At 49.6% G+C, this 141601-nt stretch overlaps 3 protein-coding genes, 1 long non-coding RNA gene, 3 other non-coding genes and 1 pseudogene across 14 annotated transcripts in view; 3 read left to right on the top strand and 5 right to left on the bottom strand.

Moving 5' to 3' along the window:
• The window catches only part of ARMC9 (armadillo repeat containing 9), a 152034-nt gene extending 101932 nt beyond the window's left edge, over positions 1–50102 (top strand). For 2 of the 6 annotated variants that reach the window (XM_039234575.1, XM_039234574.1), the window contains exons 20-25: positions 16347–16451; positions 28062–28177; positions 32802–32938; positions 37350–37461; positions 47510–47682; positions 47925–48205. In XM_039234575.1, coding sequence (XP_039090506.1) covers positions 16347–16451; positions 28062–28177; positions 32802–32938; positions 37350–37461; positions 47510–47682; positions 47925–48133 — 852 coding nt within the window. In that variant the 3' untranslated portion in view covers positions 48134–48205. Of the gene's footprint in view, positions 1–16346; positions 16452–28061; positions 28178–32801; positions 33378–37349; positions 37462–47509; positions 47683–47924; positions 48208–49338 lie in introns of those variants that run through there. The other 4 variants (XM_039234578.1, XM_039234576.1, XM_039234577.1 and 1 more) reach the window with 4 other exon arrangements.
• A 22864-nt stretch (positions 50103–72966) lies between these two features.
• On the top strand, positions 72967–77664 carry B3GNT7 (UDP-GlcNAc:betaGal beta-1,3-N-acetylglucosaminyltransferase 7). Its single transcript, XM_039234472.1, has 2 exons — positions 72967–73103; positions 75187–77664. The coding sequence occupies exons 1-2, from the start codon at positions 73093–73095 to the stop codon at positions 76379–76381; spliced, it is 1206 nt and encodes a 401-aa protein (XP_039090403.1). The 5' UTR covers positions 72967–73092; the 3' UTR covers positions 76382–77664.
• LOC120233333 lies at positions 76430–98929 on the top strand (annotated as a pseudogene).
• An 8315-nt stretch (positions 98930–107244) lies between these two features.
• Positions 107245–116763, bottom strand: NCL (nucleolin). Of its 2 annotated transcripts, none has more exons than XM_039234554.1 (14): positions 116584–116763; positions 115272–115388; positions 113514–113994; positions 112911–113111; positions 112714–112800; positions 112375–112516; positions 111538–111662; positions 110798–110921; positions 110132–110289; positions 109559–109682; positions 109175–109308; positions 108493–108619; positions 108003–108133; positions 107245–107726 (listed from the first exon to the last, which is right to left on the bottom strand). In XM_039234554.1, exons 1-14 carry the CDS (start codon positions 116599–116601, stop codon positions 107650–107652), a joined length of 2046 nt encoding a protein of 681 aa, XP_039090485.1. In that variant the 5' UTR covers positions 116602–116763; the 3' UTR covers positions 107245–107649. The 2 variants fall into 2 exon arrangements, with proteins under 2 accessions (XP_039090485.1, XP_039090484.1); XM_039234553.1 differs by having other exon boundaries at positions 107910–108133; positions 116584–116762.
• On the bottom strand, positions 108306–108440 carry LOC120233398. The gene has a single exon (XR_005528810.1). It is a non-coding gene; the product is annotated as a small nucleolar RNA SNORA75 (small nucleolar RNA).
• On the bottom strand, positions 108975–109055 carry LOC120233392. The gene has a single exon (XR_005528806.1). It is a non-coding gene; the product is annotated as a small nucleolar RNA SNORD20 (small nucleolar RNA).
• Positions 112599–112667, bottom strand: LOC120233391. Its single transcript, XR_005528805.1, has one exon. It is a non-coding gene; the product is annotated as a small nucleolar RNA SNORD82 (small nucleolar RNA).
• Positions 116764–141482: 24719 nt separating the features above from the next.
• The window catches only part of LOC120233317, a 15192-nt gene continuing 15073 nt past the window's right edge, over positions 141483–141601 (bottom strand). For both annotated transcript variants that reach the window (XR_005528789.1, XR_005528788.1), the window contains exon 4: positions 141483–141601. This exon is cut by the window's right edge and continues 2014 nt beyond it. This is a non-coding gene — a long non-coding RNA (uncharacterized LOC120233317).

Genomic DNA, 141601 nt, shown 5'->3' with positions numbered 1-141601 from the left:
CTCGTACCTTTAGATCCAGGACCATTCTTAGTTCATTTTCATGTTTAGCTTGAGATAAACCTCTAAATTTCTCTTTTTGCACATGAATACTCAGTTCACCCAGGACCATTTGTTAAAAAGACTATGCTTTGACCCATTGAATTACTTTGTCAAATTGCACCTCTGTAAAAAAAAAAAAAAAAAAAATTAATTGGCATAAACGTAAACATTTGTTTCTGGACTCCCACTTCTGTCCACTTGAGTATATGTCCGTGTCTGTGCTAGTAGCACATGATTTTAGTTACTGGGGCTTTAGAGTAGGTTTTGGAATATGAGTCCTCCAACTTCGTTCTCAAAAAATTTTTTAAAGAAATGTATTTTGTTTAATATTCAGTCATATTTCATGCAATTATCCAATTGGGTTTAATTCTGCTATTTGCTGTTTTCTATTTATGTCATCTTTTTATTCCTCTGTTCTCACCTTCTTTTTTTTTTTTTAATATTTTTATTTATTTCTAGGAGAGAGAGAGAGACAGCGTGAGCAGGGGAGGGTCAGAGAGAGAGGGAGACACAGACTCTGAAACAGGCTCCAGGCTCTGAGCTGGCAGTCAGCACAGAGCCCGACGCGGGGCTCGAACCCACGAACCGCGAGATCATGACCTAAGCGAAAGTTGGACGCTTAACCGACTAAGCCACCCAGGCGCCCCTGTTCTCACCTTCTTTATACACATTGCCTTTCATATTAAACAGATATTTTGGGGGCACCTGAGTAGCTCAGTGTGTGCTGAGTGTGGGGCTCTGTGCTGACATCTCAAACCCTGGAGCCTGCTTCGGATTCTGTGTCTCCCTCTCTCTCTGCCCCAGCTCATGCTTCTGTCTGTCTCACTCTCAAAAATAAATAAATATTAAAAAAATATTTAAATGAAAACAACTATCTTTTAGTATACCATTTTAATGACTTGCTTAGCTTTTTAACTGTATTAGCCTTCTTCCTTTTAACTTGGTTCTAGGAGTTATAGGGTGCATATTTTACTTACCACAGTTTACTTCTGATCAATACTCATCTATTTCTGGTAAAAGAGAACTTCGCACTAGTATGGCTACATTTCTGTTCCTCTTTTGTGCTCTGTTGCCATATATACTCCATCTATATTTGTTACTGAGCTGATATTACAACTCTTCGCTTTAAATAGTCACACGTCTTTTAAAGAAATTCGGGGAAAGTATGTATCTGTGTCTCCACCCACATGTTTACCATTTCCACAGCTCTTCATTCCTTCCTGTATGAAGTTTCCATGTGATACTAGTTCCCTTTCGCAGGAAGCACTACCTTGAGCATTTCTGGTAATTTAGGCCCGTGGATGGCAAATTCTGTTTTTCAATATCTGGAGTTGTCTTTCCGTCACCTTCATCTCCGAGGGCTCACTTCCCTGGATATAGGTCTCGTGGCCAACAGGCTTTTCTCTGTCGCTTTGAACACACCAGCGCTTTGTCTTCTGGCTTCCAGTGTTGCCGAGGAAAAGCCAACTGTCTTGTTCATCGTAACACTTTGCACTGTGTCCCTCTACCTGATGGGTTCTTTTTCCCTTGCTCCTTGAGATTTTGTTTTTAATTTTGGATCCCAGCAATTTGATTGTGATGTGTCCAGGGTGTGGTTTTCTCTGTACGTCTCCTGGTTAGTGTCCGTTGAGCTTCTTGGGTCTATAAATCTTGGTCTTTCACCAAATTTGGGGAGTGTTCAGCTATTATTTATTCAAGCATTTTTTTCTGCCCCTTTCTCCCCTCTCCTTCTAGAAATCCAATTACACATCCACTGGAATATTTGATACTATCTGACAGATCCCTGAGACTTCCTTCATTTTTCTTCAGTGTTTTTTCTCTCTGTTCTTTGAGCCGGATACCTCTGTCGCTCTGTCTTCCGGTTAAGTGATTCTTCCACCATCTCACGTCGATGCTGAGCCCGTCCACTGCGTTTTCCATTTCAGTTACTGTATTTTTCAGTTCTAGAATCCCATTTGGTCCATTTCCCAGTCAAGATTTTCTGGGTTTTTTCACTCATTTTTAGTATATTTGCCTTTAACTCTTAAGCATGTTTTTTTTTAAATTCTTTCAACATTTTCATAATAGCTGCTTTAGAGTCTTTGTCCGAGAAGTCCAGCATCTGAGCCTACTCAAAGTTAGTTCTATTGGCTACTTTATTTTTCTGAGAACCGACCACACTTTTCTGTTTCTTCGCCACGTCTAGTAATGCTCTTGGCTAAAAACGAGGCATCTAGATAATATGTTGTGGCGATTCCAGATTATGTTTTGTTCTCCTGAGTATCATTGTGCTGTTTGTTTCAGTAAACAGTTAACCTGCCTGGCCTCTGGCCGTGCGGTCTCTCTCCCTGGTGGTCTATGACCAGTGGCCTCTCCGCCACTGTCCCCACTCTGGAGGGTTCCCTGCATAGTCTGACAGCCAGTCAGAGATGATGCTTACACACCTGAAGTCGGGAAGATTTCCACCTGCTGCCACTTGAACTGTGTAGGTTGAGGAACGCATTTAAAAGTGCAGAAAATTTGCAAGTTGCCCCAAACCTTTAATTTTCACTGTCCCCCGCCCCTGGGGCCTTCTGCCTATATTTGTAGCTTAGCAGGGAGTCAGAGGTGTGTGGAGATTTGTGTCTGATCTCAGTCTTTCTGTGGCTTCCTCGCTCCCAGATGCCCCTCTTTAGCTTCTGGCTGCTCTGCCACGTGGTACCAAGTCCACACCTTCAGCTGGTAAAGCACTGGGTTTTCACTGCCCCAAATAGACGGGAACTCCCCCGGGCCAGTGGACCATAGACACGTCATGCTTGCCGGCTGCAAGAGAGCCTCCCCAGTGAGCCAGCACCTCTCAGGTTGCTGCCTGCCCCTGGTCATTTGCCAGTATTCTGAAGTGATGGTTTTTAATGGATCTGTCACATTTTGTACTTGGTTTCTGGGGAGGGGGTTGCCTGACCTACTCACCTCCTATTACCAGACACCCAGAGGCACTATTCTAGGCCCCAGTTTACAGCAGTAAGCAAAATAGATACTCTATCGGGAGAAAGCAGACCTTAAACAAATGAGCAGCTGGAGCTTTAATATGTCACATGACAGGGCCTTGAAGGACAGTCAAGTGGGAAAGGCATGAGGGAGCAGGCCCCATGACCGTAGGAGCAGCAAATGTCAAGGTCCTGAGACAGAAGCATCCTTGGGTGTTCTAGGAACAAGGAGAGAGGGAGAGAATAGGATTTGGGGCAGAGAAAGTAGCAATGGTCGGATCACTAAGGGCCTTGAGAAGGACGCAAGCTTAATTTATTCTGAGAGGAAGGAAACTGTTAGAAGAGATTTTATGAGAAGTCACATTATCACTTCTCTCACATTAAGTGCAAAGGGTGCCCATTTACTGCTTCAGAATGAAAAATAAAACTGCCAGGTGAATTCAGTAAGTTATCGATGGGGCTGGGCTTTCCTGTACTTGAACTGAGCTTTGAGGCACTGAATTCTGGGCTGAGGAGGCATTGCAGCTTAAAAAAAAAAAACCATCACCCATCTTAGAAGCAGAGCCGCTTGTTGGGGTCCTGACTGCCATGTACAAGGGTCAGTTTCTCTAAGCGGGCCAGTCGCTGGCTGCCCTGACGGGAGAAGCACTCAAGCCGGCGTCTAACCCATGTGATACATACTCGGTAAGACGATCTAAGTCGCATGTGAGCACTAACAAACCAGGAGGGAAGCAAATGGCCGGCGTGTCCAGTCGCCCAGGCTCCTTAAACGGCTAAGTGACCTGCGATTGTCCTTATCACTCATACCTTGTCATCATCTCCCAGAAACTGTAGCTCATCATTCTGAAGTCACTTTCATCTTCCTGTTCATTTCCTCTTCTGCTCCACATCCTTGCTTAAGCCTCATCTCCGTGCCCTGCTGATCGCTCAGCCCTATCTCTTTCTTCCCCGACCTGCATGTGGCCACCAGACCATCTCCCTACAGCAGGGCTTGGGGCAGGCAGGGACACGAGCACTTGATTTCAAATTGGGGAACATTTTAATCTTTCCAGAAAGTACAGAAAATAATACAACAGACAGCAGTGGGCCCATCCCTTACCCCCTCCCTTTCTCCCAAGAATCAACCACTGTCCTGAAGTTGGGTTCACAGTTCCACGGAGGATTCTGTGCTTTTATAATATTGTCATGTTTCCGTAAACAAATACGCTGTTGTTTCATGGGTTTTAACTTTTCATAAACAGCATCATCCTCTATGCATCATTTACCAATTTGTTTTTTCCATGTAATGTTACGTGTTAAGAGATGTACCCACACCGATACATGTGGCCTGGTTCATCCATTTAACTGCTGCCTGGCATTCCCTTGGATGCTTTTATCTATTCTTTCCTGTGAGACAGCCAGCTGCTCCTGTGTTTCCCACAGTGCAGCCAGGAGCTTCCTTGCACGTGCGAATGCTCCTCTAGGCCTTGGCTTGCTGCGTCCCCGGGTATGAGAGTCTCACCTTTACCAGATCCTGCCATACTGCTCTCCAGAGTGGCTGAACTCATTTACACATTTACGTGCTCCCTCTTAAAAATTACTTCTGGGGGGTGCCCGGCTGGCTTGGGCGGTGGAGCATGTGACCCTTGATCTCCAGGTTGTGAGTTCGAGGCCCATGTTGGGTATAAAGATGACTTTATTTTTTTTTAATGTTTTATTTATTTCTGAGAGAGAGAGAGAGAGAGAGAGAGAGAGAGACAGCGTGAGCAGGGGAGAGTCAGAGAGAGAGGGAGACACAGAATCTGAAACAGGCTCCAGGCTCTGAGCTGTCAGCACAGAGCCCTTCGTGGGGCTTGAACCCACAAACTGCGAGATCATGACCTGAGCCGAAATCGGACGCTTAACTGACTAAGCCACCCAGGCACCCCTAAAGATGACTTTAAAAAAATAAAATCTTGGGGCGCCTGGGTGACCCATTTGGTTAAGTGTCCAACTCTTGATTTTGGCTCAGGTCATGATCTCAGTGTTTGTGGGTTCAAGCCCCGCTGTCCACATGGAGCCTGCTTGGGATTCTCTCTCTCTGCCCCTCTCTCTGCCCCTCTCCCACACATGCACACTGCTCTCTTTTTTTCTCTCTCTCTCTCAATAAATAAACTTCACAAAAATTAATAAAATCTTAAAAAAAAAACTTTCTGCATTCCCCATTACCTAATAAAGTGCTAACAGTGGCATTCAAAGCTCTGCTCACTGAAACCCCAGTCTACTTTTATCTTTTCTTTCACTACTAGGCTTATTTCTTCATCTATAAAAATAAAGATAATGAGTTCATCTGTGGCACATAATGGACACACGAAAATGATAGTTTCCTTTTCTTCCTTTCTGTCCAGACAGTACCCACTTTCTCCTCCTTCTGGAGTCATGCAGAGTAAATCTAACCCAGAAAAGCTGGGTGGGGGTGGTGGTAAAGCCAGGCTAGGACCCTGTCTTGCTCTCTGATAGGTATCTCCTTGGCAGGTCACTTTATTGTTGCAGCTCACTGGGGTCTTGGGTCAGATTCTTATCTCGTGTCTTGTGTGCTGCCCATATCTTCATTCCACGTCCAAGGTGACAGGGAATGGGTGGGGCCAGGCACAGAAGCCTCTCAGTACTCTCCCAGAGACCCTAGGAAATGACAGGTGCTTACTGACTAGGGGACAGCGATTGGCTAAATCTGAATATGGAGGAAGTGGTTCAAGAATCAGACTGCCTGGGTTTGAGTCCTGCCCCATCACTTACCAACTATGTGGCCTTGGGCTAGTTGGTTAACCTCTCTAGGCCTCAGTGCCCTCATCTATAAAGGAGGAATATAAATACCCATTTCTTCAGTTGGTTGCAAGGATCACATGACATAATCCCTGTAAAACACTAGCACAGACTGGACACATGTTAGCTGGTTTTAACATTAACATCGTAATCCAGAGCAGGCTGGATTGGAGCAGTGCAGAGTCTTCCAGAGCAAGGGCTCATCATGTGTAGCCCGGCCAGAGCTGGCACTGAGGCCGGTGAGCGGGTGGCCAGGGTGGAGCTGGGGTGGAGAACAAGAAGAGAAGGTGGACACCCTCGTGCGTCAACAGAGGGGAAGGAGCCTGTTGCCAGTGCAGACTTCCAGCAACAGCGGGCCTGTGAGACTTTTCCTGAAAAACTGAATGAAATCAGATTCCTACCTTGCCCTCTGTCCCCACCTCACTCTGGGGACTTTAGAAACACTGACAGAGTCTTACTTGTCTAATCTCCTTCGTCTAGATTCTATGAGGACTTCAAGGTTTACCTAATGTTCAGAACATATGTGGTTTATTGAATAATAGTTTTTTCCTTATGACATTCTTGCTGACACATAAGAAAACACCTTCGTTATGTCAGGGTCGTGGTTTCCACTTCTGGGGTGGGGGTTTCTTGTTGGCGAGCCCTACCCTTGCTCACTCCCATTCGGTGGCACACCCAGGCTTGGTCCTGGGGTCTCTTGCTCCCCTGAGCCCCCCACCTCCTGAGCATACTCATGGGACCCCTGTTTAGAAGGGACTACAGTTCAGGTTACCCGAGTCCACTTGTCTCTGTAAGGCATGGGTCTCCGGCCCCTGCTCTGCCATTCGTTGGCTCCGGTATTTGACTTCCAGCCCTATGAAGCCTCCAAGCCTTTTCTGATGCGGTGTTCTCCATATCGGAATAAGCTCGCTTTTCACAGAACAACTATGCCCCCTTCTCCATATATCTTGCCGTTTTGACTTAGACTTCAGAAAAAGTTTAAGCAAGCAACTTGAGCAGCTAAAGCAATGGATTAAAAGAATCAGGGAGGGGCACCCGGTGGCTCAGTCGGTTGAACATCCAATTCAACCGATTCAATTGGTTTCGGCTCAGGTCATGATCTCACTGTTTGTGAGATCAGGCTCTGCGTTGGGCTCTGTGCTAACAATGCAGAGCCTGCTTGGGATTCTTTCTCTCTGTCCCTCCCCTCCCTCTCTCAAATAAATAAATAAATAAATAAATAAATAAATAAATAAATAAATCAGGGAAGTAAAGGGTGTTGGGTTTTCTCTGGTTTCTATCTATCATGTGGTTTGTTATGAACTGAGCTGGTGGTTAGACCAGCTGTCATCACCCCAGGATACAGTCTGAATGAGGAAGTTGCTGTCTAGAACCACTTCTCAACATCACGATGAGTCCTCCAGGATCCAGGACCTACCTGCATCCGCAGTCCTGGGCACACACTCAGAGCACAGAAACAGAAAGTGTCCATGCCACTAGGGGAAATATGTTCATTACGCTGCCCGCCCGCTTACCTCGATCCACCCTTTCTCTCCCACGTGGAGTGATTTTCCCTCATTTTCACAAAGAGTGAGATTTACAATTCAGTGTTCTGAGAAGGTGTCTCAAATTTAAACTGCTGGTAGAAGTCTTGTAATTATTTCAAGTGGAAAACACACTTGATACTTTCACTTGTCATACGTAAAACCACTTGAATACATTCTGCTCTCCACATTATATCTGGAAGAATCTGAGTTTTCAAATGCATTTAGTGTGGTCAACCTTAGTTTTGTTTTCAGGCCAATTGCTCAGAATCTGGTTTGTCTGGAGTATTATGTATCTAAAGCCTCCAGTTAAGAATCTTGTAGTGTCATAAGATCACCGAGCTGCTACGGGGAAGCTTCGTATTAGAACATCTAAATTCATCTCAGCTCAAGTGCCTTTTTTATGAGGCATTCTTCATTTTCTGGAAGTAATCAGTTATCACTGAGCTGCCCCTTTAGTAATCTGATGCATTCTGCTCAAGTACATAAAGACCCGTAATTTTAGTAAAATTCCTCCCAACAATGGTATTTAAAACCCATCCTAATGAGGCATCTATTCTTGAAGCGTTTCCTTATCCGTCAGCTCCTTGGTCCACAAAGTAGATTTCAAAATATGTTTAATTTGGAATTCACAAGCAGCTGGGAAAAGTTAGCAGTGTGGCTGGTGCTGTGTTTTCACAGGGTGCCTTCCGGCCCCGGGCACCCAGCCGCTCACACCAGAGCGCAGAGAGTAAAACTCTTTCCATCTAAAGTGGCGGAAACTAATGGAAAGTCGTTGCTTCGCTCCCAGTAGACCCACATACACTCTAATTATCAAGGAACGTCTCCTGGGTTTCTCCGTCTCAGAAAGTTCTTCGACATCCTCAGTGGTTTCAATCCACTTGGCACCCACTGAGAAAGTAGAGCAAGGGCCCCGCTATCAGCAAGCATCGTTTCTGGTAGGCTCTCTGCTTACATTTCCCACCGCATCTAGCGCTTTCCTCTGCCTGCCCAAATCTCCCTCTGCACATAGTTTCCCAAGTGCTGCCGCAAACGGATTGAATAGCACTGAATTAAGCCTTTGCTTCTCTTTGTTAACTTGCATTTTCCGACTCAACTGGCCCGGCTCATTTTACGTGCGCTCTTTACATTTCAGAAGTCCCGACATGCCTCCGCTTCCTTTTCACTGATGGTAGTGTTTCTTAGGAAAACCGTGGCCGCCACTCGCCTCTGTCTATACAGTATACGGACTTTCAAAACCGGAGAACTTAAGAAATGTCCTGTCAGTAAGTCGTGATTTTTTTTTAATGTCTTTATTTTATTTTGAGAGACAGAGACAGAGAGCGAGCAGGGGAGGGGCAGAGAGAGAGAGGGAGACACAGAATCTGAAGCTGGCTCCAGGCTCTGAGCTGTCAGCACAGAGCCCGGCGCAGGGCTTGAACCCACAGACTGTGAGATCATGACCTAAGCCGAAGTCGGACGCTTAACCGACTGAGCCACCCAGGCGCCCCATTAAGTTGTGATTTTCAAGGAGGCCAGAAGATGGTCTCACCCGACAGATGGAGAAACTGAGACACACTGACGAGAATCATGTCTTTCCGAATTCACAGCCTCAGTACAACGCTTTCTTCACCAAGAACTATCAACTTAGCAATGATTGCCATGTCCATCTTCCTGCCTTTGTGCATTTTACATTAACCTAATATTCTTGGCGTGTCTCTTCCACATGCCGCCAGAGGAAACAAATTCTCCAGGCCAGCCGCGGAGCCCAGTTTCTTTCTCTGGCCCCGTACTCACATATTACACTGCAGTTCAATTTAACTTCCATTGAGTTGTTTTATATATTAGAGACCAAATGTAGGAATTGCCCTATGTTTCTAGAGGTTGGGGGGGCTATCAATTATTAATGAATTTTACTATAAATAGTTGTAATTGGGGCACCTGGGTGGCTCAGTCAGTTATGCATCTGACTTCAGCTCAGGTCATGATCTCGCGGTTCGTGGGTTCAAGCCCCACATCGGGCTTTGTGCTGACAGCCAGCTCAGAGCCTGGAGCCTGTTTCAGATTCTGTGTCTCCCTCTCTCTCTCACCCTCCCCTGCTCACGCTCTCTCTCTCTCTCAAAAATAAATAAAACATTAAAAAAAAATTTTAAGTAGTTGTAATTAAACAACAACAGCAAAAACAGCTTCAACTTGTTTTAACTAAAAAAAGAAAACTGAATAAATATTTCAGTGACTCTCTTACTAGCAAGTTTAACTTGTGTTGAGAGTGTATGTGCTCGTTTGTGTGTGTGTGTGTGTGTGTGTGTGTGTGTGTGTGTATAGGTTGGTTGGCAAGGGAGTATCTTACACAGGTACTTGCTGTCCAGGGAAAAGAAACACCCTTGCTTGCACTGGCTGAGGTTAGCCCCGACCACTAATCCTTTCATCGAAATGGAATGTGGACGTTTGTGTTGTTTCCTAACGTTTCACATTCCACCCCTGCAGGGAACTGGTGGATCACCTGTACCTCCGTGAAACTGTGATTCATATGCCCATTTCCAGCCAGTGCCTGCAAGGCTTTGGTCCCTGGAAACGGGATGAAATACTACTCCGCTGCCCAGACCTCCCTTGTCACTCAACCCTGACCACAGAGCCTGCTGCTTTTTTCACAGAGAACAGCCATTTTCCTAAAATAATCCTATAATGTACACACTAGTCGATCGCTAAGATGTTGGCATCTTAGTAGACCAAGCTCTAAGCCACGGCGGCACTGTGACTCTCACCTCACTGTCCCAGAGCTGACCTCAGGCAGGGCCTCGCAGGTAGCATTACCTTTAAGGACCCCGAGTGGAATTTCAGGATAGCGGGTACACTAGCACTGGGCTGAGGTGCCGACCCAGGCAAGGCAGCGGGAGGAGGAGGTAGGCGCCCCACCTGTGGAGAAGGAGTCCGGACTGAGGCTGAGATTGCCCGAGAAGCTGGTGTTCTGGGGAAGACAGGAGCGCATTCTCTGTTTGCGATTAGACGGGACAGGAAGGAGAGGGCTGAGACCCAGGGCTCCAGAAAGCTGCTGCGCCCCTGCCTTTCGCTCTCTGCCCTGTGGGACTCCATCTCAGCCAGGCGTGGGGACACTTGGGCCTCAGAAGACCCAGGTGATCCAGCCCCAGCCTCCTCAGAAACGGGCTTCTCTGCAGGGCCTCACATGGCCGAGTCCAAAAGATCTGGGCAGAAAGAGGCTGCCCCAGCTTAAAGTCTAGATTCCTGGCCTCCTGTCATGGTGGCCTGGTCACTTCTCTCAGGCTTAGGGTCCACAACAGACAAAAATGGGTGAGTAAAAGTAATCCAGACATTCTCCGTGAGAGCTTAAGATGTAAAATGGAATGGACATAAATGCAAGTTGGATTCCTCAATGGTGCTGCCATACGAGGGCATCACATAGATGCTGTCGTGTGTGAGCTGGCGGAGGGCGGGGGAGTGATCAACTGCCCAGGCCACGAGTAAGACAGTGCTGACTGATAGAGAAGGCTCTGTGTCTTCGGGGACCACCTAGAATAGTCTAAACCCCTTTTCTTAAGACAGCCTGCCCTAGGTGACATTATCTAGTGATGGCAGATGGCACTGTCCATCTGTGTGCCAAACGGAACTTAGAGAGATGGCCTGTCCCCAACAACAGCCCTGCCTGGAGGCAGCCCTCGCAGGAGGGTGAGCCTTCAGATCCCTTGAAAACTGACTCAGATCAATCAAATTCACAAAAGACCGGGGCACCCAGAATGACCAGAAATTGGTTGGAGAATAAGGACCAGGTGCACATGCTTGCAGAATAGAATAGCATGCTCTTTCTCCTTGCTGGCAAGTTTAGAGGAGCCGAACTGCAGGTTGTTGAGTAGGCAAGGAATCGGGGGAAGGGTTGATTCGATGATCTCAGGGACCGTCGTCACCAGACCCGGGGCATCCCTACGCCCCAAGGCTGGACCAGCTCTCGGACTGCCAGCTTCCTCAGGGCCGCATCCTCCCCTTTCTCGCTTCCATCACCACCCAGCCTCCTTCGTCGACACGTTCTTTCTTTAGGACATTGCAGGTCCGCCTCCCATTACCAGTTCCAGCAAGTGCTAGCATCTTGGAAAACCGTAGTATAATATCACAGCCAGGGTTTCACCACTGATACCCTCAAGACCCAGAGGACCTCCAAGACCACCAGGATCCCTTTTACAGCCACCCCTCCTTCCCTCCCACCCCCTTTCCTCCATGACCCCTGGCGGCCAGTAACCTGTTCTCCAGTCCCACAGTTTTGTCATTTTGAGAATGTCATGTAGATGGAGTCATATGGTTTAGAACCACGAGGAATGGCTTGTTTCACAAACTCCCTGGAGATTCATCCAGGTTTGTGTGTATAAGTAATTCCTGGTGTGGGTGTGCCGCAGTCCGTCTCCCCATTCTCCTAGGGAGGGACATCTGTCCTTCTCTGTTTTGAGTTATTACAAGAAAGCTGTTATGCACATTCATGTGCAGAGCTTTGTGTGACCATAAGTTTCCCTTTCTCTGGGACAAATGCCCAAGATATAATTGCTCGGTTGGATGTAGTTGCAGGTTCAGCCTATGAAGAAACTGCCAGACTGTTTTCCAGAGTGTCTGGACCAGTTTTGTGTTCCCACCAGCAGTGTGCGAGGGATCCAGTTTCTCTGCATCCTCTCCACCATTTCTTTTTTTGTTTTTTTTAAGTTTATTTATTTTGAAAAAGAGAGAGAGCAGGGGAGGGGCAGAGCGATGGAGAGAGAATCCCAAGCAGGCTCCGCGCTCTTAGTGCAGAGCCCAAAGCAGGGCTCAAACCCACAAACCGTGAGATCATGACCTGAGCCAAAATCAAGAGTTAGACACTTAACCTACTGAGCCACCCAGGCACCCCCTTTTGCCCATTTTCTAACTGGATTGTTTGGGTTTTTTATGTTGAGTGTTGAGAGTTTTTGGTATGTTCTATAATTAGATACTAGTCCTTTGTCAGATATGTGGTTCTAAATCTTTCAGTCTATAGCTTTTTATCCTCTTCACAGGGTCTTGCAGCAAAAGATTTTTCATTTTCAGTTAAATCCAATCAATCAAATGTTTCCTTTTATAGAATGGGCTTTTGGTGTCAGGTGTAAGAACTCTTTGACTCATGGATCTTTGAGGTTTTCCCCTGTTTTTTTTTTTTTTTTTTTTTTTATTCTAACAGTTGGATAGTATTACATTTGAGTCCATGATCCATTTTGAAATAACTTTTAGATAAGGCATGAGAGTTCGATTGAAGTCCATTTTTTTCCTATACATGCCACCTGCTTCAGTGCCATTTATTAAAAAGACAGCTGTTCCTCCATTGAACTGCTTTTGCACCTTTGTCAACAATCAATTGGGCAGGGGCCAGGGGCACCTGGGTGGCTCAGTCAGGTAAGCATCTGACTCTTGATTTTTGACTCAGGCCATGATCTCATGGTTTGTGAGTTTGAGCCCTGCATCTGGCTCTGCAGAGCCTGCTTGAGATTCTCTGTCTCCCTGTCTCTCTTTTCCCCTCCCCTGTTCACACACTCTCTCCCTCTCACTCTCATAAAAAATATAAACATTTTTTACAAATCGGTTGGACATGTTTGTGTGCATCTGTTTTGAGGTTCTCTGTTCTATTCTGTTGATCTGTATGTCTGTCCCTCAGCCACTACCACATAGTCTTGAAACCTGTAGCTATATAGTAAGTCTTGAAACTGGGCATACTGATTCTTCCCAACTTATTCTTATTTTTCAAAATTTTCTTAACTATTCTAGTCCTTTTTCCCTTTCTACATAAATTTTAGAATAATTTTCTGTATATCTGCAGAACAATCTTTCTGGGATTTTGATAGAAATTACATTAAATTCATATATCAATTTGGACAGAACTGACAATTGTGTTGAGTCTTCCAATTCATTAACAAGGTAGGTCTTTTCATTTATTTAGATCTTCAGTTTCTTTCATTAGCATTTGATAGTTCTCAGCCTACAAGTCCCATACATGTTTTGCTAGATTTACACCTAATAATTTTTATTTTTATTTTTTGTGAATTATAAATGATACTGTATCTTCAATTTCGGTGTCTTAATATTAAGTTCATCACTAGTATATAGAAATTGATTTTTGCATATTTATCTTGTATCCTGTGACCTTGCTGAACTCACTTACTAGTCTAGGATTTTTGAAGGATTCATTCTGTGGGATTTTCTACATAGACCGTCATAGTGTCTGCAAATAGAGACAGTTCTTTTTCTTTTTTAATGTTCATTTGTTTATTTTGAGACAGAGAGAGTGATCAGGGGAGGAGCAAATAGAGGCAGTTCTAATTCTTCCTCTCTGATCTGTATGCTTTTTATTTCCTCTTTTTTTTTCTTTCTTGCCTTATTGCTCTGGCTAGAACTTCTAGCACTATACTGAATAAGAACGGTGGAAGCAGGAATCCTTGCCCTGTTCCCAGTCTTAAAGGGGACACATCCAGTCTTTGGTCATTAAGTGTAGTGTTAGCTATATGCTCTTTATCGAGTACCCCTCTTTTCCTATTTTTCTGAGGATTTTTGTCATGTTGTTGAGTTTTTTCATGCTTTTGTTTTATCCATTAATATGATTACAATTTAATATTTTTTTATATTTAATATTATGGATTACAATGTTTAAATTTTAAATATTGAACCAGATTTGCTCTGCTGGAACCAGCCCCACTAGGGCATGCTATATAATTCTTTTAACATAATTGATCTGTTGCTCCATTCTACTTGTTAAGATTTTGCTCAGGATTTTTGTACCTTTCTTTTAACTTGATTGATAAGGATTTTTTGCATTGTTATTCATGAAGGACATTTGTCTGTATTTTTCTTTATATGGTGCTGTCTTCGTCTGGTTTTGGTAACATAAACCTTCATAAAATGAAATAAGAAGTATTCCTTCCTGTCTTGTTTTGAAGACATATAGAATTGGTGGTACTTTTTTAAAAGTTTGAGACAATTCTCCAGCAGGACCATGTAGGCCTAAAGATTTCTTTCAGGGAAACTTTTAAACTATGAAGCAATCTCCTTAATAGTAATAGGACTTTTGAAGTTATCTTAAAATCATATCAAAATTTCATATTGAGAGGCTTGTGACTGTGTTTTTAATCTATGGTGTCAATCCTGTGTGTGTGGAGTTACTACTAGTGATCTCTTATCCTTTGATACCTGAAGGATCTGTAGTAATATCTCCATTTCATTCCTGACATTGGTAATTTGTGCCTTCTTTGTTTTTCTATGCTGGTCTTGCTAGAGATTTGATAATGTTATTAATCTTTTCAAAGAACCAGCTTCTTGTTTGACTCATTTTCTCCCTTTTTATTCTCTCTTCTTTTTCATTGATATCGGTTATCTTTATTATTTCCTTCCTCATGCCTCATGCTTGCTTTGAGTTTATTTTGTTCTTTTTCTATGTTGTTGAGATTTCCTAATTTTTCGTTTGTTTCAAGAATGTAATTGCTCATTGGAGCATTTTTGTGATAACTGCTTTAAAATCTATGTCAGATAATTCTAGTAGCATCTCCGTTGTCTTGATATTGGCATCTATTGATTATCTCTTTTTGTTCAGTTTGAGAGAGCTTCCTGTTTCCTGGTTTAATGAGTGATTTTTTATTTAAACCCAGATATTCTGAGTAGCATAAGACTTTTGATCTAATTTAAGCCTCCCGTTTTAGCTGGCTGCCTCTGATACTGCTCTGGCAGGGGTGGGAGCTCCTCCTCGTTGCTGCTGGGTATGAGTAGAAGTCCAGGATTTACACTCAATCTCTGCTGACACCCAGGGATGGTGGGGAGATGGGAGGAGGCTCCTTGTTACTGCAAGACAGGGGTGGGAATTCTGGATCCCTGCTCAGCCTCTACTAGTAGTATCTCTCTAGCCAGAACAGGAAGGGGCACCTCATTACACTGCCCACAGAGCCTCCCCTGACACCACAGAAACGTGGGCAGTGGTGGCAGCCTTGCGTCCCCACCAGGCCTCCTCTGACACCATCAGAGCATGGAGAGGGGGTGTCTCGTGACTCCCACGTGGAAGACGCGCTCTCCACATGGTCTCCACTCTCACCTGGGGATGGAGGACCCCCATTACCGCAGGGATGAAATTCCCCTTCCCTACGGGCTCTTCTCTCATATCACCCCAGCTGGGGATGTGGGGTGCCTGATGACAGCCCATTGAGGGCAGAAGCCTGGGCTCCCAGAGGCCCTTGCAGGTGTGGTTGGGATGGGTCCACTGTATTTTCTGTGGTGTTTGGTTATTTTCTAAAACTAATGTCATGCTAGGCTCTCCCTTCCTGTTCCTTCAGCTAGAGGAGTGGGCTTTGGGGGGACTTTTTGTCTTCACCTCTCACGTTGCTGGGCCGCTGGCTTCTTCAGCTCAACGCATGGAATCTGTAAGGAACAAAGGAACGCCCGGAACTCCGCACCTTTCACTCCTTGTGTCTGCGGGCACCCAGCCAGTCTGCCTCCTTCTCTCTGTCTTTCAGGGTCTCTTACGTTTCTTATATATATAACGTCCAGTGCTTGGAGGTTGTATTTAGTGGGAGGAATAGGGAGAAGTATAGCCACTCCATCTTCCCAAAAGCAAAGCAGCTCTTCTCTTTTTGATGAGTCTTCTGACTTACTGACTGTACACTGGTTGAGAAGAACAAGCCTATCGTGTCCCATTGCTGAAGGCCTGTGCGTGTGAAGATGCTTAATAGTTATTGGCAGACTGGCCTGGCGGTTCGTATGGTACCTTGACCTCACAGAGAAATGCTGAGAGCTGTGATGGTGGGAGACCGTTAAGTCTTACTGAACCTCTTCACACCTGTAGCCGTGGAGGTGTTTGCTAGGTGCCCAGCTTCCTAAACGGGGGGGTCTGGTATTTTCCCTTACATCTTCACCAAGAGGTTATGAGCAGACGACAAACTGCTCCTGAAGCCATTTGAAATGCAAACCCGTCCATTGCTGTGGTTGGGCAAATGCCACCTCGTTCCATGGTGGGGGGGTCCCCCTGGGGAACCAGCCCTCTGGGGATGTGCGGCAGGGGACCCAGAGCACTGACCCCAAGTGTCCTTTGAAACAGGAGGACCATGACACTATGGAAGCTGATCTGGACAAAGACGAGCTGATCCAGCCCCAGCTTGGAGAGCTCTCAGGCGAGAAGCTTCTGACCACGGAGTACTTGGGAGTGAGTACCACGTAATGCGGTGGGGGAGAAGTAGACATGGACCATTGATGCATTAGCCTTTGCAATGACACGTGACCACGTGGTTTGGTCTGTTACGATCCTGTGTTTATTAACGTCCCGTGTTGGCCAGTTTGCTCCCAGCGTCCCTGAGCTGCACTGTGGCCCCAGCTACCTGTCACAGACAAGGCTGTCAGTGAACAGAGGAGAGATCAGGATATAACAGGAGGGCACGTGTCAGGAGCCTTCCTAACATGCAAAGGTGTGCCCGCCTCAGCAGACATCACCCAACTGTCCAGCTGCTTAATTTCCATGTGCCTTGTCTAATAGAAGGGAAGATTGTGGCGGGTTTGGAAGTCATCAGCACACAGCTGATGGCTGAAACCATCAGAGCAGAGGCTGGAGAGAGAGAGAGTGAGGGGCTGCTGACAGAGGGCCCGAGCAGCATGTCAGGAGTGGGAGCAAGAAGAGGGGCCCCTGAGGACAGAAAGTGACCAGTCAGAGAGGCTTGGGGAGAACCAGGAGAATGTAGTGCCATGGGAACCAGAAGGCGGGGGGGCGGGGCGGGGAAGGCTTCAGGATGGATCGAGCGGTCAGTCCAGGCATCTAAGAGGCCTGTGGCATCACACATCTGACATGGGGCCCTAATCTGAGCTCAGAGAGCTCCCCGCTGACTCATGATCAGCCAACTCTGGGAGCCCCTGGTTACCACCCACCAGCTGAACAGGGAAAGGCACGAATGAGGAGAAGGCTACCGATTGGCCTGGAGAGAATAGCAATGTCAGGGGCCCACGGGTGTCTCACAAAACCTTGATCAGAAAGCACATCAGTGAACAGGTGGAATGTTGGAGTGGGAGGTTTCTGAAGAGGGGTGCAAGGGCTGGGGGCCCGTCCTCTCTGAAGCCCTGGGACGGACAGCGGAGCACACAGGAGCGAAGGCCATCGGCATTAAAAGGAACTCCTGGAATTTTGAAGCTGGTGTTTGACTGGGTCAGTCCCATGGACTCTGACATCTCCCATCAGTCAAGTTATGGCTGGAGCAGAAGGCCGGGGGCCAGTCTCTCCACAATTGGCCGGCAGGGACAGTGACTTGAGAAGGAAGAGAATGTGGGTGCAGGAGGCATGAGCCTCATAGGAGTAGACAGAAGCAGAAAGTGCCTTCCCATCGCTGCCCCATCCTGGCCCTCCCATCTCACCCTGGGTACTGGTCTCCCTGGTCACCTGCCCCTTCCTCACCTGCCAAGGAATTTCCGGGGCCCCAGGCTGGAGTATAGAATCTGCTGGTGGGACGGGACGTCAGAGGACAACCAGAGGCCCAACTGTGGGAGGTTTGTAGGCAAGGGTTTGGGATTTTCTCTCAGCCTGAGCTGGGAGAGTCCTGGAAGCAGGGGAGTGACTCAGTTTGACTTATTTTAATGGGTGAACTTCTATTTTCATTCGGGTTGCAAGATGGAGAACGGACTGTAGGGGGCAGGAGTGAAAGAAGGGAGATGACCCAAGGAGGCTCGGCTGGGGTTCCACCCTTAGCCCCGCACCCCCCTACCCCCACCCCCCGCCACCTTGCCTCTGGGTCATGGTCAAGGCCTATAGCCCGTCACAGCCCTTAGAATGTCTCTAGGATCAAATGAATCTAACTGACTGTGGAGGCTCTGTTTACTTTAAGTCAAGTGTAGGTGCTCCGGAAGGGTTGGAAATGAGGCAGTTGGGTTGTTGATGGAAGTCTGGAGCCCTAACTAGGCTTTGTTCCCCTTTGGAAGAGCACTGGCTTTGGCAGGGAGGGACTGGGCTCAGTCTGACAGGATGTGCATTTTTAAAAGCAAGACTCTCCTGGGGCGCCTGGGTGGCTCAGTCAGTTAAGGGTCTGACTTCCGCTCAGGTCATGATCTCATGGTTTGTGGGTTCGAGCCCCACACTGGCCTCTGTGCTGACAGTTTGGAGCTTGGAGACTGCTTTAGATTCTGTGCCTCCTCTCTCTGCCCCTCCCCTGCTCACACTCTGTCTCTGCCTCTGTCTCTCTCTCTCAAAAATAAATAAAACGTTAAATAGATAGATGATAGATAGGTAGATAGATACATAGATAAGTAAAAGCAAGACTCTCCTGCTTCATAGACAGGAGATGAGGAGAAGAGGCCAGTGGGTGGGCCATCTTCAGAGGGTGGGCGCAAAGGCAGGGTTGGGACTTTTGCCACAGACACAGCCACGCAGGCATGTGATGGTCAGCAAGGACGTTCACAGAGCTTGGTGAACCAAAACCAAGTACGAGTACTGAGCAACTTACAGCGCCTCTCCACAGTGAAGTGCTTATGTGATCTTGGGTTGATAATGGTGAAGGTTTTCAACAGCAACAAAAACCAAGTCACAGACCGTCTGGGACTCCCCGCTTAACCATGCAGCTCAGTGGGGCACAAAGAGGCAGAGCTTTCAGACCAACCAGTAACCCAGTAACCCAGGGTAATGGCATCTGGAAATGGTGTCATTTTACCCCAGCATGCAGCTCGAAACCTCCTCCGCGTATCTGCACTATCCTTTTACCAGGAGGAAATATTTGAATCCAGCAGAATAGTTCCCTGCAGGTTTGGTTTTTGTTACCTTTTGGTGGAGATATGAGTAATAGGAATGAAGTACAGGAAGAATTCGTTACCTAAATGTGAAGACCAAGTGACCAAGTGTCTTAGCTTCCTAGTGCGAGAGTGACAAATTAGCATAAACCAGACGACTTAAAACACCAGAAGTTTATTCTCTCACAGTTCTGGAGGCCAGAAGCCCAAAATCAAGAGGTCCACACAGCCCCACCCACTCTGAAGGCCGTGGGGGAGAGACTCCTGCTCCCCCGGCTCCCGGGCTTCTTGGCTGGTGGCTGCACCCCTCCAGACTCTGCCTCGACCTCCACTGGGCCTTCTCCCCTTTTCTCTTTCATGTCTTACAGGGACACTTGTCATGAATCTAGGATAATCTAGGATGCTCCCTTCATCTCGAGATCGCTGACTTAATTATATCTGCAGAGATTGCTCTTCCAAATGTCACATTCACGGGTTGGTGGGGTTAGAACATGGACGTATCTATTTGGGGCCACCATTCAACCCACCACACCAGGTCACCGTAGGATCTTGTCGTGGAAGCAGTTTTAAAGTCTTGTTAGGGGGGCGCCTGGGTGGCTCAGTCGGTTAAGCGTCCGACTTGGCTCAGGTCATGATCTCACGGTTCGTGGGTTTGAGCCCCGCGTCAGGCTCTGTGCTGACAGCTCAGAGCCTGGAGCCTGTTTCAGATTCTGTGTCTCCCTCTCTGTCTGACCCTCCCCTGCTCACGCTTTCTCTCTCTCTCAGAAATAAATAAAACATTTAAAAAAAATAAAAAATAAAATAAAGTCTTGTTAGAGAACTGAACGTGGGGCAGCCCCCAGGGTTACTGGACCCTCTCAGTTTTGCTGCCTCCACCCATCAGGCTTGCTAAGCTGCCCTCAGTCACCCGATTTGAAACCGCCAGCCCGCCAGCCTCTGTGTGGGGGCCACTGATTTCAAAGAGTAGTCATACCCGCCGTGCCTTTGGCTCTAGTCCACAAGGCTCTGAGTTCATATCTTCGAAACTGCCTGTGCCCAGCAAGGGAGCCTGCTAAAAATAGAAGACGTTTCACTAGGGACTTTGCCCCAAATCATGATTCATACCTCCTCTTTGATGTATGAGGTAGATTGTGGGTTTTTCAAGATCACTTGAAAGATACTGACCTTTTGAAACATTGTATTAGAATATTGTATTCAAAACGTTTTTATTAAACTAGGGCCATTTGCCTAACACATAGCAGAATGCCGAGGCATTTAAGACCTTGCTGTCACTTTCGAGAAGTTTACGAAAAAAGACACAGAGCGGACGAAACTGTGCTATTGGTGGGTGCAGATAAGGCAAGGAGTGGCAAGTAGGGTGGCAGATACCACCCTGCAGGACAGAGCGAGCCCAGGCTCCAAGCCCCAGACCCTCCGTGTGGCCTAAAGGCAGAGTCTGGGACCTGCCTCGGGCCTCCTTACCGTAATCCCAGGAATCGGTTCTGGTACACACCAGTGACTTAGAACCTGCTGGTGGGGGTGAGGGTGGAGGTGCAGCAGGGACAGCCCACCAATATTGGGGGATGGAAGGAAGCCACTCCCAGGATGCCAGCACCCAGGGGCTCACCCCCTGCTGGGTATTCAGAGCCACGCCCTTTCCAGAACCCCACCACCACCACCATCCTGACCCTCCCAAGTGCAAGTATACAGCCCCATGTGCTGCACAGGCCACAAACAAGGCTGCCAGCCACTGAGAGCTCAGAAAGTTGGGGACAAGAGAACTAGTCCCTTCCTAAGCTTGCATGAGCGTGGCAGCGGTCATGTGAAATGCGCCACTCACTCGTAATTCTGGTAGAAAGCAGCACGCCCCGTTTCTTCTTTAGGCCGTGACCGTCAGCAGGTCAAGACTGATGATTTGCCAACTTCTCCTTGCTTGGTTACTTCTGAATTTTTTTTTTTTTTTGTATCAACCATACTATGCTGAACAGTCATTTAATCCTTCCTGAAAAGAATGCCCTGATCTAAATAGCTTTGTCGCCTTGGTTAAAGGGGTGTAGATATGTATCACAGAATCACAGCTTTTATTTTTATATCAGAGTTTAAACCTATTATTAGTTACCTTTAACAATAGTCATGGGCACGTCTTAAATTAGCTCAGCACACGTCATAGGCCAAGCCCTGTGCAGTCCGATTCACTCATCTGACTCCATTTAATCTGGTCCTCCCAACAAACTACGGGGAAAATCCTGCTAGGGTAGCATTTTCTCGACAGGAGAGCCGAGGCTGAGAAAGGGTACAGGACATTTTCCCACTAAGCTGTGCCACCTTCTGGAAGAAGCTGTCGATTTTCCAGTGAGTTGCTCACTGTGTCTGACAATTCAGAGAGCACCAGCTCTGGCATATCCACAGTTTCTGTCTGGTCTAAGTTTCACGCATGGACCCATTTGGTGGTGGGGGTGTGGGAGAGAGGTGCCTGCTGTAAAAGCTGATCACTTCCTTCCCACCCTTTCTTCCCTCCGTCAAATGAAGACCCAAGCTCAGTTAGTTTTCCAGAGATCACTTGAAGGACCGGTGAGCCCTGCCTCCAAAGACTGTGTGTATGGAGGTGGGCCTGGGAATCTGAATCTTTACTACCGCCGCCACCCCCCACCCCACCCCAGTGATCCCAAAGCCCGAGTCTGGCCCATGGAAACTTTGCCTCCTGGACAGTAGGCACAGCTGGCCAGGGTGCAGGGCTGAGCCCCTCAGAGGCGCAGGGCTCCAGGCCCCTGCCCTCCCAAACCCTCTGTGGAAGCATCTGGCGCTCTCAGCAAAGACCAAAACCAGAGAAGGAAGGGCCTCAGGTTGCAATTTTGGCTTTTAGGGTTTTTTTTTTTCCCCAAATGTGTTTCCGTTTTTTCTGGTCACGTTTCAGTTATTCCTGCCTGGCCTGGCTGATAGTTGGAGGCTCAGTGCCCTCTACATATTGGGAGGTGAGGTAGAACTGAATGTCCATATTCTTGCATGTGAAAACACAGCCAAACAGGTGAGGGAGAAAATCCCAAGCCCCCAAATATTCCAACTCCGTTTCTTATTCAGTTTGTTTCTTGTATTCTTTTAAGTTAAAAAAAAAAAACTTTTTGTTAGCATTTATTTATTTTTGAGAGACAGCAAGACAGAGCATGAGCAGGGGAGGGGCAGAGAGAGAAGGAGACACAGAATCTGAAGCAGCTCCAGGCTCCGAGCTATCAGCCCAGAGCCCGACGCGGGGCTCAAACTCACGAACCGTGAGATCATGACCTGAGCCGAAGTTGGACGCTCAACTGACTGAGCCACCCAGGTGCTTATTTATTTATTTATTTATTTATTTATTTATTTATTTATTTTTATTTATTTTTAACTAATGTCCATACCAAATATGGGGCCCAAACCCACAACCTCGAGATCCAGAGTCACATTCTACTGCTACTGAGCCAGCCAGGTGCCCCGTGTACTCTTCCTTCTAACTATAAAAAAAATAGGGGTGCCTGGGTGGCTCAGTTGGTTGTGATTCTGACTTCCACTCAGGTCATGATCTCACAGTGCGTAAGTTCAAGCTCCCCCCCGGGCTCACTGCTGTCTGCGCAGCGCGGAGCCTGCTTCAGATCCTCTGTCCCTCTCTCTTTCCCTCCCCTGCTTGCACTCTCTCAAAAATAAATAAAACATTAAAAAGAAAAAATTAAAAACATTTAAAAAAAAAAGAAATACATGCTTATTACATGAGTAATGTAAAGTCCAAATAAACCACTTAAACAACCATAATAACTCCACCCACCCAGAGATAACCTCTGTTCCTTCTGTCATTCTTCCCTTTATCTCTACACTTTCTCTTTCCTTTATTAGTTAGGACTGGCCCAGCTGCAAAAAGTAGAAAAGCTTGCCTTATCCATCCTGCTGATAATACTGAAGGACATTGACCCCAAGGCTCTTTCCTTATCTTTCTACAACCTGCCTGTCAGCACTAAGGGAAGACCCAGATTTTGCAGGACCTCTGGCTTACAGGGTTGGGAAACCTTCTTTAAATAAAGGAATACAAAGTTAGTTAGGAAGCAAATACTCAGTTTAAATGAGAATGAGAAAATGAATCACAGTAAAATTCAAATGTTAAGAATGGACATATACTACAAACAGAAAAATAATGTTTTTATTAATTAGCTGCCTTGGGTACCTTATAGGGTTTTTTGTTTATTTTTATTTTATGACTTTTATTGCCTCTACATATATGACAACAAGTCTGTAATGTTTTCTATAGAGAGAAAAGGAAATTAGTCCTTCTGTAACATATCTATAACAAATTTTGTTTCTTATTATTGATAGACTGGAAAATCTTTTGGCCTCATATTTAGTTTTTGGTAATGCTGTATGCATTTTTAGGATTGTCGCTTATTTGAGAGCTCCTTCCTCAGGTGTCTTCCACAAAGAAGCTGGAAGTTTTCTTGCACACTGATTATTCATAAATACTCTGATAGCACAGGGAATTTCTAGAAGCCATTCCTACCCCAGGACAGCTAGCTATGGTTTGGCTGTGCACCACGATCTGGAATCATATGAATCTATTCCACGAAACCCGAATTAAATGTCATCTAGGTTCAGCATCCCCTTAGCTAAATCCCAAATCGTCTTTGGCCATCCAGCACCATGCCACCGACGCGAAGGGAAGTATGACCAGGGAAGTCATAGTAGGAAGAAACAGCAGAAGGGAAGTCAGAGTAGGAAGAAACAGCAGCATTAAGTGCTTGCAGTTAAAATATCGACTTTTGCAAATGTTACAAAAACACATTGCTAGGGCCTCTTCTGGGCCTTGAAGCTTCAGTGTCATCCACTCCATGGTAGTTCTGCCTCAGCACATGAGCCCTTCATTCACACGCTTGCGGCCTCTCAGTCAAGAGATGGCAGAGGTAGCTCCCAGCTCAAACCCACGATAAAGTCAAGAAGAAGGCCCAGCAGGCAAACCAGCCAAATCTACTCCTTCTACAGTGCTCTTTCCCAAGTTTCCAGCTGGTGACTTTCACTGTATTCTTACTGGTCAGAACTGGATCACATGACCCCTAGCTACAAGGGAGTCTGGAAAAGGGAATCTTTTTTTTATTAAAAAAAATTTTTTAATGTTCATTTATTTTTGACGGGGGGGGAGAGAGAGAGGGAATGAGCGGGGGAGGGGCACACAGAATCTGAAGCAGGCTCCAGAATCTGAAGCTGTGCTGACAGCTCAGAGCCTGACATGGGGCGGCTCAAGCTCACAAACCGTGAGATCATGACCTGAGCCAGAGTTGGACACTCAACTTACTAAGTAACCCAGGAACCCCAAAGGGAAGGATTTTTAAGTGGAAACATTTGTGTGCTAATAAAATCAGAGCACCGTTGGTCAAGAGAGAATGAATATTGGGTGGACAGCCAGCAGTGTCTGCTTCAGCCTTCATATCATGTCCTACGTGGGTGGGTGGGTTGATGGATGGATAGACAGATGAGAGAGAGAGAGAGAGAACTGGTATTTTCTCACAAAAATTCATACTGCTTTATTAACATGTCACAACTTATGTGATTCACCAATTCTCGAAAACTGGTAAATGGGAAATAACATTTTTTACCTCAATCGACATGTGTTGACCATCTTTTACTACTGAATAAATTACATTCAGCTAAATCATACACTGCATTTTTTTACTATGGCTCAATAAGCTGCATTTTTTTAGTAGCAGAAGCTTCTTTCAAATAAAATCTCCATCTGTCACACAGATGAAGGCTGAGTCCTCTGGACGCACCAGGTGGTGCCAGGGACCCTTTCCATTCCCTCTCCCAGCAGCCACTGGAGCACTTCTGCAGAACTCAGTATCATCCGAAAGTTGTTGGACTAGTTCATCTTTTCAGATCTTTCTAGCCCAAAAGGGCGGCACTGAAACTGAGGGGCCCAGAGAGGGGCCTGGGGGCTACCACATGCACAGCATGTTGTCAGGTGAGGAGGAAACGGGCCCCTCTGCACAGCAGCTGCTCTGAGACGCTGGGTCCTGCACACTTAACCCTCTTCACCAAGGACCTTTCCTCAGGCGTTTGAGTAACAGACCGGACAGTTCTGGCCCACAGGCCAGACTCCATTTCCTGACCCACCGGAGAAGACAGATACCATCCACCTCAAGCTGCTTCTTAGGCCTGTGTGGCTGGGGCACCTGGCTGGCTCAGCCGTAGAGGGTGCGGCTCTGGATCTCAGGGCTGTGCGTCTGAGGCCCCGTGTTGGCTGCAGAGATGACTTTAAAATCTTAAAAAAAAAAAAAAAAAAAAAGGAGATGGTATGGCTGACAGGGTTTTCCGAAGGCTGAAACACCCTCACATGTAAGCCATAGGTTCTCTCTCCTCTAGGAAGGAGTTGGGAGGGTGAGCTCAGAAGGACAGGGGAGTGGAGGGGAGGAGGAGGGAGAGGCTAGAAGGCACATATTCACCGTCTCCCCTTTTCCAGTAGCTGAGCACTTCACCTTCTGAGCCTTCTTTGAAAAGTCCCAGGCGTTCTGTGTGGAATAATGGAGGGGGAAAGAGAAGCCTGAGTGTTCCTGGGGTGCCTTTGAGAATTGGACCCGAGGGACCTGCTCCCCTGATAGGTAGTGCGGCCTGTGAAGTTGACCCCGGCTACTAGATGGGGCAGCGTGACTGTGACCCCAAGGGAAGTCTGAGGAAAAGCAGTCAGGAGCCTGAAGTGATTGCAGTTAAGATAGCCTCTCACAGGAGATGCAAAGGGAGGTTTGGGGCAGGGGGAGGAGGGGGGGCTCAGTCTGTTAAGTGTCCGACTGCAGCTCAGGTCATGACCTCACGGTTTTTGAGTTCGAGCCCCACGTCAGGCTCTGTGCTGACAGCACAGAGCTTGGAACCCACTTCAGATTCTGTCTCTCTCTCTCTCTGCCCCTCCCCAGCTCACGCTCCCTCTCCCTCTCTCTCTCTCTCCCTCTCTCTCTCTCTCTCAAAAATAAACATTAAAAAAAATTTTTTTAATTATGTTTCATTTCCTCCCCAGAGGCTAAAAGCTCACACCTTCTCTTTCCTCCCGTCCTGCTCGCCTTCACACTCCCACCTGTCCGCCCCGTCTTCACCAGCCCAGGTGCGGCCCACCCTGCCCACCCCTCATCACTCACTCTGCTGGCCCCACAGCACAGTGAGGCCCTTTTTTCCTTCTCCCTGCCTCAAACACTAGATAGACACTAATAACTTCTCAGCAAAAATCAAGAAATCAAAGGTATAATTCCAATGTTTAAAAAAGCATCTGCTTTGTTGTTGTTTTTATTTTTTGTTTTCAAATAATTCTAGAGTCACAGGAATTTGAGGAAGTACTGTAGCGAGGGCCCACGTACCCATTCCCCCAGCTCCCCGGGGGTCCCGTCTCCTAGGACTGGAGCACCGTATCATGCGGACAGCCCACGCCATCACGGCCCTGACTTTGTTCACGTTTCACAGTTTTACAGCAATTTCTCTCTTAAACAAATTTACTTGTTAACATAATATAATCACAGTAGAGAACACTTAGAAAATAAAAAGGAGAAAAATTCCTCTTGGTTCTACTATCCTGTCTACCACTGTATTCATTTTAGTGTTCATTTCCTTCCAGTCTTTTGTGTGTTTTTAGCATAATGGAAGGCATCATTTACATACAGTTTTATAATCTTTTAGTAAATGTTTCCAAAATCGTATTTTTCATAACCTAGTCTTTATCATTGTAAATGGCCACCTACTATTTCGAATGAATATGCCATATTTCACTTAATTCTTCGCCTGTTGCAGGATCCCTAAATTATTCCAGTTTTACTCTGTAATAATTTTGTAACAAACAACTTTCTTTATTTGACGTTTCCCATATTTGAGGTTTTTTCACTAGGGTCTACACCCAAGGATGTGAACATCTTTACGACTCTTTAAAACACCAAATTACTTCCCAAAGTAATTGAACATTACTCATGCTACTAAGGTTTTTGATTCCTGCCAGCAATGGGTGGGGTCACTTCTTTAATTGTCACTCATTTAATTGTTGAAAGATGATACTTTTTTGTGTGAAGTTGTAGTTTCTGAGTACTTGTAAAGTTGATCATTTTTTCCCTTTTTTTACTAGTGATCTATTTTGTGACTTGGCTATTTGAATTCTTTGATCAATAATCGACTGTTTCACTTAGTGGTTTATAAGAGATACTTATCTAATGAAAATCTTAACCTTTCTTCTGTTAAATATGTGCAAATATTTCTTCCCAAAGTGTTGTTTACCTATTCACTTGGCTTCTTTTTAATATGTATGTGGAAAGGTTACTTTTTTTAGTTAAAAAAAATTTTTTGAGGGGCACCTGGGTGGCTCAGTCGGTTAAGCGTCTGACTTCAGCTCAGGTCATGATCCCACGGTTCATGGGTTCAAGCCCCATGTCTGGCTCTGTGCTGACAGCTCAGAGCCTGGAGCCTGCCTCAGATTCTGTGTCTCCCCCTCTCTCTCTCTCTCTGCCCCTTCCCTGCTCGTGCTGTCTCTCTCACACATACACACACAAATAAATAAAACATTTAAACTTTTTTTTTAAGTTTATTTATTCATTCTTGAGAGAGAGAGTGCAAGCAGGGAAGGGGCAGAGAGAGGGAGAGACAGAATCCCAGGCAGCTCCGCTATGAGCGCAAAGCCCAACACGAACCGTGAGATCATGACCTGAGCCAAGATCAAGAATCTGACGCTTAACTAACTGAGCCACCCAGGCACCGCTGGAAAGTTTTTATGAGACTCAAATCCGCCCATCTTTTTTTTCCTCTCACTTTCAAAAATCAGTCTTCCCAGAGATGTGATTGTTTCTGTATTCAATTGTTTTCTTCCTTTAACATGGTCTGATATTTTTTTAATTTATAGTGCTAAATGACGTAATATGCAAACCTAAAAAAAATTTTCCCCAAATTTCTGTTTATCTGAGTGATCTGTGTCCTGATCCTTCTTCACTTATTTGCTAAGCCTCTTATACCCATAGATTAGTTTATTACATGTAGTAACGCCTACCTCTAGGTCAGCTCGCAAGTAGACGATTTCTCCAGCCCGTCTCCCCTTTCCTTCCACCAGATCATGACCAACACAGGGAAGACGAGGCGGAAGGGCCTGGCCAGTGTGCAGCGCAGCTCCGATGAGCCCCTGTGCCGGCCCGTCACCCCTGGCGGCCACAGGACGGGGTACCCAGTGTAAGTCCGGGCTAAAGGAGGCAGGGATTTAACTGCAGTGTCAGATGTGTGCATTTAAAAATTCAAAATAAAGCATTCACGTTGAAAAGCATTCATCTCTTCATTGTTTATCTCTTGGGGATTTTTGAGGGGAAAGACGTTGTCTCCTTCCCCCAAGGTTTCTTCTTCCCAAAAATGAAGCGCTAGGATTTCAGGATCCCCAGCCTTTGCCTGGAAGAAGCCAAGTGTTGGCCAGTGTAATTGCAAAGCAAAGGACCAGAGGGAGCAGACAGGACTCTGGTAGCTTCTTGGCTGCAGCCTCCACCGTTTCCCCAGGCCTTTTGTTCCGGGCAGCAGGTGCAGCATCAGAGATTAAGACACCAAATCAGCTTGTTTTTAGATAAACACACTCACTTTGTAAAGCAACTCTATGCCCCTTTAGCGGCCCAGCTCTCTTCATTCTTCAGAGCCTTGCGCCTACCCCATTTATGTAAACAAAACTTCAGTGTGGTTACCCAGAGCCTCTCTGATCCCCCTAGGAATCGGGGGGCCTAGCCCCCGCGGGCTCTCGGGGAGCCCCAGGCCAGGCAGCCGGCTGTCTAGAGAGAATGCCGGAGAGAAACAGGTACAAACGCGGGGGTTATAGAGAGCAGGCAGAAAACCTGCATTTATGCATTCATTCAACAAACATGGGCCATAAAATAGTTCAAGTAAACATGACATGTTTTACTTAGTTATCTCCTAAAACTCAGCAGTTTGGCTGTTTCCAGTTTTACGCCATAGTAATTTGTAATGAACAAACAGACCCTGGGGATACAGCCACAAGCCAAATGCGGAAAGGTTCTGTGGGTGGATCCTGGCACGCCGGGGCCCCCAGCACCCAGACCCTCCTCACATGGGACACAACCTAGAAGTATTTCCAGGCCCATGCTGTGGATTGGTGACCTGTGGCATTTGATCTCAAAACTAGCCATCAGGTGCTTCATATTTCAGGGTTATTTTAAATTACTAATACCATGGCCTTTTTCTCTTAAACTTAGTATTTTTTAACTCAGCTTCCAACTATTAATGTATTGCCACCTTTACATTTTCTCTCGGTCTCCTCCTACGTACATAACATATAACGTGCACATGCATACTCGTTTTGCTGAACTGTTAGGAAGAAGGTTGTGGCCTTGCAACACGCATCCCGTAAGAGTCAGAGCATCCTGTCCTTAACCACGTGGTCACACCTAAGCAAGTTAACCTTCACACATTCTCTAATCGTCCCCAGAATGTCACTTATATCTAAGAGTTTTGTGTTTGCTTTTTGGATCTGGAACATAGCCAAGTGTCAACTACCAGTAAATCTAGCTTAAAATATATTTTTGAATGGAAGTGGTCACAGGAACTAATAAAATTTCATCTTGCCTAACATGGGAGAGAGGACACCAAATGATCATCTTGAGAATTTTTAAGATGATCTTTGGGGCGCCTGGGTGACTCAGTCAGTTGAGCATCCGACTCTTGATTTCATCTCAGGGTCATGATCCCAAGGTCCCAATGTACATAATCCCGATGTACTGGGTCAGTCGGTGGTGGTGGGTGCGGGGTGCTCCCTGTGGTCAGCAGGAAGTTAACTCTCGGGATCGTTAGTCAAAGTTTCTGTGACTCCGTTCAGCCAGTCAGCGCTGATAATCTAGTATGGCCAGGAATGTAAATCGAGAATCTCAGTGATCTTGGGGACACCTGACAATATGGGCGGCACCCACTGGGGTACTACTACTTTGGAGTCAGTAATCCCACTGCTAAGATCTTATGCTGAGAAGTAATCAGATATTGACAGATATATGTACAAAGTATTTATTGCAGTATTATTCATGAGAAATAATCTACATGTCCAAAGGAAGAGGCTGTTTACATAAATTATATGTCCACACAAAGTGGTATTGAAAGTGATGTTTTAGAAGAGTATTTAATACATGGGGAAAGCCTCACAATATATTGCTAAGTGAAAAAGCAAATTATAAACCAGGGTGGGCCCAGCCTGTCAGCCACTTATAGTGATCGCAGGTTGTATTTTTTAAAGTGTATATTTGCAATTTTTTGTTTGTTTTCTTATTTTATCCATTTTGAGAGAGAGAGAGAGAACACACACACACACACACACACACACACACACACACACACACGGGGGAGGGGCAGAGAGAGAAAAAATCCCAAGCAACACACAGCTCAGTCTCCCAAACCGTGAGACCGTGACCTGAGCCAAAATCAAAAGTTGACCCCGACTGAGCTACCCAGGTGCCCCTGTATTTGAATTTAAGATATCAAATGTTAGTAATGGTTGTGTCTAGGTATTAGAGGGCAGGACATTCTATATAGTCTATATATTTTCCTAACTTTTCATGATAAGCACTTAGCTGGTTTTTCTAATCAAGAAAAGAAAGGTTGAAAATAAAAAGACAGTCACCCTGCACAATTCAAGACCCTCTGTCCACCCCAGCATCAGATGTGTGCCCCCAGCCCTCCCTCAGCACCCCAGCCCCCCACCCCAGCCTCACCCCTCCATGGATTCTGGATCCCTCTCCTCCTGTCACTGTCCAAACTCAGAGCCATCCTTTAACACCTCCTATGTTCCACCTTCAACCTCCCCTCCTGTTACTTTCTTTCCAGAGGCCTTCCCCGTCCCCAGGCCCTCTCTGGCAGTGAATTTAGGTTACTGCTGCCACGGCCACCGGTGACCTTGCAGTTTCTAGCGCCAGGGGACGCTCAACGTCTCTCGAGATTGCCCCTGCTGACCACCTCCTGGTCACTCCCCCACCCCCACACCCCACGGCCTTGTGGGCTTGGTCCGCAAGTCACCCTGCTTCCTCCTAAAATGCCCCGTTTCCAGTCCCCACCCTTCCTGCTTGTGCTGGGGTCTCCATTACACACACCGACACCCAAATCCCACTCCAGTGCACACTTGCCCCAAGCGCGAGGTGCATCCGTGCAGCACCCTGAGTCTTGGCCCAAGCACCACCGTCCCGAGCCCCCTGCTTTAGGGAATGGCGTTCACACCCCCAAACACCCAAGCCAGCCGTCCCTCTCCCAGCCCCGGCCCTTCCCCTCTGCCCTCCTGAGCCATCTCTTCTCCCTTAACGGTTCTCCCCTAACAACCCACCATCCACCACCCCAGAATGAGGTTTCTACCACGTCGTCATGGAATGTCATTTCTGTGACTCCTGTTTCCCTTAGGGATCAGATCTAATCAAACCCTGGCTGACAGGATCCTTCTCAGTTGACCTCCCCACCCCGACCTTGGGCTTTGAAGCTCTTCCCCAGGACACCCTGTCCCCTCCAGCCTGCATGTGTGTGTGTGTGTGCGCGCGTGTGTGTGCGCGCGCGTGTGCGTGTGGTGCCTTAAATCTTTCTGTAACAATGCAGCATATGTGTGTATACTTTTTTTTTTTTGCCTCTCCATCTGCCTCCCCTGTGGAAAATTTTCCCTCTTTTGGCCCCAGGCAGCCCTAGTTCAGAGTTCAGGACTGGCTGAGTGCCACACACACACACACACACACACACACACACACACACACACGCACAGCCTTTCCTGCCCCTCCAGCGGCTTAACATCTACTTGTCTTTGCTACTGGAACTGACCTTCGAGAACAGCCATCTCAGAGGGCCCAACCCCAGGAAGAGCACCAGGTACTTGCCATGGTGTGTCTCCCACCAACCCCTCGCTGGGCAGGTGACTAGCGGCTCCTGGTTGAGGACCTGCCCACCTGGAGAGGCTTCCTCGGGTCGGCCTACGTCCCACCACCTGTGTGGCCGAGGGCCCCCTGTCTTCCCCGCCTGGCCGGGTGTCCTGCACAGCAAGGCCCCCAGTGCGCGTCTGCTGAGTGAATGCGTCTCCCTGGGCCGGCTCCCCAGCCCCGGGGCGCTGTCAGGCGACGCAGGCAGACTTAGGTGGGGACACAGAGCCAGCTCTCCCAGCCCTGCGCCTGCCCAGCTCTTGTCATGGCTGACATGACACATCGTGTCTCTTCTGATGCCATTCATCCGTTCGCTCATCTGCTTCTTCCTCTGAGGAGAAGCCAGAAGACAGGGGGCCTTAAATGCTGGGTTGAAATGTCATGTGCCCACGTCCCCCACAGCCAAAAGATACAACTGTGTGTTAAATACTGTATATCGCTGTACATTTCCAGGAGCTAAGAGGCTACATTCTAGTCTCTACCAGTACCTTTAAAAAGACCTCGTATCTGGGGCGCCTGGGGTGGCTCAGTCGGTTAAGCGTCCAACTTCTGCTCAGGTCATGATCTCACGGTGCGTGGGTTCAAGCCCCGCGTCGGGCTCTGTGCTGACAGCTCAGAGCCTGGAGCCTGCTTCAGATTCTGTGTCTCCCTCTCTCTCTGAGACTCCCCTGCTCACGCTGTCTCTCTCTCTCTCTCAAAAATAAAAATAAAAAACATTAAAAAAAAAAAGTGAGAAGATTCTTAAAAAAAAAAAAAAAGACCTCATATCTGCTAATATCAGTTTAACAAAAGAACTCTAGGTACTGCCACTCCCTGTATTCGTTGGTGATGCCTCCTCCCGGTAGGCAGCAAATCCCCTCCCCCCCCCACCCCCGCCCCCGCCCCGGCTCTCTGTATTTATTGCTGTTGTTCATTCTCCCCTCCAGGCTGGAAGACCATCCTGTTTCTCCCCAGATGGCCCAATACCCCGGAAACGGCAGCCTCCCGTCCCTGACAAGCGCCCACTCTCCAGTCTCCCAGGGGGGCCAGGCTGGTGCTTCCGAGACTTGCGTTTCCTCTTCACGTAAGAGCGCTGGCGGCCTGGGGGCTGGGCCGCGGCGGTCACACACCCTGATCTCAGCCCCTGCCCCGCGTCACTGAGGCCTACCGACCTGCAACCACACGGCCACACGTGGCCTGTTCCTCTAACCCCCCTTCCACCACGGCGTGGTGTGCCCTGCTGGCGTCCACAAAGCCGGCCACGCCACGTTCCTGCTGGGGACAGCCGCATTTGATGTGCGCTTTCAAAGCAGTCCCCTCAGAAGATGATGTCGATTTACGACCAAGACCTCAGCACCCCAGATTCCGGTGCTGAGGTGCTTGGTCACACGCTCGCAGGCCGGCCTGAGACAGAAACGTCTGAGTCGGGGCAAAAGCAACTGCAAGATCCAAAACATCTGGAAGCATCTAGTTGGGTCCACCAGAGCCTGATGGGGGATAAAAGTATTTTTTTTTTTTTTAGATGCCAGAAAAAATATATATGCTTTGAATTGAATATGTACAAAGTTTGGGATTTTTTTTAATTTTCAAGAGGAAATTAAAAGGATATGAGCAGGCCAGATAAGAATGTAATCTCCATTCAAACGGGAAAAACAACGCAAGAACAGGTCAGATTCCAGCATGAGAAACATCTGAGAACTTTTATAATCTGCTCACAATTGGATTCCAACGCTCCCAAGCCCCAGTGCAAAGCAGGAGGCTGGTCACGGAGCCGGAGGAAAGCCAGGGTGTTCAGGAGGCTTGGGGGCGGTGGGGAGGTCTCCTGGTTAGGAACAGTTTTAGAGGCTTTGGCACCTTAGATCATGTGTTATTTTACTCACTGAAAGGAGATGAGCTCCCCGATTTGTCCAGAGACTTCTGCCACCAGCCTGGAAGTTGTAGGTGGTCTAACAACCGTCGCCAGTTTGGCCTGATGCCACTTGGGTTGAAGATGATTTTAAGTTCAGTAGGCCTGGACTTCCGAAAAGTTGCCTTTAGGGTCGTTTATTGACCAGGTATGTCCTTGTTTTACCGAAGAGACCGCCAGGGTGGCCTCTGTCTTGCACTGATCATCAGGGTGGTCCTGGATTTGGGAAGGATTCGGCACGTGTTACCTGTAGTGTGGAGGCGTAGATGCCACCATGGATGGGGTAGCTGCGTGGCCGCGGATGATGGTGTTGCTGGAGAGGTTGAGGTCATTGTGATTTTCAAAAACGATTGATTTGGGCCCTGACAGAGTCGGGGCCCTGGCAAGTCCTGCTTCCTCACATGAAAACAGTGGGCAGCCACCAGGGGACCCCAGCCTGGACGGTGAGCACAGTCCCCAGAGCCTCCCCCTGGGCCCCCTGGAGCTAGGACAGCTGCTCGGCCGGAGTTGGCTCTGATCGCTGACACCATGTGCCACGTGCCCCTCCTCCGACTTGCTCCTCTCTGCTTAGGCCTGGCAGGGGCCCAGGAGCCCCACCCTGCTCATCAGCCCCCCTCTCGCCTCAGTGGACCCCATGGGCCAGCAACCGGGCCTGCCCGGCCTGCTCTCAGCCTCAGGGCAGCACCCCTAAATCTCCTGTAAAACCCTGTTACTTGACCAAGGGTCTCCCATTGGAAGCCAAGCCTCTGGGTTAGTGGTTTTCCCTGGGTGACTGGGGGGCCTTTGGTGAGCATCTGTGGTGTAGATTCGGTTCCTCCCCCTGCCCTCCTTCAGGCCTGCCCGGCTGCCACCTCCCCAGGACCAGTGTCCCCGGACCACTGGCCCGCTCCCTCTGCTGGTCTTGTGGCCGCCATTCCTCCCTCTTCTCACCAGCCTCTACGTGAGGATGGATGGCAAGCAGCCTTGGGTTTACGTGCTTAGAATGCACCTAACAGGGGGCCCCTGGATGGCTCAGTTAAGCATCCGATGCTTGATCTCAGGGCAGGTCTTGATCTCAGGGTTGTGAGTTCAGTCCCCATATTGGGCTTCACACTGAGCATGAAGGCTGGTTGATTAAAACAAAAACAAAAAGAATGCATATAAGCAGCGTTGATACTGGTTCTGAGGCTGCATCTGGGCTCAGCAGATAAGAGGGCTAGAGGGGGAGACAGCAGTGGTGGGCTAGTTGGCCGCCCTGACCCTCGTTGTCTCCTGTGTAACTGCTTCCCTGTCAGAAGCCCGATCTGACTTCCTCTGGACCCCTCCGTCCACACAGTCCCGCCTCTCCAGCCTTTTCTCCCGCTTTTGGGCTCTTGCTCACCTTGTCCCATCCCCCCTTCCCCAATCTGGCCTCGCCCAGCTACGCATGAGGCTCCTCACGCATGAGGCTCCTCACGCATGACTTGCTGCTGAGTCTGGCCTCCTGACCTTCGCTCACATGGGGAGTTCCTGCCACACCTCAGACCCAGCGTGGCCTCAAGCGCGTAAGCTCAGAAAGCCCCTTCATGCTTCTGCATTCAGTCAATGCTAACGGTGAAAACTCACGATGAGGAACCTGCGGAATCCTCCATCCGCTTGAGCAGATGACCGCAGGGCCAGAACATACATTCTTTTTAAGCAAAGGGACTGGCCCCACAGAGCCAAAAGGAAATAGCTCCCAGAGGAAAAAGCCAAGAATGTGACTTAGAATTTTGTAAGACATTGGCCTGGGGAAAGTTATTCTCGTTCCCCCTCAACCAAGGCTATCTTGGATATCCACGTCACATGCCTTGTCAGTGGCCTGACGTGAAAATGCCCAGCCACGGGCGAGGAAACAGTACTTCATCCCGGGAAGCCTCTGGTGCACCCATGGATCTGTCTGTGGCGGGAGCTCTGAACACCCGCATGGTGAGGGGGGAGGGGTCCAGGGGGTGACTGCTATTTGGCGACAGGACCAAAAAGATCTCAGAGGGTCTCAGGAGAGCTCAGCTTGGTCCCTCCTCCCTCCCACCAGGGCGCTTTCCCACCCAGCCCCCAACCTGTCCCTCCACCCACTCCCACCTGGAAGACTGCCTACCTTGGGCGCCATCTTGGTGGTAACAGTAACTGGAATGGGATTTTCTCTCTATGTAGCCCACACAGCTGTATGTGGCTCCACTCTATTATTTCTTCTAAATTCTGTCTCCAGGGCTATATTATAAGCCTGTGGGGCAGAGAACACAGACAGGCCAGTTGTCCACTGGAGAACAGATCCAAGAAGGCTGAATTTCCAATTCCAGCCCCAGCTTCAGGTGGAGACTGTCCTGTGTGGATTGTAAATAAAGCCAACCCATTGGGCTCCACACCAGAAACAGATGCCCTGTTTGGGCCGAAAGATAGTTACCTGGAAATCAAAGCTGTGTCCCATGCTGTGGGTTTGAGGAAACCTGCAAAGAAGATTGTTTATCTTTAAGATAAAGCAGAGACCACACTGCAGAGGTACCAGGGAGATTTTTAAATGAAAGGGCTTGGGGCGCCAGGGTGGCTCAGTCGGTTAAGCATCCAGCTCTTGATCTTGGCTCAGGTCAGGATCTTGCAGTTCATGAGTTCGGCCTCCCCGTGCTGATGGTGCAGAGCCTGCTTGGGATTCTGTTTCTCCTTCTCCCTGCCCCTCCCCCACTGCGTGCGCTCACTCTCTCTCACTCTCGGTCTCTCTCTCAAAATAAATAAACTTTAAATGAAAGGGCTGGAGGGAGCTTGGACTACGGAAGTAACAAATCTGAACTCTGTCCCAGAATTGCTTCGACAGGGGCATGGATCCCTTTGGCTGTAGAACTAGAAGAAAAGTGGGGCCGGAGAAGAAGGGGTTCATATCATTTGAAATACAGAATAGGTCCCTCCCCAGGCTCTCCGGAGAGTTCCCTGGCAGTGTCGTCTGGGACTTCCCTGTCGCCTGCGTGTGAAGGTTCTCCAGGGTGGCGCAGGTGGCCTGGTCCCTGTCCCTGATGTCCGCACAAACGCGCCTGGCTGGGAACTAGGGCGGCTCCTGCCCCTGGGGGTGGACTGCGCGATTCAGGCCTGAAGGAGCCCCGGCAGCTCAGGGGGAAGAGGGCGCCACCTCTGGGGTTGCCAAATCTGGCACATAAAAGTGCAAGACACCCCGCTGAATTTGAACTTCAGACGCACAACGAACAGTTTGTCAGCGTGTCTCCATGCTGCTCCGTGTTGGTGCCGAGCAGTGGCCAGAGGAGGCTACTCACTCCACATCTGTCGGCTTTTCCCTGAGAGGCAGAGGGGGCCCAGAGAAGCGACGGGGCCGAAGGTCCATGGTTCCCCGTGCTGCGTGTGTATCCGGCCAGAGCGCTCACGCTGTGCGTCCAGGTTGTCAGCGCACCGGGCGGCCACCTGGAAAGTTCTCAGGCCACCTGGAAAGTTCTCACACGAGCAAGCAGGTCCTCACCCATAGGCTGCAGGGAGCTGCCAGGGGCTAGGGCGCGCGTGTGCTCTGCTCGGCTTTGGGGCCCAGCCCAGGGAGAAGCATCCCCAAAGAGGTCCCAGGGCCACGATCCACTGAACTCTCTCTCCTCCCCAGCCTCCGCGGACATCACGCCAGGAGAAGGGTTGCCAGCAGGACATCAGGGAGAGGTTCGCCTGCCCTCGGCGGGGGTCCCCAGCCAGGCCCCAGGCAGTGGAGAGGCCACCAGGTAGGGATGGGGTGGCGTCCTGGGAGGGCTCCTCTGTGCTCCAGCCTCTGACTCTGATAGCACAGCAGCATTTCATCGGGGCGCCAAGCACCCTATGGAGACACCCAGGGGGGGTGTGGTCGCCACACCTGTTAACCTCAGAGCCCATGGGGAGGGGGCTGCCACCTGAGAATTATTGGTTGTCAGACCGGAAGGAAAGGAAACTCATAAACACTCCCAAGGGACTAGTTGAAGAACTGCAAGCTGAACACGTTAGTGAGGGTGTGTGATTTGGGGTAATGTGGGCAGTGTCCTCTCTTAGCTGTTTACTTTTGGAGAAGATGGGGTGGAGGGGAGATAGACGGAGAACAAGATTAGTGAACTGGTTTGGCTCACAGGTCACCTTCCTATAAAGTTGTTTTTTTTTAAATGTTTATTTTTGAGAGACAGGGTGTGAGCCGGGGAGGGGCAGAGACAGAGGGAGACACAGAATCCAAAGCAGGCCCCAGGCTGTGAGCTGTCAGCCCAGAGCCAGACACGGGGCTCGAACTCATGAACCATGGGATCATGACCTGAGCTGAAGTCAGACACTTAACCGACTGAGCCACCCAGGCGCCCCTCAGATGTCACCTTCCTAAAATAGACATGGGATCCCACTCAAAAGAAAGTGTTTTCCTCTGCACCAAATGCATATAGACTGGCCTTGATGGGTCACTTGGGGTTCTGGAGAAAGTCTGGGTCTCCAGGCCCCTTCTCTCAGATCCGAGGAGACTTGCTCAGGGAGAGGGGCCTAGCCCTGGTCTCAACCTAAGTGCCCAGGACCCCGGCCGCCCCCACCACATCGGCCTGGCCACGCAGTGCCCTGCAGCCCGAGTAATTTCAAGGTCGAGAAGCCAGCCTTCCGCACTAGAACACTGGACTAGAGCCACTTTTAACATGACTTCACCCTCGCAGCCTCTGATTGAGAGGAATTCTGCCATGGTGACTGGGCAGGCCTTCCGGGCCCCCACCTTTCTATAGAATTGGGAAGTGTTTCCACGACTGCGTCAGCAGTGAGCAGGCCCACACCCCAGCTGTGGTCGAGGCTGACCTTGGCCCCAGCAAGAGCTGCTAGAGCAGCAGAGCCTTGCAGACTCCAGACCCCTGAGGCGCGAGGCCTCCCCACCCCCTGCAGCGCTTCCCCCTCACAGCGCAGGGGCCCAAGGAAGCACCCTGCTGGGCCTCCCCACCCCCGGGCCCCACCGCCATCCCTGGGGGAAGCCACACACACAGGAGTCCCTGCTGAGCTTGAGAGGCTGGAGTGGCCTCTGCCCCGGAGCAGCAGACGGCCTAGCAGAGCCGAGCAGAAGGTCTGAGAAGGCAGGCAGCCAGAGGTGCTGTGGCCCATGCCCCTTTCTGGGCGGCCGGCACCCCTGCACCTTCCTTTCCCACTGCGGGCAGGTGGCAGAGACTGCTGCGAGCACGAGCACGGGGTAGAAGGGAAGTCAGCGCTTCCAGAGGCAGCAGGGCTGCGGGGAGCACAGCCAGAGGAGTCGGGGGCCTGCACTGGGTTGGGCGCCGGTCCTGCATGTCTCCACCTGTCAAAGGCTGTAAAAGGTGGCAGAGGCTGGGGGCGGTGGGGGGACCTGGGGAGCCCGGCGTCTGGTCTCCCCCAGCCCAGCCCCTGACCAGCCCAGGACCCAGGGACCCGCCTCTGCTACCTGGGCCTCCTCCCCCCTCCCAGAGTGACAGAAGGCGTGCTCCCACAGGCTGGTCCACAGCTCACGGATTCCCTGGCTCTTGGCACCTCCCTGAAGTGGGGGCCCCAGAATAAGGACGTCAGAGGGGTAAGCCAGAGCTGGGCGGAGGGTAAGCCACCCCCCCTCTCCCTCCCCGCTCCCCCTCCCCTCCTCCCTTCCCCCACTGTGCTTGCCCCCTGCTGTCAGGGCGGGACCCAGATCCCCAGTCTCAGGCAGGCCAGACTTGCTCTCCCAGAGCTAGAGCCGGTTCTTTTCCTTCCTGTAAAGGCAGGATTCGTTTCTGAGACTTAATCAGCGAGGACAATCCTCTCCCCAGAATAAGTGTTTTCTTTCTTTCTTTTTTTTTTTTAATGTTTATTTATTTATTTTGAGAGAGAGCACAAGCCGTGGGAGGGGGAGAGAGAGAGGGAGAGAGAGAATCCCAAGCAGGCTCCATGCTGTCAACGCAGAACCCGACATGGGGCTCGAACCCAGGCACCGCAAGATCAGGACCTGAGCTAAAATCAAGAGTCGAATGTTTAACCAACTGAGCCACCCCGGCGCCCCAAGAATAAGTGTTTTTACAGTAGGCAGGGGACCCCACGGGCTCTCCTTAGAAGCCTGTGCCCTGGTCACACCAGGTGGACTGACCATGTCCAAGCTCCTCTTGGCCACAAACACCCCGTCAGGGTTAAATCCATGAGTGCCCTCGCCTTAATGTCAGCCATGTGAACCCAGCTCTGGGAAGGGGGAAGGGGGACTCTGAGGACGAGGAGGAAGGAAAGAGGGAGACGGATACGGCTGGACCACCCACCTCCCTCCCCACTGGCTGTGTGACCCGGGCCAACAGCACTGTTGCCCAACCCCTGGCCTCCACTTCACCGGCTGCCCCCCATCTCAGCTAAGCACCCCGTCCTCCTTCCTGAGCCCAAAGTCCAGTCACACAGCTGTGTTCCCTTGCACGGGGGCACAGAGCGCTGTGGTCACTCGGTCTGTGGCCGTCTCCCACTGTCCTGAAAGCTGGGGGCCCCAGGGAGAGGGTTTGGAGCAGGCTCTCCAAATATTTGTTGGATGGATCAGCTACAAGGGAGAGAGAGTGGCTCTCTGCATGGCCTGAGCGGGGAACATTTGTCCCTCTGCTTCTCCCAGCCCGTCTCTCTTGGTCCTTCGAGTGAGGACAGCACCTTGCCCAGAAGACAGGCCACTGGACGGGCCCTGCTTGGCTGCTGGTATCCCTGGAAAGCCCCTGGAGCCACAGCTTTGGGTAAATGGTAGACTGAGCCACAGCCTTGTGGCTGAGCCCCAGATCGGAGGTGGTTTAAAGATCTTTGAGGCCCCGGTTCCATTCTCGTGGCTTCCAGCAACTAGTCTTACCCTGAAACTGCCTTCCTGGAAGCCAGGGAGTCAATCGTTCAGACCTTGTGATCCCACTGTCTCCCTCCCCTTCCCCCACGCCAAGGGGTTCCTGTTCTGTGTTCTCGCTGCTTCCTTAGCATTGGGTGGCAGTGGAGGATACTGTTGGCCAGGCCGGCACATGGTCCTTGCAGAGAGGAGCTCAGAGGGACCGACCGACCGGGAGGCGTTTGCCTGGACGGTGCCTCCCGGTGGCCCAAGGACGGGCGGGGGGATGGGCTCCTCAGGTCGGAGCGCTCACTGATGCACAGATGCCCAGGCCAAGCTCTGACGGCAAAGCTCCCGTCCTGCCACAGACAGGAAATGACTCTTCTGCAAGTATTATGGCTTTTAGAAAATAAAGAGGGAAGAGATTTTACATATGTTTACACACATGCTTCATCCCCCTCATGTCTGTCCCCAAATGTGGCCTCTGTGGCAGCTGACGACAACACCACGGTGTGTCTAGCTGAAAGAAACTAGAACCTAAGAACCAGGAAGTCAGGGGAAGGAGCACAGGAGCCCTGCGTGTCAGCGTGCAGGCGTGGTCGGCGAGCCTCTGGGTCTGCCTTCGCCGGCTGGGTCCTCACCCCCATCACCCCGTGCCCCTCTCGGGGTTCTGTTAGCGCACAGATGGAATATCCTGAATCCTGATGAGCAGAGCCCGCTGGGGGCGCCTGGGTGGCTCAGTCGGTTAAGCGTCCGACTTCGGCTCAGGTCATGATCTCATTGTTCGTGGGTTCAAGCCCCACGTCAGGCTCTGTGCTGACAGCTAGCTCAGAGCCTGGAGCCTGTTTCAGATTCTGTGTTTCCCTCTCTCTTTGACCCTCCCCTGCTCACACTGTCTCTCTCTCTCAGAAATAAATTAAAAAAAAAAAAAAGCGAGCAGAGCCCGCTGAGAGGACCCCCCAAGCACTGTCATGTGTGCCTTAATGCAGACAGCGGCTCCGGAGAACTCAGGGGACACAGTCTTCTGCCCCGGGGAGTGCTCAGCTGCGAGATTATGACTCAGCCGCATTCCAAACACAAGTAAAGATTAAATATCTCCAGGGGCGCCTGGGTGGCTTAGTCGGTTAAGCGTCCGACTTTCGCTTGGGTCATGATCTCGCGGTTCGTGGGTTCGAGCCCCGCGTCGGGCTCTGTGCTGACTGCCAGCTCAGAGCCTGGAGCCTATTTCAGAGTCTGTGTCTCCCTCTCTCTCTGACCCTCCCCTGCTCATGCTGTCTCTATCTCTCTCCTAGAAATAAATAAAACATTTAAAAAAAAAAATTAAAAAAAAAAAAAAAGATTAAATATCTCCAGAAGCCTTTTATGGCTCTTCCCTTCAACACAATGTTCTACTGACAAGCAGAAATCCTATAAGTGGCCCCTCAAATAATTGCCGATCCAGCAGGACGCCCCCCAACTTACACATGTAGTGACCTTGTCCTTTTCCCTACGACCCAGCACTGTTATTCCTCGTTCAACTTTACTGCTCCAGTCACAGGTGACTGCCATCCTCAGGTTCCTGTCCCCGTGCTTTTCCTGCTCTGCCCTAATCTGGCCTCCTTTCCTACCAAACTGTCACCATTTCCTGGCTCTGGCTCCTCACTGCTCCGACTGCTGAGGTCACCATTCACGGGGACTGGGGGCCTGGACGCCAAGCCAACCTCCACCTGCGTGTCCCACGGTGCCTTTCCCAGAGGGCGTTGGTGCCGTCACCCATGCAGAGGTCAGGGACCGTGGTCGGCATCCTCAACACCTCAACACCACCACCCCCAGCAGCAGCCCCCGTTGTGGCGTGGGTTCTGCCAAGGGCCACCTTGTCCCGTGCTGGAGGGAGGAGCCAGAAGGGGCCCCTTGTCTGTGGGTGATCTTTTCCCGGGCAATGACACTACCATGGTCAAAGGTTGTGTCCCAGGGCAGAGAGGAGGCTGGCTTTGACGGTGCATTAGTCAGGGTTCTCCAAAGAGGATCAACAGGATGTGTGTGGGGTGGGGGCTCAGATATTTTAAGGAATTGGCTCACATGATGGCAGAGGCTTCGCAAATCCAAAATCCACAGGGTAGACCAGCAGGCTGGAGACCCAGGAAAGCGTTGCAGTTGGAGTGCAAAGGTAGTCTGCCGACATAATTGTCTATGTGTGCCTTCAACTGATTGGATGAGGCCCACCCACACTGTGGAGAGGAATCTGCTCAAAGTCTGCCTATTTAAATGTTAATCCCATCCCCCAAAAAAACCTGTGCAGAAATACCAGAATAATGTTTGACCAAATATTTAGGCACCGTGGCCCAGCAAAGTTGACACATAAAATTAACCTACACGTAAGAGTATTTTCATACACATTGCCAAATTGTTCTCTAAAAGGACAGAGCCCTTTTCTGGTTGCCACGGGGTTGAAGATTATAGATTCCTAGTCCTGTTACCCAGACTTTTCTCTCCCTTCATTTCTTACCAACTCACCTCAGCGTCCCCCAGCCCTGCAACCTGACCTTGCTGCCCGCAGCCATCCTGGGCTTGCACAGCTCGCGCCTTCAAAGCTGGCCTCCCTGTCCCATGACCACGTGACACCCCCAGGTCACCCACAGCTAACCCTCTGCCAGGAAGAGCTGCCCGTGTTCACCGAGTCATGTTTACTAGTTTCCTGTAGTTGTTCCTTCTTAAAATATAGTAGGGCTACATTCGTAAATGGTCAGGGTGGGGCACCTAGGGGGCTCAGTCAGTTGGGCATCTGACTTCGGCTCAGGTCATGATCTTGCAGTTCATGAGTTCGAGCCCAAGATTGGGCTCTGTGCTGACAGCTCACAGCCTGGAGCCTGCTTCAGACTCTGTGTCACCCTCTCACTGCCCCTCCCTCACTTGTGTGTTCTCTCTCTCTCTCTCTAAAATAAATAAACATTTTTAAAAATTTTAACAAAAATAAGATGGTAATTTTTATATTGTATATTTTACCACAATTTAAAAATAATTAAATGCTATGACAATAACAAAAATATCAAAATTAGAATAGCAAAATAGGAAAAAATCATTTAAAACAAATTAAAAAAACACCTCAGGGTATTAGGGTGACTCAGTCAGTAAAGCGTGCAACTCATGATCTTGGAGTCATGGGTTCAAGCCCCATGTCAGTCACAGAGCTTACTTTAAAAAAAAAAAAGGAAACCACCTCCCTAGACCACATAAAATCTTTTTCATATGTATAAGAAAAGCATCAGCAATGTGACTCATTTCATTATTTTATCTTTGTTCTCTGGTCAAACTGCCCTACTTCTCTGTGAACTTCCCAAGAGCAGAAATTTGGTCTCGTTGACCTTGGATCTCCAGTGCCTGGAACAGTTCTTGGCACGTGTGTGTTACCAATGAATGAAGGAAAAGCAAAATGTTAGGGGAAGGCATAAGAAATTCCAGTATATCCATCAGATGAAATCGTATGCAACTATTATAAATAATAGTGGAGGCTGCTTAGAAGTATCAAGAGCAAACGAAATAAGAGCTATAAAATAGAGAAATGTAGGGCCCCTGGGTGTCAGTTAAGCTTCCAACACTTGATTTCAGCTCAGGTCATAATCTCACAGTTTGTGAGATCGAGCCCCAGCATCAGGCTCTGTGCTGACATCTCAGAGCCTGGAACCTGCTTGGGATTCTCTCTCCCTCTCTCTGCCCCTCCCCCGTCCATGTATGCTCTCTCTCTCTCTCTCAAAATAAATAAAAATAAACATTTTTTTAAATAGAGGAATATATTGGGGTGCCTGGGTGGTTCCGTCAATGAAGCGTCCAACTTCGGCTCAGGTCATGATCTCAGTTTGTGGGTTCGAGCCCCGCGTCAGGCTCTGTGCTGACAGCTCAGAGCCTGGAACCTGTTTCAGATTCTGTGTCTCCCTCTCTCTCTGACCCTCCCCTGCTCATGCTCTCTCTTTCTCTCTCTCCCTCTCTCTCTTTCTCAGAAATAAATAAAACATTAAAAAAACAAAATGTAAATAAACAAATAAAATAAAATAGAGGAATATAGAGCAGCATATAAGTATTGCTGCAAGTATATGAAAACACACACACGTGTAAAAGTTGCAACATGAAAATATTCAGGGAAACACTATTATAAATGATATAAAAATAGAATTTTTTCTTTAAGAAAAAAAATCATGAGGGCACCCGGCTGGCTCAGTTGGTAGAACATGTGACTCTTCATCTCAGAGTCATGAGTCCAGCCCCACGCTAGGCACGGAGCAAGCTTACTTCCGTGTGTGCATACATGCATATGTATATACATACATATTTTTCAAATAAAGAAAAAATCATTTTAAACTTTAATAAAATACTATAGGGCTAAACCCCCCTAACCTTTCCAATCCAGTATCAAAGATGTATTACCCAAAGCATGGGCAGTTTTTACGGCAGACTTGTCTTAAATTTGAAATAGGAAATTTTTCAGATGTTTAAGTTTTATTTTCCTAATGATTAAATAGTCTCAATGTTAGGGCGCCTGGGTGGTTCAGTGGGCTCAGGTCATGATCTCACAGCTTATGAGTTCAAGCCCCGCGTCGGGCTCTGTGCTGACAGCTCAGAGCCTAGAGCCTCTTTCAGATTCTGTGTCTCCCTCTCTCTCTGACCCTCCCCTGCTCACACTCGGTCTTTCTCTCAAAAATAAAGAAACATTTTTAAAAATTATTAAAAAAGAAAGAAAGAAGAGAGGGGCATATAGAATATAGAAGTGAGTCAAATAGGGGCGCCTGGGTGGCTTAGTCGGTTGAGCGTCCGACTTTCACTTAGGTCATGATCTCGCGGTTTGTGGGTTCGAGCCCCGCGTCGGGCTCTGTGCTGACTGCCAGCTCAGAGCCTGGAGCCTGTTTCGGAGTCTGTGTCTCCCTCTCCCTCCGACCCTCCCCTGCTCACGCTGTCTCTCTCTCTCTCCTAGAAATAAATAAAAATATTTAAAAAAAAAAAAAAAAGAAGAAGTGAATCAAATAAAAATTCCAGTTTCCTCCCAAGGCCCACTCCCCAGGAGCCAGAACCGCCAGTTATGAGGCCCACGATTGGGCTCAGGACACAACCTCCCTTGCAGAATCATCACAGCTGCCCTACGTTTTACAGATGGGGAAACTGAGGCTCCTCAAACGTCAGCAAACTTGCTTACGCGCAGTCTCCACATAGAGAGCAGAGCAAGACTGAGCTTCTGGGCCCTTCCAGTGAGCACACCCCCTGACCTCCCCGCTCTGCCTGCCTGCCTCCCCCTCCCCGCCCCCATGTGCACATATACATGCACATTCTCCCTACCGTTCACCGCCAGGGACCTCACTTTCCAAGCTCAGCAGCTGTTTCCTGTGCACCAGCTCTGTGAAGCCCATAGACTGAGGCACCCACTTAGGGAAGGAACACAGACCTGCTGTCTATGAAACATGTGCAGCCGGGCTGATGCTTACATTAGCTCATTCAGTGTGATGACGACCCTGGGCGACATCCTGGAACTCCAGTCTTCAGAGTTATAGTCAGGAAAATGGGCACATAGGCAGCAAGGGCCCCAGGAGTAGAGGAGGGAGCAGGGTGTATCCAGCTCAGTGACAGGGAGACAGCAAAGCGCTGGACGGGGGGGTCCCCAAACCCAGCTGGGTGGCTGGGAGGTCACAGAGCCACAATCCCGCTCCCAGGACTTCTTGTCAAACAGCCTAGTTTCAGTGGCTGCAGGCCCTGGTCCCATGTCCTGTCCACCGTCTCTGTGAGGCTGCTCCGGGCGGTGGGGAGCCAGATACATCTGGAGAACAGCTGGCTGTAAGATCCCACTGGGCTCAGGCCTTGGCCTCACAACCTGCTTGTTGTGTGTGTGACCTCGGGAAAGTCCACAAACTTGGGGCCTCAGTTTCTACATCTGAAAAACGGGGCAGTAATGCCTGCCCCACAGCATCGTGTGGGGGCTAAATGTCACCTTCCCAGCACGGCCTTCCCTGGCCACCGCATCTAAAATTAATTTCCTGTTGCTGCTGTAACGGGCGACCACAGATTTAGTGACCTGCATGCCACAAATTTATCGCCTTGTAGCTCAGTAGGTTAGAAGTCTGACGGGGCTCTCACTGGGCTGGAATGAAGGTGTACATAGGACACGCTGTTTTTCCAAGTTCTACGGAAGAATCTCTTTTCTGCCTTTTCTGGCTTCAAGAGCCCTCCTGGCCGCCTTGGGTCGTGGCCCCTGCTTCCATGTTCGAAGCTGGCAGCCTTGCAACCGTGTGCTTTCTTCCGTGGCCACACCTACTTCTCTGACTCTCTTCTTCTGCCTCCCTCTCCCACTTAAAAAAAAAATTTTTTTTTAATGTTTATTTATTTTTGAGAGAGAGAGAGACAGAGCATGAGCAGGGGAGAGGAAGGGAGAGAGAGAGAGACCTAGAATCCAAAGCAGGCTCTAGGCTCTGAGCTGTCAGCACAGACCCTGACGCGGGGCTCAAACTCACGAACAGTGAGATCATGACCTGAGCCGAAGTCAGACCCTTGACCCACTGAGCCACCCAGGCGCCCCCTCCGTCTCTCACTTTTAAGGACGTTGTGGTTTCCCGGGACTCACCCTGATGATCCAGAATAATCTCCCTAGCGTAAAGTCAGCAGATTAGCAACCTCATTTCCACTGCAGCCTTAATTCCCCTTTGTCAGAAAAGGCTCCAGGGAGTAGGATGCAGACAGAACGGGGGGCCGATACCCTGCTGGCCACACCTTCCCTGGCCACCCTCTCACTTCCGTACTCTCCCAAGCCCCCTGTCCCCCTTCTCTGCTTCATCTCCTCCTTAGCATTTACTCCTTTTTTATTATCTCCCTCCTCCCCTAGGGAGCTCCATGGGGCAGGGACGTGTGCCTCCGGGTGCCCTGCTCCACCCACCCCTACCCATGCCCAGGACAGTGCCTGGCTGGCACCTTTGTGCTCACAAGGGCAAGTCCTTCTTTCCTCCTGTGACTCCTAGCCATGCAGCAGCCGTGACTCTACACTGCACATTTTGTTCCAGGGAATTTACCTCCGCCTCCACCTGCAAGCCCCGGACCCCCCGCAGCCCTGAGATCCTGGACCTGAACGCACCCAAGGCCAAGGCATCCGCTCCGGCCCCTCTGTTCTCCTCGTGCAGCCCCCAGCAGGCCAGCCGCCCCGGCTCCATGACGCCCTCCGCGAGGGGCCCACAGAGTAAGTCAGACTGGAGGGAAGGGCACTGTGCTCCTCTGTGCCCGGCAGGCTGAAGGGAAGGGCGCTTCCCCTCCCTGCACGACCAGCACCCTAGCTTCTTGCGCCCTGGGGACCTGTTGTCCACTAGCCTATTTATGAACTTGCCATTGGCCTTGGTGCCTCATACACAAGCTGGTAAACTGACACTGTCCAGGCAGTGCCTCTAGGAGTTAAGATCGCCCCCCACCCCCACCCATCTGTAGGACTTGTGTGGTCGGCCCTGAAACCTGGACCCACTTCCTGGCCAGAGGCAGCCGGCAAAGACCCAGGCAGCCTCAAAACCCATCAGAAGTCGGTGCCTCGGAGGGAGGGCCACCAGAGGACTGCCGGTGCGGTGGGCCCGAGGTGGCCTCCCTCCTGCCATTCTACTCACTGGAAAGACCACTTCCTCTCTCTCCCTCCCCCCTCCTAGCCTCAGCCAGTTGACCACACCTGACCTGGACCTTTGCAAAGAGTCTTAACTAAAACTCAGGGAAGGCCTCTGGCTGGCTGGCTCAGCCGGTGGAGCGTGCGACTCTTAACCTCGAGGTTGTAGGTTTGAGCCCCGTGTTGGGTGTAGAGATTGCTTAAAAATAAAACCTTTTGGGTTGCCTGGGTGGCAACTGACCTAGCTCAGGTCATGATCTCACGGTTCGTGGGTTTGAGCCCCGCATCGGGCTCTGTGCTGACAGCTCAGAGCCTGGAGCCTGTTCCAGATTCTGTGTCTCCCTCTCTCTCTGACCCCCTCCTGCTCACGCTGTCTCTCCCTCTCTCACACACAAGTAAATACAAACTTTTTTTAAAAATTTTTAATAAATAAATAAAATAAAACCTTTAAAAAATATAATCACATAAATAAATGTAATAAAAATACAGGGAAACAAAAGAGAAACGGGACAAAAGAATGTCAAGCAGCAGAGAATCTGTCACACACAGGATATATGCATTTCTGCAGCTGTGCTGTCCCCTGCCCTCCGTGCCCTGCTCGCTTCCTGCCACAGCCCTGGGCCACTCTGGCCAGCGGGGACCCGCTGGGCTGGCGCTGTGGTTACTGGTCTGTGGCTGGAAAGCATGGCCGCCCTCCCGGGCCGCCGGCGCCCGTCTGCTGGGAAAGGCGGTGAAGCCCCAGCCCCATGTCCCCACCAGGCGCGTGGGCCAAGCTGTTTCCTCGCACGTGCGGGCCCAGGGGAAGCACCAGCAAACCCCAGGAAAATCGGCCCACGAGAGACAGACAGGCCCGTTTGACCCCTGCCGGCTACCAGGCCGCACCAGGCCAGAGCCCCCGCGGGTCATAGTCGCAGTAGCCACAGCCGGTGCCCAATGGGCTCCCTGGGGCCCTGCCTGCACCTAGATTGCTCCGCTAGCAGCAGATTTATGTCCTGTGGCCTCGACAAACAACAAAACTATTGCCAGCAGAGCTCACTGAGCGCCCCACACCAGGCAGCCTGCTTCCTGAGAGGAAAGAACACGGCCACGTGAGTCCTGCCCCGGCCGCAGAGCAGGTGACCTGGGGGAAGGGAAGGCTCTCAGTATTCTGTTTGTGCAGAGCCGGCTGAAAGCAGGCTTGTATGGGACAGAGCGGACTCTGTGCAGACGCCGCCTCGGTGCTGGCAGCTTGCTCTCGCCTTTCTTCTCCAGGCAGCCAACCTTACAGGAAGTGAGGATGGTGGCTTCGCCCACGTCGCCGTCCCATTGCCCGAGGACCAGCCGGCTTCCTTCCTCAGCCGGCCAGCAGCTGCAGGTGACAGATGTGGCAGAGATCGCTGTCCGCGAGCCACCGGGTGAGGCTGGCTCTCTGGGCAGCCTGGGGGGACACCGGGCCCTGTCACTGCACCTCACACACAGGAACAGACCCGGGTAGAAGGGGCGAGCTGCTCACATCAGGAGCCTGTGCGGAGGAGCCGGGGCCGAGAACTCAGCCAGAGCAGGGGCCTTGGCCTCAGTGGGGACCATCGCTCCTCTCTCTGTCCAACTAGAAGGAAACTGAAGGGATTTAGAATAAGGAAAACCCACGCTCAAGCCATATTCCTGAGCAGCAGATTTGATCTTTTTCTTCCTCTTTTAAAATCTGGTACGAGTGTGATAGATTCCCATAGGCAGCTTGGGATGTATAGCTGCTTCTGATCTACTGCACATGTGTCTTAAAGGCCTCATACAATTGACGCTGTTTCTCCCTCGCCTGCCTCCTTTAAGACCGTAAACACAAACAGCAACCCTGGCAAAATGACTGGTCCCCACGGGGGGACGCCTGTGCTTGCCCCTTGCAGTGGGTGACATCAGAGCCCACGTCATAGGGCGAAGGAGAGAACTTTGCCTGCAGGGCCAGTCAGGTCACCCAAACTAGTAGCGGGACCTGATGTCTCCTCAGATAGTAATATTGAAATAAAATTAATTAATATTTAGACGGTGCTTGGTTGTGGTATAGTGTGTGTCTGTGTGTGTGTGTGTGTGTGTGTGTGAATCAAGTCACACACTCTGCCCTAGGCACTCCATCTACTATGGCTGTGCCCTCTGGTGAAGACAGCTCTGTGGTCCCGCTGGGTGGAAATAGAGAAGATTTCCTTTTTCAGCAGCCTCTTATCTCCTCCAGAGATCAAGCAGAGGAGGGAAGCAGAGTGTGAGAGCAGGCCAGCCACCAGCCTGTCCCCGAGACGTCCGTAAACAGGCTAGGATCCTGGGTTAATCTGGGTTTTGGCCGTGGCACGAGGCTGGGCACGTTAGAACTCTGTGGTTACGTGACTGGCCCAGAAGCCACATCTAGAATCTCTGGAAATGCGTGCCCCTCTTTGTTTCTGGGGAAGAAAGCTGTGGAGAACAAGGCCCTACCTTCTTCCTGGGAATGTCCACCTCCCCGGCACTCTCCCCGACTCCTGACTTGGAGGCATTAAGAGAAAACACCAACGCTTATCACAGGTACTATTGATATGGACTGAGACCAGGTCCCTGAAATGGGGGCCACCCCACGGTGAAACTATGGAAAGTGGTTGTGGAGGAATGTAATGGAAAACTCTCTCCTGTTCTCCCCAGTAAGTCCACTCCCCTTCAGATTCCTCAGATGCCGCTGACTGGCACGGCCTTCCCCCTGCTTTGGTGTGGGAGCAGCCCCGTCTCCAGAAATCCAGAGAGAGTGGAAGAATCCTCAGTGTCCCCCCTTCTCCATGGTGTAAAGGCAACTACTGTTTTTCCCTCAAACCTGCAGATGAGCTAAAGTCTGGTTTGTAAACGTCTGGTGACTTTAGGGGAGAAAAGAAAAAAAAAAGACCGTGTTTTAGAGATCCAGGGAGTATCCAGTTCTGGGTCAAACTACACTGAAGTCACCAGGTGTGGTTGGGGTGGTTCTTTGGGGAAAGTAAATACTGTCCAGCCTCGGGGCGACGCCCTGGGAGACTCCTCTCACCGAAACCACGTCCACATGCCACGGCCCACAAGAGGCCTCGTAAAATACCAGCAACAACTTCGCAAATATCCCAGCCATCTGCTGGCCTCACTGAGTTTGCTGGGGTCGGAGGTGAACACGACCGACCTCCAGGGGAAAGAATCAAGTACACAAATGACCCCCAAATGGTTTCAAAGGCCATCTGGGCATCCAGTCATAGAGCTACTGGGATTTGCCCCTGACGCCTACCCAGGGAGCCCCGGTGGAGGGCCTGTGGAAACGCTGAGAACCGTGGGCCTGCGGGAAGATCGCTTCTTCCCCTGGAAGCCGACTCCAGCTGTCCGGTTACCTGGCCCCCTGCATCCTCCTGAGCAGAGCTTGGTCTCATTTTGCTTCATTCACAGTAACGTGCAAATGTCTGACAACAGCTTAAACTATGACCCTCACTGGGACCATCACAGGCAGGTAGAGGTCTGAGATCCAATCAGACACCAGCCATCAGTAGGTTGGGAAGGATTTAGCCCAAATCAAAAGCACTAAATAAAAAACATATACACAAATAAGACTGATGCGAAAATTCCATGACAAAATAATTCAAGCCTTTTAATAAAAAGATCTGACCTTGTGTTTGTTAAATCCCACTGCCAGCCCCAATTCCAATAAAGCTTTTTTTAGAGAAAAGCTCATGGGCCAGAGTGTGCTGATTTGATTTTGTTAATACTGCGTTAAAGTATTATTTGTCTTGGGGCGCCTGGGTGGCTTAGTTCGTTAAGCGTCCGACTTTCGCTTAGGTCATGATCTCGCGGTTCGTGGGTTCGAGCCCCGCGTCGGGCTCTGTGCTGACTGCCAGCTCAGAGCCTGGAGCCTGTTTCAGAGTCTGTGTCTCCCTCTCTCTCTGACCCTCCCCTTCTCATGCTGTCTCTCTCTCTCTCCTAGAAATAAATAAAAATATTTAAAAATATATATATATATATTACTTGTCTTTTTTTATAGTTTTTTTAACCATTGTTTATTTTTTAGAGAGACACACACAGAGTGTGAGTGGGGGAGGGGCAGAGAGAGAGAGAGACACAGAATCCAAAGCAGGCTCCAAGCTCTGAGCTATCAGCACAGAGCCTGACATGGGGCTCGAACTCATGAACTGTGACAACATGACCTGAGCCAAAGTCAGGCGCTTAACCAACTGAGCCACCCAGGTGCCCCTATTTATCTTGATTACTAAGTGTTGGGCTACCGCCTACATTTTGTGTGTAAGGCGAGTGCCTCGCTTGCCTCCCCCTTATCCGGGCCCAGGATCCAGGGGATCCTCCCGGGCCCTCCCAGCGTGCCCGTAGCACAGCCTCAGAGCCAGACAACGGCCTTCCTGCCTGCCTGACCGTCTTCATCTCTCTGGAGACCACTTGTGGTACGTTGTGCTAAGGAGCGGTTCCCTTTGCCTTGCGCATAACAAACTACCCCCCAAAAGTGACTTAAAACCAACAGTTGGTCAGCTTTACGATTATGAGGCTCAGCGATGGCAGCTGGGCTCAGCTGGGCTGTTCTGTTGGGAGTGGCTGGACCCGGGCACGTGTATCTGTGGCCAGAGGGCAGCCAAGGGCCTCGCTCACGTCTGGCAGGGTCCCAAGTCCTCCTGCATGAGGCCTGTCGTCCCACAGCGAGCTTGCCCTGGGCTCCTTCACTGGCCGTCTCAGGGCTCCAGCTGCCGGAAGAGAGATGAGGCCCAAGTGCTGCTCAGGCTTCCACCTGCGTCGAGCTTACTCTTCCCCCACTGGCCAAGGCAGGTCACACGGCCAAGGCCAAATGTCTGCGTGGAGAGACGGGGGTTCAGGGAAAGTGAACAGACCTAGCTCGATCCACCATATTGGTGTGTGGAACTTACCTCACTCCTTAGGGCCAAATCTTTCAAGGTTGTTTTTCCACCGGGCGTAACATTTAGATTCAGCTCAACAAACATCCTGACGCTACTCTGTGTTGGGACGTGGAATGTTGTGATTTTGTTAAGCTAACATTTGTTGGGGCGCCTGGGGGGCTCAGTCTGGCGTCTGACTCTTGATTTCGGCTCAGGTCAGGTTCCCAGGGTCATGGGATCAAGCCCCACGTGGGCTCTGCACTAAGCACAGAGCCTGCTTGAGATTCTCTCTCTCTCTCTCTCTCTCTCTCTCCCCTTCTGTCCCTTTCCCCATCTCGAATGCTCTCCATCTCTCTAAAATTAAAAAAAATTTTTTTAAGTTTTTTAAAAACTGTCTGTTAAATGGGGCAATAGCAAGAGAAAGTGAAAAAGAGAAGTCGTTCCTCACAGGCCCTGACCCTGCGGAGACCACACAGGGAGGTGGGGGGGGGGGGTGCGCGCCGAATGTGCGAGCAGGTCTGGGGGCGGCTGCCTTTCATATAGTCGGGCGGTGGAGTGTTTCTAGGGTTCCTGGATTAAGGCCGGGCTGGTCAATCCAAACCAAAAGGAGCGGGGGTTCGAGGAAGCTCACAGGGGTGCTGTCTAAGGGGCACACCGGGGAAGGAGCTGAGAGGCAGCCAAAGGAGAGACCGTTTGTCACCAGGGGCCACCAGGTCAGGTCTCTGCCTCTGCGGCTGTTACCTCAGGCGAGCACTGGAGGAAGGCCTAGCGCCAGCCCCACGCCCCGCAGGCCACTTAGCCACACAAAATGGACGCCGCGGCGGCAACGCCGTGGAGACGGGGCAACGCTGCCCCTGGAGTTGCTGCCCACCTTCTACAGAGAATGCGCAACCTTTGCCACGGTTCAGGGCGGAGCGCCAGCGCCAGAGGGGAGCGAGGGGCAGACTTCCAGGAGGAGGCCATGGGGCTGAGAGAAAGTCCCGCCTCAAGCCTCCAACACAGGGTCCCCTGTCTAAGGGGACAGTTGAGGACCCGGAGTGGATGGGCTCTCAGAGGAGGGGACTAGAGAAGTAAGACACTGAGGGCAGAACGAGGGGTGAGAGAAAGAAGAGGGGGTGGTGCGGGAGATGCTCTCGGGGGAGGAGGGCAGGGACCCAGGAGGAAAGTAGGGCAGTCATCACGGGCGGGACAGGGGAGCCGGGCTGCTGAGACCACCTTCCAGGGAACAGGAGCCCCAGGGTGCTGGGCTGGAGGTCGGCCAGGCACCGGGAAAGCCCGCTGACGCACTGGGGTCAGCCGGAGCGAAGGCTGCGGGGCAGTGATCTTGAGGGGTGCTGGGGGGGCGGCTGGCCCTCCTCTGGTGCCCTGGCCCACGGCGCCTTGTGCCAGCTCACCGGGGCCACGCGCTAAATTTTCATGGGCTCTGTGAGCTGCTGGTAAACATAACCACTAACAAAAAATTTAAATTATATAAACTTACAATTCAATAAATTCTATTTGATAAAAGGTAAGAAGGGGCACCTGGGTGGCACGGTCGGTCAAGCGTCCAACTCTTGATTTCAGCTCAGGTCATGATCCCAGAGTCCTGGGATCCAGCCCCACATCGGGCTCCACATTCAACGTGAAGCCTGCTTGGGATTCTCTCTCTCTCTCTCTCTCTCTCTCTCTCAAATTAAATAAATAAAGTAATAAACATGCAAAACTCACACCTTCCTAATTGTTTCACTATGTTTACCATCGCCTAGGTCCCAGCGGTTATTTGAATCTGTTGGATCCGTTTGGGAGAAATATGCTATGACAACCGCTATACTTCCCTTCCCGACTCTGTTTGCCGATACCATTTCGACAGCCTGGAATCGGCCGTGTTGGGAACAAACACAGCGCAGAAGCTGGGAGACCTACAAGCTATGGCTTCTCCCCTCGCCCCCACCCCTGCCCACCGCACACTCCCCCCAGGTGTGAATCACCGCCAGCAGGAGGGTGCAGAGAAGTGCAGCTGGAGGCAGAGTGTCAGGCGCAGGGCAGGTCCCCTACGACGGCAAGCCCGAACCGTGGCTTGCTGGGCAAGGAGGAGCCATTCCAAAATGCTCTGTCCACACCCCTGTCTACCTCTGTCTCAGCTCCCTGGCGTTGGCCCAAAGTGCTAACATCACTTCACTGCCAGGCCTTCACCTTGCAGGAGGCAACCCAGAGCCTTCACTCCTGGATTATGTGATCAGTGAGGGTGACGCCAGGTGACCCTGGGTGCGCCTCGTGGGGACTTTGCCTCTTGGCACACGGCTGCCGCTCGCACTCCTGATACCTGCGCTGCTCACAGACACACCTGCCCCCCTGTTCAGTAACATGGCGCTGCGCTGCCTGCTGGGGACCAGTAGCGGTGGCCACTCCCTAGGAGTGAGAACTCACTAGACATACAGCCCGCCTCCTAGGACTTCGTCTTGTGGTCAGGGCGGGGGCACCGACAGGTCTGAGAAGAGACAAGGGGGCCCTCCTCACACAAGCAGGTGCCTGGGTGGTGCCTGGGCCAGGCTTGAACTTGGGCAGCAGCATCTTCCAGGGAGAAGCCAGGCAGAGGGCCTCATGACTTCACAGGTCCAGAGGGGCAGCGCCTGAGGTTTACTGGAGACACTGGGCTTACGGGCAGAAAGCAGGGCATAGAGCCTAGATCCAGGCAGGGGTGTGAGGTGAGGAACACCAGCGCCATTCCCAAGGCCGGTCTTCCAGGGCGCACACGGGGACCCGCATGATCAGAGGGCTTGCAGGGCCTCAGGGGAGCCCCAGCCCTGAGGCTTGCGGATCCATTAGCGGCCTGGTATGGGGACCCCAGCTGGAGCCCAAGTTGGGAGTCTCCTGCTGGGCCCCTTGGGGGGAAGCCGGTTTCTGTGCCCAGAGCGTCACAGACAGGACGCCGGGTGGCCCAAGGCAGTGGGGCCAGAGACCGGGGGAGTATTGGGTATGGGCTCAGGGGACAGTGGGGACAAACCCTGGCCAAGGAATCAGGGGCTAGAACCCTCCTACTACTAAAGGCATGGGGTGGCCAGCAGGTGGAAAAACACAAAAAAGGAGGCAAAAAAGGAGAAGATTTCTGAGACTTTGTGGGACCCCCAAAGGAGCACATGGGAAGAGCAAGGGACATGAGGCTGAGCCGGGCTGGGCCAGCCCATCCTCAGAGCAGCAGAGTGAGGCAGCACCCCACATATGGATGACCGTTCAGGTGGCTGCAAAGAGCACCCTCTCACCCCACCCCTATGCCCCCCCCCCCAAGAAATGGCGGGAGTGGCATTTTCGTCACAAGGGCTTTCAGGGAGAATCAACTACTAAGAAAGGTGCAGGGCTGCCGCTGGTCTGAGGGCAAGACCCAGAGGCACCAAGGGCTGCATCACGGGCCACCCGACAGCCACAGCTGGTGACGCCACGGCAGCCTGCAGGCCCAATCTGTGGGCGCCGTCTGATCCCACAGTCACTGGGGTGCTGCCCCAGGAAGCCTGGACTGACCTCCCTCCCAGCGGGAGGCGGGCCCCTCCCTCACCACATGGTCCGAAGGGCAACTCCCATTCTCTTCCCGGTGCCCCCCTCTCCGGCACCTGCAGGGAGAGAGATGGACTGGACGTGCCACTAAGAGCCGAGAGCCCCTTTCTGGTGATGCCAGTGGCCGCATCCCCATCTGCAGGGCAGAGAAGGGGGCACCACGCAGAAAGGGACAGAGGTGACCCTGGCCAGGCGGGCTCCCTGGTAGCAGTTGTCTCCAGCCTCACCCTGACCTTTTCTGCTTCTCTGGCCCAATAAATCCCTGCCTCTTTTATGTTTATTTTCTTCTGTAACGACTCCTGAAGTTGAGGATGTCCCGAGCAACTGAAAGATTTGAGAGCGAAACGGTGGCCCAGAGCCTCCACTTTGGCTTGTGTGCACGTGGTCCCCAATATTCCCTCCAAACCCACCTTCAGTTAGCGGCTGGGCAAAAGTGTGACTCCAGCTCCAAAATGTTGTGTGGTGCAGCCACCACCACCAACTCCCCCCCCCCCCCCCCCCCCGCTGCCGACGCACATGCTCCTTACCCCCGCCCACTGGCAGGGAGTATCTCAAATGTTTCTCCTTCCAGGGAAACGTCATGTAGCTGGGTCCCTTCGGATTCTTAAGCAGCAAACAATTCTCTCACGTAGCTCCAGACCCTTCCATCCATCTGTCACTCTTATGGGAACAACTTTCCACCTTCATTGTTATTTCAAAATGGTGCAGGTCCCCTCTGTGATGTGTGTAAATACAAGAGTAAGAAGGGACAAGTGAGTAACCCTGAGGCCAGATGGCGGGGGCATCAGCAATGGCAGTAAAGGCAGGACAGACGGCGAGGTCACAGTGCCACACGGGTGGTCAGATCAGTCCTGGGCTCTGCTGGGGGAGCAGACTCGCCCCATAGCCTGTCATGAGGGTCAGGGTTCCTGCCAGGATTCTGAGGTCGCCATGAGGCAGGGGCACCTGCAGACCAAACTGGACCGAAAAGTTCAAGGTCATGGTTAAATACAACTCCTCAGAAACTGGCCCAGGCATGAAATATACCTCCATCTTTTCCCTGCACGCTGGTATGACCGATAGAAAGTTTACTGCCAGAATGCGAGGCTCCGTGACTGCCGACTAGGGTGGGGACGGACAGGCCCTGAAATATGCCCCACCTGGAGCAGCTCAGGCCTCCATCTCTGTGGAGCAGGTGTCCCCACACTGGGCTCCGGGCTCGCCCCGCCCTCACGCAAGGCCCGTTTGGCCGACTTCTGCAAGATCAAACTCAGGACTGGGTTTTCTTTCCTCCTTTGTTGGTTCTCAAACATCTAGAACCAGTAACTCCTCACACCTGACATGGCCGTCCCATGTCATGGAAAGATGCTGGGTCCCAGTCTCCAGGATCATGGGTCTCCTGGCTCTGAAAATGCCCGTTGCTGTTCTTCCCCTCATCCCATCCACTTACTGACCCGCTCCCTTCTGGGCCTTCCTCTCTCATTACCCAGGGCTCCTCTGTCATTACCCATTACTGATGACAGTCTGGGAACAGAAGGCACCAGGGACTCCACACTGAGACAGGAAGATCAAGTGGCGGGGGGAGGGCGCCTCCTAGCCTGTATGTCTTCCTTCTCCCCGGGTGCCTTTGGCCCCATGAGGTCTTGGAAGAGAGATGGCATCCTGAGTCTAAGCCCAGCCTCAGACTGAGACCAAACTGAGATTCAGAACTATAGGCCGCGACTGGGCAAAAAGTGGCTTGAGTCACAAATCCAGAGAGAAGCACCCAAAGGAAAAATGATTCCATCAGGGTATCCTTTCCCCGTCTTGATGGGGAGGGGGTAGAAGGACCCCTAAAGATGTAGCCGCCCCCCAGGCCCTGAAGTAGACCCGCTCAATCTCCTGCAGGGAGCCCAAGGCTGTTCAGGGGGGTGTCCGCGCATGAGGAGGGGGTGAAAAGCTCCCCCCCCCCGTCCTGCTCAAAGTCCCTGGGTCAAGCAGGGCTGGATGGGGGGTTCACCTTCCCAAGCAGGCTTCCCGCAGAGGGTGAGGGGAAGTCAGCACCACACTCCCGCTGGTCAGTTCCACAAAGGCTGCCCTCATGGCCTCATCCCTTCCAATGTCCAAAGCTTGCACCCCGAGGACAGCCAGGAGGCCCCCCAGGGTCCATCTCACCCACTCTGTCCTCACTGCCTGTCACCTGGTGCCTTTCAACTCTCGGTACTTCTCACCTCTTGGCACCAGACAGAATCGTATCAGTCCCTTATCCCTGGCTGAGGGATGGCCTTCCACAGTGACCAGAGCGACCTGGGGTCTCTAGTGGGGCAGGGGCACAGCCCCTGAGATGTGTATCTCACCACATCTGCATGACCGCTTTCCAGGCAGAGTCCTGGGTTCTGAGACCCTGCCCTGACGCGGNGGGGGGGGGGGGGGGGGGGGGGGGTTGCGGGGCAGGGGAAGCAAGACCAGCAGCCCGGCAATGGAGGGGGTGGGGGATGTGTGGGCTGAGCATACCCCAGGCTGAGATCAGGGAGGGCCCCCACCTTCAAGGAAGGAAGACTCAGCAGGCCTCCAGGGAGAAGTCAGGGTCAAGTTTCTGCCTCACCTTCCTGCTCCAGCCTCCATCTCCTGGCCGCCTACGCCCCAGGAGGACTTTCCTGCCCCCTCTCTGTCCCTGCAATGCCCCCCGTCACCTCACAGGCACACTGTGGGGTCCTTGCCCGTGAGCTCTGAGAGGGTGTGGAAGGGCCCGGACTGTTCTCCACAATGTCCTGTCTGGGCCAGGTGCGCGTCAGACCTGAACAGTGCGGGAGTTTCCTGGGCACCAGGGCTTTATGCAGGTCTCAGTTCAGGGCCCCATGCTGAGCTCCCCATGCCCAGGTTACTGTGGCCGCTGCGGGGTGTCCCCTTGCCTGCCCCACACATTTCAAATTCCCTCGGGGAGAGCCTGTGCAGAGTTGATTTCTACTTCTCTTTAACAGCTTTCCTGAGAACTGACTCCGGGCACCTGGCTGACTCAGTCAGTAGAGCATGTGACTCTTGATCTCAGGGTCATGAGTTCAAGGCCCACATTGGGCATGGAGTCTACTTAAAATAAATAAATAAACAGAGGATGCCTGGGTGGCTCTGTTGGTTGAGTGTCCAACTCTTGATTTCGGCTCAGGTCATGAGTTCAAGCCCTGTGTCAGGCTTGGTGCTTGTATAAAGCCGACTTGGGATTCTTTCTCTCTCTCTCTCTCTCTCTCTCTCTGCCCTCCCCCACTCTCATTCTCTCTCTCTCTCTCTCTCTCTCTCTCCGACTCTCCCCAGCTGGCATTCTCTCTCTCTCTAAAATAAAATAAAATACTTTTTCATTAAATAAATCAATAGCAGTCTTACTGAGGTATCACTGACATTCAATCGACCGTATGTGTCCAGAGCGTACAACGTGATAAGCTCTGAGAGACGTGAGCGCCGTGAGACCAGCACCACGAGCGACAGAGTGAGAAAGCATCCCCCACAACACTTTCCTCATGCTCTCTCCCCCAACCTCTCCCCCATCACGAGGCAGCTTACTTTTTCTGTCATTGTAGATTTGTTTGTGTTTTCTAGAATTTTATACTTACAATATAATCATACAGTACGTATTCTTTATTGTCTGGCTTCTTTGAGTCAGCACGATTAGTTTGAGATTATCCCTGCCAGCATGCGCCAGTCATCCAGTCCTTTTTTATTACTGAGTAGGATTGCGTTGTAGAGATATACCACCTTTGGTATGTTTGGCTACTACAAATAAAGCTGCTGTGAGCGTTCGTGTACAAGTCTTTCTTTTTTTTTCAATTTTTTAAACATTTATTTATTTATTGAGAGAGACAGACAGAGCATGAGTGGGGGAGGGGCAGAGAGAGAGAGTCACAGATTCCAAAGCAGGCTCCAGGCTCTGAGCTGTCAGCACAGAGCCCGACGCGGAGCTCGAACTCAAGAACCACGAGATCATGACCTCAGCCAAAGTCAGATGCTTAACCAACTGAGCCACCCAGGCGTCCCTCGTGTACAAGTCTTTGAATGGACATGTGTCTCTTTGGTAAGAGTCCATGTCACTCTTTAGGAGTGGAATGGCTGGATCATGGGCAGGTATGTTTAACTTATTAAGAAACTGCCCAAACGTTGTCCAAAGTCGACACACCAGCGCACATTCCCACCACCACTGCCCGAGAGTTCCAGGTGCTCCAGGTCCTCAACAACACTTGACATGGTCAGTCTTGCTAACTCAGACATTCTGATAGATTGAATCTCATTGTGATCTCAGTTCCCCTGAAGTCCCCTAATGACTAATGGTGTTGAGCATCTTTCATGTGATTCTTGGCCATCTGTAGATCTCTTCTGGTGAGAAGTCCGTTCAAGTCTTTCATTTTTTTTTTTCAGAGTTGTTTGTTTTCTAATGATCGCATTTGAGAGTACTTTCTGTACTCAACATCCCAGTCTGTGTCTTGTCTGCTCATTCTTTTCCAAATGTCTTTCAAAGAGCAGAAATTAGGTTTGATGAAGTCTGATTTATCAACTTTTTTCTTTTATGAATCATGTTTTTGCTGCTGTATCTTAAAAGTGTTCCTTCCTGTTCCAGCACCTGGCAGTGAGCCTGTATGCCCTCGTTGCTCAATCAATGCCTGATTGAGTGAGAAGCAGAACTAGGGCGAGGCGGTGGGGAACGGGGGCAGGTGCAGGGCAAGGTGAACCTCGGGCTGAGGAGCTTTGGCGCTAGATGTAGATTCTGGAAAACGGCTCTAGAGAGCTGCTTAAGGACCCACTGTGAACAACAACAACAAAAGGCTGATGGTGCCTTGAGGTTTTCCAGAAGGAACTGAGAGGGAGGAGGAGAGTCTGGGATGGGGCGGTGGGCACCTTAGGGGCTCAGATGCCATTATCTCCTGTCATTCAGTGGGAAATGGCATTTCTCTCCTTCCTTCTGCCTGCCTTCCCTCCTTCCTTCCTTCCTTTCTTCCTTCTCTTTCCTTCCTTCCCACCTTTCCTCCTTCCTTCTCTCCTTCCTTCCTCTCTCCTTCTTTCCTTCCTTCTTCCCTTTCTTCCCTCCTTCTTTTCTTTTCCTCCTTCCTCACTTCTTTCCTTCTACCTCCTCTTTATTTCTTTCTCATTTGTCTGTGAGTTTTCTTTACATCTCCTTTAAGAACTGCTTCCTCATTCCCTTTGCATCATTTCTTTCCTCGGGCCTTCCTGTTTTTCCTATCTGGGAGATCTCTGCATATAGTAAAACACCAGCCTTTCATGTCCTGTTGCTACAAATCTTCCTCTGAATCATGACTTCCTATGTCTTTTTTTTCAGCTTTATTGAGGTATAATTGACAATATAAAATTATAACGTATTTAAAGTATCGTGGCGGTTTCATATATGTAGACATCGTGAAAGGCTTCCTTCTGTCTGGTAAATTAACACATCCATCTCCTCACATTTTTATCTTTTTTTTTGGGGGGGTGAGAACATTTAAGTTTTACTGTCTTGGCAAATTTTAATCATACTGTACAATGTTGTCTATTATCATTGCCGTGTTTTACATTAGATCCTCAGACCTTATTCATCTCATAGCTGGAACTTTGTACCCTTTCACCAACCCCTCCCTATTTCCTCTGCTCCCCAGAGTTCCTGCCAACCACTTTTCTATCTGTTTCTGAGTTTGAATTTTGTTTTTTAAGAATCCACATACAAGTGGGGCACCTGGGTGTCTTAGTCAGTTAAGCATCTGACTCCAGCTCTGGTCATGATCTCACAATTTGTGAGTCCAAGCCCTGCATTGGTTTCTGTGCAGACAGCTCAGAGCCCAGAGCCCGCTTTGGATTCTGTGTCTCCCTCTCTCTGCCCTCCCCTGCTCACGCTCTCTCTCTCTCTCTCTCTCTCTCTCTCTCAAAAATAAATATTTAAATTTTTTTTTAAAAAAGAATCCACATGTAAGTGATACCATGCAGTATTTGTCTTTCTCTGTCTGGCTTATTTCACTTAATGTAATGCCCTCAAGTCTCATCCATGTTATCATAAATGGCAGCATGTCTTTCTTTCTCATGTCTAAGTAATATTCCTCTGTGTGTGTGTGTGTCTGTGTGTGTCTGGGTGTGTGTCTGGGTGCACACTTAGGTTGTTTCTGTAACTTGGCTATTGTGAATAATGCTGCAATGAACATGGACGCACATCTATCTCATTGATATCCTGTTTTCATTTCCTTTGAATATATAACCAGAAGCGGGAGTGCTGAATCATATGATAGCTTCACATTTTATTTTTTTTAAAAAACTTCCAGTTTGCAACTACGTGGATGGAACTAGAGGGTACTATACTAAGTGAAATTAGTCAGTCAAGAAAGACCAATATCATATAACTTCACTCATATGAGGACCTTAAAATGCAAAACAGATGAACGTAAGGGAAGGGAAGCAAAAATAATATAAAAACAGGGAGGGGGACAAAACATAAGAGACTCTTAAATATGGAGACCGAACAGAGGGTTGCTGGAGGGGCTGTGTGGGACGGGGATGGGCTACATGGGTGAGAGGCATTAAGGAATCCACTCCTCAAAGCATTGTTGCACTATATGCTAACTAACTTGGATGCAAATTTAAAAACATAAAATAAATAAATAAAATGTCCAAAAAAACCCTTCCATAGTCTTTTCTTTTCTTTTTAGGTAATTTCTACACCCTATGTGGGGCTCAAACTCACAGCCCCTAGGTCAAGAGTCACGTGCTTTACCAACTGAGCCAAACAGGTGCCCCCACAGTATTTTTATAGTTGCTATGCAATTTACATTCCTGCCAAGTATGAACAAGGAAAGGTTCCCTTTTCTCCAAATCCTCACCAATACTTATTATCTCTTATCTTTTGTGGTTTTGATTTTCCTTCCCTGATTATTAGTAATGTTGACCACCCTTTCAGGTACCCGTTGGCCATTTGGATGTCTTCTTTGGGAAAATGTCTATTCAGTTCCTTTTTAGTCAGATTTTTTGCTACTGAGTTGTAGGAGTTCTTTATCAATTTTGGATGTTAACCTCTTATCAGATACACGATTTGCAAGTATTTTCTCCTATTCTGTAAGTTGCCTTTTCAATTTTTGATGGTTTCTTTTGCTGTGCAGAAGCTTTTTGGTTTGATGTAGTCCCCCTTTGTTTAATATTTTCTAGTCGCCTTTCCTTTGGTGTTAAATCAAAAAAAAAAAAATCCAAAAAATTGCCAAGACTAATGTTGAGGAACTCACCCCCTATGTTTTCTTCCAGAAGTTTTATGGTTTCAGGTTGCACTTCATTCAGTCCATTTTGAGTTGACTCTGGGTATAGTGTAAGATGAAGGTCCAGTTTCATTCTTTTGCATGTGGATATTCTGTTTCCCCAGCACGATTTATTGACGAGATTACCCTTTCCCCATTGTATATTCTTGGTTCTTTTATTGTAAATCAACTCACCATCATATGGGGGTTATTTCTGGACTCTCTATCCTGTTCCATTGATCTATGTGTTAGTCTCTATCCAATACCACAGTTTTGATTACTATCACTTTGTAGTATAGTTTGAAGTCAGGAAGGGGGATGCCTCCATCTTTGTTCTTCTTTCTCTCAAGATTGCCTTTGGCATTTCAGGGTCTTTTATAGTTCCATACAAATTTTGGTGTTGTTTTTCCTATTTCTGTGAAAAATGCCACTGGAATTTTGATAGTAGAGCCCTCGGGCCAGGTAAGAACTCTTTCTTTGTTTGCTCTAGTCCGGTCCATCTCACAGACACGAGCCCTATAGGCTTCCAGAGCTAGGTGTTTGGGGGGCCCATCCCTCAGGTGGAAGTCTTCAAAGTTGGGGTGCTGGATATTGGCTCCCTGGGGAGAAGTTGGAGTTGTGAGTCCCTTCTCAATTGCATGTCACCGTGCCGGAGGTGACATATGCAATGAGAGTGTACATCAGACTTTTCTACCTTTTCAGTGTAGATCTTTTGTCATTCTCCTGAAGTGTAAGTTACCGCCCTGCTGGTTTCTGAACTTCCGTCGGAGGGAATTGCTCATGTGTAGCTGTAGAGTCAGGGTGTCCATGGGAGAAGGTGAGTTCAGGAGTGTCTTATGTTGCCATCTTGGACCAAAACCCCCTATGTCATGGGGCGCCTGGGTGGCTTAGTCGGTTAGGCGTCTGACTTTCGCTTAGGTCATGATCTCGCGGTTCATGGGTTCGAGCCCCGCATCGGGCTCTGTGCTGACTGCCAGCTCAGAGCCTGGAGCCTGTTTCAGTCTGTGACTCCCTCTCTCTCTGACCCTCCCCTGCTCACGCTGTCTCTCTCTCTCTCCTAGAAATAAATAAAACATTAAAAAAAAAAAAAAAAAAAAACCTACGTCTTTTGATCCTGCCAGCCTTTACAAGCTTGGACCAGGCCACCATAGAAAGTTTTTGGACAAGGCCTTCCTCCCTGGCTCCCACGCACTGGCTTTCTCCCCGTTGACCTCAGCCTTGCTGCAGGGAAGGGAGGGGTCCAGCTTGGTGAGGAAGGGGCAGAGCCAGGTCACCTGCGCCTTCTGGAAGAACCGCCTCAAGCCTGTAAAGACCGTGAGGTCTGAGAGTACCTGTCCCTCCCACACTCTTTGCTCTCCTCAAGCTTGTGTGTTTGTCTCAAGTTCTCGGTGCTCTGTCTCCTACGTGCCTGTGAGGGTAGGCTGTGGGGGGGGAGCAGTAAAAGAGATAACAATAATGGCAGGAGTTCAAAGTCTTTCGTTGGGGGTGACCAAACACAGCAACAAAAAATTATTGCACCTGGGGTGCCTGGGTGGCTCAGTCCATTAAGCATCTGAGTTTAGCTCAGGTCATGATCTCGCAGTTCGTGAGCTCAAGCCCCACATCAGGTTCTGTGCTGACAGCTCGGAGCCTGGTGCCTGCTTTGGATTCTGTGTCTCCCTCTCTCTCTCTGCCGCTGGCCTGCTCACACTCTGTCTCTCTCTCTCTCAAAAATAAATAAACATTAAAAATTTAATCAAAAATGATTGGCACCTCGGGGCGCCTGGGTGGCTTAGTCGGTTAAGCGTCCGACTTTCGCTTAGGTCATGATCTCGCGGTTCGTGGGTTCGAGCCCCGCGTCGGGCTCTGTGCTCAGAGCCTGGAGCCTGTTTCAGTCTGTGACTCCCTCTCTCTCTGACCCTCCCCTGCTCACGCTGTCTCTCTCTCTCTCCTAGAAATAAATAAAAAACATTAAAAAAAAAAATGATTGGCACCTGTAACGAAATCAGGAGGCAACGTTGCACTAGTTCTTAGGGTGCATATTATCATCCTCACGCTGCTGGAACAAATTACCACAAACTTAATGGCTTAAAACAACTCAAATTTATTCTCTCACACTCTGTAGATCAGCTCATTTCTCTGCTCAGAATCTTACAAGGTCAAAATCAAGGTGTCGGCCATCTGGGCTCCTATTCAGAGGCTCTGGGGCAATCCGCTTCCAAGCTCATTCAGACTGTGGGCAGAACGCAGTTCCTCGTGGCTGCAGGACTGAGGTCCTCATGTCTTTGCTGGCTGGCAGCTGGCTGCTATGCCTCTCTGGTCTCTGGGCCGCAAGCGGCTCCCTATATTTCAGAACCCATAAAGACACACCAAATCCCTCTCGCCCAGAATCTCCCTGATTTTCGTATAAGCTGCATTTCTTCGGCTTTCAGCCAGGGAAGGTTCTCTGCTTCCACGGGCTCTTGCAGTTAGATTGGGCCCACCTGGATAACGCAGGCTATCCACCCTGTAGGGTCGTAACCTTAGTTACCTTTGCATCCTTTTTGCCTGTAACCTAACATGGGCACGGGTTCTGGGGATGAGGGCATGGATGTCTCTGGGGGAGGGGCTTTGCTGACCACAAGGTCTCTGGGTGTTGTTTTGTTCTCTCCACTGCAGCGTGAAGGGGGCACGGGGTGCATGTGACACGCTTCCTCCCCAATATGTTGAGTCACACCCTCAAAACCCCCATGATCAGAGAGGAAAGGGGTGTCCCTCCACCAGTTCACTTTCAAACTCCCAAGGGCGAAGCCCTCACTGGGCCCGTGCAGGTCACAGGCCTGTCCCGTGGCCTGAGCACACTCTTGGGGCAAAAGAAGACAGAGGGGACTGTGACTGGTCTGCCCTGGTTGAGAGCCCAGCTCCAAACTGGAGGGGGACGTCTGTCCCCAAAAGAAGGGAGGGGTGCCGGAAGTACAACCCAGAGCTGCTTTTGTGACTCTCATAATGTGGTAGTGATTTGAGGAACCCTTCAGGGTGCCTGGCTCGGGCCCCTATCATGTGTAGTGCAATCCCGTGAGGTGCATTTTGTCATTACCCCTCTCCACCAAGACTGGGTTCCAGCTCAGCCACTCACCAGCAGGCTGACCTTTCTTTGGGCCTCAGTGGTGCCCTCAGTAAAATGGGAATAATAATAATCTGTTCCTGGCCCGATTCGTTAGGCCTGGTGAGGACACAGACAGGAAGGTGTGTGTGAAGAGCCTCTGTAGGCGTGAGGAGGCCTCTGCCCAGAGCCTGGGAGGGAGGGATTTCCAAAGCTGAGTCCCAGCGGCCCCTCTAGCTCTCGCGCCTCAGTGGCAGCAGCACCAGGGCCAACAGCTTCCTGGCCGACACTGGCAGGAGCAGGGCGCCCAGAATGCACCTGGCCAGGCTCTGAGCCATGAAAAGGCAGCCATTCAAGGCTGGCTTGGACAGGAGCCGGGTGACGAGAGACAGGGAGCCCTGTGCTCTGGAGAGGAAGGAGGCCTCGGCATGGCCTCCCCGTGCGGCTAAGCTGCCAGGCTGGGAGGGCAGGCCGGCTCTGGGGAAGGGGAGGTGCCGGCGAGGGAAGACTAAGCTAGTGTTTGAGGCCGAGGGGCTGAAAGGAGGCTGTGTGTGCCCCGGCAGACCGTGGCGGGTGGGGATGTGAGTCATCGGTGGCCTGGGGGGAGGGGCAGCCCAGCTGCCCAGGACGAGGGGGCACGATGCCCACCCGCGCGTGAATGCGCGTCAGTGTGAATTTGAACGTGTGTGCTTGGGGTGGGGCTGGGCTCTGCAAAACTGTCTGAGCCGCCTGGCCTTCCCGGCGTAGGCGCACCCAGTCGTCACCTGAACATGACCAAGGCAAGATGGTGCTCCTCCCTGCCAGGCTGCCCTCCAGGTGGCCAATGAGGCAGTTCATTCCCTCGGCTATTCAACCGAGAGGCGTACGTGGCCCCCCTTTCCTCCCATGCGCTCCCCGAAGCCAGTTTGGTCGGATCGATGGAGGAGGGACAGACGGACGTGATGCCGGCCAAGGGCACAAGCATCCACCCCAAGGGAGGGGACATTTGAGCCGGGTTTTGAAAGATGAACAGGAATTCACTCGATTCAGAAGTGGGGAGTGCATTTGAGCAGAAGAAAGCTGGGATCTTGGTAAACGGGAGAAGGCCAGGGTGGCTGGAAGACGGGCTGGGGGTAGATATGGGTGGTACAAAGGGACTGTGGGCAGTGCCCAGAAGCTCCTGGAGGCAGGGATGGGCACTGACTTGAGGACTTGGGGGCAGATCGAAAGAGACCATTCATGGATACAGTAGGGACCTGCCTCATCCTAAGGTGGTGCCTGTGGGCCTGCCAGCTGGGGGTTCACCGGTAGCAGATGAGGTGGTTAGGGGAGGCCCCTGGGAAAAACCTCGGGCATGTGAGCGTATGTATGTGAACGTATGTGTCTCTCTAGTTGTGTCTCCGTGTGTGCTGAGTGTCCGTGCCTGTGTGTCTGTCCAGGTGTGTGTGTGTGTGTGTGTGTGTGTGTGTGTGTGTGTGTGTGTGTGAGAGAGCGCGCGTGTCTCTCCAGAAATGTGTATCCCTGTGTAGGGGGGTGTCTATGTGTCTTTTTCACTAGGCACACACATATCTCCGGTGGGTACGAATGAGAGTGTTATGCGTGTGTCTCTCTGAATGTGCGTGCTTCCGTGTGAATGCGTCTGTGAGTCTGTCCAGCTGTGTACGTGTGTGGTGCGTGTCTCAGAATGGACGCCCGCAAGCGGACGTACGTTCCTGGTGCCTGTGTGTGTTGCCTGGCTTGGTGTCGTTTGTCCGCCCGCATTGCTCGGCTCCGAGTGTGCACTCGCCTCCCGCCGTGTCTGTGTCCGTGAGAGAGAATGTGTGTCCGTGCGTGTGCCCAGCACAGCCGCCGACAGGAGCTGGCCCGGGGCCAGCGCCGCACTTGGGGAACGCACCTTCCGTTCTGGCCCAGCCCAGCTCCAGCCTCACCTGACTGGCTCCTACACCCCCAAAGCCGTAGGTGGCCGTGGCTAACCCCCAAACCAGCCAGTGGGGGCCCAGGCGAGGGAAAAGTGCCAGAGAGTGGCCAGTCCTCCGAGGAGGAGCCGCGTCCACCCTCCACTGGCCAGCCTGGGGCCTCCTCTCTCCCAGGAGTGAAGGATGTGTCAGGAAAGCGTGGGGGGACATTTCCCGCACAGCCACCCCCCCCCCTTTCTTCTCCCTTCTGCCCCCCACCCACCCCGGTCTTACAGGTTTGTTTTGGAGGGTGATTTGAGAGTCCGAGGGAATCTGGCACCAGTGAGAAGACACCCATGTCCCTGCTTCCTTGATAAGAGCAGCTTCCTTTGAGGGACCTGCCCCTCCAGGTTGTTGCTGGTGGGGCTGCTAATCCCAAGGCCCTGGCCCACCGACCACAGCCATTGACCCGGGTGTGGGCATGTGACCAAGACAAAACACGAGACGCTTTCCCTGGAATTCTATATATGGAGGTTGAGACGGAGACCAAAAAACCAAAACACCTCTTTCCTCTGGGATCAAGATAGAGCGACAAATCCTGAGGCCATCTGCATACCTGCCTCTCTCTTCCTCGTGGAAGGAGCCTGCGGACGTAGAAGAGCCAGGAGATGGGCAGGGGGTGTGGGTTGTGAGGAGACAAGAGAGAGCAAGAGAGAGAGTTTCCCATCATAGGAGCAAATACATTCTTTTTGCTTGAGCTAGTGTGAGTTGGGCTTCTGTCTCTCACACCCAGAAGAGCCCTAAAATAATCCTGGCCTCAGCCATGGGCCTGGGTATCCTGGGTGCACAGTAACACCCTCGCCTGGCACTGAACGCTCCTTGCTGTCTCTCCCTGGCCCCCTCAGACCCCACACAGAGGCCGTGGCCACCCCACCCCCCCCCACCCCCCGTCGTCAAGCTCACAAACCAACTGGTGCTTCCTTAACTGCCACCTGCTTGGCTGGGAAAAGCGAATTCCTCAGCTCTCTCCAACTCTGCCCCCACTTTCCTCTATAGATGCCTCCCCCTCCTGGCCTCTGTAAGGCGCCCAGGGCTCCCCACACCCGGCATTCAGGTTCTCTGGGGCCCAAGTCAGCCCCACTTTGTCCAGTCAAAGTCTGACCCTGGACAACCTCTGGCCTTTCAGATGTCTCCCCACACCCGAATCTCTGCAGGTCCTCATCCCCGCCCCGCCCCCCCCAACCCGTCACCCCCGTGAAAGCCCATAGTGCTCTTGCGTCAAACTAGCAGGATCTGGATTCCAAACAGTTCCAGAGGGTTGGTGGAGCAGCTATAAAAGAAAGTGGGAATAGGAAAGGAGAAATGGAAATGGCAGAGGAAAGAAGGAGCAGGGATGGGGAGGGAGGGAGAGGGAAGGTGCAAAGGAGAGGGGGGAACGAGTGACGGAAAGGGAGCTTCTCCGAGTTTCTCCCACCTCAGGGCTCTCTCCGCTCCCTCTTCTGGGGCAGCACGTCAGCCTGAAAGAGGAGACGGGGACAGGGACATCTAACCCGCTGCCACCACTGCATGGGACTCCCACCGCCTATGCAACTACCCTTCCCATTCCCCCATCCTCTCTCCAGGCTACAGACAGACCACTCCCCATACCCAGCCGCACCCCAGCCCCCCACCGCCTGGGACCTGGGTTCTGCAGCTTCTAGAGCCTTCAGCCAGGGCTGTGGGGCTGGACAGAGTCCATCTGCAGACTGACCTCCCCCTCCTTAAGGGCCTTGCTTAACTGTGGTTTGAGATAAGCAGCAGGAATCCGTTGGGGCTCTGCCTGCAGGGGCTGGGACGGGTGGAATGAGCCAGACTAGGTGACCGTCAGAGTGCTTCCTGATAGGGACAGGCCCAAGCAGCCTACGGGGTGAGAACTGACGAGGGGCTGGCCAGGCTCCCACACCCCCTGCCGCGAGCCCCCCCTACAGTCAGGGACTAAATATTTAATTTTCATCCGTTCCCCGCCCCTCAGTTCCACTTAGGTACGCACAGATCAAATGAATCCACGATGACAAACTCTTCCTCTCAATGAACTGAATTCCACTGGCAAACACGCAGTTGGCCTTCAGCGGCTCCCCCCATTACCACCCCGGTGAGCCCCGGTGGTTCCAGGGCCTTTGGGTCGGGCCAAATATTAACAATAATATCAACAGCAGCCAACCTGTCATAATGTCACTGTGTAAGAGACACTAATCTACGCACCTCGCATGCGTCATCTCGCGTAACCCTGTGCTAGCAGGAAATTGAGGTCTCAAGGGGATAAGCCACCTGCCCCTACTGACAGCCCGGAAGTGTCGAGCCCTGACACCACCCCCGCCCCTCTAGTCTCAGAACCCGACCTCCAAACCCCTTCCCAGGGGCGGCTGTGTCTGTCCCTCCCAGGCATCTGAGGAAACCCCACAGCGTCTGGATGAGAGATCAGTGCTGAGGCTGGACAGGCTGTCCCGGCCATCCCTCCAGACCACACTTGCAAGGTGAAGGGCCAGAACCCAGAAGCCCGGGCAGTGGAGAGCTGTGCCGGGTGCCCTGTGGGCCAGAGGCAGGCAGCCAAGCCAAGGAGCGGCTCTGGGCTGCAAGTCAGACCCTCCTCTGCCCCAGTACTTGGGAGGGGCCATTAGAAAGAGCACTGGCCCCAGGGTTCTTCTCTGGAATTCTGCCTGGAAGGCCCTTCACATTCCCTGATTGGAACTTGCAACATGCTGGCAAATTCTATTGCATCTTGGGGGTTTTTTCCTCCTCTTCCCAGGGGCCCTGGAGTCTTAAAGAAAGAGCTGGGGGCTCCTGCCTGGTTTTGTCAGGAAAGCATGTGATTCTGGATCTCAGGGTGGTGAGTTTGAGCCCCATGTTGGGTGTAGACATTACTTAAAAATAAAATCTTAAAAAATAAATAAAATAAAATAAAATAAAGAGGCCCCTCCCCCCAGGCTCAGGGTCCTGGGACCCAGCTTGGCAGGAGCAGCCTCATCAGACTTCCTACCACCAGCCTCTGTACTCAGAGACCTCCGGGGCCCCTCGAGGCTACCCCTTAGCAGGAAAATAACTCCCTGCCGCTGCTGTCCCCTGGAGAAGGGCTCAGGACCTGCTTCCTGAGCCAGGCTGGACTCCAGGCTTTCTTTACTAACTATGAGACCTGGCCCACTGGGTTTTTCCCCTCTGGGCACCTCTATATCCTCCTTTGTAACCGGGAATAAAATAGTACAAGCCTCAGGGATTAAGTTATTCATGTGTGAGCCTAGAATCATGCTTGGCACATTGTAACTGACTGATGAATGTTAGCTATTACTTATTGGACTGTTAAGTGCTTCCATTTCAATTCTATGGGCATTTCTGAGGTCTGAGGTCCTGCTCTCAGCTCAGCAACGGGACCTGAGCACGCAACAAGACTAGAACAGACCTGTGGGCAACCGTTTTTACCTGCTAGCCGATTCTGGAAGTCAGCTGGATGGAAACACCCATCACCCCAGACCCTGCTGGGCCAAGACTGCCCCTCAGTGTCCTATGTCTACTTGAGCCTTCTCCCTAGGAGCCGCTGGGTCTGGCACACAAAGCAGATTAATGAAGGCTGAGGACAAAAAAGCGGTTTGAGTGAAATATTTGTTGATGGATGAGAAGAGAAGAGGTTGAGGCCAGGCAAGCAGACCTTCCCTTGGTAGTGAGGGGAGACCTCTGAGGCGAGAGGGACCCCAGAGCGGGAGAGGACCTCCACTTTGGGGCACAGAAAATGGCTTCCAGAGCTATGGCCCCTGACACAGGCAGCCTAGCCTCCTCATCTTACAGATACTGCTCCCCGCAGCCCCTCTTCCCCGCAGACTAGCCCTGCGCCGCGGCCCTGGGGCCCCAACAGCGGGGTGCCGGGAGGCCTGCGTGGGAAGGGGGGAAGGGGAGAAGGCAAGTGGCGGGGGGGGGGGGGGGGGGGAAGGAAGCTTTGTCCTCCCCTGCCTCCCCTACCACGGAAAAAAATCCTAATGGGGCCAGAGAGAGACGGTGGGGACCGCGGGGCGCCAGGAAGGCTGGAGGTGGGTGGTGTCCTGGTTCACAGTCGTCCAGAAGGGCCGACGACCCCACAAAACTCCGCGAAGGAAACCGAGTACCCGGGGACAGGGGTGAGGGGAGTGGCCTCCGTGGGCTCCGAGGTCCCCCACTGGGCCACTCCCGGTCGGGCCTCGGGTTCCGCCTCTCGGAAATGGGCCACCGGCGCTCGCCGCAGTGCGGAGGGCTGGCCCGGCGGCCGAGGGGCTGGAGGGCCGGGGGCGCCGAAGGGGTTAACGCACCTGGGCCGCCGCCGCCCCTCCTGGTCCCTCCTCCGGCCTCGGGGAAGAGGAAAGTGGCGGCGGGGGCGCGGCCCGGCCTTTGCTCCCGCCCGCCCCGTCCTCGTCCCCGCCCGCCGTCCCCGAGCCGCGGCGTCCAGAGCTGCGACCCGCGCGCCCCGCTCCGCCGCCGCCGCCCCGGCCCGGGCCGCCATGTCTCCGTGGTGAGTGGGGGCCCCGCCGGGCCGTCGGGCGGGAGGCCGGGCCGGGGGCGCGGGGGGCCCCGGGCTCCATCCCCCGGGGCCGGGGATGCACGGGGGCGGGGGGAGCCGGGCGGCTCTCGGGGATGGGAAGATGCCGCGCCGGGCGCCCTGGGGCTGGCCTCAGTTTCCCGGGACGGACGGGCGCGGCGGCGGCGGCGGCGGCCGGGATGCCCGGGGGTGCGCGGCGCCGGCACCAGCCGGACGGGGCCGGGCCCCGCGGGGCCGGTGCGCGCTGCCCTCGCCGGCGGCCCCTCGGCTCTCCCCGGCCCGGGCCCCAAGGCACCCTGATCCCATCCGGGACCCCGGGCTTCGGGGACTCAAGGGCTCTCCGGCAGCCCGGTCGCGTCCCCCATTCTGAGGGCCTCCTGCGTCCTGGGCGATCGCCGTCATCTCCCTCCATCCTCCCCCCCAGGGGCTCTCCTTCCTCCCGGGGAGCTCGGGCCTCCTGCCCCCACCACTCCCCTCTCCCCTTCTCTTTACTCCGCTGCGGGACTTTTGTCCTACAAATGGAGTGGGGCAGTGCTGGTGGACGGCCCAGGCAGGGGGGCTCCATCCCCTTCTCCCGGGGTGACCCCCGCGGGACTTCCTCCAGTCCCCACCTCCCTGACTTAGGGGAGGGGTACTTCGTTGAAACGCCAGGGGCAGGAGACCCTGACTCAGAACATTCTGCCCTCCCCCTTGGGAGGGTCGCGTCTGGGGTCACATCCGCCGCTCCAGCACCTGGAATGACCCAGTCTTCCTCCTGCCGCCTACACGGACCCTTGGGACTCCATGGAAAACGTGGCGCCAGGGGGGCTCAGCATTCACTTGCCCTGCGCGCCTGGGTGGCTAGCCGGGCATGAGGGCCACCCCCAACTCCTCCAGAGTCCCTGTACGTAATGCCACATCGCAGGCTCTCTCTTCCATTTGCCCTGTGGCTCCCCACTGGAGGCTGGGGCTGTCTTCCTCTTGGCCTGGCCCTGCCCCTGCCGCAGAAGCCCCCAGCCCCTGTGACTCCACAAGGGAGACCGGGGCAAGGGGCCCGGCCCACCTTCCAGAGTGTGAGCTGAGGAGAGAGGGTCCCGGGGCCCCAGGCTCAGTCTCCCCGCCTGGGGCCTGGGGCCTGCCAGCGCCTCCTGCAAAAAGCTCTAATTTCTGCTTCTGAAATGGGTGTAGTAGGAGCTCTGTGGGCAAAGCGGGTCCCTGGAGAGCGGGGGTCCGAGTATGTTCCCTTCCCCGGGAAGCAGAGCCGGGAGAACTCCATCTCTCTTAATGGGATGTTAAGAGAGTGGGGCGCCGGCGAGCAGGGCCGGGAAGGGGGCCGGTGTCATGCCAGGAGACTCCTGTCCCATCCTCCGGCCTCGGTCACACATGAAGACAGCTCTTGTGCGCTGGGTCAGACGGATGGGGTGGAAGGGGAAGGGACAGACTTCTTCAGGTCCCAGGTTACATACTCTCCCCCGAGTCCCCCCCAGAGGGTACTGAGCTCCCAGGCTGTAGCGCGGGTGCTGTCTCTGCCCCCCAGGATGGTTCACCCCAATGGGTCACCAGCCTTGTACCGGGAAATGAAAGCAAACGGGGTGCCTTGGGGGGTTGGGGACTAGGCAGAAGTCTCCACCAGAGGTCGTCCTTGTAGACGCACAGCGTTCCCGGAGCGCATACCCACTGGGTGCCAGGCACGTTAGCTAGCACTGCAGTTCCTCGTTAGCCTCGCGCAGGGGAAGGAGAAATCACAGTTTGCGGAGGTTAAGGGGGACCCACTCAGAGTCACGTAGCCTGTAAGTGGCAGAGCCAAGACTTAAACCCCAACAGCCTGACTCCGCGGTGCTGGTGCTTAAACGCTGTGCGGCAAGGTTTCCCTGGTGCTGGAAGAGGGAGGGCAGGGTGGGAGAGAGCGCGCAGGACCCTCCTCTGACCACTCACCGGCTGCAGGAGCGGAGTCGGTGTCCGGGCTCTGCTTGTCCCTCTGGGACTGCAGCTCCAAACGAGGCTGCTGGGAGAGTCACAGGGCACTCACGCTTTCCTCTCTCCTCTGTCCCCCCCCCGCCCGGCCCCTCACCCCCAGGAAGAAGACTGTCTACAAGAGCGTGTGCCTGGCCCTGGCCCTGCTTGTGGCCGTAACGGTATTCCAGCGCAGCCTGACTCCCAACCAGTTCCTGCAGGCGCCCCCAGCCCCCTCTCTGGAGCCTCAAAAGGCTCAGAAACCAAGCGGACGCCTGGTGAACCCCAACAGTTTCTGGAAGAACCCCAAGGATGTGGTTGCCCCCACACCCGTGGCCTCACGGGGGCCCCAGACTTGGGACATCAACACCACTAACTGCTCGGCCAACGTCAACTTGACTCACCAGCCCTGGTTCCAGGGCCTGGAGCCACACTTCCGGCAGTTCCTGACCTACCGCCACTGCCGATACTTCCCCATGCTGCTGAACCACCCGGAGAAGTGCCACGGTGACGTCTACCTGCTGGTGGTGGTCAAGTCGGTCATCACGCAGCACGACCGCCGCGAAGCCATCCGCCAGACCTGGGGCCGGGAGCAGGAGGTGGCGGGCAGGGGCCGCGGCGCCGTGCGCACCCTCTTCCTGCTGGGAACGGCCTCCAAGCAAGAGGAGCAGACCCACTACCAGCAGCTGCTGGCCTACGAAGACCGCCTCTACGGCGACATCCTGCAGTGGGACTTCCTCGACAGCTTCTTCAACCTGACCCTCAAGGAGATCCACTTCCTCAAGTGGTTTGACATCTACTGCCCCCAAGTGCGCTTCATCTTCAAGGGCGACGACGACGTCTTCGTCAACCCCACCAACCTGCTCGAATTTCTGGCCGACCGGCAGCCCCGGGAGGACCTGCTCGTGGGCGACGTCCTGCAGCACGCCCGGCCGATCCGCAAGAAGGACAACAAGTACTACATCCCGGGCGCCCTGTACAGCAAGGCCAGCTACCCGCCGTACGCGGGCGGCGGGGGCTTCCTCATGGCCGGCCACCTGGCCCGGCGCCTGCATCACGCCTGCGACACCCTGGAGCTGTACCCCATCGACGACGTCTTCCTGGGCATGTGTCTGGAGGTGCTGGGCGTGCAGCCCATGGCCCACGAGGGCTTCAAGACGTTCGGCATCTCTCGGAACCGCAACAGCCGCATGAACAAGGAACCCTGTTTCTTCCGCTCCATGCTCGTGGTGCACAAGCTGCTGCCGGCCGAGCTGCTGGCCATGTGGGGGCTGGTGCACGGCAACCTCACCTGCGCCCGCAAGCTCCAGGTGCTCTGACCCTGGGCCCGGCGCCGCGCCGGCAGGAGCTCTTGAGCCCCGGGAGTCATGGGTCTGGAGCCCCAGAGCCAGGACCAGAGCCAGGACGTGGACCGTGGTCCCCCACAGGGAGCCGGAGGGCGGGGGCCGCATGTGCCCCTGGGCGTGATGGGGTGCAGGTAGCCGGAAGGGGGCCCCCCTGTGCAGACATCCCCTGGAAAGTGGAGCCGAGGCCCAGGACCGTCTGGAACCGCCCTGATGGCGGGAGGAGAGCCCTGGGAGCGAGGTCACTGGCCACTGGTCGGCCTCCTGACCTGGGTTCCCGGCTTGCTTCTCTGTGACCCGGTGGAGGCCCTGGTGGCCTCTGAAGGAACTCTGTGCTCAGGTGCCCGGGGGAGGCCCGGCCGCGCGTGGGCCTGTGCGGCCGTCTCATCTTCACAGAGAAGGTTCTCGTTCTCGCATGAAATGCCTCAGTCTCCCCTCCATGGGCCCAGGCTGCCCTTTCAGGAGAAGCTCAGCCCTGTGCAGGCTCACAGGCCCCCTGCCCCCATTCACAGTCCCTGCCCCTGGATCTCCAGGAGACGGAACCTCAGAGGCCCTCAGTGCTGCCTGGCATCTGCTCCCAGGTGGCCTCACTCCTGGCTGGGTCCTATGATGCTCCATCTGCCGCTGTCTAGACGCGCGGCTGGCCGCTCTGACTACCTCAGCAATCCTCAGAACCTCTGGACGGGCTGCAGCCCCCCTCACCCCAGGCACCGGGTCAAAGAGCAGTGCTCCAGCCCCCACCCCACCCCCACCCACGGTCACGGTGCTGCCCCACCGGTCGAGGGCCCCGTGCGGTCCCACCGAGGCCTGGCTCCCCGGCCAGAAACCAGCTGGTTTGGCCCTGGAGATGGACGTTCCTCTATTACTGTGAAGTTTTATTTATGAAGAATTTGGAGGGAGAGAGTGCCAGGCCTCAGGAGATGGTTGTATTCTTCCTTCCCCTTCCCGCAGTGCAGCAAGATTCCACCTCCCTCGGCCACTTGACCCCCCGCACCCCCCCCCACCCCATGCCTGTCACGGCGTCCCCTCCAGAACCCCGCGCTGCCTGCACGCCTACTTCTCCAGGGCCTGAGCAGACAGGCGTGTGCCCCTGTGAAAGGATGGAGTGACCCTGGTGTGCCACCTTGCCCGGGGCCACGGGTCCTCATCGAATGGGTGCAGAAGGATGCCCCTTCTCTGCATTTCTCAGGGTGGAGTCACCTCGGAAGAGATTGCGGGATTAACTCTTGTTTTCTCAATAAAAGGGGGCTGGTTTTTTTCTGGTGTGAAATTTCCTGTCACCGTTTCCTTCAGAGAGTGCCTGGGACCAAGGCTGCCAGAGATTTCTAAAGACACAGCTTGTTCCTTGCCCTTGGCTGGTGGGCACACAAGGACCCCTTGAAGGGCTTTAGAGGGATGTGGGTGCCAAGATTAAAGCAGAGACCACGGGGGCCGGATTCCAGAGAGAAGCCCCCTGGGCAAGGCGCTGGATGGGGAGAAACACACCAGCTAACGGTACGGCCCCACGGAACCTGCTTCCCCGTGAGTGGGGGTGGATGGGTGCATGACCAGCTGCTGGGGCCCCTGATGTCCCCTCAGTCAACCTGGAAGACTTGATAACGGTTGACAAGAAGCACGGGAACACTGGCTTTGGGGGGCCCAGGGGATCTCAGGGTAGGGGGAACCTTGACCTAAGCTGCTTACATCTAGGCTGCAGAGAGCAATTGTCCCCAGAAGAGTCACTGGGGCCGCAGTGAGCAGGCCAGCAGCCCCCTGCCTGCGCCCAGCTCCAGGCATCACGGAGGAGGGCAGAGACCCCGGATGCCTGCCCTGGGCCTCTCCTCCAGGCAGGTGTAAGGAATGGCGGGGTCCTAACATAACGCTACATCTAGGAGTGCGGAAGGGGACACGGGACTAAATGCGTGTCCCTCGTGGCCCCAGCTGCCTGAGTCCAAGTTGCCAGAAGAAGGAACCCTCCAGCTCTTCCTCCTCAGCCCAGACCCGCCCATGTCGCAGAGGACCCGCTACGTAATTTGAAGGGCCCAGTGCAAAACGAAAATGCAGGGCCCCTGGTTTTGAAAGGTAAGAATTTCAAGTTTGCCACAACAGAGTTAAACCAAGCACACAGCCCTCCGAGCCCAGGTCACACCCCCAGGGTGTCAGCCCCATGTACTCCTCATCCTCTGTGAAGCCAGGGGCCGTAGAAACCAGAGCTCAGTCTACAGAGGACAGGAGCATGGGGGGTTGGGGGCACCCGGGAGACTGGGAGCTGGAAGGATCACGGGACCAGCCCTGGGCGGGGCTCCAGGGGCAGCACTGGGTTCAGCTGGGGCCTGAATGAAGGGGCAAGAGAAGGAAGGAGGAGGCAGGTAAATCAGAAAAGAGCTCCTGTCCAGGGGGCTAGGGCTGGGGGGCTAGGGCTGGGCATGAGAAGGGAGGGGCGGGCGCCTGGATGGCTTCGTCAGTTAAGTGTACGGTTAGTTTGTGGGTTCGAGCCCCAAGTCAGGCTCTGCACTGACAGCGTAGAACCTGCCTGGGATTCTCTCTCTCCCTAGCTTTCTGCCCCTCCCCCCCACACACTTTCTCTCTTTCGAAATAAATAAACTTTTAAAAAAATAGGAGAGGTGCCTGGGTGGCTCAGTCAGTTGAGCACCAGGCCATGATCTCTCAGGGATCGAGCCCCGTGACGGGCTCTGTGACAACAGCTCAGCTCCGAGTCTTGAGCCTGCTTGGATTCTGGGTCTTCCTCTCTCTCTGCACCTCCCCTGCTCTCTCCTCCATTCTCTCTCTCTCTCTCTCTCTCTGCCCCTCCCCCACTTGTGCTGGGTCTCTGTCTCTCAAAAAAAAATAAACATTAAAAAAGAAAGAAAGAAAAGAAACCGGACAGGAACCTGTGAGGGACGAGGGACGTGGGGCGCAGGGCCTGTTTTCAGGCCTGCATTGTAGGAACGTGTTCAGACTCGATCCTGAGAGCAAAGGGGCAGGGTGCAGGGGCCCTGGGTGCGGGCCCCCTTCCCCTGGGCTCCTGGTGCCTCCCTCTGGGCCCCGTGGACCGGAGGCTGTAGGTGGAGACCCCACACGGGAACTTCCTCAGCCATGAGCCCCAGGGACAGCCTTGCTGCTGACCCCATTTTAGACCTCAGGTGCCCAGGCCTGGGCTGGCAGAGCGGGCAGTGGAGCGGGGCACCCGGTTAGCATGGCCGGAGGAAGGGAGGAAGGTCAGGGAGTCTACCTAAGGCGGCCGTGTATCAGGACGCCGCTGAACACAGGGTGGGGAGCCTGTGACAGCCCCTGGCGGTGACGGTGCCTCTTGTCCTGAAGGAGGGGTGGCGTTCCTGTGGCAGAAGGGCAAGGAGGTCAGTCCAGGCTGGGGCGGGGGTGGGGGGCAGCAGGGAGAGCAAAGCGGCCTGGCAGGCAGAGTTGGGGGAGAGACCGGGGTGGGGGTGACCCGGTGAGAGAGGCGCCTCTGCTGAGGGTGAAGGTGTCTTCCATGCGGTGGAGGGGTCTCACACCCTCCAGAGCCGGGAACAAAGAAGACCAGACTGGAACCCTCGACACATGTCCTTGACCCCAGTCCCGTTTGGGGAATGGGGAGGCAGCCAGTCCCCGATCCCAGGAACATGAGGCTGCGAACATGGAACATGACCCCGAGGCCTCCCCTCTGCTGTCCCTGGCTCCTCTGTCCCCTCAGCAGGAACAGGGCTCCACAAAAGAAGGAGCTGGTTACCAGAAGCATTGCTGAGACCGTGCCCCCCAAGCCAGCTGTCCAGAAGAATGGCCCCAGCCTGGAGGGCACCCCCGCCCTCAGCCAGCTCCCGAGCCTGGCTGTGGCCCTTCCACTCATCTGACCGTGGTTTCCTCAGTCGGCCTGGGGGTGTGACCTGGCTGCCTCCAAGGACGTGACCGGTTGCTAATCATTTGGGGAAACAGGGACAAAGGCCAATCCGGGAGGCCTTCCAGGTAACAGTGATGACAGCTGCCATTTTATGGGGCTGAGTCAATATGCCTGGCACCTCACATGTATAATGGGGATGACCATCCCTCAGGGTACGAATTCAGATACATTTCATTGTTTCTCAGCGAGTGATGGAGTGCCAGCTTCTGTCCCCTCATGGGCAGAAAATTGAAGCAGAGTATATGACATTCCAAAGTGTGCCCCTTTGGCATAAGAATTATCTGGAGCTGGTTATTTTGCAGAAACAGCTGACACAGGAGAAGCTCTGGAGAATGAGTGGATGTTCCTCTTCTGTAAGGGGACATTTAAACTTGTAAAAGAGATCTGCACTTGGGTCTGCCTCTCTGTACCAGAAAGAGAAAGATGGCTGGAAATCGCAAGTAGTACCGATGCAGAGGGCAGGGGCTTAAATCTGCCTAACGACCTGACCCTGACCTGACCCTGACCGTGTTGGCTGTGCTTTTCGGGTATCTTCTCACAACTCACCACCCCCTCCCTGCCCCTGCACGCCCCCCCACTCCACCTCCAACGATGCACAATCTGTCCTAACTTCTTTCTCTTATCTTTGGCTGAAGATGGTATTTAGGGTGGTGGCTTTGACCGATTTCGTGGAGCTTTACTCAGTTTTCCTAGGTTATCTCCTGTGCACACACGAAGCGCCCGTGTTGCTCAACTTCTGTTTATCTTTTATTACAGGGGAAGTCTAAGAAAAATTATTTTTCCTCCCTCTTGGAGCCCACTTACTCCCAAATTGTACAGAACTTCTTCAGAACTTCTAAGGCCTCCTCAGTGAGAACTCCAAAAGTCCAAAGGCTTTGGAAAATCTGTGCTGCCCTCCTCAGCTGTCGCCTGCCCCTCCACACGGTGGCGCTGTGGGGCACGGCCGGCGCAGGGCACAAGCTGTAGCAAGGCCCACACTTCACACAAAGTGATCCTTCTCTCTCTTTTTAAAAAAAATTTCTTTAACGTTTATTTACTTTTGAGAGAGAGACAGATAAAGTGTGAGCCAGCGGCAGGGGAGGGTGGGTAGGGAGGGGGGAGGGACAGGGAGAGAAGGGAACACAGAATCTGAGGCAGGCTCCAGGCTCTTGAGCTGTCAGCACCGAGCCCGACTGAGCCACCCAGGCTCCCTGAAGTGATCCTTCTCTTAACCACCCCCAGTAGCGCAGCCATCCTTCTGCAAAGAGCAGTCGCAAGTTAGGGGTACTGAGTCCTGTGGCTCTCGGTCACTTACACAGCCCGCTCTCAGGCCTCTGTCCCTGGGGTGCAAATTTCCAGGCCTCCCCTGACAATAGATTTTAGTCAGTCCTCAACTTGATCCTGGGGAGCCCGCTGCTGACGGGGGAGGGGGGGTCTCAAACTCCCCCCTGCCCAAAGGGCTTTGAATACAACCTGCTTTCCTCCATCCCCTGCGGTGAGCTCTGCATTTCAAAGGCCCCCCACCACCACTCAGCCATGTTTACATAACTATAGGAGACCGCTCAGAGAACACTAGCCTTAACAAAGAAAGCTTGTTCCCAGGCGACTTACACTGTACTTAGGCTGAGAAGTGGTGAGAGAAGCTTCTGGAACCCCATTATACACCACAGTCAAGTGAAGAAACTGCTCCCAGGAGAAGGGCCCCCAGCTACTGTGTGACAGAGCACGGCTTGAATTTAGGTCTGTGCTCCTTAAGCCCTCAACCTGCTCTCTCCTCAGAGCTTCAGCCCTTCCTTCTTTCCCTTAGTGGTAACTTCCAGGTGTGTTTGTTAATTTTTGCTCCAAAGCCCAGAGAGTGGAAAAATGTAATATCCAATGAGTGATTTGAAATCTGATATTTTGATGCTTGGAGGAGCCCAGCAGTATTAGCCCTACAAGAGGAAAAAGAAAAAAATCCAGACAGTTACTTAAAATACTGTGAAGAAAAACTTGTTCCAAAAATACATTATGCTTGGGACACCTGGGTGGTTCAGTCAGGTAAAGGCTTCAACTCTTTTTTTTTTTTTTTTTAATATTTGAGTTATTTTTGAGAGAGAGAGATAGAGACAGCATGAGCAGGGGAGGGTCAGAGAGGCAGACACAGAATCTGAAGACAGGGTCCAGGCTCTGAGCCAGCTGTCAGCACAGAGCCCGACGTGGGGCTCGAACCCATGAACCGTGAGGTCATGACCTGAGCTGAAGTCGGACTACGGAGCCACCCAGGCGCCCCAAGGCTTCAACTCTTGATTTTTGCCTCAGGTCATGATCTCACGGATCATGGGTTCGAGCCCTGAGTCAGTACACTGTCAGTGCGGAGCCTGCTGGCAATTCTCTCTCCCTCCCTCTCTCTCTGGCCTTCCCCTGCCCTCACGCGCGTGCGCTCTCTCTCTCTCTCTCAAAATAAATAAATGAATGAATAAACTTTAAAAAAAATACATTATGCTTTAAAGCACAACCCCCAAGCTGTCTGCTTCTAGCCAAGTTCATTGTCCTTGAACCATTTTGCACTTTTCTGAAACATGGCAGGTACTGACGGCTTGTCCAGAAGAGCTTCCTTTGACTTCTCTCCCCCCTGTGGAAAAACCAGTTTCGCCTCCGTTTGCAATTCAATTCTGTCACTCCATATATATTTGTGCTTCTCTACATCTGTGAACCGGCTGTATCATCTGCTTGCTCTCATGTGAATAAAATAAATCTTTACCTCGGGGCTCATTTTTATATCTATATGAATTACAAATATTCTCTTTTTAGGAAAATTCTTTTAACGATTTTTTTTTATATTAAAACGAACGCAAACTGGGGGCGCCTGGGTGGCTCAGGTCATGATCTCTCCGGCTGTGGGTTTGAGCTGTCAGCACAGAGCCTGGAGCCTGCTTCAGATCCTGTGCCTCCCTCTCTCTGCGCCTCTCCCGCTCGCTCACTGTCTCTCAAAAAATAAACAAACATTGAAAAGCAATTTTTTAAATAAACAAAATTAAATGGCACAAACATATTATGGAGCAAAATGCCATTTTTGCGTGCATTTCTAGTACAAAATTGGCATCTTGGAACAAACTTGACACCTTCCAGGTGAGCCCAGGCACAGAGTCCAATCCTTTCCGACCGGACTCAAGCCCCAAGGCTTGTCCGAAAGGCTCCCCGGGGAGCTTTGAAAAATGCTCGCGTCCAGGCCCCGACCCAGGCGGGAACTTGCGAACCTCGGGAGTAGACGAGAGAGTCTGGGTGTTTTAAACAGCTGCCCGGGTCGCTTGGACAAGCACCCCGGGGGGGGAACTAGTGGCTCGGACGGGCATTAACTGACACTGCACGGCAGTAGGTGACCTATTAGGAATTTATTTTAATCCGGTGCAGCCCAATCTTCCAGGAATGCCCGGAATTCTCGCCCCCGCCCCTAGGCTGGGCAGCCGTTCCCCCAGGGGCTCGTAATCGCGGTGCAGAAAAGAGGTGCCGGAGGGCGCGGGCGTCCGAGGGCGCTGAGGCCAGCCGGCGACCCCGAGGCCGTCCCAGAACCTTCTCGGGCTTTAGTGGGGACAGTCGCGCTTTGCCGTCGGGAGGGACGGCGGGGAGGGGGCGCGGAGAAGAGGGCGGTGAACGGGGGTGGCCGCCGCAGAACCGCAGGGGTCTGGGCTGAGGACGCGGGGCGCGGCGCTCCGCTCCCCGAGTAGGGGCGCCTCCGGGAGGGACGCACCTGCCGGCCCGCGGCTCCGCGGTGGGGGCGGCGCGCTTACCCCGGGGGCCTGCTCGGCGGCGGCGGCCGCGGCGGGGCCCCGCGAGGGCCAAGGGCGCGGTGCCGGGGGGGGGGGGGGGGGGGGGGGGGGGGGGGGGGGGGGGGGGGGGGCGGGGGAGAGGGCGGAGGAGGCCTCGGCCCCCGGGCAACCCCAGCAAAGGGCGGGGAGCGCCCCCAACTGACCGCGGAGGATATCGTGACGACAGGCGGCGAGGGTTTTGTGAAATCTGCATTACCTGTACCCCAAATCCCCGGCGTTACCTGAGGGCACGTGTGTCCCACAAACGCTGGAAAGCTCCCCACCAAACCGTGTCACAGGAATTGTCTCCTGGGAGTGGAATTCCCGAGGTTTTATCCTTTTCCTTGGGCTTATCTGTGAGCAGGTATCACTGAGCTGATGAAGTTTAGGAGGCAGAAATGTGCCAACATCCTGACAGACACGGTGGCTTTGGAGGGAGGGAGACGGCTGTGAGGTCTCCTGGGCCACCTTAGGGCGGCTATTTCAGGGGAAGGAGGGCTTATTCTTGTTTCACCCACCAAGGAGATGAGTTGCAGCCCCTTACCGTCGACAGAAATCAGAGGCCAGGGCGCCTGGCTGGCTCGATCTGACTGTAGAGCAGGCGACTCTTGATCTCTGGGTTGTGAGTTTCAGTCCCACATATGGCTGGAGCCTACTTTGAAAAATAAAATGGAGGCACGTAGGTGGCTCGGTGGGTTAAGAGTTAGACTTCAGCTCAGGTCATGATCTCTCAGTTCATGAGTTCGAGCCCCACCTCGAGTTCTGTGCTGACAGCTCAGAGCCTGGAGCCTGCTTCGGATTCTCTGTCTCCCTCTCTCTGTTCCTCCCCTGCTTGCTCTCTCTCTCTTTCTGTCTCTCTCTCAAAAATAAATGAACATTAAAAACAATTTTAATAAAAAGGTAGCCTGGGTGGTTCAGTCGGCTGAGCATCTATCTGGCTCCAGTCAAGATCGCAGGTTTGTGGGATGGAGACCTAGTGGAACTCCGCATTGAGCATGGAGCTTGCTTAAGATCTCTCTCTCTCTCTCTCTCTCTCTCTCTCTTCCTCTCTTCCCATCTGCCCACCCTCCCAGACCTTCTGAGGTCAGAATGAAGGCCTTAGATATCAGGGAATAGTTTGCGATCACTGAGATTATTTAGTGTCTGAGCTCTCAGACACATGATGTAATTAATACTCTAATTTTTATGTAAAGTTAACATTCGATGTAGTCAACATTGGTTAGGATATGCTTGGTTGCAAGTGACATGACTTGGTTGCAGCTCAAGTAAAAGACCAGGCACAGGGGCGTCTGGGTGGCTCAGTTGGTTAAGCGTCTGACTTCAGCTCAGGTCATGATCTCACGGTTCATGGGTTCAAGCCCCATGTTGGGCTCTGTGCTGACAGCCAGCTCAGAGCCTAGAGCCTGTTTTGGATTCTGTGTCTCCTTCTCTCTCTGACCCTCCCCTGTTCACACTGTCCCTTTCTCTCTCGGAAATAAATAAAACATTAAAAAAAAAAAAAAAAAAAGAACAGGAACGATTGGTCTGATTCCGCTAATCATCCGGGAGAAAGACATAGGTCATTGGCCCCACCTGCTGAAGCCGACTGCCCTAAGTGATGGAGGGAGAGCTGTGCTCAGGCAGCTGGGGCGGACGCTGAACATCACCCGCCACAAGGAAGCCATGCCCATGGTCTCGAAGACTTTGAGACAGGTCCAGAAGGAGTGGACCATCCACCAGAAATACCTGCAGTTAGCTAAACCCAGCTGCCAGTGGAAAGGCAGGACTCAAATCAGCCCAGCTCATCCAGACCCCATCAGACATCTCTTGCTAGATTTGTTTTATGCCATTTAAAGCTGTGCTATTTGGTACTTTAAAAAATAGAAAGCTCCTGGGGTGCCTGGGTAGCTTAGTCAGTTAAACGTCCAACTTCAGCTCGGGTCATGATCTCATGAGTTCGTGGGTTGGAGCCCCGCGTCAGGCTCTGTGCTGACAGTGCAGAGCCAGGAGCCTGCTTCAGATTCTGTATCTCCCTCTCTCTCTACCCCTCCCCTGCTCACTCTCTGTCTCTGCTCCCCTGCTCACTCTCTGTCTCTGTCCCTCAAAAATGAATAAATGTTAAAAATGTTTTTTTAATAAATATTTAAAAAAATTTTTTAATAGAAAGTTCCTTGAAGCACCTGGGTGGCTCAGTCGGTTAAGCATCTGATTCTTGCCTTCGGCTCAGGTCATGATCCCACAGTTGGTGAGTTTGAGCCCTACATTAGGTGGCTCAATTGGTTAAGTGTCCACTTCAGCTCAGGTTATGATCTCGTGGTTCATGAGTTCAAGCCCAACATCAGGCTCTGTGCTGACAGCTCAGAGCCTGGAGCCTGCTTTGGATTCTGTGTCTCCCCCTCTCTCTCTCTCTGCCCCTCCCCTGCTCATGCTGTCTCTCTCAAAAATAAATTTTAAAAATATTTAAAATTTAAAAAAGAGACCCATGTCAAACTCTGTACCACATACAGCTTGTACTTCCATTTACACATGAAACTTTTACCACATGTGTGTATTAAGAAGAAAGAAAACATCAAGTATCCTCCAAAGCAGAAATTCAACAGACCAAACACTATGTCCATGAAATTAGCCACAAAAGTAAAGCAAGCAACAAGAACAATGACAAAAATCCTGCCTCCTTCTTAAGTAACTGTTGAGTACAAAGACAAAATAGAAACAATAATAGCTGGTTGTTTTGAACTAGGAATACCACATAATTATGAGATAATGCCAATTTACGTCATTATGACTTCAAAGGTGTTATATGTCAGGCGTTGGCCCTAAAGTCGTGACTGAACATTGTAAAATTTACCAACCTTAAAGGCATTCGTTTTTGTAAGAAAAAATAAGAATATAAATAACAGACCTAATATTTCAACTCAAAATTTCAGGGAAAGAACTTTAAAACAGACTAAAATGACGCCAGAAAAAGGAAATAATAAAAGCATAATAAAGAGGAAAGTTAAATTTAACAAGTATGAAAGCAGTAGAATTGATAAATTCAAAAGTTGATTCTTTTTTTAAGATTTTATTTTTGTAATATCTTCAAAAAAAAATTTTATGTTTATTTAGATTTGAGAGAGAGAGAGAGAAACAGTGCACGAGCAGGGGAGGGGCAGAGAGAGAGGGAGACACAGAATCCGAAGCAGGATCCAGGCTCTGAGCTGTCAGCACAGAGCCCGACGTGGGGCTCGAACCCACGAACCGCGAGATCACGACCTAAGCAAAAGTTGGACGCTTAACCGACTAAGCCGCCCAGGCGCCCCAAAAGTCGATTCTTAAACAAAAAAAGAAAGCACTTCAATAGCTACAGTTTCTGCCAAATTTCATAAAAGGAGAGGAAAGACAAATGTAATTAGCAAGTTAATGCAGTTAGTGCAGATTATAATGTAAATTACATTTCCCATATGAAAATTTTAAATTTTATAACGTAAATTACAATTCCCATATGAACATGTGAATAGATTTTTAAATCTTATTGGAAAGTATGGTTCAAATTAATAAAAGAAACAGACTCACAAAGAAAAGAAAATCCGTATGTTCCCCTACGTGAGGAAGAACTTGAAAGCATTATCCAAAAATCATCTTCCCAAGGGGCACCTGGGTGGCTCAGTTGATTGGCCAACTCTTGATTTTGGCTCAGGTCATCATCTCATGGTTTGTGGGATCAAACCGTGTTGGGCACTCCCTCTCTCTCTCCCTCCTCCCCCCCTCAAAATAAATAAAGAAACTTTAAAATAAAATCATCTTCCCAGAGGGGCGCCTGGGTGGCTTAGTTGGTTGAGCGTCCGACTTTCGCTTAGGTCATGATCTCACGGTTCGTGGGTTTGAGCCCCGCGTCGGGCTCTGTGCTGACAGCTCAGAGCCTGGAGCCTGTTTCAGAGTCTGTCACTCCCTTTCTCTCTGGCCCTCCCCTGCTTGCGCTGTCTCTCTCTCCTAGAAATAAATAAAATTAAAAAAAAGAAAAAAGTCTTGCTTTAAAAAAAAAAAACCATCTTCCCAGAGTCTCTGTAGATCATTTGGTCCGTAGTTCTTTCAGATTCCGAAGGAACAACTCACTCCAGCCTATGTCAGCCACAGCTGATGTGGAAAGGGCAAGTTCTCCAACCCCTTGTAGGGGGTCAGTACAACCCAGATGCCAAACGCAGGATAGCACAGGAGAGCAAGCAGAGCTGCACGATGCCAGACCCCCTTCCTGGTCTTAAGCTCCCAGGTACTTGCTGTCTCATTTGTCCCTAAATCCTATTGATCAATAGTTCCCTTGGTCCAGGGCAGACCCAGCCTTCACTTTGTCATTGGGACCCCTCCCCCCACCCCACCACCACCAAGGGACTTGCGTGCTGGATAATTCTCACCAGCGCTGGGTTTTGCTCACTGTCTTCCTCTTCACTCTTACTGACTTAGACACGGTTAATCGACTCATCCAACACCCTGTGGCCACACTGCTAGCAGCCCATGGCCATTGCTGACCAGCTGTGGACCAGAAGGCCCCCTTGGGGGCCTTTCGCATGCCAGGGCTGCCTCTGCTATGTCCTTGCTGGAGACGGCAGGCTAGACAGTGTCCATCCTCCCCTTCTGGACATTGTTGCTGCCCTCCCCCACCTCTCTGTCCACCCCACAGCTGTCTCACCAGCACCTCTGCACCTGCACCTCGCTGAGACACATCTCCCCTTCTCATACCTTGTTCTGTTACTAGGGATGGGGGTCCCCCAGTAAAGTTGCTCAAGACCCTGGGGGGATATGTTTCTTTCAGTTATGCCACAAACTTTCCTCTGTTCTGGTTGCAGTCGCTGGTAACTGACAGAAAGCCAACTCCAAACTTGGTCAAGAAAAAAAGAACTTTTAAGTGGAGGGAACAAATCTCTAGGGCTTCAGGCACGGCTGGATCCAGGTGCTTAAATGATTGCTTTTCATCTGTTAGCTCTTCTTTTCTCTGAGTTGACTTGATTCTCTAGCAGGCAGCTTCAGACGTAGGTGGTCTTTACAGATCACACTCCCAAAAGAAAACAACAAAAAGTAAGCCGAGTTAGAGGTCTCTAGAAAAAGAAAGAGATACAGCTTTTGTGACACCAGAGAAGTCATTTAGACCCCCCAGCTATTTCCTGTGATTTTGCCCTACTTGCTCAGGCATACTTCTTGCAAAGCTTCCTAGGAAGTATCAGAATTGGGGGTGGGGAGTGCAAAACTTAAATAGTTAAGTATTTAAAGGGAATGAAAAAATGAATAGTCTCTACCAGGCCAGGAAATAGTCTAACCATAACAGAGACAATAAATCAGTGGTAAACTCTCAGTGCTCTTTCAAAGGGAAGCAAGGCTCTGCATTCCTTACCCAAGATAAGGATCCCCAGACCCCATCCGGTTTATGCCAGCTCTAGGCTCTCGGAGCATCCCCGGAACCCCTTCTCCTGGTCTGCCGCATTGTAGTTTAAAACCTCTACCCAAGAAGGGACACAGACCTCATTAACATAACATACAATGTGTGGGCATGTTTCTTCATTTTATTTTTTTTTTATTTTTTTAACTTTTTTTACAAATAGTTTATTGTCAAATTCGTTTCCACATAACACCCAGTGCTCATCCCCAAAGTGCCCTCCTCCATGCCCATCCCCCCCTCCCCCCCACACCCATCAGTCCTCAGTTTGTTTCTCAGCATTCAAGAGTCTCTCATGGTTTGCCTCCCTTTCCCCCACCATTTCCCCCCTTCTTCTCCCCCTTGTTCCTCAGTTAAGTTCCTCCTAATCCTCCTATACGCGCAAACATGTGATATTTGTCCTTCTCTGCCTGACTTATTTCGCTCAGCACAACACCCTCAAGGTCCATCCATGTTGCTACACGTGGCCAGATTTCATTCTTTCTCATTGCCATGTAGTATTCCATGGTGTAGATAAACCACATCTTCTTGATCCATTCGTCCGTTGATGGACACTTAGGCTCTTTCCATGTTTTAGCTATTGTGGAGAGTGCTGCTATGAACATTGGGGTACATGTGCTCCTGTGCCTCAGCATTTCTATATCCCTTGGGTAAATTCCTAGCAGTGCTATTGCTGGGTCATAGGGGAGTTCTATTGTTAGTTTCCTGAGGAACCTCCACACTGTTTTCCAGAAGGGCTGCACCAGTTTACATTCTGTGTGGGCATGTTTCTTTAAGACGCAGGTATGACCTATCCCCATCTCTACAACCAATGACAAAGCTCACCTTTCTGAATGTTCATCCTAAGCCTAAAGGAAAGAAACCCACTCACCCCTGCTCAGGGAGTCACATGGCTCTGGAATTTATTCCCGCTCCTCTCCTTATTCGCTGCAAATAAATTTTCCCTTCTGTGCGGTGGCTCCTCCTGGTGTAATCTCTATCTGTACCTCACCAAGGAACGAACTCTCATTAGTTCAGATCCAAAATGAGGATCTTTCAGAGATTTCTGGCAAACACTTGAGGAGGGATTCTACTTAGGCTGGCGTGTACCATATGTCCGAGCAGGACTCAGTGTTTGTGGCAAGGAGAATGGGGTCCACTAACCAGGACATCCTGAGGCTCCAGGCAGGGTTAGTCCCGCCTGATCCACATGGCCGAAGCAGGATTACGGTGAAAGGGGCTGTCAAGGAAGGATGGATTCTCCAAGGAAGGGGTTAGGAGGAGATGAAAATTACAAACTCAGCCTGCAGCGTCCCAGGCTGGGACAGATTCAAGTTGACCCTCACACTCTGCTCAGGATCTGAGGTTTCCCACCTTGGTCCCCAGATGAGCCTGAGCCCTCCACCAAACCCCTTCCTCACCACTTTGTTTTTCTCTTGGGCATTTTTTTTTTTTTAATGTGACCTCTGGGGGCGCCTGGGTGGCTCAGTCAGTTGAGCGTCCGGCTTTGGCTCAGGTCATGATCTCACGGTTCGTGGGTTCGAGCCCCGTGTCGGGCTCTGTGCTGACAGCTAGCTCAGAGCCTGGAGCCTGCTTCTGATTCTGTATCTTCCTCTTTCTCTCTGACCCTCCCCTGCTCACGCTGTCTTTCTCTCTCAGAAATAAATTAAAAAAAAAAAAAAATCACCTCTTTTTGTACCCAAGGTAGGACTTGAACTCACGACCCTGAGATCGAGTCACGTGCTTCACAGACTGAGCCAGCCAGGCATCCTCTCTTGGGCACCACTGATCCTTCTCCCAATCCATCTTCCATTCTCTGCCCACCAGTGTCCATCAGGATTGTTGATTTGTGACTGTCTCCCAATTTAAATAGGGGTCACAGAACTTCCCATGGGGCTTTCAGGTCTATGCAATTCTGGAATTGCAGCTTGGACCCCAGATTCAGAGTGAAGGAAAGAGGAACCCAGGGCAGAAAGAGCAGGAATGTCCATTCTCTTTCCACAAGAAGGGGGCCTTCTTTCCAGAACTGAACGTGGGCAGCAACCTAACAAACTATACCAGACCTTAACAATCCAAAACAACAAAAAATACCCCTGGAACTTGGGAGCGGGTTAGGTGGATTCACCAAACACAAATGTTCTAAATGAAAGATTATATAATACAGTTTAGTGGGCAAAGGATTTGAATAGATATTTCTCCAAAGAAGATAAACAAATAGCCAATAGGCCCATGAAAAGATAGTTAACATCACTAGTCTTTAGGGAAGCAAAGGAAAACCACAGTGAGAGATCACTTAGGATGGTGGTTATCCATTAGCATGGCTGTTAAAAAAAAAAAAAAGAAACCAGGTGGGCCTGGCTGGCTCAGTTGGTAGACCACGTGTGACTCTTGAGCTCAGGGTCATGAGTTCAACCCTCACACTGGGCAAAGGGCCTAGTTTTGAAAAAAAAAAAAAAAAAAAAAAAGGAGGAAAATAAGAAGTGTTGGCAAGGATATGCAGCGATTGGAACCCTCGTGCATTGGTGGGAAGGTAAAATGATATAGCCACTATGGAAAACAGTTTCGTGGTTCCCCAGAAACCACTTGATCCAACAATTTTAATTTTAGGTATGCACCCAAAAGAACTGAAAGCAGGGACTCAAAAAGGTATTTGCACATCAGTGCTCTTGCAGTATCATTTACAATAAGCAAAAGGTGGAAACAGACCGAAAGTCCATCAGTAGAGGAATCGATAAAGAAAACGTGGTCTATCCATACAATGGAATAACTGAACGACATTGCTCCAACACAGGACACGCTGCAACATGGACGAACCTCAAAAACATCTGCTAAAGTGAAATAAAACAGACACAAAGGACAAATAGTGTAGGATTCCACTTACAGGAGGTACCTTGAGTAGCAGGATTCATAGAGACAGAGAGTGGAGTCGAGGTTACCGAGGGGAGTGAGTGTCTAATGGGCACAGAATTTATGTTGGGGACGATGAAACAGTTCCAAAGATGGATGGTGGTGACAGTTGGACAGCATCATGAAAGCATTTCATGCCACCGAACTGTACACTTTAAAAAAGTTAAGAAGACAGGGGCACCTGGGTGGCTCAGTCATGAATCGTGTGCTCCAGGATGGAAAACTGAATGTTGTAAGAATATCGGTCTGTCCAAGTTAACGTTCAGGCTTTAATACAATTCTAGCCAAAAGATGGGGAGTCTTTTACATTGTTATTGAAATATATGGACCTACAATAATTTCACATATTGAAAGTGGAGAATGTGATAAGTCTGACATGCATACTCATGTCAAACCGTGACCACAGGCGAGAGAGCGGACTAGCCGACACTTGTGCCCCTGGTCACTCTCTCCCTTCTTTCCTTCTTTGCCTCCCCCTCTCCCTTCCCTGGTCTTCAGGCAACTGCTGATCGGCTTCCTATCATCATGGACCAGTTTGCATTTTCTGGAATTTAATAGAAGTGCCATCATCTACACAGCATATGCGTTTTTTCATCTAATTGCTTTTACTTAGCACAATTACTTAGAAATCCACCGTGTGGATTCCGTCGTGTATATCAATAGCTCCTTTTCAATCTTTTTTTTTTTTTTCCCTAAGTAAGCTCTACATTGAACGTGGGGCTTGAACTCACAACTCAAGAGTCATATGTTCGGGGCACCTGGGTGGCTCAGTCAGTTGAGCATCTGACTTTGGCTCAGGTCATGGTCTCATGGTTCATGGGTTCGAGCCCCATGTCGGGCTCTGTGCTGACAGCTAGCTCACGGCCTGGAGCCTGTTTTGGACTCTGTGTCTCCCTCTCTCTCTGACCCTCCCCTGCTCATGCTGTCTCTCTCAGAAATAAATAAAATATTAAAAAAAAAAAGAGTCATATGTTCTAGTGACTGAGCTAGCCAAGCACCCCTCAGTAGCTCCTCTTCATTGCTGAGTGGTATTTCATTTCATGGATATACTAAATTTTAATCAGTAGTTGAATTTGCAAATATGAACTCTTAAGAATCATGAGGGTCAGCCGTATATTCTGAAATGTATTGCAAGGAGCGGCCTTTCACAAAGATCGTGGGCTCTGGCAAGCCCAGGATCCACTAAGGGCAAACCGTCAGGAAGGGCGGGCTGCCACTCTATGCCAAAAAGAGCTGAAGTACACAGGCAGAATTTCTTCTTTCGGGAATCTTCCACTCTGCCCTTTACAGCCTGTCAACTGTTTGAATTATGCTCCCTTAGATTATCTAGGATAATCTCTCTTACATAACATCAATTGCCTATAAACTTTTATCACCTCATGACAAAACACCTTCCCAGCAACACTGAGCTCAGTGTCTGACTACAGAACCGGGCCGTAGCCTGGGAAGGCTGACACATCAAAAGGCTATCACAGTCACTGGACGAAATCACACTACAGTTGGAATATTGAAGACAAGACAGAGGAGTGCGATAAAAACAATGTATTATCCAGTTTCACTTTTAATAATGAGCATGACAGAACACAAGAGCCAGTGTTTTTGTGCTGGAAAATTCTTTTTTTTTTTAATTTTTTTACATTTTTTTAAATTTATTTCTAGGAGAGAGAGAGAGAGAGCGTGAGCAGGGGAGGTTCAGAGAGAGAGGGAGTCACAGACTCTGAAACAGGCTCCAGGCTCTGAGCTGGCAGTCAGCACAGAGCCCGACGCGGGGCTCGAACCCACGAACCGCGAGATCATGATCTAAGCGAAAGTCGGACACTTAACCGACTAAGCCACCCAGGCGCCCCTGTGCTGGAAAATTCTTGCGAATGAATGGGGAGAATAAAACCAGCAACATTGAAAGAGCATGGCCCGCTGGCCCTCCTAAAAATGCATTTAAAGATGCCGGGGGTTTTGTTTAAGGAAAGCGCAATTCAAAGAAGTTGGAACATTCTCAACGCTTGGGTTGGCTATTCCACAATAAGCTTTTATTGAAGCGTGCTCTGAAACTGCTCAGCCAAAGACAAATCTCCCACGCTGTCCGAGAGACATTTAGAAGGCAAGGGCATGCGCACAGAAATTATTGGGCTGCTTTTTGGATTGGCTCAGAGGACAACAGTGGAAGCAAGTCCCTTGTCAAATGGTGTGGTATGTTCTAGAATAGATGACATTTCTTTTACCAGTTGAAGCAGGTCGTTGTGGAAACAGCAGCCTTGTTTTCCCCTTGAGCAGGCGACTAGATGAAAGCACAGACCCTCTCAACGGGGACACCTCCTTGCTTTTGGTCACTAGGGACGTGCCGACACTCTCCTACTTTGTGAGTCGCCGTGCAAACTACAAAGGCTGTCGACATTTTGGAAGCGCTAAAAAAGGCTTTTTGCCAAATCAACAGTGCCTGGAAAGAAACGCTTCATTCTCTGCCCAGATGGACCTCCTGCAAAACTGACTTTGCAAACTCAAGTGATAAAGAGAGCTCTCCACGGCATCATCACTCAGTGCTTTTTACACAGACGGGCCCAGGCAGTAAAGACTTTCCCAATACTCTGCGAGAGATTTTGTCAACGTTCGTCAAAGTCATCAACTCCATCAGAAGCAGGTCCCTCAATCGCTACATTTCAAAAAGTTTACGAGGAAATGGGAAGACAGTTTATCAAGTGCTTCTTTCGGGGCACCTGGGTGTCTCAGTCAGTTGAGCATCAGGCTTCAGCTCAGATCATGGTCTCACAGTTCGTGGGTTCAAGCCCCACATCAGGCTCTGACAGCCTGGAGCCTGCTTCGGATTCCGTGTCTCCCTCTCTCTCTGCTCCTCTCCTCCTCATGCTCTGTCTCTCTGTCTCTCTCTCAAAAATAAATAAACATTTAAACAATTTTAAAAAAAGAATAAAATGCTTCTCACTGCCTTTCAAAGGACAAGTTTTAAGCATTTGTTCAAACTAACTGCAGAAGTCTTACTATTTCTGAATGAGAAAGCAACCCCACTTCCGGAAACCTTTTGAAGGAAAAGATTTTATCCTCGGGCTGGCTTACCTGGCAGCTATTAACTGTATGAAGGAGATGTCTTCCTACCCAAGGTCCTGAAAAGACCATTTGTGATGTTCCTAGAAAATTTACAAGCTTCTTTGGTTGAACTGCCAATATGGAAGAAGAAAACAGCCAAGGACATCCTTACAAATGATCAAGTGTCGGGGAAGCGTTTTACCAGGACAGAGTGCAGACGCAAGAGGCTCTAGCAATTTCTTTGCAGAGAGGCATTTGCTAACACCTGGAAATAGTTCATAACTCTTTCAAAAGTTATTTCCATCTTTAGGGCATCAAAACTGAACCATAAATCCACAATTCTTTTCTCTCTGAGATAATATGCTTCTGAGTTGGGACCCAGCTAAAGATGAACTTATCGTTCTTAGGACAAAAATACTTATTACAAGTAGAATTTAACGAAGGGAGCCTTGAAGAATTTTAGTATTTTTATTCACTTATTTCTTTTATTTTAGGGGGAGGGAGAAGGGCGGGGGGGGGGAGAGGGAGAGACCCTGACAAGGGGCTGAATCCCACGACCCTGGGATCATGACCTGAGCCAAAATCAAGAGTCAAAAAGTTCAACTGAGTGAGCCACCCAGGAGCCCCAAAATTTTACTATTCTTTGAGAAAACCCTATCTTCACCCAGTAAAGCAAGCCCTGGACGCTTAGATATATATCTATGCAAACCAAGATTTTCAGGACTTATACTGGAAAGAAGAAAGCTGCTACAAACATTTTCATACAATTTTGTGTGTGTGGACCGTGTTTTCATTTCTCCTGAGTAAATACTTAGGAAAGGAACTGGAGTCACGGGGTAGGTATATGTTTAACTTTACAGTATTATAAACTGTCGATGTAGCTATATGTTGAATTTTATAATAAACGGTCAGTTTCCAAAACGGCTGTACCATTTTACATTCTATCGGCATCGAGTGAAAGATCGGGCTCTATAGCCCTGACATTTGCACTGTCAGTTGTTTTAACTGTAGCCATGCTGGTGGGTGGACAGTGGTATTTCTCTGACGCTTAATGATGTTGAACACTTTTTCATGTGCTTTTTCTTCTGAACCCAGATGTCTTCTTTTATAAAGTGTCTGTTGAAGACTAGTCTTTTTATTGGGTTATCTTTTTCTCGTGGACTCGTAATCCTTTATATTTTATGGGTACAAATCCTTTACTGGGAATTCATTTGTGAATATTTTCTCCCAACTTACGGCTCGTCTTTTCATTTTCTTAACAGTGTCTCCTGATGAGGGACACCCGGCTGGCTCAGTCGGTTGAGTGTCCGACTTTGGCTCAGGTCATGATCCTGTGGTCTGTGAGTTCGAGCCCTGCATCGGGTTCTGTGCTGACAGCTCAGAGCCTGGAGCCTGCTTCAGATTCTGGGTCTCCCCCTCTCTCTTCCCCTCGCTTGCTCTCTCTCTCTCTGTCTTGCAAAAATAAATGAACATAGAAAGATAAAATTATTAAAAATAAAATCTTAAAAAAAATAATCACACACACACACACACACACACACACACACACAGTGTCTTCTGATGAGCAGACATTTTAATTTTGATGAAGTCCCATTTAACATTTCCCTCCATTTATAGTTAATATCTTTTGTGTCCTAAGAAATCTTTCCCTACTCTTAAGTCATAAAGTTATTCTCCTTTGTTTTCTTCTCTAGTTTTATGCTTTGTATTTAGATCTGTGATCTACCTTGCATTAATTTTTGTATATAGTGTGAAATAAAAGTTGAGGTTCATTTTTTAAAATATGAATACCTAGTTTCTTAAACACTATTTGTTGAGAAGCTTGTCTTTTATGCTATTGAATGCCTTAGTACCATTATTAAAAAAATCAATTAACTGTGTATATGAGGAATTACTTCCAGAATGCCTTCACTGTTTCAATGATATATGTATTTATCCTCATAACAATAAGGTACTGCCTTGGTTTCTTCAGCTTTATGATAAATCTTGGAATCATTTAATGTGGGTCCTCCAGCTTTGTTTCTTTTATTTTTCAAGATTGTTTTAACTATTCTAGTCCTTTGCATTTCTTTCTAAGCTTTTGAGTCATCTTGTCAATTTCCACTTAAAAGATTGCTGAGATATGATTGGGTTGAATATATAAATAAATTCGGAGAGGATGACCTCTTAACAATAGTGTGTCTTCTCATCCACAAACATAGTATATCTCTCCGGCTATCCGTTTATTTCATTTCTTCTCACAATGTCTTCCTCATCTTGTGCTGCATTTATTTTGGCGGTGAGGAAGGTGCATGGGAGGAATCTCCCACAGGGAGAGTGGTGCGAGCGCGCAGTGAGGGAGGGAGCGGCGAGTAGCGGCCGCCAGGGCGGCGCCCGAGAGCGGGGTGGTGTGGGGGATTGGAGACCCGAGTTCGCACCCTTCGGCCTGCCCTTCTCTTCTGGAGTCAGACGCGCCACCATTGAGCCACGAGGTCCCACTGGGCTCGCCTGCCTTTCTCTTCTGGTCCGAACGCCCAGACCCAGAGCCGCATCTTGGGCCGAAATCAATGAAAGGGCGCCCAACACCAACCACAAGGGGGCGCACGAGCCCTCAGAAAAAGAACAGGAAGAAGCAATTGCACATATCGATAAAGTACAAAATGCAATAGACAGACTTTAAAAATGTTTACCTTTGAGAGAGATGGACAGACAAAGCATCAGCAGGGGAGGGGCAGAGAGAGAGGGAGACACAGAATCGGAAGCAGGCTCCAGGCTCTGAGCTGTCAGCACAGAGACCAATGAGGGGCTCAAACTCATGAACCATGAGATCCTGAGCTGAAGCCAGATGCTTAATCGACTGAGCCACCCAGGTGCCCCTGTAATAGACAGACTCAATGGACAAGCCGGTGAGGAGACTTTGAAAAGACAAGAGAAATATATAACAAACCCCGCCAACCATTTTTTCAGAAGAGGTTGGGGCTGATGACCCAAATTCCACATTTGGGGGTAACGACATCTGTCAGCCATCCTCACGTATCTGCACTGCTTGGGGAAGAGGGTGAAGATGTGCGCACTGTTTGCCAAGAGTTGAAGCGACAGAATTTGAAGGCATTAAATCAGATTACAGAATAGATTTTTATTTTGGTGAAAACCCTCACTTCGAAATAAAGTGCTTTCCAAAGAATTCCATCGGAGTGTTGCCCCACCCCCAGAGCTCACTGAAGTCAAGTGGAAATCTGGAAAGGATTTGACAAAACGTTCAAGTCAGATGCAGAATCAAGCCAGCAGGAGGAGACAGCGTGGGAGCCAGAGAGCTTCCTCCTCTGGTTTACTGACCAGTCTGTGCGGGTGCGCGAGTGGGGAGAGGTCATCAGAGACGATATGTGGCAAACCCCTGACAGCACTCCTTGGCTCCCGACATAGATGATGAAGAGGAAGGAGAAGGTGATGCTGATGAAGGAGGAGGAATGGAAGATATTGACGAAGAAGGGGATGCGGATGAAGGTGAAGAAGATGAAGATGATGTTGAGTGGGAGAAAGGAGCGAGGAGGGAGAAGCTGACTAACGGAACACGGATGGATGCCAGCCTTCCTTCTTAAATTGCCTCCAGTTCCTGGGAGCAAGTTGCAGACCAACCCCGCTTTCTGTTTCCTCCTCTTGTGCTCTGTCGCCCTGTTCTTTGAGGTCTCTTTTCTCTCTTTGACACCAGTAAAGGCTCTCAACTATTTGGGGAGGAAAAAACCTTGAGCAGAATACATTGGGGGAAAAATATCTACTCCTTTCTGTTCCAAATTCATTTTCATCCCTTCCTGTCTCAACAAAAATTTTATGGAATCAACACCACCATCGGTGGGGGGAGAGGGGTCAAAACCAAGCCACCTTCTGCTCCCTTAGCAGGCTGGAAGCTGGAGAGTCCTAGGCCCATGTGTAGCAGTGCATAGGAGTCTAGCTTCCTATCTCTGTCTATGGGCTGAGATTACACTGTGTCTCCATGTGCATGTGGACAGTTGGCATTTTCCAACATATATCTGTCCACTTTCTTTTGTTTGAAAACAAAATTTTTTACGAGCACCTTGGTGGCTCAGTTGGTTAAGCATCTGACTCGATTTCAGCTCAGGTCGTGATCTCACAGTTGGTGAGATTAAGTATTGGGCCCTACACCCACAGCCTTTTCTCTGTCCCTGCCCCCCTCCTCTCAAAATAAATAAAATACTGAAGTTTTTTAAACTTTAAAAATTGGGGGGGGGGTGCCTGGGTGGCTTAGTCGGTTAAGCGTCCGACTTTCGCTTAGGTCATGATCTCGCGGTTCGTGGGTTCAAGCCCCGCGTCGGGCTCTGTGCTGACTGCCAGCTCAGAGCCTGGAGCCTATTTCAGAGTCTGTATCTCCCTCTCTCTCTGACCCTCCCCTGCTCACGCTGTCTCTCTCTCTCTCTCTCCTAGAAATAAATAAAAATATTTTAAAAAATGGGATTATGAAAGGTCAGCCAAGGGTGGATTTGAGAGGTTTGGGGGGGGTCAAGTAGGCATTTTGATATTTGGCTTCTCCTTTGGCATCTTTAATTGTGATGTGTTTTACTTTCCCAGGTTTTTACTTAAATTCCAGTTAGTTCACATACAGTGTAATATTACTTTCAGGTGTAGAATTTAATGATTCAACATGCACGTGCAACAGCCAGCACCCATCACAAGTGCAGTTTTTAATCCCCATCACCTATTTAACCCATCCCCCACCTACCTCCTCTCTGGTATAATCATGTTTAATGGACATCTCTGCAGTGTAAAATGACACTTTTGAAATAAAGTTTTCTTGGGGCGCCTGGGTGGCTCAGTCAGTTAAGTGTCCGACTTCGGCTCAGGTCATGATCTTATGGTTCTTGAGTTCAAGCCCCACATCAGGCTCTGTGCTGACAGCACAGAGGCTGCTTCAGATTCTGTGTCTCCCTCTCTCTCTGCCCCTGCCCTGCTCGCTCGCTCTCTCTCTCTCTCTCTAAGATAAATAAACGTTTAAAAAAAAAAGTTAAAATTGTACAAGTATCAGGGCACCTGGGTGTCTCTGTGTCTGATGGTGCAGGGCCTGCTTGGGATTGTCTCTCTCCTTCTCTCTACCCCTCCCACGCTTGTGTGTGCGCTCTCTCTCTCTCTAAATATATAAACTTAAAAAAATTTTTTTTACGACATCATCCAGTCTTGTATTTTTCTGATGAGAATTCAGCCATTATGCTTACATGTTCCTTTGCATGCAATAGGTCTTTACTGTTTGGCTGTTTTAAAGTTTATCTTTGTTTTTCAACAATTCAGTTATGATATGCAGAGAGAGGTGTGGCTTTCTTCTTGGCTCTGTGGGTTCTCATCAAATTTAGAAAATCTCAATTATTCTTTTTCAAAGAGAGATTGTCAGCCCCACTCATGGTCTCCTCTCCTCCATGGATTCCATTACACATACATTAGGCGACTCAATATTGTCACCGAGGCTCTCTTCATTTTTTTCCCCAATCTTTTTTTCTCTTTGAGCTTCAGTTCGGATAGTGGGGGTGGGGGGGGAGAAAAGTATCTTTTTCCTCCACCCTTCTAAGTTCTTGGCTTGGAGCCCCTGCAACAAAAGATAAATTAACAAGAGGAAAAAAAATCACACAAATTTATTTAATGTAAGTTTTACGTGACACGGGAGCCTTCACAAGGAAATGAAGACCGACTAGAAAGTTAGACCTGTGTCGTTAAGTTTGACAAAGTGGAGAGCTGTGGGGACACCTGGATGTCAGTTAGGCATCTGACTCTTGGTTTCTGCTCAGGTCATGATCTCATGGTTCGTGGGTTTTAGCCTCACATCGGGCTCTGTGCTGACAGTGCGAAGCCTGCTTGGGATTCTCTCTGTTCCTCTCTCTCTGCCCCTCCCCTGCTTGTTATCTCAAAAAATAAACTTAAAAGAGTGGAGCGTTGTGGGAACACGGGATAGGACCAAAGAGAAGGTCTGTCCTGAGTTCCCGAAACGGGGAGAGACAGCAAGTCCTGTCCTTCATCTCCTCTTGATGTCCCTGTTTTCAGAGGTAAGGGGGCTCCTTTCTTCCAGGTACAGGGAGGACACCACTCACTGGAGGGCCTATCACCTGCCTCAGGGAAGGTCAGAGAGTCCTTCTGGAACCTATTTCTCACATTCCTTCAGCTTGAAATATTCAATATGCCAAGCTGCTGTATTTTGGGGTAGCGTGTCCTGAACTCTGTCAATAATTTCTATTGAACTGTCCTCTGGTTAACTGATCCTTTCTTCTGCTGTGAAGCCCTTCTAATGAACTTTTTTAGATATTTTGTTTTTCGGTTCTAGGTTTTCCATTTGGTTCCTTTCTTAGAGTTTCCATATCCCTCCAGAAATTCCATTTCTTTATTAAACAGACTCATCTTCTCCTGAACATTATTTAACATACTTATGATTGAAGTCTTTGCCTACATATTTCAACATGTGAGGTATGTGTTTATCAGCTTTATATCTTCATTGTGGACATTTTCATGCTGTATTGCAGGTCTAGTCATTTTTAAAACTTTTGTTAATGTTTATTTGAGAGAGAGACAGAGTGCAAGTGAGTGAGGGGCAGAGAGAGGAGGACACAATCGGAAGCAGGCTCCAGGCTCCAAGCTGTCAGCACAGAGCACAACGCAGGGCTTAAACTCACGAGCCGTGAGAGAGATCATGGCCTGAGCCGAAGTCGGACTCTTAACTGACCAAGCCTTTGGTGCCTTTCAAGTAATTTTTTCTAAAAAGTAAGCTCTATGTTCAATGTAGGGCTCAAACCCATAACTCTTGAGATGAAGAGCCACATGCTCTACAAACTGAGCCAGCCAGGCGCCCCTAGCAATTTTTTGCTTACTGGACATTGCGTATGATGCACTGTAGAGTCGGATTTCTATTATCCTCCTCTGAACACTGTTGAGTTTTGTAGGCAATTAAATTCCCAACAGGTCATGTTGATCATGTGGGGGCTTAGTTTCAGGCTCAAGGCTTTGCTGGGGTGAGCCCATTTTGGTTTTGTATTTTGCCCCAAGTCCTAGACTCAGTCCTTAGGTGTGATACGGCTGTTACTTCTAACGTGTGGCCGAAGTCTCAAAGGAAAGCTGGAGGTGCTTATTAAAAGGCTCTGCCTGGGGGCGCCTGGGTGGCTCAGTCGGTTAAGCATCTGATATCGGCTCAGGTCACGATCTCACGGTTCGTGGGTTCGAGCCCCGCATTGGGCATTTGCTGACAGCTAGCTCAGAGCCTGGAGCCTGCTTCAGATTCTGTGTCTCCCTCTCTCTCTGACCCTCCCCCATTCATGCTCTGTTTCTCTCTGTCTCAATAATAAACATAAAAAAATTTTTTTTAAATAAAAAAAATAAAAGGCTCTGCCTGGGCAGCACTTGAACTCGACTCTGTCTCCCCAGCACTCAGCAGCTGCTGGCATCTGTAGCCACTCTCTCACCTTCCCACTGTGGTTTTCCCCTGAGCTCATTAGACTCTTGCCCCGTGCGTACACAATTTAGGACCTGGCTAAGAATTTGAAGGCAATTAAGTGTGCAGACCTTATGGCTCAGTCTTTCTTATTTTCAGGAAAACTTCCAGAGTTAAACTGCAAACTGACTCCTCAGTGCAATAAGACAGGCCCCCTTTCTGCTTAACTCTTAACTCTGCATCTGGGGATCCATGCTAACTGGGGGGGGGGGGGGTACGTACCCACAGGGGGAAAACTGATTAAACATGGATCTCACCCAGTACTCTTATTTTCTTTTTTTTAACGTTTATTTTTGAGACAGAATGTGAGCTGGGGAAGGGGCAGAGAGAGGGAGACACAGAATCTGAAGCAGGCTCGAGGCTCTGAGCTGTCAGCACAGAGCCTGACGCGGGGCTCGAACCCACGAACCGTGAGATCATGACCTGAGCCAAAGTCAGATGCTGAACTGACTGAGCCACCCAGGCGCCTCTCCTTATCTTAAGGATGTCAGACATCTGCTCCAGTTTCTATCTGGTATCATCTGTCCAACATCTTTAAAAGCTGATTTATATTTTGTACAGTTTCTAATTGTTATCAACAGAACAGTTCGTCTGTTTTAAGACACTTCATCATTACCAGAACCGAACTCCTAACTTAACTGTATTTTAAATGCAAATACATCTTATCTACCGCCAATAGTGAAGACATATATAATTGTATCACAAAAGTTGTTCTTAAATACTTTTAAGCTTACTTCAATATAATTGGTTTCCTTTGTGATCCTCTAAGCAAATAATTTTGAGAACTCGTTATTCTGAGAGGTTGGGCTTTACCAGAATCCCCTACACACAAATGTTAAGAACTCCTGGCCCAGATTCTCTCCTATCATAGGTTTCCCTGCATTTGGGGGAAGGCGTTTCTCTGGGGTCCCTTCTTTTGTTCATCATACTTGTGGAGTATCTACCATGTCAGGCACTGTCCTAGGCCCATGGGACAGAACAGTGAACAAAATCAAGCCCCTCTACTCAGGCTGGCAGGGACACGTGTGTTCTTTCCATGTTTCCATAGGGAGGGAGCAGCAATAGAGGAGCTCTCCAAGCCTTTTCCCAGAGTCGCTGGGTTACCCGATCTGCGGGGGACAGCCACTGGCTCCTATCAGTAATTGGAGAGGAGCCTGTTGAAAGGCTCTAACCCAAGGGCTGTTTGTTCTTTTCTTCCCCTCTCCACCTCGGCCGAGGGTCACAGAGCACGGCTCTAGTCTGCCCGAGTTTTCTAAGGGCGGGGAAGGGAGTTTCAGGCAGGAAGGAGGGATCATCTGTCAGATGCAGGGCAGTGAGGGGACAGAAGCCACAATGCTAGGGAGCAGTGGGAGGCAGGAGTGGGGTCCCACTCAGTCTGGCAATGAAGGGAAGCGGCAATAGCTGGGTGGGGAGGTCGGTTCAGGGGACAATTCTTTTGACAAGAAAAGTTTGGGCACTTTAGGCTGGGGGGAGACAGGCTGAGATACAAGACCATGAACCAAGCATATAAAAATGGGAGAAGTCTGAGAAAGGGTACAGGACAAGCATTCCCTAAAACGGAGTTCTCCACAGCAGGCTCCCAGGCCCCATCACTCAACCCAAGTGGCAGTTTGAAGTCCCACTGGCCTGGGGATGCCTGGGTGGCTCAGTTAAGTGCCCAACTCTTGATCTCGGCTCAGGTCATGATCTTCTAGTTCATGGGGTCTTCTGGCTGACAGCACAGAGCCTGCTTGGGATTTTCTCTCTGCCCTTCCCTCGTTTGTGTGTTCTCTCAAAATAAACCTTGAAAGAAACAAAACACATTGGCCAGAAACGCAGCCTCAGCTTTCCATTCGTGTGGATGTGCTGCCACCTGCTGGAAGAACGTCAGAGGCAGCGACAACCATTTGCTAAAGGGAACTGCTCTTCTAAAATGGCTGCAAAACCTTGACCCAGCCCAACCCAGACACCAGACAGGCATCAGGGAGGTCAAGAATTAAAGACGTTTGCAGGACTCCAGTCCCTGAAATGTAAGCTGAATCGCTCCTCTTTGGCCTGACAGACTACCCCCTAGCCTCCCCTCCATCCCGCGGCAGCTGGCACAGAGACCCCAGACACCCAGGCAGGGCTGCACGGGCCCTCTGACGGAATGGTGAGGAACCAAATAGCAGAAAGGGAGAGTGGACCGTATCCTCCTGCCCACATCAGGCATCTAGAGGGGCCGAGGGGTGCACACAGCCCGGGCCCAGCACCGGCAGCATCTGCTCTTAGTAAAGTACGTGTGTGAGCAATTCTAGATTTTATGTTCATTTTTGTGAGACAGGGGAGAAGGGGCAGGGAGGGGGCCGGAGGATCCCAAGTGGGCTCAGGGCTGACAACGGAGCCCGATCTGGGGCTCAAACTCACAAACCAGGAGATCATGACCTGAGCTGAAGTCAGATGCTTAGTTGTGCCACCTGGACCCTCCAAGAGCAATTCTAAGGGTGGAATAGGCTTCTCTTCCCTCCAGCAAGGGAACCCACAAACACGCCACCCCGAGGGCTGCCCAGTCCTACTCAATTGCATTTAACCAGCCCTTAAGCACTGGCTGTGCTGGGCCTGGTCTTACAGCAACCCTGATTTCTGCTCCCAATGACCAAGGAGCTTTTCAGCTTATTTAGGCCTCTAGGCCTCCCGGGCAGAGCAGACAACCAGGGTGAGCACGTACATGAGAGCAGGCTGCAGGGTCACTAAGGTCCTAGAATCCTTTGCTAGGTCTCAGGAGACCCAAACACGACCTCACAGGCCTTGCTAGCCCAGCTTTCGGACACGGATTTGCCACTGATGGAAGTTCTGACATAATGCAGTCTGAACTCCACTGAGTGAACACAACACACACCGTACCTGATGCGCTCCAACTGAACTTTTAAACCCAGAGAAACCCAGGCTGCCAAAGTTTTTTTAGGTTTTTCAGACAGTATCTGCTAGCTGTCCTCTGTCTCCATAGGGTGTGGAACAAGACTGGCTTAAGTTGCAAAGGATATGCATGGAGCTGAGGCTTCCTCATCCCACAGGGATACTCACCTGGCCTAAAATGAACTATCCATTTACTTAAAAAAACTTTTAATGTTTATTTTTGAGAGAGAACTTGTGCAGGAGAGGGACAGAGTGGGAGACACAAAATCTGTGAAGCAGGCTCCAGGTTCTGGGCTGTCAGCAGAGCCCAGCGTAGGGCTTGAACCCATGAGCCATGGGATGACCTGAGCTGGTCGGTCACTAACTGAACCACCCTGGCGCCCCTTCCTTTTCCCCTCACCATTAGAAATGTGTTAACGGTGCCCGGATGACAGTCCGTTAAGCATCACTACGGGTTGTCAGCAGAAGCTGCTTTGGATCCTCTCATCTCTGTCCCTCCCTTGCTCTCAAAAATGAAGATTTTATTTTGCTAAAATACAAAGTTGGTTGAATTTTTTAAATGTTTAGAGAGCAAGCACAAGCAAGGGAGAGACAGAGAGGAGCGAGAACCCCAAGCAGGCCCTCCATGATCAGTTAGAGGCTGATGTGGGGCCCAATCCCACAAACCCTTAAATCATAACCTGAGCCAAATGAAGATTTTTTTTTAATGGCACACCTGGGTGGCTCGGTCAGTTGAGCACCCAACTCGTGATTTCAGCTCGGGTCAGGATCTCAGTCTGTGGCATCAAGCCCCAGGTCAGGCTCTGTGCGAACAGCTCAGAGCCTGCTTGGGATTCTCACACTCTCAAAGTAAATGGAGAAGCTTAAAAAAAGTCACATGCTCTACTAGCCAGAAGCCCATCTGTATTTGGCATTTTGACTAGTCTGAAAAGGGGGTTAGAGTCCATGGGTTTTTGATGGCTGTTTAACACCCCCACTCCATAGCATCTGGGGTGTGGTTTAGTAGTCACCCTGTTAATCTCCTGGCGTAGACCTTGGGGCCCTTCGTTATTAGTAGGTGGCAGAGGGAATAAGGAGTACTTAAATTAGTGAATACCAACCAAAGCCCTTTCTTGGTCAGTTTAACCAGAGGTTGTGGGAAGACTTACAAAACAGGAGGGCCCACCTACTGGACTGGTGGTTTCTTCCCCAGGTTCACCACAGTCTCCAAGCCCCCACCAGTCCATTCGTTCAGCACAAATTCTATTAAATTATTGCCAATTCCAGAATCCATGCTCTCAACTGCAGGTCTCAGGAGGCCTGACCAGTGTGCTTCTAGCCTCTCTCCAGAGCACTTCTTCTGGAACACCTGATCTTCAGGCCTGCGACAAACAGGATAAGCCAGAGCAGATTTCCAACAAACCTTTCAGGTCACCAAAACCTGTGGCCAGGATTCTTGAAACCAATTTAACAAGCACTTCCACTGGGGGGGGTGGGGGGGATCTGGAGCAAGAAAGCCGGCTCTGCCACCCCCCGCCTGCAGTGGGGTTCCAGGAGACACACTCTAGGAAGTACAAGTCTGGCACCAGAGTTTAGGACTTTTAATTTGTCCCAAAGTTGCTGAAGCAAAAATCATGATAAAACATTCTGCTTTCCTTTACACCCCCCAACGCAAAAAAACAAAAACAAAACTATTTGTAGGAAAAAAATGGTTTTGTACATGGGAAGAAACAATATAAATTCAAAACTTACAGATAAGGATTAGCTCTATCACTCATCTCTTTAAAAAGTTTATATGAATATCCAGTCAAAACCAACAGGGTATCTCCTTTGAAATGTTATCTATACGAACTTCCAAGTAGACCACAGGACTGTATACTGTCTTGGAATGTCCTCAGAAGGCTCTGTCATTGATCAGGTAACAGAGTAAAAACCCCAGAGTCCTTTTCTTTCAAACAGAAGAGGGAAAAGACAGAGGGATGGAAGAAACTATTCAAACTTCGTCTTCTTTCCTTGTGGCTTGTGGTCTCCCCCTCCTCCTCTGCCGCCTCGGAAGCCTCCTCGCCCTATAGGAAGGCAAGATGGTAAAGAATGAGTGCAAAGCTGCCAGGAGTCCTCCCCTTCCCAGAATGATGAGTGACAACCTGGAGGCTGGTACAGGGAACCCTGCCTGGGCTCGGGGCACGTTCTGAAGTACCCATGCCACAGCGTCCAGTGCACACACGCAGAAAGGCCCCCAGGCTCCTTACCTCCAAAGCCTCCTCGGCCTCTGCCACCAAATCCCCCTCGGCCTCCTCTGCCGCCACCTCGGCCTCCAAAGCCACCTCTGCCTCCACCGCGACCTCCAAAGCCACCTTCACCCTTCGGCTTGGCCCAGTCCAAAGTAACTTTGTTTCCGTCAATTTCACCATCCTCCATGGCCTCCTTGGCGGCTTTGGCATCTTCCTCACTGTTGAAGTCTACAAAACCGAACCTGGAAGAGGCGAAATGAAATTCCCCATTACAGAACACATACTCCAAGCGGCAAGATAAACCTCACACGTCAGACAGGGACTCCACAGAAGCAGATGTGCTTCGCTGAGGAAAGACCCAAGGGACGGAGGAGCTCCCTATGGAAGGCTGAAACTCATTTTATCGACCCTCAGCAATGTCTCACACATCAGCAGAATATACCTCTGTGAAAACAGAAGATAAAATAATGCTAACTGTGAATTGTCTCTTCTTCTCGTGCGAATCCATAAACTGCCACCAATCGACAGAAAGGAGCTCAATGAGAAGATACACTAGAAAGGAGGTCTCCGCTGCATGGACGAGCATTTCCTTTCATCTTACCCTTTGGAGGACCCAGTCTCCCGGTCAGTGACTATCCTTGCCCGAACAGAGCCATCAAACGACTCCTTTAATGTCTCTTCTGTGGTATCCTCAGACAGACCTTTGACAAACAAAGTCTTGGACGGCTCTATGGAAGAAAGATTGCACATTTTACCTAAAGCCATAATAACAACCACCGATGGTAGCTTTTACCAACATCCAGTATGAGACTACTTTTGGAGAATGCTTGGCCTAGCAGATGTTAGCCTTTCACTTAAATATCTCCGGAAGAAAGGCACATAAAAGTAATGTAGCAAACTAGTGCCCATTAAAGGAAAAGGCATAGATCAATCATCTTAGTTTACACTGGTGACCAGAGCAACAGAGAGCCCGTCTCCTGCTTTGCAACGCAAATAAGACCGCAATCCCTAAACAAGCAGGCAGCTGTTACAATCATCACACAGGGCAGTAACCAGGGACAAATGTGCTGCTAGGAGACCTCGCTGGATCAGAACTTGACTATCTAGAGGAATTTTCTTGAGATTTCATCAGTTATGTTCTCAGATAATCAATCATCATATCCAGGATCCTTCACTCAGCAGCAACAGGAAAACAAACTTTCATCTCTAAACTGGACCAAAGAAGTAATGTGGCATAGCACTCAGGAGTGCCGACCCTCAACACCTTGTTAAACGTAACTTACGGCTTCTTGCGTTAGGTGATCCCCTGGGTCCCTGCAACTCCAGCCTGATTGCTCTGCCTTCAATTTCCCTTTTATTACAGGAATTTAAAGCTTCTTTAGCATCTTCAAATGAAGCAAATTCTATAAACGCATATCTGAAAACAAACAATATTTAGAGTCAGTTACCAAGCACATGGTTGCTATGCTGCCATCTAATGCCACCAAGGAGATACTTTTACCTCAAGGAGATACTTAAATGATGCTCTTTATGCCCAATTTGTGAGCGAAAAGGATTCAGCCTCCAGTAACAGCCAGGAAAACCTAATTTGACTTTTTTTTTTTTAGATATACACAAGGCATTCTTAAAGCCCATAATTAATATCCTAAACATACTAATTATCTTACCCTTTAGATTTGCCATTTTGGTTCTGGGGCACTTTAATAAAAGTTGCCTTCTCAAATACTTCTTGAAGAGTTTCTTCTGTTGCATTGTAGGAGAGGTTGCTTAAAACCAGAGTTTTTGATTCACCTACAAAGGAAAAAAAAAACAAAAACAAATGAAGACTTTGAAACAATGGTTCCCAAATTCAGTCATAGCTATAATACCTTATTCAAGAACTTCTATGACTAGGAGTTAACATGTCAACGTCCATGCAGGTGGACTTCCACTTGTCACTCATAATGAGTACGTATCATGCACTGTTATATTCCTGTTACCTAGATAGGTGAAATCTGTTTGTTTACCTGTTCTTAGAACAATATTCTAATTTTAAAATGCATACCATTTAAGTCACTTAAAGCATCAAACACACAAAGGAAGAGGTCTATGTTCTAATGCAAAATGACTTCATACAGCTCTCACTCAAGACACCGAATTACTATTATAGAGGTACACCTAATTTATTGGTTAACTAAAAAAAAAAAAGTTAAGATGCAAAGATGTCCCTCCATCAATCCTGGAACTCTGAAAATTCTTACCACTCCAAGTGCTATTCTTTCCACCTCTATAGTCTTGATTTTGACCTTTCTCTCCAGTATAATACAGGGAAATAGATCGCCCATCTATCTCTGTTCCCTGCTTTTCTTCCAATGTTTTCTCTGCATCAGCTTCTGTCTTAAATTCAATATAAGCAATCCTGCAACAGTAGAGAAAAAGACTCTATGAACTCACTTTTTAAAACCCCATATTTAAAAAACAACATGTTAACACAAACATTCTGATATGATCAAAAGAACCTTGTTTCAAATGAATACAATAAAAATGTTCTTAAGAATTAACTGAAATGTTCTGGTTTCCTGTCACGTTTCACTTGCCTATTACAGTTTTCCTTCCACTATAGAAGATTGCCAAGCATACCTAGATAACTTGTTCATGGTAACCCCATCCCACTGCATAACTGCTATTATTTACAAAGCTATGTACATTTCACAATACTTTGTATGCATTTGGAATCTTTTACAATCACCCTATAGATTGAGTATGTTATCCCCACTGTACAGATTAAGAAATTAAGGCACTGGTTAAAGGTTATTTCGTGCCAAATCACACACTCAGAAATGTGAGAATTTGAAAATTTCTTTTATAGAATCATAGAAATTCATTAATTTTAATAGACCTCAACGTTTCTTACACACAAAACATACCCTTTACTCTTTCCATCCTTGCTGACTAATCTGATTTCCACAGCATCTTCAAACACTTCTTTTAATTCATCCTGAGTAACTTTGTAAGGCAGGTTTTTAGCCAAAAGTGTTCTTGCATCTCGATCTAGATATAAAAGACAAAAATGAAGCGTATGGCTTAAAAGACACACCCTCCCTCCCCAAAGATCACCTAATGGAAAAGTTCTGCTCAATAAATACCCTGAGCTCCTACAATACACAAGGCACGGTCCATGTACGTATACGCTTATGTACATGTACAGAAATACGGAGATTTAGCAATAGCAAAAAAACACAAGCTGCTGTCACAACTGAAATCAAATTATATGTTGGATACTCAGAGCAGTGCTCAAACTAAAACAGGTGCTCAGTATTTTTTGAATTAAAAAAGATCACGAACATTAAAATTTGAAATATGACAAGTGGAGAGATAAAAGATAAAGGATACAAAAAGAGTAGTTGGGATCTTACGTAGCTCAATTGAATAGAGAAATCTCTGTATTAACCAATTTTTTTTTTCAAAAGAAGTCTACTCTTGCTCATCTGACCCGGGAATTTTAGAACACCAGCAAGCAGTGCATTTATCACTTGAACTCATTTAATTCTAAGGAAAATGAGGATAAAAGTTAAACTATTTACCCTGGCCAACTAGCTCCCAACTAGATATACAACCATTAACAAGTTAGAAATCAGTCATTACAATTACCCGAAGCCTTACATACCTTTCTTACTGTCTTTTCCCTTTGGTTTTTCTAGTTTAATTTCATTGCCAAAGACTTTTAAACCAGTGAGTTCCAAAGCCTTTTCCAGGTCTTCAGCAGATTCAAAATCCACATAGCCAAACTTCCTTTAAGGCAGTAAGATGACAAGTCCAGAATTACGAATGGGAAAAAAAAACCTACAGAAACTACACAATACCTTCTGGGCAAGCAGTAACACTAATGTGATGATGCAAACAAGATTAAGCAGAAAGAATCTATGGTATTAACAGAAGTTAAGGCTCTATAAAGTGCCGCTGCAGAGTGAGGTATCAGAAACTGATGCAAGTTCATTCTGAGATCATCTTTATTAGCCATATTGCTTGTTAACAACTAACAGCCACCAAAAGAATCTATTTTAGGAGTCCCCAGGTGGCTCAGTTGGTTAAGTGTTCAAACTCTTGGTTTTGGCTCAGGTCATCTCCCAGCTTTCTGTGTTTAAACCACACACTGGGCTCTGTGCTGGTAGCCTGGAGCCTGCTTGGGAGTCTCTCTCCCTCCCTCTCTCACTGTCCCCCTCTCCTACTTGTGCTTGTTCTCAAAACAAAGTTAACAAAAATCTTAAAGAACCACTCATTACAGCTCTTCAAATCCAAGAGTTTAAGATCTTCCTAGAAACACAAGATTCAAATCTTGTAACTCACTAAAAATTATTTAGTGATGCAACAAAATATAAGGGAGACTTTAGGAACTTCAATTTGGGATTTTACACTTTGATAATCTAATAACATAATTCATTAATAGCTAATCTCTGAAAACTTGCAAACCCAGGAGTAACGTGAAGAACTTCCCCATACTCACCTAGACACACCAATTCTGACATCCACAACAGCAAGATCATTTTTAGCAAAAATATCACTGATGCCGGTTTTTAATTCAGGAGCAGACTTGCTGAAGTTCAGGTTTCCAACAAAAAGGTTGAATGATGTAGTTGGTTCTGTACCTGTACAAAATAGGAATTCAAGTTAGCCTATTTGTAAAGTATGTCATGAAATTAAATTTCCAGTGCGAAATGTCTACACAGAGCACATCAGACATCACAATATCACATCAGGTTTCAGTATTAAGTCCCTTTGCTGTTCATCACTTGTGCAATCAGGTGCCACACAACCCTCCCCTACTCCCCATTCTGCAAGTTACCTTCTACTTTCTGTTTCTTGGCTTCAGGAGCTGCTTTCTGCTTGGCCATTTCCTTCTTTCGCTTTCCAGGTGCTTCTTTGACAGGCTCTATACACAAGATTTTAAACAATCTACGTTACACCATTGAAGTGCTTCCCCTTTTTTCCCAAATAAACTATACATTTTTATCACTGTACTTCAGAATCTAACTTGATTACCTTCCTCCTCTTCTTCCTCCTCCTCCTCCTCTTCTTCCTCCTCATCATCCTCCTCTTCCTCATCATCTTCATCATCCTCATCCTCCTCATCTTCTTCTTCATCTTCATCCTCGGCTGTGCTCTTAGCCTTCACAGGAACAGCTTTTGCAGGGGTTTTCTTTCCTTTGGCTGGTGTAGTCTCCATAGCTTCTTCTTCAGAGTCTGAAAGAGATGCAACTTAGTCAAAAACTCAAGAGAATTCTTCCCAAACCAACATTAGTTCTTGGAAAATCTAAAGGAAATATAATCCTATCCAAAGCAGCACCAACATGCAGAAAGGAGTACACGTATCAGTTGAAAGCAAAATGCTACCTTATTAAAAATACTAATATAAAAATATAAAAATAACTAATATAAAAAACAAAACATGACATTGTAAACATTTTCTCAAGGGCAGGCAATCATTTTGGGCAACAAGACTAGTGTACCACAAACACCCAGAAAGTCCCAGGAAGGATTTTCATCTAACTTCTAGATTGTCCTAGAATATGTAGCATCACTACCAAAACCTCTCCTCTGATGTGTCGTATAAAAAATCAGTCCAAGAACAAAAGAACCCCTTACCATCGTCATCTTCATCATCTTCATCTTCCTCATCGTCTTCATCCTCCTCCTCCTCGTCATCCTCCTCATCATCCGAGGCAGGGGCGGCGGCGGCCTTCATCACTGCTGGCTCGAATTCGTCCTCATCTTCATCCTCGTCTTCCTCTTCTTCATCTTCACTGTCTTCCTCATCTTCCTCATCACTGTCTTCCTTCTTAGCATTCTTACCATTCTTTGCTCCCTTGGCTGGGGCGGCCGCTCCTTTCTTACCAGGAGTTGCTACCAATGCCTTGCCCGGTGTCGCTCCCTTCTTGCCAGGTGTTGCTACTGCTTTGGCTGGTGCAACGGCTTTTTTGGCTGGTGTGGCTGCTGCCTTTTTGCCAGGGGTGACGACTGCTTTCTTGGCTGGTGTGGCAACTGCCACCTTTTTTGTTGGGGAAACCATCACCTTCTTTGCTGGAGTTGCTGCAGCCTTCTTGCCTTTTTTCTGAGGAATGATAACCTGAAGAATAAATAAAACCAAACATAAATCTGTTTCCAAACCCAAAAAGGGTGCCTTGGTCCCATGAGCAAGTAAGGTACTATTCTCACACTGGTTCTGGCTCAAGACCACATGCATTAGATGTATATCAGCGTGTTAAACTACCTTCCATGTGCCTGAAGTCAAAGTCTTCATCTTCAGATAAAACAAAATACTGAAGCAAAAGAAATCACTCTTAACAGTTAAAATACCTCTGAATTCCTGTACTTCATCCATTATAACTGCATTTATAGTGGCACAGCCCAATATGGACTCTGACAACAGACTGTCTGGACCCTACCTGCCACTTTGACAGCCTTAGGAAAAGCTTAAATTTTAAGCCTCAACTCTTTTTCCTCTTCTGTAAAGGACAACAGCATCAACCTCTCATACGGTTAGAGACCTAATAAGTTGGCATATCTGTTAGAAGTCTTGCAATAAAAAGCTCTACTTGTTAAGTACATCATTTAGGGTTCTCACAGCGGGTGCTGGTATTAAAGCTCATTGAAAGCTCATTCTTAGAACTAGAAAATAAAATGAGTAACAAACAGACTGGTCAGGCCCTGCAAAATTAATACAAAGAGTGAGCATCTTTTTTGATAAAAACTTCCATTCATCTACATGAAATTTACTCAAAGCCACTTTCTACTCACTGTTAGTTTTATCTGGTAATGAACAGTAAAACCTTTATTAAATTCTAAACGAATATGGGCACAAATACAGTGATTAGTGGTCTTTACAGTGAGCAAACAGTAGCCAGGCATGCTACCAGGTTAACACACAAGAGAGGTGGCAACCCTCAACCCATACCAAGAGGTTAACAGTAACTAGCATTACAGAGCTCACAATCATCTTGGGCGCTAGGAAAGGAATCTGGCAAGGCTAACCTGAGACCTGAGACCAATGCTCAGCAATGCCACTTACTAGACAGTTAATCGTTCAGGCTGTTTACTCGTCTAGTACGTGAGCCTAACATACTGAAACCAGGAAAATATCACGATTTAATATAATATCTAACACCAAACTCTACAGAGAGCACAGAAAATGGAGACTCTAAATCTTTTCTGTCAAATTCACTCAAATACTTACCCTATATCTCAACATGTCAATGAAGAGCTTGGGAGACAATCATCTCAGCAGGTCATGGATGAATGAATATAATTTGCTTTTTGCCAGTATTTTCAGACATCTGATACCACCTGTTTTAATTCTCCATTTCGTAGTTTAACACAACTCTGCATCAAGTTGTATATAATTACCTCTTCTCCACTGCTATCATCATCTTCATCTTCTGACATTTCTTCATCTTCACTGTCTTCTTCTACCTCCTTGGGGGGAGGAGCCATTTTCTTGGGGTCGCTTTGATTTTTACCAGCCTAAAACAAACAATTAGCACATCACACCTCCGACATCGCATAACACTCATATTTTGCCATCATTCTTCAGAGTAAAGTCATCTTTTTTTTAACCCTATTTTCAGACTGCTGAAATAAATATTGACACGTGAACTACCACCTAAACTAGTAAGTACTGAGGACAACCGTAAGGCAGGAGACTCTGAACCCCGATCCCCCATTTTCCGTGTGGTTTACAAAAACCACCCAAGAATGAGAAAGACAACTTCAAGGAAATCATCTCCCTCCTTTTGCCTCCATGAAACACATCTGGTTTTAAAACTATACTTCCAAAAGCAATCGCTATATCACAGATGGTTCAAACAGTATAAACTACAACTGGCCCATTTTAACGGCCAACCCGTAGCTCTTCACCGCGGGGGGGCGGGGGGAATGGGGCGGGACTACCTTAAAAAAGGTTTTGGTTCATTCTGGCACCACATCCTACACTCTCACCTGATTCCAAATTCGGGATGGGGAGGCTCTTTAAGACAGCTTTTTTTTAAAAAAAAAAAAAAAAAAAAAGCACGACTGCCCCTTACAACCTTCGGTCTCCCGGTGAAGTTCTCCTTTCCCGTGGAAACCCCGCCCCTTCCAGACCCGGCGGGGCCACGTGAAGACACCTCGCAGGTCACCATGTGCGCGCAGCACAGCACAGGAAGCACGAGGCAGGGCATCCTCCCGGAGCCCACCTCGCCCCCGCCCGTCTGGCTGGAGCCGACATCCCGCAAGCCACAAGGCCTCCATCTAAAGCAGTCCCGCCGCTCCCCCGCCTCACGGCCAGGTCCCCTCAGCAGACGCCGGGACACACGCGGCGCGGCCCACGTGGCGGGCCGCGCGCTGGGGCACGTGCGTCAGGAGGCGGGGCCCCGTTTCGGCCTGTCGCAGGAGTTTGGCATCATCCCTCCGCCCCGAGCCCCAGCGCCCCCTCCCCACTCAGTCTCGAAGTCTTTCCGCGCCGCCACAACCACCCGCGAAACCTGCCGAAGCCCCTTCACCTCGCCACCGAACAGCCAAAAGCCGCGAGACCTTCCCGCTAACCGCGCGAGATTTCCCGCAGCATGGCGCCCTCGAACGCGCCCGGGACGGCGCGCAGGCCCTCCTCCTCGCGGCGCCGCGCGCGCCCTCCTCAGAAAGCAGGCCTCGACGTCCATGCTTGCGCAAGCAGGCTTCTTACCTTTGCGAGCTTCACCATGATGGCGGCTTATGCCGGTGGAGTGTGTGGCGGGCGAGTGGCGCAGACGAGTCCAGAGGAACCCAAGCGACGGCGATGGCGGCCGCTGGTACAGAATATCCCGGAGCACGTACGCTTGGCTGCCAGCTAGAGCTCGAGACTGAGGCGAAAGACTGAGCCTGCCCAGTAATCGCCTCTGGAAAGGCGACGACGGCGCCCTCGTGACTCCGTCTCGACCAACTAGAGGTTGCGTCCGACCTATGGACCAATCGCGAGCCTTTACCCAAGAACGGCGTGGGGCGGGGCGCAGGCGGGAGTGGGCGGGCCGAGGCGGCCACGGGAGGGGGGAGGGGATTCGGTGGCGGCGCCCTGGGGGTGGGACTCGCTTTGTGCAAGGCTGGTGCTGATTGGCTAGTAGGCGCGCGGTTCCTGAAGAGCCTCTTCGCTGCCCGCGCTCCCGGCGCCTGCGCCGTGGGACGGACACTTTTGGCGCCGCAAGTTCCCGAGACCCGGGCGGCTAGATGTGGGTAGTGTCAGGTTCCTGACTGTGTCGGTGTCCTGTCTACTCGGGGGCGGGGGCCTTGGAGATCTTGGGCGGCCCCGCGCGCGGCTCCAGCTCGCTCTCCACTCTGAGCCGCCCGGCGGCCGTGGAGAGAGCAGTTCACCCCAGTTTTCCTGTTGATGAGCCCGAGACCTCCGGAAATAAAGGGACCGCGAGGTTCAGAGCGCCCGCGTAGGAGGCGCACCTCAGCCTCGCCCGCCAAAGAACCCGGGCCAGAAAATCCCCATCCGCAGGTGGTTCTCTCCCGGGCCACGTGCCTGAAACCGCCTCCTAAGAGCTGTTAATAAAGACAGTCGCGTGTGTATGGACAGTGCACAGACATCACATTCAGTGTCAAGTAGCCTCATGAGCTAGGTATTTATTTCAATGAGGAACAGGTCCGGAGAAATAACTTTCTGGTGGTCACCGGGTGTTATAACTTGGGTGGGCAGAGGAACTTGGTGAGGCCAAACCACAGGCCAGCGCTTTGACCACTCACAAGTTCCCCTTTTGTTACTTGGGACTAAAACGTAAGTGAAAATGTGACTTGTTAGTATCGCCAAATGGTCCAGGACTCCATCAAAAGAGTCAAGGAAAGGTTCCCTCAATGGCAGAGGTACAGAAGTTTCTTTGGGTGGTGCTTTTGCCAGTTATTCTGATGGGTCACTGTGGGGAAACAGACTTAACCCACAGCACTTCCTTCAGTATAGAGCCTGCCTGGGATACATCCCGGACATCTGGTATCTGCATGTTTCTGCAAAGCCAGGATACCTTCAGCTATGATGATATTTCCCCAATTGAACTGATGGCCGAGTTCCCTCCAGAGATTCTAATTAAAGAAGTTTAAGTTGGGGACCAGGATTTTGTATTTTAACAAGGGCCCACGGGGATTCTTGGGAGCAATCAAGTTATTTTGCAATGCTTAACTAGCATACTCCTGGGACTGAGGGTGTAGGAAACCCACAGCTAGCCACTGGGGCTCTGATCAGGGAGGAGGTTGGGGCCAGTTCTGGAGTCAGCACCCTGCTTTCTGATCTCTGGAGATCCCCTGAGGAAGTTCATATTTTGAACTCTGGGATGGGGACCGAGGGGACACTTTCTGGATTACGGGGCACAGAAAACAGCATGGGGCAAGGCGAGGTGGAAGAAGACGACTCTGGTGTTTTCAAGCAATATGGCACAGAGCAAGATTAGGGTACTCATAGGAAGAGGCTGGAGAGAGGAGCAGTGGGCATGATCATGTGACAATGTCCTACAACTCTTGGTATGGCTGGCTCCTTGTCATTCAGATCTCAGTTTATATCACCTGTTAAGAGGTTCTCCCTGACCCTCCAATGAAAGGTGTCACTCAGGGACTCCCTATCACATCACCCTAATTGAGTCATCTGCAAGAACTTCTTACTGGCATTTTTCTTGGCTGTTTATTGTCTGTGTGCTCCCTCCTTGGCCATGAGAACATAGACGTTGTTCTCAGCTGTGTTTCTGGCACCTAAAGCATTGCCCTACACAAGTAGAGGTGAAAGGTATTTGTTAAGTGAATGAATGAATGAGGTAAAAGAAGTAGTGGGAAGATTCGGTGTTGTTTAGTGTTCAAGTGCCTTGCTTTGGAGTCAGTCTGGGATAGAAAAATAGTCATGCTTAACATTTATACAATGCTTACTAAGCTCCAAACACTAGTCCGGTTCTTTGCATATCGATTCATTTACTTTTACAAGAAAGTTATCTCTGTTTTACAGAATTAAGGCATAGAGAGGAAATTAACCTGTCCAGGGTCACACAGCTAGTAAGTAGAGGAGCTAGGACCATACTCTGCCATCCCAGGTTCTTTATCTATGAAAAGATAAAGATAAGAGGGGATAAGAATAGTACCAGCCTCTTGGGTCATAATGAGTATCAGGTGAGATGCTGCATGTCCTTTTTGAGGGCACATAATAAGCCCTTAGCCCTCAACTAACATTAGCCATTGTTATTGTGGACAGATTTGGTGACCCAAATAGAGAGAGAGAAAGGATCATTTATTGCCGGTATCTGTTGAGTGTGTGTATGTAAGTGGAGGGTACAAGCAGGGCCATGGGTTTGGAGGGAAGCTAATGAATTTAGCGTTGGACATGTCGCGTGCGTGAGGGATCCCCGCTGCTTCAGACAATTGGCTCTGCAGGGATGGTCACTTAGCCACAGGCACAGGTGGTACGAGGAACGTACCCAGAATAGCAGCTATAGAACAAGGAGAGGAGGAGGCCAGGCAGCCCAGGCCCGGTGGTGACAGACATCTTGGAGGGGGAGAAGGCCCCGAGGCAGAAGCAGAGCGAGATAGGGGAGTTTTAGAAGCCAAGGGATCAGCGGGTTTCAAAAAAAAGGAAAGAAAGAACAGTGTCCGGTGTCACAAAAGGGTCAAATGAGGTGACGTCTGAGGGAGTCTGCAGGATTTGGTATTGAGAAGTGACGGAGATTTGGGCAAGACTTGCTTCAGTGTGCGGGGGGGAGAGGCCACACTGCCTGGGATGGAGAACCGACTGCGCCCAGTGAGGGTGCCCGGTAGGAAAAGCTCCCAGGGGAGAGGGAGTGCTCCCTCCACTGCCGCTGCCAGGAGGAGGTATTTGTACGGCCTGTGGGGAAGAGGCGGTAGAGGGAGACATGGAAGGTCAGAAAGGAAATGAGAAGACAAGATTAAGTGAGGAAGAATTCTAGAATAAAGGAGCCGGCCACCCCTTGATACCGACCAGTTTGAGAGTAAAGGTAAGAGCACCTGTGTAGCTGCCCAGTAGGTGTAAACCGGAATGTGGGCCGAGGGGCGGGGGCAGCGAGGCTTAACTGTCAGTCCGGCACTGTAAGCGCCTCCCGGGTGCCCACACAGTGCCTGCTGCATAAAAGGTGCTTAGTAAAGGGGCATCTGGGTGGCCCAGTCGGTGAAGCATCCAACTTCAGCCCAGGACATGATCCATCTTGCAGTTTGTGGGTTCTGCCCCATGCTGGGCTCTGTGCTAACAGCTCAGAGCCTGGAGCCTGCTTCAGATTCCGTGTCTCCCTCTCTTTCTGCCCCTCCCCTCTCCCCGACTCTGTCTCTCTCTCTCTCTCAAAAATAAATATTAAAAAAAATTTTTTAAAGGTGCCTAGTAAATATCCACTCAATGAATCGAGTGTGGGTGTGAGAATCATGGTAGCTCATGTCTGTTGTCTTCTAAAGGAGAAGGAGGGGCTGGGAGTTTATAGAGCACATAGTAGAAGAAAAGGAGCCCCCCAGGTGCCCCAAAACTAAAATCTTAAAAAAAAAAAAAAAAAAAAAAAAAGATTTTGCAAGGGAATGTAAATTGGTGCAGCCACTATGGAAAACAATATAGAGGTTTCTCAAAAAAGTAAAAATTAGAACTACTGGGGTGCCTGGGTGGCTCACTCAGTTAAGCATCCTACTCAGTTTTTGCTCAGGTTGTGATCTCACAGTTTGTGAGATCAAGCCCTGCATGGGCTTGGCACTGACAATGTGGAGCCTGCTTGGGATTCTCTCTCCACTCCCCTTTCAAAATAAATAAACATTAAAAAAAAAAAAATAGAACTACCATATGATCCACCAATCCCATTACTGAGTATATTTCCAAAGGAAATGAAAACAGGATCTCAAAGAAATATCTGCACACCCATGTTCATCACAGCATTATTCACAATAGCCAAGATATGGAAACAATCTAAGTGTCTGTCAATGGATGAATGGATAAAGAAGATGCGGTATATATACACAATGGAATATTATTCAGCCATAGGAAAGAAGGACAACATGGATGGACCCTGAGGTTATTATGCTAAGTAAAGTCAACCAGACAAAAACAAATAATGCATGCTATCACTTCTATGTGGAATCTAAAAACAACAACAACAAAACCTCCTAGAAACATAGTCGAAAAGTGGTTGCCAGGGGGTGGGGGGTTGAGGAAGTGGGGAGAGGTTGGTAAAAGGGTACAAACTTTCAGCTAGAAGATGAAGGTCTGAGGATCTAATGTAAAACATAGTGACTACAGTTGATAATACTGTATTACATAACTGAAATTTGCTCAGAATAGAACTTTCATGTTCTCACCAAAACAGAAGAGACAAATATGTGAGCTGATGCCTGTGTCAATTACCCAACTGAGGGAACCCTTTCACAATGTCTGCGTACATGAACTCACCCCACGATGCATACACTTTAAATACCTTACAATTTTAAATGTCAATTATACCTCAGCATTGAAATTTAAAGGAAACACAGAGCATCTAAAAATAAATAAAAAATAAAAGGTGAGTACATGCCATGTGAAATAAGTTGCTTACAGCCAGAACAAGGAAGAGCAGACTATTGCTTTGAACACAGGATGACACACTTCAGGGTGGACCTCCCTAGCAAGGCCCAAACACATTGGACCTTAAATGATAGGAAATTGTAGTCTGAACCTGCAACCAGTGGCAAATATGAAATATGAAATATTGCCTCTTCACTCTGATCTTTTGCCTCTGTGTTTTTCATCTATTAAATGAAGGCAGGAATTATTTTTCCCTTTTCCAAGGATATCCCTAAGTATTTTTTTAATGTTTATTTTTGAAAGAGAGAGAGAGAGAGACAAAGCATGAGCGGGGGTGGGGCAGAGGGAGAGGGAGACACAGAATCCAAAGCAGGTTCCAGGCTCTGAGCTGTCAGCACAGAACCCAACGCAGGGCTCAAACTCATGAACCATGAGATCATGACCTGAGCCGAAATCGGACGCTTAAGCAACTGAGCCACCCAGGCGCCCCGATATGGCTAATTATTAAGAGTAAAGAAAAGATGGCTCAAATCCACGTCCTCAGGGGTTCTAAATCTGAGATTCTGGAAAGGAAACCATGTCTACCCAGATGCCCAGAAACTTCAGTAAGGCTATCCCCAGTTTTATTCTCTTGCTGCCGTATCCCAAAGCTCCCTAACCTCTGTCTATCCCTAACCTGTAACCAGGACCCCAGAACCTACATAGAGTAGAGTAACAGAAGCATAGGAGTTTTGTTTCCAAGTGCATTTTTTTTTTTTTTTTTTTTTTTTTTTTAGTTTTCTAAAATGACTGCTTTATTTGTTGTATTGCAAAGCACACACACAGTATAAAGTTCAAAAAGATACCCGGTAAATGGTGTCCTCCCTCTCTGTCCCCTGGCTACCGTGTTCTAAGACAGTGCCAGCAGTAGCCTCTTGCGTATCCTTCCAGATTCCGCCAATGCGTTTACAAATAGACATGTGTGTATTTATTATATTTTTTAAACATTTTTAATGTTTTATTTATTTCTGAGAGAGAGAGAGAGAGACAGCATGAGCAGGGGAGGGTCAGAGAGAGAGGGAGACACAGAATCTGAAACAGGCTCCAGGCTCTGAGCTGGCTGTCAGCACAGAGCCCGACGTGGGGCTCGAACCCACGAACCGTGAGATCATGACCTGAGCCGAAGTCGGACGCTTAACCGACTGAGCCACTCAGGCACTCCTTTATTATATTTAACACAAATGCTATGTACATACTACACACTCATTTGAACGTGGCCTTCTTTTTTATTAACTAGATTTCTCTTGTAACTCCGCATCAGTGCACACAGAGCTGCCCCATTCTTTTCAAGAGCCACGGACTGCTCTTCCTGTGGGAGGGTCCTTTATTTAACCATCTGTCCTTATTGCTGGGCATTTGGGGTTGTTTGCTACGTGGTTCTCCGACAAGACCGCCATAGTAAATAAACTTTGTAAATACTTTATTTTGCACATATACAATTATATCTATAGAATAATTAACTATAGAAGAGTGGGCCCAAAGCCTTTCACATTTTGTCAGGTGCTTTCCCAAGTGTGGACTTTGGTTGGGGTTCTTGCAGGCAGCTCCAGCCGAGGGTGATCCCACCTGCCCTGGCCGGCTGGGGTTACCTGCTGCCGCCCCGAGCTCCAGGTCTGAGACAGCACTGTACACTGTTGCAGAGGAGGGATGAGATGGGGGAGAGGTGTGAGGTCACCACCTCCACTGGGGTACCACTCTAATTCTTTTCCTTGAATTTTCTTTTTTTAAATATTTTCTTTTTTTCCTGTTTAGTTTTGGGTTTTTTTTTTTAATTTTTAATGTTTTATTTATTTCTGAGGGAGACAGAGAGAGACAGTGTGAGCAGGGGAGGGTCAGAGAGAGAAGGAGACACAGAATCAGAAGCAGGCTCCAGGCTCTGAGCTAGCTGTCAGCACAGAGCCTGACGTGGGGCTCGAACCCACAAACCATGAGATCATGACCTGAGCCGAAGTCGGTCACTTAACCAACTGAGCCACCCAGGCGGCCCCATGTTTAGTTATTTTTGAGAAGAGGGTATAGAGGATCCGAAGTGGGCTCGATGCTGACAGCAGACGAGGGGCTTGAACTCATGAACTGCGAGATCATGACCTGAGCAGAAGTCGGGACGCTTAACTGACTGAGACACCCAGGAGCCCTTCCTTGCATTTTCATACTAGGAGTGTGACCAACTTCTGACAACAGCCTAGGGCCTCGGGTACTGCCTTGAACAGCCAGTGGCCACCTCTTCTGCCCACTGCCTGGCACAGACCCATTACTCAACCCCACTCCCCCCGCACCTGTGTGCACTGAGGTGCCTACTCTGAGCATCCACGGGCACTTCTGCACCCCAAGACCCAGTTGGCCACAGTGGGCCTCATATCAGCATAGGGGTCCCACCGCCCACCGGAAGAAGCCTATGCATCTTCGAAAGGGTAAATTCCAATTCCCAGATCCGGCCTCCAGGAACCCAATGCCTCAGTTAGGCTCCAATGAGCAAAGAAAAATTTCCTCAGATATTTATTTTTTTTTTAATATTTTTATTTATTTCTAGGATAGAGAGAGACAGCGTGAACAGGGGAGGGTCAGAGAGAGAGGGAGATACAGACTCTGAAACAGGCTCCAGGCTCTGAGCTGGCAGTCAGCACAGAGCCCGACGCGGGGCTCGAACCCACGAACCGCGAGATCATGACCTAAGCGAAAGTCGGACGCTTAACCGACTAAGCCACTCAGGCGCCCCAATTTCCTCAGATATTTAAAACAGGGAGGTGTGTGTCTGTGTGTGTCTGTGTGTGTATATGTGTGTGTATGTGTGTGTGTGTGTGTGTGTATGTGTGTGTGTGTGTGTGTGTGTGTGTGTGTGTGTGTGTTTTAAAACAGGGAGTTTAAAGCAGGGAACTGGTTGGCTGAATTGCCGAGAAGGCAAATGGGGGTGTGGGGCACAAGCAGGAAGCTGCAGCCACCCTCAGACCAGGGGCCCGTAGAAGGCTAGTCCACTGAAGGGAAGGCCACGGCGGAGGGACCAGGGGAGCAGCCCAAACCAGAGGGCCGGCACTCTGAGTAGGGGGAAGGAAGGGAAGGGTGCAAGACAGCAGGGGGCACCCTACTGGCCTTGAGAGGATTCACAGCCTCAACTCCAGGGCTCCAAGCTTGCTGTGAAGATGGGCAGAGCCAACTTCCCTTTACCAACCCAAACCCTGCTTCTGTTCCGTGGGGCCTTCAGATACTGTCCAGAACCCTTCCTCCCTCACTAGGCCTTGCAAGGTGTTTAGGCCAGTGTCCCCATGTGTGAGGCGACCTGTGCAGGGAGGCCACCCAACCCTTGTCTTCTCTCACAGCCCGCAGCCAGCCCTCAGCTCCCACCTCACCAGTGGCCACCCTTGCCTCCGAGGAGAGGAATCCTGTATGACAGCCGTCCTGGTCCCAGCAGGGGCCCAGAGAGTCTTCCTGGAGCTCCCAGGGCTCAAGGGCTCTCATTCCCACCGCCCTAGCACCTACCCAGCCTCTTCTCTCCAGGGCCCCCCACATCCCTCCACTCCCTCTGGACTGTTACCCTACCCTCCCCACTTCACAGGGAAAAACAGACCTCCCCACGGCCCTCCCACAGCCTAATTTACATCCAGCCAAGTCCTTAGCTCCCCTTCAAGGCTCCAGGGACACTGGAATCTTTTCTAAAACAACATCCTTTCTCCGCAGCCCCTCCCCGCCTTCTCCTGGGGGCCCAGGGCGTGATCTCCTCAGCCACACCTTCCCTTTCAGCACCTCCTCTCCTCTGTTGTCCTTCACTGGAGCCAGCTTCTGGAATCATTGAGAAAAGATGCTGCCAGTCCCTCTCAGATCCTGCAGGGGCCTCCAGCCCCAAGCTCTGAGGGAACCCCACACGCCCTCTTGCTTGCTAGCCCAAAGGACACTTTTATTTATTTATTTGTTTGTTTTAATGTTTATTTTTGAGAGAGAGAGAGAGAGAGAGAGAGAGAGAGAGAGAGACAGTGTGAGCAGGGGAGGGTCAGAGAGAGAGGGAGATACAGAATCTGAAGCAGGCTCCAGGCTCTGGGCTAGCTGTCAGCACAGAGCCCGACACGGGGCTCGAACCCATGAACTGTGAGATCGTGACCTGGGCTGAAGTCAGACACTTAACTGATTGAGACACCCAGGTGCCCCCCTAAGGACACTTTAGACCTTATCTTTCTGAACCTCTTTGTGGCTTCTTTCTCTTGCCCGCAACCTCTCCTGCCTCCCTCCTCCATTCCATTCTCTCCTGGGATCACCTCCAGGTCCTCCATGGCCACAACTCCCTTCTGTGTACAGCCCCGCCAGGCGGGGCACCTTCTCTGGTGACAGCAGCCACCTCCCAGTGGAGGACTGCCACTCAATGATGTGCAAAGGGGGGAGGGTCTCTCCAGGAGCAACTTCCTCTTGGGCTCAGACTCATTAACCCTTCGTCTGCCAGGCATCTCCCTTTGCTCTCCCATACACCTGCGAAAGCAGAGCACCACAAACTGAACTCCGCTTCTTTCCCCACGCTGAGCTGCCATCTTTCATACCTCAGGAAATGAGACACTGCCAGCACCCCCCAGCCCTCCCAGCCAAGAGCCAGGTGTGTGGTAGACCTGCCTCTCTCCCTCAGCTCCAGCAGCCCATGCTTCCCAAGGCCTGGCCTTCCCGTGTGACTTCGGAATTGGTCTATACTCTTCCCACAGTGTCCCTCTCTTTAAGCCTTCATCACTTTCTGCCCGGATGAAGACCTCCCTGACACCACTCTTGCCCTGTATCTTGATCTCTCCATATAGTAGCCACCTCAGTTTTTTAAAAAATGTTTTTTCAATGTTTATTTATTTTTTGAGACAGAGAGCGTGCCCAGCCAAGCTGAGGAGGGGCAGAGAAAGAAGGAGAGAGAGAGAATCCTAATCAGGCTTCACGCTGATGGTACAGAGCCCAACTGGGGCTTGATCTCACAAACCGTGAGATTATGACCTCAGCTGAAATCAAGAGTCGACACTTAACCAACTGAGCCACTCAGGAGCCCCACACCTTGGTTTTTTAATCAACAGATACAATGACTTCTGGGGCACCTGGGTGGCTCAGCTGGTTAAGTGTCTGACTCTTGACTTCAGACAGGTCATGATCTCATGGTTCCTGAGATCGAGCCCAGAGTCAGGCTACCACTGACAGGGCAGAGCCTCCTTGGGATTCTCTCTTTCCCTCTTTCTCTCTCTCTGACCTCCCCTCTCAAATAATAAATTAACTTCAATATAAAAGATTCCAATGACTTCTCATAGCGAGCGGGCAGGATAAAATCCAGCGCCTTAGCCCACAACTGAAACACAGGATAAGTAATACTAGTATTACTTTTGCCTTGAGCTCCACTATGACTGGTATAACACCGCAACTGATCCTGTCTTTATTTAAACTTTAATATTTTGTTCATCATGTATTTTCTGGCATTAATTTTGGTTTTTATTTTTATTTTTTAAATGCTTATGTATTTATTTTTGAGAAAGAGAGAGTGCAAGCAGGGGGGGGGGGCGGGCAGAGAGAGAGGGAGACAGAGGATTGCAAGTAGGCTCTGACGGTCAGCACGGAGCCAGACACGGGGCTCAGACACACGAACCTGTGAGACATGACCTGAGCCAAAATCAAGAGTGGGACGCTCGACTGACTGACCACCCAGGCACCCCAATTTTGCTTCTTATTTATTTATATAAAACTTTTAAATGTTTTATTTAGGGATTTTTTTTGTTGTTGTTTATTTGAGAGAGAGAAAGAGAGTGTGAATGGAGGAAGGGCCGAGAGGGAGACAGTGGATCTGAAGCAGGCTGTGTGCAGACAGTGGACAGCAGTAAGCCTGATGCAGGGCTCAAACTCACCAATCGTGAAATCATGACCTGAGCCAAAGTCAGATTCTGAACCAACTGAGCCACCCAGGTGCCCCTAATTTTGGTTTTTATTTTATTTATTTTATTTTTTTTTTAATTAAAAAAAATTTTTTTACATTTATTTATATTTGAGAGACAGAGTGAGACAGAGGGTGAGTGGGGGAGGGGCAGAGAGAGGAGACACAGAATCCGAGGCAGGCTCCAGGCTCTGAGCTAGCAGTCAGCACAGAGCCCGACGCGGGCCCAAACCCACGAACCGTGAGATCATGACCTGAGCTGAAGTCGGACACTTAACCGACGGAGCCACCCAGGTGCCCCTAATTTTGGTTTTTAATCCTTGCATTACAATATCATAGTGGAGGTGCCTGGGTGGCTTAGTCAGTTAAGCATCCAACTCTTTTTTGAAGCATTCAACTCTTGATTTTGGCTCACATCATGTTCCCAGGGTCATGGGAACCAGCCCCACATGAGGTCTTCACTGAGCATAGAGGCTGCTTAAAATTCTCTCGCCCTGTGCCCCTCTCCCCTGCTCCCATTCACTCTAAATAAAAAAAACAAAAATATCATATTGATTACTGACGTTTCAGCCTTAAATTTTGCACCCAACTCCCTCACTTGCCTCACCCTCGTCCTGGTCCTGTGCCGGGCTATGGCCTCCAGGATTCAGCTACCTGGACTACTGTCCTTTTCCCAGTGGGCGCCCTGGGCTCTGGCCCACTGGCACCTTCTCCTGTCCCCTCCCCCACCCGAAATGACCTCCCCCATCTCTGGCCTCCTGGTCAGCCCTCAGGATTCAACTCTCTCTTCCAGGAGTCCTCCTGTTACTCCCAGACTGAGTTAAGGGCTCCTCTTTGCCCCCAAAACACCAGCTGTCACAACACATATGGGTAAGTATGCTTACATTTCTGTCTCAGCAAAGAGCTTTTTGAGGTTACGTAGAATTCATCCTAAAAGGATTCATCCTTTTATTGATACTCAATAACTGCTGATCCCATGAACGATGCCCACATGATTTAGAGCCACCAGAGAACCTTCAGGATCAGCAACGAAGATCCCCAGAATTCCAACACGGATTCCGGGAGACTGTGGGGACCCCAGGTACTCCAGAGAATAAGCCGGCTGCCTCCAGTCTAACCCCAACCCAAGGCCACCTTGTCGGACCTGGGGCACCCTTCCCAGACAGGTACTGTCTTTCCAGAATCTCCAGTCCCCCCACCTGCCTTGGCCTCTGTTCCCGCCCACTTCCCCCGCTGTGCTCCTAGGTCTAGGGGACTGCAACGTGCAAAGGACTGAAAGAAGGTGAGGTTGAAAATAGATGAGGGTCTGGACCTTATCTGTAGATTCAGAAACCTGAAATTTAAAAAGATAGTGTAGGGGCGCCTGGGTGGCACCCCGCGTCGGGCTCTGTGCTGATAGCTAGCTCAGAGTCTGGAGCCTGTCTTCGGATTCTGTGTCTCTCTCTCTCTCTGACCCTCCCCTGCTCGCATTGTCTCTCTCTGGCTCTCAAAAATAAATTAAAAAAAACATTAAAAATTAAAAAACAAAGATAGTGTATACCACACTTAAAAAATAAAATGTGCTGAGGAAGATGTGGAGAAAGTGGACCCCTTGGGAACCGTGGGTCGAAATGGAAACTGGTGCAGATGGAAAATTGCGATGCTGCTTCAAAAACTTAAAAATGGAATTACCATTTGATCCAGCCACCCTGCTTCTGTGGATAGATCCAAAATAATTGAAAGCAGGGCCTCAAAGACATTTGCACACTCATGTTCGATAGCCACATCGGGCTATTATTCACAACAGCCAAAAGATCCCAATGTCCATCAACAAGTGAATGGATAAACCAAATGCAGATAAACAAACTATATATATATATATATAGTTTTTTTTGCCACATATATGTATATGTGTTTATATATATATATATACACATAAACACAATGGAATATTATATAAACATATATATAAACATATATATAAACACATATATATAAACACATATAGTTTTTTTGCCACATATATGTATATGTATATATATATATATATATACACATAAACACAATGGAATATTATCGAGGCTTGAAGAAGAAAGGAAATTCTGATGCCTGCTATAACATGCTGAGCATTGGAGACATTACATTAAGTGAAATAAGAGAGGCACAAAAAAATACTGCATGCTTTCACTTACATGAGCTATCCAGAGTAAAATCACAGAAAGAAAACAGGATGGTAGTTGCCAGAGGCTGGGGGGCAGAGGGAATGAAGAGTTATTGTTTAATGAGTGTAGAATTTCAGTTTTGCAAGATAAAAATAGTTCCAGGGGCGCCTGGCTGGCTCCGTCAGTGGAGCATGTGACTCCCAATCTCAGGGTGGTAAGTTCAAGCCCCATGTTGGGTATAGAGATTACTTAAAAATCAAATCTTTCATGGAGCACCTGGGTGGCTCAGTCGGTTGAGTGTCCAACTTTGGTTCAGGTCATGATCTCACAGTCATGAGTTTGAGCCCTGCATCAGGCTCTGTGCTAACAGCTCAGAGCCTGGAGCCTGTTCGGTGTCTCCCTCTCTCTCTGCCCCTCCCTGGCTCATGTTCTCTCTCTCAAAAATAAATAAATGTTAGAATAAAATAAAATAAAATGAAAACTTTGAAAAACTTTGAAAAAGAAAACAAAACAGAAAAAAAGAAAAAGTTCCAGAGCTTGGTTATACAACAATATGATATACTTAACACTGCTGAACTTTTTTTAAAAAAGACTTTGTTGTTTTTTTTTGGTTTATTCAATTTTGAGAGAGAAAGAGCAAGAGTGCAAGCAGGGAAGGGACAGAGAGAGGGAGACAGAGGATCCAAGTGGGCTGAGCTGCTGAAGGCCAAGACCCTGATGTGGGACTCAAACTCACAAACCAGGAGATCATGGCCTGAGTGAAAGTCAGATGCTTAACTGACTGAGCCATCCAGGTGCCCTTGAACTGTAACAATGTTTAAGATGGTAAATTCTATTTTATGTTTATTTTACCGTGATTTTTAAAAAGATAATTTAAGTTTTTGAATAAGAAATACATTCAAGAAAAGAAAAAATAGGGGTGCCTGGGTGGCTTAGTCAGTTAAGCGTCCGACTTTCGCTTAGGTCACGATCTCGCGGTTCGTGGGTTTGAGCCCCATGTCGGGCTCTGTGATGACTGCCAGCTCAGAGCCTGGAGCCTGTTTCAGTCTGTGACTCCCTCTCTCTCTGACCCTCCCCTGCTCACGCTGTCTCTCTCTCTCTCCTAGAAATAAATAAAAAATAAATAAATAAATAAATAAATAAATAAAAAGAAAAGAAAAGAAAAAATATAAAAGGATAGACAGTAAAAAGTGTCTCTTGCACTTCTGTCTCCCATTTTCCATGTTTCTATTCCTCTACCCTGCACAGGGAGCTGCTTCTTAAAAATTGTCAACTGTGAAGGACAAAAACCATATACTCATCTCAACAGATGCAGAAAATGCATTTTACCAAATGCAACACTCTTTCATGATAAAAGCACTCAACAAAGACATAGAAGGGTACTTCCTCAATCTGTTAAAGGGCATCTACAAAATTTCCATAGCTAACAACACACTCAGTGATGAGAGACTGAAAGCTCTTCCCCTTAAGATCAGAAACAAGACAAAGACTTCTACTCTCACCAGTTTTACTCAACGTTGTACTGGAGGTTCTATCCAGGGTGATGGGGGTGGGGAAGGCACCTAGTTTGAAAAGGAAGAAGTAAAACTATCTCTACTTGCAGATGAGATTATCTTATATATGGGAAATCCAACAGGATTCCCCCCGACCCCCCAAAAAAATTGGAACTAATGAAATGTTCAGCAAGACTGTAGAATATAAGATCAATGTGCAAAAATCAATTTTATTTCTATAAAATAGCAGTGAACAATAAAAAATGGAATTAAGAAAACAATTCTGTTTACGCTGGAATCAAGGAAAACAAAACACTTAGGAATAAGTTTAACAAAAGATTGTACACTCAAACTACAAAGCACCATTAAAAGAAATCCTGGGTTCATGGATTAGAGTACCTAATTTCATTAAGATGGTAAAACTTCCCAAACTGATATACAGATTCAACACAATCCCAATAAAAATTCCAACTATTTTTGCAGAAATTGACAAACTAATCCTGAAACTCATGTGAACATGCAAGAGACCCAGAATAGCCACAAAAGTTTTGGAAAAGAACAAAGTTGGAGGACACACTTTGTGACCTCAAAACTTACCCCAAAGCCGTGGTAACTAAGACTGTGTGGTACTGGCATCAAGATAGACATATAGTTCGGGGCACCTGGGTGGCTTAGTTGGGTGAGTTTCGAACTTCGACTCAGGTCATGATCTCACGGTTCGTGAGTTTGAGTCCCACATTGGGCTCTGTGCTGGCAGCTTGGAGCCTGAGGCCTGCTTTGGATTCTGTGTGTGTCTCTCTCTCTGCTCCTCCCCCACTCGTGCTCTGTCTCTCTCTCAAAAATAAACATTAAAAAATTTTTTAAGATAGACGTATAGATCAATGGGATAGGTTTGAAAGTCCAGAAATAAACCCATATATTTATGGTCAATTGATATTGACAAAGGTGTCAAGACAACTCAGTGGAGAAATAGTCGCCCCAACAAATGGTGCAGGGACCTCTGGATAAACACACGCGAAAAAGTGAGACTGGACCCCTATCTCACACCCTTTACAAAAATTAACTCAAAACAGATCGATGACCTAAATGTAAGAGCTAAAATATCAAACTTTTAGGTGTGTGTCTTCCTGATCTTACAGGAAGCAGTGGTTTCCTAGACAGAATACAAAAGTATAAGCAACAAAAGAAGAAGTAGATACACTGGACCTCAGGGGAAAAAACAGAAATACGCCGCCTCCAATAAAGTGGTGTGGCAAAGGTCGTGATCCAGAAAGTTGAAAGACAACCCACACAATGGGAGAAAATATTTGCTAATCACATATCTGACCGGGGTTAATATCCAGAATATAGAAAGGACTCCTGCAATTTTATATCAACAAAAACAAAATACTCAATTAAAAAATGGCAAAGGCGGAGCACTTGGGTGGTTCAGGCAGTTAAGTGTCTGACTCTTGATTTCGGCTCAGGTCATGATCTCATAGTTGGCAAGATCGAGCCCCAAGTTGTCTCCACTGGCTTTGGGTTAGAGGCCCACACTGAGGCCCAGTAATGGGATTATGCTGCTCAGTGTGGGCCTGGGCCACCTGCCCCAGCCCCGGGCCCAGGTGGGTCAGCACTTAAGCCAGTGGCTACCCTCAAAAATTATTAGGGGCTAAGACAACAGAGAAAGGTTATGGGAGGCAACCACAGTAGTCAAACACTCAAATTCTTACTTTCATTTACTCATCTGTGCAGGGTATCATATCTACTTCGTGGGGTTGTAAAGAACAGAGAAGTTTAAATGTGACAGTGACGGGCTGCCATCATCACTGGGGTGCTGTGGTTGGTGTGACCCCAGCAGAATGCCCATGGGCCTGTTTTCTCTTCAGTGAAGGAAGGGCAGTGTTGGTCACCTGGTCCTCACAGAGCTGAGTTTCCCACTCTATCCAAGGTCCTGTTCTCAGAAGGGAGGTGCAGTGGCATGATGTGGCCAGCAGGTGGCAGCGCCAAGGCACAACCTGGTTCCTGCCAAGCCTGTGAGCCCGTTCTTGAGAGACCCTGCTGGCTTCTCCAGCCAGATCCTAAAGCAGCTGCGCTTTCTTGGGGGCCCCGACTCTCAGGTGGCAGCAGGGCCAGCTTCATGGGTGTGTGACACTTACTTTGGAGGTCCCTGGGACTAGTTTAGTGCTTCAACATCACTGTCTTGAAATCTTAACAATTGTTGAACAGGAGCCCAGCATTTCTGCACTTGGCTGCACAATTATGGGGCTGGGCGGCGGGACTGCCTCGGGGATCCCCATCATTGCTATTTCTCAGAAATGTGCTGGGCCCTTCCCTTTGCAAAGGATGGCCTTTGCTCGTTCTTCCTGGGGCCCCCGATCAGGCTTGTCTCCAGAAGCTCACTGTCTACTGGGAAGCTTAGAAAGGACAAGGAACCTACATAGGGAGGACAGGACCCTAAATGGGGAAGATGAGAACCTTATAGGGGGAAGATGGCGACCCTACATGGGGAGGATGGGGACTCTACTTGGGGAGGATGGGGACTCTACCTGGGGAGGAGGGGGACCCTACATGGGGAGGATGGGGACCCTACATGGGGAGAATGGGGACCTTACAGGGGAAAGACGGGGACCCTACATTGGGAGAAAATAAATCTCACCAGTGAGGTCATCAATGGCCTCCTGGTTGTTACATCTGCTGGAAACCTTCTGGGTCTTATCTTTTTTTTTTAATTTTTTTAAAATGTTTTATTTATTTCTAGGAGAGAGAGACAGCGTGAGCAGGGGAGGGTCAGAGAGAGAGAGAGTCACAGACTGAAACAGGCTCCAGGCTCTGAGCTGGCAGTCAGCACAGAGCCCGACGCAGGGCTCGAACCCATGAACCGCAAGATCATGACCCAAGCGAAAGTCGGATGCTTAACCAACTAAGCCACCCAGGCGCCCCTGGGTCTTATTTTAACTTTACCCCTTTGGTATCTGACACTCAATCCCTCTATTCCATACAGACTCATAACTCACCTCATTCTCCTCTGGGCTCTCTCCTGCTTCAGGCTGCTTCACAGCCATCAGTGTCCCCTGGGCTTCCTTGCATTTTTAATTTTTTTTAATTTTTTTTTTTTATTTCTAGGAGAGAGAGAGAGAGACAGCGTGAGCAGGGGAGGGTCAGAGAGAGAGGGAGTCACATACTGAAACAGGCTCCAGGCTCTGAGCTGGCAGCACAGAGCCCAATGCGGGGCTCGAACCCACGAACCGCGAGATCATGACCCAAGCGAAAGTCGGACGCTTAACCGACTAAGCCACCCAGGCGCCCCTAATTTTTTAAAATTTTTTGAGAGACGACAAGTGCAAACAGGGGAAGGACAAAGGAACAGAGAGGGAGAGAATCTTAGGCAGGCTCCGCCCTGAGCTATGAGATCATGACCTGAGCTGATATTAAGAACCGACTGAGCCACCCAGGTGCCTCTCCTTCCACTTTTTAAGAAGTCACCTACTGGGGCGCCTGGGTGGTTCAGTCCGTTAAGCGTCCAACTTCGGCTCAGGTCATGATCTCACAGTTCATGGGTTCGAGCCCCACGTCAGGCTGTGTGATGACAGCCAGCTCAGAGCTTGGAGCCTGTTTCAGATTCTGTATCTCCTTCTCTCTCTGACCCTCCCCTGCTCGCTCTCTCTCTCTCTCTCTCAGAAATAAATAAAAGACGGGGTGCCTGGGTGGTTCAGTCCTTTAAGCTTCTTACTTCGGCTCAGGTCATGATCTCACTGTTCTTGGGTTCTAGCCCCACTTTTGGCTTTGTGTTGACAGCTAGCTCAGAGCTTGGAGCCTGTTTCAGATTCTGTATCTCCCTCTCTCTCTGACCCTCCCCTGTTCATGTTGTCTCTCTCTCAGAAATAAATTTAAAAAATATTAAACAATTTTAAAAGAAAGAAAGAGAAAACATTAAAAAAAAAAAGTCACCTACTGAGGTGTAATTTACATACAGTAAAATTCAACCTTTTTGGGTGACAGTTCAGTGAGTTTTAGTAAACATGTGCAGTCATGGTATAGCCGAGAAAGAATGCTGCCAGCCCCCCTAAGTCTCCCCTCATGCCCTCTTACAGTCGGCCCCAGCCCCTACAAGCCCTGATCTACTTGCTATCTCTATGGTTTTACCTTTTCAGGAAGGTCATGGAAATGGAATCATACAGCAGGTAGCCTTTGGGGCCTGCCTTCTTTCACTTACCATCAGGCCACTCCCACTTTTGAATCTTATTTTTTGGTGTTCCAGGCACAGCCACAGCTTAGAGCACCACTCCCTGATGATGACACCCACGGCCCACCACTGCAGGCCCTCTGCTTCCCTCAAACCAGCTCCTCTGTCTTCATTCTCTCTGCTGGCCCCCAAGCAAGAAGTCTGGGAGGCATCCTTGACTTTGTCTGGTGTGCCTCCATATCCAGATGTCACCCTCCCAACACTGCCTCTGTTCAGGCCCTGCGCACACCACTGCTAGGCTCCCTTCCTTCTCACCCCGACCCTGGCCCAGTCCAGTCCACTGGTATCAGCTCCCGAGTGTAGCGAGCCAGGGCCTTGGCCCCGTCTGGCCTCTGCCTGTCTCTCTGGCTTCACCTCCCATCACCTCCCCTCCTCAGAGCCTTGCACTGGCCAGATGTCCACCTTTCACTTCCTCCAAATAGTCCATGCTGTTTTTCATGCACAAGAGGCAAGACTATTCAACAACTTCACAAATGCAGATGGTGAACTTGATGAAACGGAGGGTAGGTGAGTACGCAGCATCATAACATAACAGCTCACAATGTCTCCTAGCGATTTCCAAGAAACCATTAAGTGTAAAAAGCAAAGTGCAAAAGCGATCTATAGTAGGCTTCCTGGCATGTAAAGAAGGGGAACGTGTGAAAAGAAATACAGTAGGGAGAAAGCAGACATTGACCAAGGTTGGGACATGGCTGTATAGTTCTGACTTTTCGAATCATTACTAATGTTCATACTGTTAAAAACATTTTTTAATCGACAAGGAATTGGGGAAGAGGAGGAGTGGAGACGACCCAAAGTGAACTATAAACAGGAACAAATGGCCCCAAGTGTACCACAAGTGAATAATAACCCGGAGGACACAGGGACAACTCACCTAAGCTACTTGAGAAAAGAGTATTTAGACCAAATACTCGGAGAGAAAAGGAAAAACATGTACAATATTGTACCCTAAATAGTAGGTTTATTTTTTGTATCTGCACTAAGCAGATAAGAAAGTTATACTGACTAGGGCACCTGGGTGGCTCAGTTGGTTAAGCATCAACTCTCGGTTTCAGCTCAGGTCATGATCTCACGGCTCATGAGTTCAAGCCCCATGTTGGGCTCTGTGCAGACAGTGCGGAGCCTGCTTGGGATTCTCTCTCTCTCCCTCTCTCTCTGCTTCTCCCACTTATACTGTCTCTCTGTTAAAAATAAATAAATAAGGGGTGCCTGGGTGGCTCAATTGGTTGGGCATCCAACTTCGGCTCAGGTCATGATCTCGCGCCTCATGGGTTTGAGCCCCGCATCAGGTTCTGTGCTAACAGCTCAGAGCCTGAAGCCTGCTTCGGATTCTGTATCTGCCTCTCTCTCTGACCCTCCCCTGCTCACGCTGTCTCTCTCTCTCTCTCTCTCTCTCTCTCTCTCTCACAAATAAAAACATTTAAAAAATATTAAAATAAATAATCTTTTAAAATTATTTAAAAAAAGAAAATTATACTAATAAAAGCAAGATTTCTCACTGTCAGAAAAATAAGTTAAAAATATGGAAAAGGGGTCGGCTAGAATAAACACTGTGGTGTTGGACTGGAACCAGAGGCATCATTGTGAGCTCATGGTTTTCAAAATTACAAACAGACTTGTCAAAATAGTTTTTGGTATCTATGTGTCTGTACATACATTTCCTGACCATCCAGTAAGACAGCCTGAAGGTCCTAATGCCCAACATCAATGACCTCACCCAGCACCCAGGTCTTGGTATCTAATGCCATTCTGCAATGAGAGGCCCCAAGACTTCTTGGGGAATAGCCATATCTTCAGGGCTGTGGCAAGGAAATACAAGACGAACCTCTAACATCTCATGGTGCCAGAAGGTAAGGAAGGGTTCAAATAATAATGGGGACATGTGAACCCATGTCAGTGGACACAGGAGGCAATTTGAACGGGCCCCCATGCCAAATCTGGGACAATCTAACAGACACAATAAATAATGATCATAAAGGATTATAACCCTTAGAATAATTTATAGGATAATTTATAGGATAAAATTAGAATCTGTGAGTCCATATGGATATAAATACTTGAATGAATGAAGAAAAAATTAATGAGGGTGAAGGGAAAGGACTTCCTCACAGAATTTCAACCAATAAATGTAGAATGAGGAAAATTGAAAACTATCATTTGGCAAATAACTCAGTGGCAACTGTTTCAGGCAAGAATCAGCAATAGGTGCTAAAATTAGTGGGGGAAAGTAGGATAAGAAACAGACTATTTAGAGAGTCTTTTAGTATCTCCCCAAGTGACATTATAGTGAAGGAACCTGACAGAAACCATCTTAACAAATGATCAAAGTTAATATCACTGGGAAGGGGGCAAATGGACCCCATACGCCTCCTGATATGACACACTGAGAAGGATATAACATTTTGGGAGTAAGGATATCATGTAAGTGGAAACAAAACAGGAGAGGGAGAGGTTGACTGGGGGGGGGGGGTCTTTTTTTTTAAGTTTATTTATTTTTTTAATGTTTATTCATTTCTGAGAGAGAGAGAGACAGCGTGAGCAGGGGGGGGTCAGAGAGAAAGGGAGATACAGAATCTGAAGCAGAGTCCAGGCTCTGAGATGTCAGCACAGAGCCTGATGTGGGGCTTGAACCCACAAACCATGAGATCATGACCTGAGACGAAGTCGGACACTTAACCGACTGAGCCACCCAGGCACCCCAGGAGGTGGTCTTTCTAAGGTGGGTCAGGAGAGGCTTCTCTGAAGAGGTAACACTGAAGCTCTGACCTGGGTGGTCAGAGACCCAGAGACCCAGAGAGGAATATTACAGGAACAACTATGCAAAGGACTTAAGGCACAGAAAGAAGGCAAGAAGTATCAGGTGTGCAGCCAAGTGGATAAGAAATCAGGGAGATATGAGAGCCCCTATTACATATGGCTTTGTAGACCCATTGTAGGTGAGGAGTTTTGGGGGTTTTTTTCCCTTTTTAAAAAAAAATTAATGTTTATTTATTTTTGAAGGGGGGAGGGGAAGGGAGAGAGGGAGACACAGAATCCAAAGCAGGTTCCAGTCTCTGAGCTGTCAGCCCAGAGCCTGACGTGGGGCTCAAATTCACAAACTGCGATATCATGATGTGAGCCAAAGTCAGATGCTCAACCAACTGACCCACTCAGGCACCCTCCCCCCTCCTTTTTGTACTGGGCAAAATACAGATAACATTTGTCATCTTAATTATCTTTAAGTGTATAGTTCAATGGTATGAAATATATTTGTAATATTGTGCAATTACTAGCACCATCCATATCCAGAACTCTTTTCATCTTGCAAAGCTAAAACTTTATACCCACTAAACACGAAGCCCCCCTTTCCCCTCCCACTAGGATCATGACTGATGACTCTAAGTTTCTAAGTGGAATCATTCTGTATTTGTTTGTTTTGTGATTGGCTTATTTTACTTAGCATGATGTTCTCAAGATTCATCCATGTTGGAACATGGGTCAGAATTTTCTTCTTTTTTAAGATCAAATGATATTCCATTGCATGTATACATCACATATTGCTTATCCATTCATCCATTGAGAGACACTTGGGTTGCATCCATGTTTTAGCTATTGTGAACATGGGTATACAAATATCTCTTCAAGATCCTGATTTCAGGTCTTATGGGTATACACCCAGCAGTGGAATTGCTGGATCATATGCTAATTCTATTTTTAAGTTTTGAGGAATCACCATACTGTTCTCCACAGTGGTTGTGCTATTTTCCGTTCTCTCCAGCAGTGCACAAGGGTTCCAATTCCTCCACAGCCTCTCCAACACTTGTTTTGTTTGCTGTTGCTGTTTGTGTTATAGTAGCCACCTAATGGATGTGAGGTGGTATCTCATTGTAGTTTCAATTTGCATATGCCTACATGATGCTGAGCATCTTTTCATGTGCTTTCTGGCCATCTGTACATCTTCTTTGGAGAAATGCCCACTCAAGTCTTTTGCCCACTTTTCAATTGGGTTGTTTGGTTTTTTTGTTGAGTTAGAGGACTTCGGCTTTTATTATAAATGACGTAGGGAAGAATCAGAGGCTGTTAAGCAGGGGAGTAATGTGACTTCATTTGAGTTAGTTTTGACTTATTTTTTGGCCACTCTATTGAGTGGAGACTGTTTTGAAAGTGAAGAGCTGTATATGGGGAAACCAGAAGCAGGAGACCAGGTAGGGGCTTTTGCAGAAGTTTGAGCAAGATAGGACAATGGTCCTCACTAGAGTAGAGTTCACTACTAATAGGATTATAGAGAAGTGGGAAGATTCAAAACCTTGGTTAAGTAGTATAATCAAGATTTGGCAACTAAATAGAAATGGGAAGTAAGTTAAGGAGGAATCCAAGATGATTGCCAGGTTTCTGGCTTGAGCCAGAACTGGGGGGATGACGGTACCATTCACTAAAATAAAGAAAACCAGAGGACAATTGGTTTAGGAGTCAGGGAGAGAAATGATGAGTTCAGTCATCCACACCATGCACTGCAAGGGCCTATGGGACATCCCAGTGGAGAGGTCCAGCAGCCTCCAGGCTGGCATTTAGAAGGAAGTGCAAGGCTGGAGATTCTACGCTAGAAGCTTGCACATAAATGAAGCCACGGAACTAGATGCCCTCAAGGTGGGCTTCTAGGGTCTGAAGACTTCCTGAAAGTATAATAAAAACACACGTGTAGGTACACGTGTGCATAGTTCTTGGAAGAGGGTTTGTATCTTTTGAAGTTTACTTATTTCTTGTGGGGAAGGGGCAGAGAGTGATAGGGAGAGAGAGAGAATCCCAAGCAGGCTCCCTGCTATCAGCGAGTGGGTGGAGCCTGACCAAGGGATTGATCTCAGGAACCATGAGATCATGGCCTGAGCCAAAACAAAGAGTCAGAGACTTAACCAACTGAGCCACCTAGGTGCCCGGGGTTGGTATCTTTCCAGTGATGCTTTAAGAGAGCCCTGACTGACCTCCCCTGTCCCCTGCACCTCCAAAATGCTAAAAGCCACAGGTAAATTGTAGGGAGAAAAAGTCATTGGAAGAAAAATCAACATTTAACAGACAGAGGAAGGACAGGGCCTGAGAAGAAGCATCCCAAGAGGAGGGAGGAAAATAAGAGTGAGATTTCAAAGAGAGGGAAGGGGTGGGCAGAGGTGGCAAATGGTGCAGAGGTCAAGGTCAGATCTAGAACACTGAGCTTCTTCACACTCATCAATGGTCCCAGAACATCTGCCCAACGTCTGTCCTGAGTGTCATCAGATGCAGTCTGCCTCTCCTTCCCCAGACAGCAGGTGTTTCTCTGGCCTTCTCGGAGCCTGACAGAACAGAAAAACTAATCCTATAGCTTATGTGACACTAAGAGAACTTGCCCTAGCTGCCAAAGGCCCATCAGTACACACCTGACACAATCAGATAAACTCAACTGTGAGCTTGGAGGACTGACAGATGTTTAGGATTTCACTGTTAAGAGGAGGAGAAGGGGAGGGGGAAAGGGGAACAGAACACAAAATGATTCAGACATGCACTCAACCGTATAAAATAATACTTAGAAAGTGAAAGGAAACAAACGTATCTAAATATTTTTAGGGGTTACCTTTGGTTGTTGAGATTATAGACTTTTCCCTCCAATTCTCTGTAGTCTCCAAATGTTCTACAATAAGTACGTTTCACTTTTGTAATTGGACCGATTATTTAAAATACAGTGTCTATAACAGTGAGCAGTCATGTCCCGATTTTACAGTGGAAAAACACATTTTCGGTCACAGACGTCTGTAAGGGGCTGATGGTAGCTATGGGCCTTCTCCCTGGAAGAGTGCTCATAAGCTCTTCCATACACTGACCCCCCATTCTGCATCCCCTTGGGGGTGGCCCTGGTGTGGAGGAAACACCTATCCACACCTGTACGAGGCAGAATGGCTGTGGGACCAGCCACAACTTACACTAATGCTGACCAACAACGTTGAAATTTCAAAGAAATGTGTAAATCCAAAATGGAAGCACCAGAAGAGAAGCTGAGAGGCCAGTATGGGCTATGCTGTCCCAGCTCTGTCCCGTGGGGCGGGGGGCTTACTCTGGCCTGAGTCCCCAGATCCCAGTGGCAGGTCTGTCAGCCTTGGGGATAGAGCTGCTCTAGGTATCTAAACACCCCATTCATCCAGCTGACTCCCTGGTTCACGTCCCCAGCCCAGCAGTGCCTTTAGGAATAGTGTGGCTGCTTTAAGGGCAGAGGTTTACCAACGCGAACCACTCTAAGGGCCAGAAAGGAACAGCAAGGGAAAAAATAAACTGCCAAGGTATAATCAAACTTTATTTTATACGTGATAAGGTACAAACGTAGGATGCCAGAGATTGTAGTTTAAATTTGACATCGAACAAATACAATTTGGAAATAGAAATAATCAGTTTCATAATGTACTACTCCTTAGATTTGAAATCCAAAATGTGACATTCCTTT

This window comes from Hyaena hyaena, unplaced genomic scaffold, assembly GCF_003009895.1.
Source record: "Hyaena hyaena isolate Hyena2069 unplaced genomic scaffold, ASM300989v1 scaffold_86, whole genome shotgun sequence".
In the NCBI taxonomy this organism is placed as follows: Eukaryota; Metazoa; Chordata; class Mammalia; order Carnivora; family Hyaenidae; genus Hyaena; species Hyaena hyaena.
Note: the sequence above shows the minus strand (reverse complement) of the source record. Positions and strands in the feature narration are given on the sequence as shown.

Bases quoted from the DNA above. Each gene is read 5' to 3' on its own strand.
- NCL (XM_039234553.1), bottom strand. The intron at 110,290-110,797 runs GTATGTTTTGTG...CTACTGTTGCAG, and splicing joins AAGGATGGAAAGAGTAAAGG to GATTGCTTATATTGAATTTA. The intron at 107,727-107,909 runs GTAAGGAGCCTG...GCCTTCCTATAG, and splicing joins AGGCCGAGGAGGCTTTGGAG to GGCGAGGAGGCTTCCGAGGC.